The 144,179-nt window shown below is 32.3% G+C and overlaps 1 protein-coding gene across 1 annotated transcript; it reads left to right on the forward strand.

Moving 5' to 3' along the window:
• The first annotated feature begins 26,161 nt into the window (after positions 1-26,161).
• LOC143085077 (metabotropic glutamate receptor 6-like) lies at positions 26,162-91,687 on the forward strand. The gene is made up of 7 exons (XM_076261255.1): positions 26,162-27,061; positions 79,713-79,929; positions 81,058-81,345; positions 82,858-83,160; positions 84,424-84,550; positions 88,442-89,378; positions 90,922-91,687. The coding sequence occupies exons 1-7, from the start codon at positions 26,543-26,545 to the stop codon at positions 91,273-91,275; spliced, it is 2,745 nt and encodes a 914-aa protein (XP_076117370.1). The 5' UTR covers positions 26,162-26,542; the 3' UTR covers positions 91,276-91,687.
• Positions 91,688-144,179: the final 52,492 nt, after the last annotated feature.

Below are 144,179 nucleotides of genomic sequence, written 5' to 3' on the forward strand. Positions count from 1 at the left end.
TCGGGCATGAATAATAACTGTTTGATTGTGAAGACGTGTCTATACTCTAAGATCGATTATGAATAATAAGAATTCATGAACATTAAGAAATCTGACATACCAATATTTGGCATTTCTGACGCGAAATTTTCAATTGCCATTTATCCGTTTCAGATCCGTTCATCATCCGTTTTATCCGTTATACGTCCCGTAGAAGTCCGTTTCTCATCCGTTCAACATCCGTTTTATCCGTTAAACGTCTGGTAGAAGTCCGTTGGTGAATTTATCTTCCAGACCTCCAACGGATATATAACGGACACGTAACGGATACAAAACGGAAACGAAACGGACGAGTACCGTACAAAACGGACACCTAACGGACGTTCAACGGACATTTTATCCGTTGGACGTCCGTTCAAAGTTTTGAACATGCTCAAAATTTTCCACCGGACAGAACGGACGCCGACGGATAAAACGTACGCTTAACGGACATGCAACGGATATGGACGGACGTCTAACGGATAAGAACGAACGTCTAACGGACATGAACGGATTGAAAAAAAGTTATCCGTTAGGCGTCCGTTCGAGCTATCCGGTAAGGTGTGACCGAGGCTTTACAGATGTTCTAATCTCACAAATCAATTTCGAATAAAGATAAAAGAGGTAACAACTAAAAACTGAGGAAATCGGAACCAAAGTAACCGTCTTCTGGTTCTGTAATACACATTAAATATGTTCTTCTGCAACTATTCGTAGTGCTTGATGTTAGTCTGTACTCACTTCTTTTCATCTTCTAGAATTACGCGTACCAAAAATACCTTAATAATCAAAATCATTTTCATTTCTCATGTTAATTACAAGTGTGTCAATCTTTCAGTCATTACTTTATATCTAATCACTTCTTTCTTTTGCTAAAATATTATGAATCGATTCAACTTTCATATAAAGATGTGAATCAATATACTTTTAAAGGTTGCTAGGAGCATTTCTATTTCTAACTTTGATATATGATAACTGACTTTTATGTTTTATTGAAATACTAGTTTCGAAGTGATTAAGATGAAAATTGATTCAAACGATTATTTTTACAATTTCTTCGGTCTCTTTTTGATATGTTAACTCTGGCAAATTCGTATTATACAGATAACTGTCTGAATAACGCGTGAACATCAGACCGACTGACATACCTGTATAACCAAACGGGATCATTTCATAGTTGATCGCTGTGGTATTATTGTACAAATGTATGCTTTGCTGTATGTATTTTATCAGTGTTGAAATGAACCATTGTCTATCCAATATTTATTCGCTCCACCCGTCGCAGAAATCATTCATAGGTTAAGTGTGCTATCGACTGCAATATTTGCGGTTAAATATTTAATGAAAATGAAAGAAAACACTATAATGAGTAAATGATGTGAAGCCGTTTGCGTGCAAGAGTAGACAAATATGTTAGTAAGCTAAATGTTTAAATTTTGTACATTAAAGTAAGCAAGGCCTATAGCTAAATGGTGTATAATAAAGTGCATGCAAAAATCCCACACCTTAATGTATCTTGTCCGAATGTTCATGCTTTGTATATAATAGCTGTAAAATGGTTGTAATGATGTCAAATCATCTACTGTACATTTGTACCATACTTATACAATAAAAATATACTGTAATTAACATTTCCTGTAGAATTTTATACGACTATCTTACAAGTGAGACGTTTAGCAAGCAGGTTCAATCCACAATGTTTTACATAAGAATATGCCTTTACAAAGTCAGGAATATGACAGCTGTTTTCCATTCGTTTGATCGTTTGATATGGTTGAGCTTTTGAATTTGCCATTTGATTAGGGACTAGCCGTATTGAGTTCAATATTTTTGTGATTTTACTCTTTACTCATTTTTTTACTTCTTATTATAAAAAATTAGAATTCATCGTGGAATATTAATATAAGAATATTTGTTATCATTACCAATGAGAAAACTCTTCATCAGAGACTGAAGGAAGTAGAGTTAACGAGTATAGGTCATCGTACAGCCTTCCATAATGAGAAAACCTCATACCTCAAAGAGAGCAATGGTGCCCCAATGATAATTGGAGTGGAGCAGCCTACGAAAAGAACTTAACAACAATGAGCAAAACCCATACCGCAAAGTCAGCAGAAAAGACTCCGAAATGACATATTAAAAATAATTCAAACGAGAAAATTGACATCCCGATGTATATACAAACAAATAAACGAAAAACAAATATGATATGTAGAAAAATACAACAACCACTGAATTAGTCTCCTGACTGTAATACTCAGGCACATTTAGAATGTCACAAGGGTAAACCTGTTTGATAGTGCCAAACCTTCACTATACCGGGAGCACTGGTATAACAGTTTACCACCAGAACAAACTATGGAAATCAGTCGAAAAGGCTTAATTTATCAGCACGAAATATTTAGCAAAAATATAATCCTAATAAAGTAACAAAGAACAGATCGGAGAGTACCTGCAGTTATTGAAAGCTTGTTCAAAACCAATAACAACTTTTAATTAAAAAAATGTATCTAAGACAAAAATATATATTCGCGTGCATTCAACTTCAAATAGATTTAGTAGGAAAACGTCATTATAATTAAGAGAAAAACATGAGCATGTGCAATGCAGAAGTAAATGTATCGACAGATTGTAAGATCGTGGTTGAACATATACGTGTATAAAAATAAGTGTTTTTAAATTAACACAATTTTTAAAAAATATGTAACTTCAGATCCAGCTGTACAAAGTACAAAAAGAGTAAAAATGAACCCTTTCTTTTCCTCTATTTCAATAGTTTTTTTTAGAAGATGTGCATATTTGCTGTAACTTTGTTTCTTCTTTTTATCATTACATCTGTTCATTTGGGCTGATAGAATATATGTGGTTGTTTCTATTGCGTTCATTAACAATGTTTTTGGTTGCCCTCTTTTTGTGATTTGATTCTATGAGTCGGTTGGTTACTTTATAATTGACATATAATCAGCATCTTTATTCTCCCCCAAGGTGAACCATTGACGTGCGTTAATTTATATATATTTACCGTAAGGTATTATGTACATATGTAATAAGTGTAAATATATTTGTTCAAAGTTGTAAACACCAGACTCAATGTACCACTTAATTCCTATGTTTGGCCAGCATGACAAGTTTACTTCCAAGTAGACATAAATATATCGGTAAATTGGTGTACTGTAAATTCGAAAGCTACGAATTGCTCTTAATTTCTGGTGAGAATAGTGTAAGCTTTGGAGTAGGTATTATGTTGCTGTCGTAATGCTTTGTAATCACTCGGTTTCCATCTTGTAGTTTTTATTCAGAAAATCAATCGATAAATGTTTGTATATCTTCTAGCAGAAGATATCCTTAATATATATATACTTTAAATTTTAAAAATGCGCCTTTCAATTTGAAATAAATGATTTATACTTTACGAACACGCACACATTTATATATTTCATAATATAAAGACATAAAAATGATGACAATAGAGTCACCGTTTTTTCAGATGTACCGTCCAAATTTTGATAAACTAGAAAATAACATCCTATAAACTGTATTGTTTACTCCATTACTCCACATGGACTACTTACACCATAAAATGTAATGCAACTGCGGGAAAAAATGCTGTTTTTGAATTCTATGTATTTCATATATTGATTGTACATGTACCCCTGTAAACACCCTTTGTAGAAGGTTGGAGGGTTGGACACACTATTTCATACATGGATTAACGGTCATCTTAGTGGCTATGTGATTCTATATCAGTCCCCATATGAGATCTCAACCAATAATATTTCATGTTTCCTTCCTTCGAGCATTATAACTAATGCTGAAACGGGACTCGTTTTTAGTTTTTCGTGATGTTTATATTCATAGTTCAATCGGAATTTAGAGGTTTATGGAGTATGCAAAGAAACCTGCACATCTAAAAATACATGGAGCCCGAAGGTTAGCTGTTACAGTGTAAAATTGGTGTCAATCTCCAACAATCCCTTTTTTTTTCTAGTGGCGGTCACACTAACCAATCTCCATGCGCTCGGTCGTCTTGTTTAAAACAGTTAAGAAATTGTAAAATAAACGAAAATTATACTAAGCCGGTATCTTTCATGAGAAGAAAATATAAATATTCGCAGCTCAAATAGTCCCCCTTACCTTTATCAAAACTACTGATAAAGCAATTGCAACTATTCAACTTGAATATCGAGACATTCGCACATAGTAACTCAGGGGTCATACCACGATCGTTTTAAATCAACCACAAGAAGACAAGGATATGGTCATGACAATCACCAAAGAAAAAACTATTTCTTTTTTAAAGCTTGCACTACCAATAAGAACAGCACAAAACAACTGCTACATGAAATACTCAAGACACTTTTTGGGGTTTATTTAGTGATACAACTTTAATTATATACATTGGGAATTTTAAAACAAATTGCAGGTACAGATACAGAGAGAATCATTTTTTTCCAGCAATAATCAATATTAGACAGCGTTTATTGCTATTCCTGTAACTGAAAATTGCATGTGGGTCTACACCAATGTACTGAGATGTAATTTACAGTAACATTATTATATAATTGCATTTGAATGTCTCAAACGGTATTTTTTTTTTTTTTTTTTTTCATCGATAACTGCTATGTACGTCGTTGACGAAAGGTATGCGACCGTTTTCAGTAAATTTCATATAAAACAGACACATTCTTCCTACATCTTTGGTTATTTATTGCCAAAATTGGACTTTTAATGGTAATACTTATAGACAGGATACTTTGTTCATGTCAAACACTCCTTGCTGATGGAAAAATCATACATCTCAAACACAGACACCATTACTTCTGTTCAAAGTCATAAGCGAGACCTAGACGACTGCTTTTCATAATAATGGTACATGTATAATGCAACGATTTGCAAATATATTCGATAATAATCCATAAATTGCATATAAACTAGTCACCTCTTACCTACAGCATCTTACTTTGGATAACCTTTAAACATAAAACCACTACAAATAAAAAAAAGTAAATTTATCAGTCATTAAAACCTTTGTTAAGATAACCTGACGACCTAACTCTAAGAGATATATGTACGCTTTTGACTAGTTAGGTGGTTCTCATTTGAATTCAATTGAACTGAAACAGGACTACAATATATTGGGGTTAACATTTTTTAGCCTTCCTTGATATATAATTACTCAGTGCAAATTTTGTGTGTCTGTTATTCTTTAAAATATTTTCCAGTATAAATAAACTGTTATTCTAGAAAAAAATCCTTGGAAATTTTATATTATGAATAAACCTGTTCATGCTACTATGGTTATTAGTTTACAAAAGAGATAAATCGGACAACCCGTTGTTGGGTTGCTGCCCTGGAATTGGTAATTTTAAGGAAATTATACCGTTTTTGGTGCTATTATCTTATTATCTTGAATATTATTATAGATAGAGTTAAACTGTAAACAGCAATAATGTTCAGCAAAGTAAGATTTACAAGATGAAAATGTCAGTTGTCACATTTCAAAAAAAAAAATCTATACAGCTTTTGAATTTCACTATATATATGAGAGATATTCTTTGTCTGAATTATTATTCGATATCTTATTTATATTTGTAGCTCTGTTTATTCTCTTACCAACCTTTTTTGTATTGGTTTGATGTTGATTACATTTTTGTTTTAAAATCCGTAAAACATAAGGCATAGTTTTAAGAAAGGATTAAATAGATAAATCAGCTTCTTCGTACAATAACTAATATTGATATTTTTAAAAATACTAAGAAGGTTGATTTAGTATATATCTTTGAACCACCCAACAAAGTGATAAAGTTTCTGATTTGTAAAGGACAGAAACACACGCGATCCTGATTTAAAAAGTTCAGGATTATATCTGAAAAGGTCTTTGATTATTTATATGAGATGAGATAAGGATTGCGATATTGCTAATTTAAAATGGCAAATGATTGGATGTAACAAATATAACTTAAGCAGAGATTAAAAGAGTTGTTAACACTACAAAAACTTGAAGTTATCATGACTGATTGCAATTATATATTTATCTATTGCAGACTAAACACGCGTCTGACATACAACATTATATAAGCCTGGTTTCTTTAATGATTTTTGTTTTATTGAATCCTACGACAAAATAACCGTATTAACCTTAAACAAAGGATATCAGATTAAAAACAAGATATTGCTCTATTTGAGAGTCTTCTATAGGAACAGACAATGGTGGATGGCTTTATTTTTAAATCTATTAAAAAGGTTTTATTATCATTATTAGTGCTATTTTCCTGTAGGTTTTAAGGTAGAATGTGCATTTGTGAGAAGAATTTTCGTCCCTGAAATTTTTCTTGCGTGGTCCAATGCTTAATCCTTTTAGTTATCTTTTTGAAGGCGTTGCTGTTATTTAAATGGGAAAACAGTAGTACAAAATTAACATTGATCTTTGCTTATCTTACATCATCTTCTATACTTCTTTCAATCTTACATGAGCATCATGTGATGCGATTTTACTTATTGACAAAGGATGCCTTAGAATCATGGAAGTGCGTTACTCATTCGTACTAGGACAAATAAAAAGACGATCTCATTTAAGGCAATATGTGCAATATTATCATATCATGATGTGCGTTATAGTTTTGACAGAGACTTTGATGGCATACATCATATTATTTCTTTCAAGTGTGTTATATAATGAAAATAATACGAATACTAGTTTAAGTTTACCTTCACGAATTGGTTGACCGATACGATATATCTGAGCTCAACCCACCAGCGATATGTTTCCGCAGTCCTTGCTCTTTACATACCAAAATAGTCGCGTTCTGTTAATTTACAGATTATGTACTACTACCGACTATGAAAATTCAACTGAGTGTGGATTGGAATGGCCGGTGATGCATAGCATACAACAAATATACCGAACTCATTGAACAATTAAAAACGAAAAGACAGTAATCAAATGGCAAAATCAAAAGTTCAAACATATTTAACGAACCAAAAGACGTTTACACTGTAAACGCACTCGGTATCGCTCATTCGGCATGCGAATCTCTCAGTTTATATTTTGTTACCTTGATAAAAGATAGAATGTGTATAAACTTCCTATCAGTTCAGTAATTCACCAATTTTTCCATTCGCTTTTTAGCTCACCTGACCTGAAGGGCCAAGTGAGCTTTTCCCATCACTTTGCGTCCGTCGTCCGTCGTCTGTCGTCCGTCGTCGTTAACTTTTACAAAAATCTTCTCCTTTGAAACTACTGGGCCAAATTAAACCAAACTTGGCCACAATCATCATTAGGGTATGTAGTTTAAAAAATGTGTCCGGTGACCCGGTCAACCAACCAAGATGGCCGCCATGGCTAAAAATAGAACATAGGGGTAAAATGCAGATTTTGGCTTACAACTCAAAAACCAAAGCATTTACAGCAAATCTGACATGGGGATAAAATTGTTAATCAGGTCAAGATCTATCTGCCCTGAAATTTTCAGATGAATCGGACAACCCGTTGTTGGGTTCCTGCCCCTGAATTGGTAATTTTAAGGAAATTTTGCTGGTTTTGGTTATTATCTTGAATATTATTATAGATAGAGATTAACTGTAAACAACAATAATGTTCAGCAAAGTAAGATTTACAAATAAGTCAGCGTGACCGAAATGGTCAGTTGATCCCTTTAGGAGTTATTGCCCTTTATAGTCAATTTTTAACCATTTTTCGTAAACCTTTGTTATCTTTTACCAAAATCTTCTTCTCTAAAACTACTGTGCCAAATTAATCCAAACTTGGCCACAATCATCTTTGGGGTATCTAGTTTAAAAAATGTGTCCGGTGACCCGGCCATCATATCAAAATGGCCGCCACAGCTAAAAATAGAACATAAGGGTAAAATGCAGTTTTTGGCTTATAACTCAAAAACCAAAGCATTTAGAGCAAATCTGACAGGGGATAAAATTGTTTATCAGGGCAAGATCTATCTGTCTTGAAATTTTCAGATGAATCAGACAACCCGTTGTTGGGTTGCTGCCCCTGAATTAGTAATTTTAAGGAAATTTTACTGTTTTTGGTTATTATCTTAAATATTATTATAGAGATAAACTGTAAACAGCAATAATGTTCAGCAAAGTTAGATTTACAAATAAGTCAACATGACCGAAATGGTCAATTGAGCCCCTAAGGAGTTATTGTCCTTTATAGTCAATTTTTAACAATTTTCATAAAATTTGTAAATTTTTATTAACATTTTCCTCTGAAACTACTGGGCCAAGTTCATTATAGATAGAGATAATTGTAAGCTGCAAGACTGTTTAGTAAAGTAAGATGTACAAACACATCACCATCACCAATCCACAATTTTGTCATGAATCCATCTGCTTCCTTTGTTTAATATTCACATAGATTAAGGTGAGCGACACAGGCTCTTTAGAGCCTCTAGTTTATACTTAGGATATTCCTCGGGACTTTAAAACATTGTAATCTATAAAATAGAAAGAGTAAAAAGGGTATACATTTATTAGGGAATTTTAATTTAATATTTTAACGCTAACGTTAGTTTTGATAGTTTATATTTAGTAACCATGGTTAATAATCAAATCGTAGCTTACGTTCAAACAGAATAAAATTGTACAGTTGATGAACGTTAGACGAAACGTAACTCCAGAATTTTCTTTTCCAATTGCATTCTAAAATTCGATTCCCAAAAGCATTGTTAGGAACTTGTTATAAGTATAAACATGAACTTCTGCGAACAATTCCATTTATTATTGATTTGTAACGCAAAAGATTTTGAAATTGTTATTTAAGAAAACCCACGGTATCTTAGGCTAAATAAAGGTTTCATTTTCTTGAATCAAGTATTAATATAAAAGATACCGAGCTAAATAATTGACATAACATGCTAAAGCAATTATTTAACAAAATTAAATGTGAATGATGTCATCACGAAATAAAAATAAGTCGTTGAGTACAGTAAATTATAAAAAAAAAAAAAAATTATAGGAGTCAATTTAAGTGCAGATACGGCTGTATAGCAACAACATTAGTATGAAAACATATTCGGGAAAATAGACTTTTGTAAAGATTTATGAATAAACTCATCATAGATACCAGGACTAAATTTAGTATATACGCCAGACGCGGGTTTCGTCTACAAAAGACTCATCAGTGACGCTCGAATCCAAAAAAGTTAAAAAGGCCAAATAAATTACGAAGTTGAAGAGCATTGAGAACTAAAATTCCTAAAAGTTTTGCCAAATACAGCTAAGGTGATCTATGCCTGAGGTAGAAAAGCCTTAGTAATTAAAACAAAATTGTTAACAGTAAATTTATAAATATAACCATATCAATGACACTTCATGTCAGATCATATGATAGAAGTACAGATAAAAGTAGAACACAATACACTTTTAGTATCATTGTTTAATGCCTCTAATCTCAACAGAAACTTTTACATGGGAGTAATAAAGAGGTAGAAGATAGATATAAAAAAGTCTAGATAAAACACAATTGCAAAAAAGGCTATAATTCAGAGCCCGTAATTCAGTGGTTGTCGTTTGTTTATGTGTTACATATTTGGTTTTCGTTCATTTTTTACATAAATAAGGCCGTTAGTTTTCTCGTTTGAATTGTTTTACATTGTCTTATAGGGGCCTTTTATAGCTGACTATGCGGTATGGGCTTTGCTCATTGTTGAAGGCCTTACGGTGACCTATAGTTGTTAATGTCTGTTTCATTTTGGTCTTTTGTGGATAGTTGTCTCATTGGCAATCATACCACATCTTCTTTTTTATATTTACGAATTGGACATAATACAACAAACAATTTTATATTGGGAATAAATATAATGTATGTGCTCTGATACGAAGTTTTGTGAAAATTACATGTTAACATATTCTCAATTGAGAATAGCATTTCTCTTTTTTAACTACTCATTAGTGATTTAACCTATGAGTAAAACATAGATGTAATTGAAAACAGTTTCCTTTATGTTAAGTAAAGGTGTATCAAAAAAGTTAAATGTAGTGTATTACCGTCTCTATTTTCCTGTAGACATAAGATAGAGTACATGCATTAATCAAAACAATTCGTTAACGTCAGATTATTTAAGTTTTCTTGTGGTATGTTCGAGAAAAGGGAGATGTCTATTTATGTCATTGATTGTTTGAAATGTAGCTTATCAAATCTAAACTTCTCTTTAGCTTTGAGTTTAGTAATTTCCGATTTTACCACAGGCTTTTTTTTCAAATTGACATTCCTCAGAGACTCTTGAAACCAGAAGAGAGTAGACCAAATAAATACTGAGCTCCGAGGATAATTCGAAAAGGAAAGTTCATAATCAAATAGCAAATTCAAAAGCTCAAACACATCAAACGAATGGATAACAACTGTCATATACCTTACTGGGTAAAGGCATTTTCCTATGTAGAAAATGATGGATTAAACCTTGTTTTAAAAATTTTAACCTGTGTTTCGAAGGGAATATATGGAAAAATATAAGGGATATTAATATATCGTTTATATAGTATTGTAATGTTATCGTTAGTTTTTTCTAGTTTATTTATAATAACTATGACCAAACCTCATAACGTAGCTAAGGTTCAATCAGATTTAGTTTGTATTTTTGATAAACGTTAAAAGAAATTTAACTCCAAAATGTTCTTATATCATTGCATATTACAATCCGGATCCCGAAAGCATTGCTTAAAACTTGTTATAATTCAAAAACATGACATCCTTGAAGAAATATCACCTTTTATTGATTTGTGACAGAAAAGATTTTGTAATTGTTTGTTTTTTTAAATCCCATGATTTCAAAGTCTTACACAAAGGTTGTTCTATCTTGAAGTGATTATCAATATACACGACATCGAGTTAAGTTAATGACATAACATGCTAATACAATTACTTAACAAACTTTAATGTGAATAATGTCATCACGAAATAAAAGAAACCCAAATGTCGTTCAGTAAAGAAAATAACGAGAAAATGATAGAGGTCATTGTAAGTGCAGATACTCGAGCAAGTTTTTCTTTTCCGTCTCTTTGTACTATTTTTTTCTACTGTCATGTGATTTTTATTGAAAACACGTTTTAGTCTTGCTCTCATCCTCTAATCTGTAAAATCATTTACACTTCTACCCGTGTTAAACTTCATTTATAAGAAATTCCCGTGCTACAGAAAATTGTTTATAACTTTCGGTTTATAGCAGATAAATATTTCAATTGCAAATAGTACCGTTAGCTTGTGCAGTTATATTATCGTTGCTTAAAAAAGGTTAAATTTTGTTGTCACCCAACCCTATCATGTATGAAATTATTTCCTAACCTTTAAGCAACTAGAGAAATTAGAGTTTTGTTCCTATAGATATTGTAGTTTAATGCAGTTTTTGTCGTTATCAAGATATTGGTAGTCGCCAAGCAAACTAGAATGACATAATAAAGGCAACAGCAGTATACCGCTGTTATAAATTCACAAATCGATTGAGAAAAAACAAATCCGGGTTACAAACTAAAACTGAGGGAAAAGCATCAAATATAAGAGAACAACGACATAACAGAAACACTAAAATGCAACACACACAGAAACGAACTGTAAGATAACAACTGCCATTTTCCTGACTTGGTACAGTTCAATACAAGAAAAATGGTAGGGTGAACCTTGTTTTGCGGCTAGCCAAACCTCGCGCGTTAATGACAATGTTAAATATAACACTAAAAATAACAACCTTTCATGACAAGACTACAGTACAAATAAATGCAAGAACATTCAGGACAGAGAAATACACAAATAAACATTACAAAAAGACAATTAGACATGCTTATAGTTATCAAATGTACCAGGCCTAAACATGTTTAGGATAAGGAGATGTCACAGTAAGTATTTGTATACTTTATAGTCACCGGTTTAGGTTTAATTGCTTTTTCCGGACAAATCAATCACATTTCGGGCGGATAATTTCTTATTGAAAATCATAAAAACTTGAAGATGATATCAGATCAATCTTAATATAACTATTGCCTTTCTGTAATAAACTATTATTGTTATATTATCACACCTCCCAAATTATTATGAATTATCAGAATCAAAATTTACGTGGTCATTCGTGTTAACATAAAGGGAAAAGGTCACTCATCATCAATCCAATAAGTGTGCCTATATTATGGAAAGAGGAATAACTCAAATGTTTTGTTTGCATAAGTCATGTTACGTTTCATAAAGTATTCATTCGTTATTCGTATCAACATTATTGAGATTTAATATTAATAGCCGAATTCACGTATAAATTATATGAGGCGAGTGATACTTGTGAAAGAGAAGTAACTTCGTATAAAAATTTGTTAATGGCATAAATGGCGCCTGGTATCAATTTAAAGCAAAAGATGTAAAATTCGACAATTGACCATGTTTACGTCTTTTAAGTGATGCTCAAATATACAATATTTGAGTATCCAAAATCTCATTCAGCTATTGAAGACCAAATCTAGCCAAAAAAGACCAGGAATCAGAGCTCGTTTGTAGCTTCACAACAAAATAAGGCGTTAAACTCTCCCATTATCGTTGAATCAAAAATTAAAGTTAAACAATTTTGAATCTTATATCTTGTTTACATTTTCAATAAATATCATGAATTCTTTTAAATCTCAAAAACATGTTTAACCCCGCTGCAATATTGCGCCTGTCCCAAGTCAGGAGACTCTGGCCTTTGTTAGTCTTGTATGATTCTTAATTTTAGTTTCTTGTGTCTATTTTTTATTTCGGAGTTTAGTATGACGTCTATTATCCCTGAACTCTGAATAAAAATTCTAGTATACTTTTTTGTTTAGGAGCCAGTTGAAGTCCACCTCCGAGTGCGGGAGTTTCTCGTTACTAACAAGTCTTTTGTAGACGAAACTCGCGTCTGGCTTAAATACAAATTTCCAATCCTGGTATCTATGATGAGTTTATTTGGTGTATACGGCTTTTGACTGTATGTGGTCAATAGCTGAATATCACATAGCACCTATTTCAATTCTTAAATAAAACGATTGCAATATAAAAGTGTGTAACTAATTAAGGTTCCTTTCATTTCAAAAGAAGAATTATGGTAAAACGTCTCGATAAAAGATATAACGTCAGTAAATAATGTATGACAATGTTTCCTTTTATTTTTTTGATATGGTAATGATAATTGTGCGTTTTACGCAACTTTCTTTCTGTACAAAATATTATAAAATAACAGTAAGTTTATATGAAATAGGCCATATACTATTAACTACATTTTAAAGTTGTGTGTGAGAAAGTATTTCACTGTACCTTTGCTGGTTAAACTTCATATACCCGATTTTGTCCATTTTGGATTCTTAGCAAAATTTGGCCTCATCATTTTGCTATTAAATTGAATTCAATATAATAGATCTGAATATTGAAAAACACATACGGTATGCTATTCATTCTCTACTCAAATCAAATAAACTAAACTAATGATAAAGGTCATTGATGGGTAACTAACTGCTACTTATTAACAACATATATAAATGATGGTATAAAACAAGCATCAATGAAAACAATACAATGCAAAATTATCTCTTACAAACTGTTATTTTGATACCATTTTATAGTATTCTTTTATTGCGTATTTAATATAAATGAAAAGAGATAATGGTTGATGAGATAGAAAACTAGCAGCGTTAAACAAATCTCCAACACAAATGAGTTCAAGCTAAGGTCAGTAATAGACTAGTTAATGTGCTAAGCTATTACTACCTCGAGCCGGTAGTTAATAATAAAAAAAGACCCTAAATATACATTAGTAAATAATAATGGGATTGTTTTGATTTGTTCTTTTATGTTTGTTTTTTTTTTTTTTAATTATTTACTATTTTTTATTTTAAAAATGAACACAAAGAAATCCCTGTATTTACAGCTTCGCTGGCTGTTTAATAGCACTGTATTTCTAGTTTAATATCCGAAATAGTTAGGCTTCTTCCAATTAGTATCTTTAATATGAAGAATTGGTTATTTATTTTTAATATCTAGTTAACTAGTATCATTTAGTGGAAACCATATTTGGTCTGGAACTTACAAGGTGAAAACATGACTGAAAAATGAGTTATGCACACTGAAATTAGTTTGAAAATGACAGAAATTCAAAGGTACATTGGTTTTTTTCATTGAAAAAAATCAATTTACAACACAGATTTAGGGGGGCAGGGTAAAAAAACGGTGAATTATATAGGAAATCACTGAAGCGTGACGGGGGATTGCCAATATAGTCAACGAAAGTAGAAAAGAATGCGCTAAAAATGTATTTATTATGATTTCTTTAAGCAAAAATGAAAGTTTGACAAACATTCTGTCAGCGATTACAGGAACAAAGGGAACCAACGAGGTTTGTTATATGAGAAAGGAAGAGACAGTGCCGTCACATCTAAACAGACCAAGTGATAAGAAGGAGTGCATAAGGGTCAATTGCTAGACTGCAGTAGTTTATCGATATTCAATTCCGGTTAATCATTTAATAATATAAAAACAAGATATAAATGCAAATAAACACATTATAGATACCAGGATTAAAATTTTATATATTTATATATATTGCCAGACGTCCGTTACGTCTACAAAAGACTCATCAGTGATGCTCAAATCAAGAAAATGTTAAAATGCTAAATAAAGTACGAAGTTGAAATGTATTGAGGACCAAATATTCAATAAAGGTTTTGCCAAATACAGCTAAGGAAATCTATCTCTGAGATAGAACAATGAGTTTATAAATATACCGATATGTCATCATTTGGAGAGAGAATGTTGATGACTGATGGTAAAATCATAGACTACCTTGCAGACCCACCAAACGAATTTTAAAGTATACAACATTATAGTTTTGAGAAATATTTCAGATAGTATCGGTAAAGAGAAAGGCTTGTGCATACGACTTTTTCTTAATATACAAATTATTTAAACAAGTTCTTGATTTTCAAATAAGTTTGCTTCAAGCATCAATGAAGATGCATAAGTTGTCTAGATGTGCCCCTGGTGAGGAATAATTGGTCCGGTAGGTGTACATGTTATTTATTACCAGGGAGATTATTCTATAATTTATTAGAGTTCCCAACTTCTGTACACCTTTGATTAATGTATTTCCGTTTGGTTAGCTTTCGTGTATTTGTATAAAGCGTAAATATTGAAATCGGTACCAATTCATCCCTTTTACCGGTTGTCCAACTCTATCTAAAATGTCAACATTTATAATCGATGACATGTGTGAACCGAGATCAGCATGCATTAACTAGGGACACGAATACTTAGAGCCAGCAGTGTAATGAAGTGGTATCAGATTTTAAGGAGACTGCGGTCCTTGATACCTGATAATTAGAAATGCAAAGAGCATTCCAGATACTCCGCCATCTACACAACCTTGAAGATACGTTATTTTTTTTAAATATATGCATTCTCATGCATGCATGTACATCAGAGTTGAAAGGCCAAATCAAATATGACTTTGTACAGCTTCATTACGAAATGTCCGAAACGTTGTGCAAAATTCGGCTTAGGTCACTTATACGTTGGGGTAATAAAACGATTCATCCATTTTACCGATTAGGAAATTGGGAAAAATAAAAAAAAAAAAAAAAACATTTTAAATAAGTACACGTAACAAAGTGGACAAATCAACCTTTTTATTTTATTATTGATGAAATATAAATTATTGAAATCCTTACCTAAGACATGTTTATAATCACATTTAAAAGGCATTTGAGATCAACGTCTCATCAAATTAATTTACTGCAACGATTAGTTGAAAGATCGTATGCAACAAAGCTAGACCTGTTCAAAATATTTGTATTATCGAATAGCATGACATCATCATACCTCATATCTACCAAACTTAAACAATGTGCGGAGTTTTGGAATACGCAAAATACAGCTGAGGCAATCATTGAATACTTCAAAACAAAACCAATCGAATGTATTTAGATCGATTTAGTGTGTATTGTGGCAAATAATTCAGTGAAATTTGAATTATGATAACTATGAATTAATATGGAAATGAGGAAAATGTCTGGATGCGAGTTCAAATTCGATAGGACAGCAACCTATATGCATTTTGAATAGACGTATATATATAGGTTCAAAAAAGGGTTTGATTTTAAAGCCGTGTTGATGCATACTGTATCTCGTTGATGCAATTATAAATAAATTCAAATGTGACAAAAATATCTGAAATCAAACCAAGAGACAAAAGCATTGAATCACTAACGACCTTCCTAATTTTAGAAATATATATATATATATATATATATATATATATATATATATATATATATATATATATAAGGATTTACATCCGTGACACTTTGGCTTGTGTACCTCGTTCATGAATAGTTTTTTTTTTGGTATTTGTTTCGAACTAGCCATTGATTAATGTCATTTGGTGGTCCACAAATTTGAAAATAATCCAACATATATAATTCATATGTACAAAAACGGATAGTGAAAATAAATCTTAACATGATATATATAACTAAACCAGCAAACTGAACACAAGAAAGATTAGACGATATCAGCAACATATTGGTAAAGGAAAGGTAATTAACAAACAGTTTCAATAAATACGAATCCTAATTTATTTTATGTTATTTCCGGACAGTAATCAACCCAAGTTGGTATTATCCGCCATAATCACGTTATGTTCCCTGTTTTATATCATATTGTATTTTCTACCCTCGAGCGTAAAAAAAAATGTCCAAAAAGAAAATTTTGTAATATCAATACGCTGAATCAGTGTGAAGATAAGTGAAACATTTCTAATAATTTTAATTAACACTGTGTAATTTGAGGAAACCTTAAAATGTACTTTTGATAAGCTGATTTTACAAAGATGATTCAATTAGGAAATGAAAATTGTTCATGATTAATATTTGCTCTGATGAGCACCGTATGATTTGAAATCTTACCAATCAACGAAAGAAATCCGCTATGAAAATTACAGCAGACAGATAAACTTGTATTTTTTTCTGCCATGCATCATGTCTCATAACATATTGCCCGATAGAAACGTTAGTAATCAGCAATTAGAGAAAACAACTATTTGTCAAATTGTATGTTTCATGCAAGGTCTAGTCTTTGAAAGAATTTGGTAATTTAAATTAAAACTGAAAACTTGTTATTTTATTTCATTTAGCAACTGCCTTGTGACAGACTCGAAGTGGCGCATGTTATTAATTAAAAGGTGAAACTATTTTACCGATGTTCAGATCTAGCAAATCGATTATACATTATATGCAATCAAGGTTACAAGTAAAAATTGTTGAAAACTCCAAAGGAAACCACCCTGTGTGATCCTGTATGTCGACAGGGAGGCGTATCGTGCTATGCATGCATCACCCGACATGACAACTTATACTCAACAAATCAGAAATTGGGGATAGGACACAAACGGTGGATTAACAGATTCTAAGATATATTGAAAAGCTATACTGTATTCTGTTAAAGGTAATATGGTTTACGTTTACTTATACAAATATAAATGAGATGAAAAATGAGACAGTCACCCTAAACAAAAAATTCTTTTGAAATGAGTAACTTTTGGTTCTTTCCATTAAATTAGAAGCAAAGTGAATCCATTTTCTTTTTTCTTTTTCTTTTATTTGCTTGTTTGGTTATCAATAACAGAAAAATAGGAGAAAAACACATGTATCAAAAATCCTGTCATTTACAGGTGATCAATGCTTTCACAACTGTGTGGAATCCAGCAGACCGATAGCAGCGATCATCTAGGTAATTACTGGCGACAAAGACAAGAATTGGTGCAGTCACTTACATATGAAACAAGGTTTGTATCATTTTACTTGTTATATATATATGATATAAAACGAAAAACATCAAATAAACACATTTTGCATTTATCAATGTATAACAAGTTTTAATATACTTTATTGTTGAAATGGACAAAATGTTGAATTATAATGTATTACTTTTGCACAGGGTGATTTAATATCAATTATAGTTACAGGATTTATGTCAATGGAACGGAACGACAGAAATAGACAAAACACGTCTCGATGTTACATAGAAAACTATACGTGAATTTGATGTGAACCGTATTAGACGTTAGTTATGATAATTCTATTAAAAAATCTGTATGAAAAAAAAAGAAAACCATGTATCATATTTGTAATGTACATTTATTTACGGTACTGAAATCAAAGCTTATTTGATATTTTAAGTGAATCCTGTAATTGTGAACAAACAGGAATGACATCATGATTTCAAACGCAAATTTCAATGAATAAAGTTGGTTTTATTCATGTATATGTGTACTGATGAATGTAAGTTGGTATAACAGTTTTTAATCGTATGCAAATACTGCTCTATTAAGTTTTCAAGATGTTTCTATTTGCTTGTTGGTGCATATTAATAAACTATGGATGATTGCGTATTATATTAATAAAATTGATTATTGGAATACTTGAATCATAGAAATCCATTTTGCAATTTGAACAAGGAAAATTTGCATATCATTTGATTCTTTATGTCTCTACGAAATCAACTTGTCGTAAATTACAGTTTTGTGTGCCTCCTTGTAAATCAATTCTTTATGTTTTAATCAATGTTTTATATGTTTTTCTGTGGTTTTATTGCAAAACATAAAAGGTTTAAATAAAAATAAATTTAGCTTAACTATTTGATGTTATAGTTTTGTTTGGGTCTGCCATATGGTGTATTCAATGAAATGTAAGTAAGTCGAAACAATGTGTTTTATAAACAGTGTAAAAAAATATATCAAAGATAATAATTAATTTCAGAAGTGGAATACTAATAATTTCGCTTCCCAATATCGTAGATCGTTCACATATTAAAATGAATTATATAACAGGTGGCGTAACTATAACTTAATTGTTCAGTTACTCGATGAAATATAACCGTCAAATATTTCTAATGGGGCAAAATTGATGATCTTTTAAAGATATGGTCGTTAGATATACATGTATATCTTTGCTTTGTCTGTAGATAAAACAACACAAAGAGAAACGTAAATGTCGTCAATATGCAGTAGCAGCAATTGTTGGGAATTACATAAAATATTGTATTTAAAAGAGATTATTAGGATAAGATTTATTGGCTAAATTGAAGTGGGTGAAGGTTAATTTTGATTTCTGCCTTAGCAAGAGACAATTTCCCATTTGAAATTTTGAGTCAAATCAGTGAACATGAATTTGACAGCGAGTGTCCCTTTAATAAGTTGTTCATATCCGAGGATTCGTGTAGATATGTATTCTTGATATATAAATATAATAAACCATCATTATCATCGGCAAAATAGGAAAAGAAAAACACAAATAAATACTCGCACACAATACACTGATATCGTACAACTAAACTACAGAATTCCTGCTAAAAAAACGATGCAATATTTTTTTGTTTGTACGAATTTTCATAGTGTGTTATAAGGATGAAATGTATTGAACAGCCTTCACAGAGGCAACCTTGAATAGCTTTCACAGAGACAACCTTGAGCACCTGTCGGAGATGTAACATTGAGCAGCTTTTGACGATGCTAATATATGCTAGCCAATTGTTATAATTTTTTTTTTTTAAATATCACATTAAAATGTTTACCGTTCAAGGAAATTACCAACTCTCTTAGAAATATTATCTTTACTTTATCAAAAATATTGAATGTAAGATTGTCATCAATTTCTTGCATGTTATATTATTTCCGAAAGATTGAGTTTTATAAAATTGCAGTAATTTTATATAAAATGAATGGGAATTAAAATATTTTCCAAGGACGTTTAATTGATATGAATGAGAAATGCCATGTTCACTTAATCGTGCAGAAGAAACAATGGTTCAATGTTCAGGTAAAATAGGATTGCTCTGAAAATATGAAAATCTTCTATCGGAATAACCCAACAAATAAAAATGCTGAAAAAACAATCCGACATGTTCGAGCAAATTAGTTGCGCTTCATCCAGTTATTTACCAAAGACAATGATGGTGTTGCCTATATGGCATAAAATATTTTGAATTTTAGATGGACTGATGAATTGAATTGATTGATTGATTGATTGATTGCTGGTTGCATATATTCGATGGAAGATTTGTTATCTTCCACCCCATATCGGTCATTGGTTTGATTTACATCAAGTCTAAATACATATTCATATAGCTGACTATAGGTTATAATCGACCTTGAAAGAGCAATAGCAAGTTGCTTTGTAGATAAAACAAAAATTAAAGAACGACGATGAAAATTGGTCGAAAACAGGATCTGACATCAATTTACTGTTCTAACTAGATTGTTTTTGAAAATCAGCCATCGAATGAGGCTTACTTATTTTGCTAACTTACAACATCTCACCTTTGTACTTTAAAGAAAAAAATCACTTAAAAGTATCTACCTAGCCAACTTAAAATCGTTCTACACGTGGGAGGTTAAGCTAGCAATAAACCATGTTAAAGCAAAGATTTTATTCGGAAAATGTTCAGTCCATAGTAGGAGTAAGGAGTATGGCAGTTGTTTTTCATTTGTTCATTTAATTGATAGCGTTTGATTTGTCAGTTGTTATAGAATTCCAATTTATGAGATTTGCTTTGGAGTATTTTTATTTTACCTTTTTGCGGACATTCTCACACATAAGTATCGTGTTATTGAAGCCTACACATCATATCAGTCGACCTTAGATTAAGTCCTTTGAGAAAATTAAAGCCATACTCTTTGACCATATTATCGACAATCCGTGTCAAATTGTTTGACGATTTGTATTTGCTTAACGTCTATCGTGTCAGATAGTGTTTATGTCTCATTGAACTGTATCTTAAACTTTATTTATATTCAATATTTATCATTATTATGTTGTTTTGGTTGATTTAATTGTTTACATTTGTTTGATGTTACGCATTTTTATTTTTGTATATTGTTTGTTAAAAGAGGGACGAAAGATACCAGAGGGACAGCCAAACTCATAAATTGAAAATAAACTGACAACGCCATGGCTAAAAATGAAAAAGACAAACAGACAAACAAAAGTACACATGACACAACATATTAAACTAAAGAATAAGCAACACAAACCCCACCAAAAACTGGGGATGATCTCAGGTACTCCGGAAAAGTAAGCAGATCCTGCTCCACATGTGGCACCCGTCGTGTTGCTTATGTGATAACAAATCCGGTAAATAGTCTAAATCGGTAGGTCACATTTATGAAAGGGAAGGGCATTGTAGTTAAGACGTAAGGCACATCTCCGATATCATTTGTTAAACGGTTATTCCATAACAGTCAACCAACTCGTGATGGCGTCCGTAAAATTTACGATGGGATGATTTCAACTTTACCATTTGAAACTCTTGGTTTAATAGCTTCCTTGTGAGCAGCAACCCTCTATCAAGAAAACTCTATAAATGAAAAATTTGACATTTTGTATACATAACATTTACAGATTGGGTAACTATGAAAAAAAACAGTATACTAAGTCTTCATGATCCTATACCAACTTATAAAAAGTTTGCATACATATTTAACTTCAAAAGAGGAAAATAAAACAAAATAACAAGAAGAACTGTGAGCTATTATAAACGTACTGCCCCTACATGAAGTTGTTAGGAAAGATCAATACATCATACAGAATGCCTAACGAGTCTTACGTGCACTATGTTATAAGGACAATTGTAAAAATTTAAAGTTATAAATTAAGATAGTTTGCTAGTAACAAGAATAAAACGACAGAATCGGTAAACTTGGTGCGACGAAGTCAGTTGTAGTATGTACCGTTACTTCTGTTCGTAATAACACACTAGCATCACACTAAATGATCTTGACAAGATTACTAGAGTTTGTTTTCTTTTTTTTATATTTTGTTGATAATAAAGACTTCATATTATTATGATAACAAACAGGTTTTTTAATAAGTCTATAGGTAATGTATTAATTAACTCAATTATAGCGATTCATTTTGAAAATGGGTTCCAATTACAAGTCATTAGAGTTTGATAAATACAATAATTTTGACACTCAGCTTTTTGTGAAGTTAATTATTGTGCAAATAAGTTCAAATTTCGTTTTTGGCTTCATTAAATAAAGTTCTTAATCCAAAAATGTATAATTGTTCTTGTGAAATCATTATGTCATGGTAAATAATTCTAAATTGGTCGATACATTGGTCCAAAGTAACCCGATTATGTGTCAATTTTCGAGAACTTTGTAAGTCAAACAAGTCTCAAAGTACATTCAATATACAGAAAACCCATTTGCTGTTTATTTTATAGCTCTTTAATTATTAAATACTTGCTTTTTTTTAATAGCGTGCTTCCCATGCGTAAGAATTGTCAGAAAAGCTCAATTCTAGCACCTTTATCTTAGTTACAGAAGGAAGAAATGGTCTAATAGATATAAAAAGATGTGTTATGAGTGTCAATTAGACATCTCTCCATCCAAGTCACAATTTTTAAAAGTAAACAATTATAGATCAAAGTCCAGTCTTCAACCGTTAACACGGAGCCATGGCTTACAGGTTGCACTTTGTAAATACAGCTGTTTCTCAAAACACGCCTCTTTTGGGCAGTAATTGAATATTCATAGAAAATAAATTTTGTTTACATACTGGTTCCCAGTTATGCTCTCTGTGTTCCATATCGCAGAGACAGAACTTGGGAATGTTACCAGTAAATAAACATGTGCATATTGTTTACATTGAAATCTGTGGTAACCTTTCATTCGAGGTAGGGGTAGTTAAGAAAATTAGTGTAAGTTTAAACTCTGAGAAGTTCAGGCCATATAAACGTTGAAAATATGCCACACAGCCCTATATGTGTACCTTCACAGCATAGAAAGACACACTATAAAAAATGAAATGTCTTTAATCTATCAAAAGACTCATTAACACAACAAGTGAACATACATTGAACAAATAAATTTGATCTATGACTTAATGTAAATGCAAAATCAATAAAATAGGGGATGATGTTAAACAATATCAGAAAGACCATCATAACTAAAGATAGATTCATCAGTTTGCTTACAACTTTAATAAAGCTCCACATTTTAAGTATTGTTTCATGTGTTTCATGGCGCAGCTTCGATATAACTCGGGAAGCTGAGAGTCACATAAATAATTCGACACACACCGTACTAGCTATATAGTATCATATCATTTACTTTTTATCAAACACATCTATAAAAACCTTAGAGACCAGACCCTCAGCTCATTAATATATATTATTTTAAGACGATATTTGCATAGGATTTAAATGCGACAATGTGTCTGTTTCGTATTTCGAATTGTATAAATTTGATACATCTTATTTCCTAAAATAACCCTATAATCAAGATCGTCTTAGACTTTCATACAGTCTTCATTTGAGTGTTTGAAAACAGATCATTGTTTGATTTTTTTCCTCAGTAATCTATTCCTGTTCATTGTTTTGTTTGATTTCCTTACGGAATAAAAAGTCGGCGTATAATTACATCAAAATTCTAACCCTGACTTACTGAATTCATTCTTGTAGAAATCATTCCCCAGTGAAAATATTATATGTAATTCAAACTAACGTTCCCTCCTTTACATCCTCTTGTTCGTTTTTAATCTAACAAAATTAAGTTATTTTTGGCGTCGATTGCTGATACAAATGTAATTGTTGCGTCATTTTGTTGAATTTAATTTCCAAAGTCAACACTGTCTTAACGAAAGTCGACTTTCTCTACGATTACTTCAAATTAAATAAGATCAACATGTAAAAACATCACATTGGGAAACGCTTACTACATTATCAAATTTGAAACTTAATTTGATAAAATTCTTGGTAGGAAAGTAAATATATATGATTTCTTCAATTCGAAGTAATTGTGACATCAGAGTTGTAAACACGTGACTGATTTTTGTTTTGTTTTTACTTCCTTGTTTAACAATGAAGAAATATTTATACACTTTCTATTGATAGCTCATTTATAATACCAAATATTTCTCCCTAGCTATTGTATATACCATAGTATGGTGTCTCTTATACTCTACATATCCTTGTGTAGTCTTTCCCAGATGGAAAAGAGCAACAACAACAAAATGTTCACAACATTGTATTTTTCTGTGTATTGTTTAGTTCGCTGTTGCTTTTGGTTTCGCCAGAGACATGACTTTTGTATACTATATAATGTACTGTGTATTTATATGTCTCTGGTTTTGCCTTTAAAAGCTTATTTTAAAGTATGGTAAATTGCTTTATAGTAGTTCATATCCTTATTATTTATGATGTATACATTTAATTGTGTAAATATCATTCAAGCCACTTTCAAAAGTTTATACACAATTGTGTACCACCTGACGTCTTTTCGCAATAATCGCTTATCAACTCATTTTTTAAGAGTATGTATATTTTCTTACATGTACTGTAAATGCTGTCCATGTATGAACTTCATTAATTCGGTTTCAAGCTTAGTACATTCCGTTTTGTATTTACATTTTCCCATCCATTGCCTATCACCTTCATACTTACAAACATTTTACCATTATAATAAACGAAAAAGCACGCGACGTTTAGCGCGGTGAATATACTTTTCAGCTGGTGAATATGCTTTTTATTCAAAATTCAATTCATACCGAAAACCCTTTTTAAAAAGTTCTATCAATATTAGGGAAAATATCTCATGTTTGCTATAATTCTAGGTTCGATTGGTGCCAATGTTGGTTGGTAGACAGATTCAACGGGGACTACCTCGGCCATGATTTCAACAGCCCTGTTAGTTTCAGGGGCGAAGCACTTGCAATAGTTAACGAACGACGACACTTGATGTTGACAATAGCTCAAATAAATCTTTACCAGGTTGTGAGCCAAAAACCTAGATTTAATAAATAAAAAGACACGACAATGATTCGTTACGTTAAATTATTAAAGGATACATGTAAGAGCTAAGTATCAACATTTTCTTCCCCTTGTCTGTAAACAAGTGCGTTGTACTTGTAATCAGTATGTATTTTTTTATTTCTTTCTTTTTAATATGAAGAAAGACATTGTGGGAACAATAGTTTTAAATCCCTTACAAGATGACGTTTTCTTTCCGCTTTCGAGATGTGCTTATAATATGGAAGTAGATTCAAAGTAGTTATTTTTCCGCATGCGCTGTTTCGGTTTCCAATCTGCGCTTTTCGTCCCACGTGTAAATCTTTGTGAGAAACATAGAAATAGCGGGCGTCCGTCCGTGTGCTCGATCTTGTTAGTGCTCTCACGAGTACAAATCTTGTCAGATTTTTATAAAATTTATACTATAGGTTAATATCAGCAATATCTCGGACAAGTTCTATAATGGTGGATGATCGACCTTTTCAACAGAGTTATGCCCTTTTGTTATATAAAATATGTGAGATGCGGGGGACATTGAACCTACTTTTATCATCAATAACTTAAGAAGCGGTTTTTGTTAAAACAATAAAAAAATATATATATTCTTTGAAGACGTAACTCGCATCTGGCGTACACAATTATAAGCCTGGTATCTAAGATGTTGACTTAAAAAGACAAAGTATTTACAAAGATATTGTTATTAAATAATGAATTATTTCTTTTGGAACTTATTTAAAACAGACTTGGGTTCCTAGAACATTGAATTGCCAGATATTTTTGTATGAATATAAGATAATGCAGATAAATGAGTTACAAAAAAAGAATTATTTATGTTGCATAATTCCCAATGAGACCACATTTCAACCGAGTCGTAATGGAGCGGATTTAAGCAATTAATGAGCGCTGTATGGCGTCAAAAATGGGGGAAACCATATACAGTGAAGTCAGTTATAATAGGCCCCGACATGACAAAATATATTTAAAAAAATACAAACAAACAAAAAAAAACAATGTAATAGAGCTGATAAATGTGGCGTCAACTTCCACTTGAAATAAATTCTGTGTCCGTTTCAACTTGATATTCATATATTTAATAACAGTAAAACCTCTAAAAAGTTTACTTCCGTCTATTTTTATGTTTAAACTACATTAGTATTTACTAAGAACAAATGTTTTAAATGTTTACCGAGAACAATATTAATGTTAGTTATATAAAATCAATGTAAGTGATATAGTACATATTCAATCAAATTCTGTGATTGGACAAATCTGTATCAGTATTGTACTCTATTGAGTCATTCGATCTTTTCCTAATTATATACATTTGTATGTAACGAGTCTAATTAAGTTAGAAAGTGTTAATCTTACATGCTAAATATGGACACTTTAACGACATGCTGCCGTAAGAGTTAAGCTGTATCGATGCCTCTCCTCTAGGAACTCGTTATTGAACTTGACAGTACTTTATTATATCGATAGAAATCCCAGGCATATTCTCCCTATTCACAACGAGAAACGGACTGTAATAGGTAACATTATGCCATCAGGTGTATTTTCTGAAGGTAATTCCTTCGTTGGGCTATTAAATCGATTTCTGTGCATAAACGTCTTGAATCTGATCAGAATGATGTAGAATATCTTGATGCATTGCGCATGTGTTATTCTCCTCAGGCAGAGTGTTTGATATAATGTTGATTTTTTGACGTGACAGTGACAATTGTTTACTTTTTGATGATATTATTAGAAGTGAAAATGACAATAATTTATAATACAAATTTCAAACATTGTTTGCTAATTTTAATGTTAACGTTCTCTACAAATATTAATAGTTGTTTTGGAACCGAAAAAGAAAAACTTCTAATTGACGGAAAAATAATTTTTGGCGGTCTTTTTCCAATGCATGAAAAACAACAAGGTGAAGATAGATGTGGTAAAATAAAGAAAGAAAAGGGAATTCAAAGACTAGAAGCAATGTTATTTGCAGTGAAGAGAATAAATGCTGATGATAATATTTTACCTGGCATACCAATAGGTGTACACATTCTGGACACGTGTAGCTCGGATACATATGCCTTAGAACAGTGCATGGATTTTATAAAAGCCCAAATGACGACGATAGATATTACCGATTACAAATGTGATGATGGAGAGACCCCCCTTTATAACCCCATTAAACCTGTGGTAGGGGTTATAGGGGCTGCATCCAGTACAGTGTCTATTATGGTGGCTAATATCCTGAGGCTTTTTAAGGTAAGTCTTCCAAAAATACTTCTAAAAATTAAGGTAAAAAATGGTGTTATGTAATTGTATAAAACGAGAGAGAGAGAGAGAGAGAGAGAGAGAGAGAGAGAGAGAGAGAGAGAGAGAGAGAGAGAGAGAAGCAAAGAGAGAGAGAGAGAGACAGAGAGAGAGGGGAAGAGAGAGAGAGAGTAAATAATGAAACAACAGAAGACACCATGACATCCTGTATATTTCTTTAGTTCTCAGAACATAATTAATGGATATGTTTCAAGCCGTTGGTTGATCGTTAGTTTAAATGACACTGCTTTCATTAAAAAAATGAAGAAAAAAATGAAAAAGAAACATAAACTTCTTTATTTTGCATGTTTTCTTGTAAAATTTATTATGTCTGGATAAGAAGGTAATAAAAAACGTTACTTATACATGTATACAAATTTTAAATCTTTTGATTTATTACTTTTATGTACTTATATAATAGTTCACACTTTTAAAATAAAAGCAGTTAAATTAAACTTTAAATAATTGTATAGCTAAACGAATGGATTGGCTAATCAATAAATTAACGGATTTATATATATTTGGTAATGAAACCATTTATGTATGTATATATTTGATGAGGCGTATGCTGGAACGATTTTTAAGCAATACATGCATGGTTTCACCATAGCGATATCCATTTCCATACAAGCAAAGGACTTTGATTAACAGTTGCAGTCGGGTAGATTTTAAAAGGTCTTACAAAGTATCATGGATAATTAAAAAAATAGTATCTGTAGTGATTTATTCTTCCAATGTAAGGAAAGAGAAAAAAAGAAGAAAATAAGTCAATGTTCTTAAATTGTGTATATTTTATCTATTATTATCTAGGAAAGACATTTTGTATCCAGTATCAGATTATACGGTTTATTTCCTTCGCTTGTCTCAAGGGATATGTCTATCCTATAGTACATTGCGTGTTTATTTTCAATTTGACTAGATTGTTAATTCAATCAATGTAAGTTCTAAAGTTTCTGATACTGATTTTATACAGAACCTTTGCATATAAATGACACGATGAGTTTAAGAAGTCTGATTGAAAAAAAAAAGAATATTTCTCAATATTCAATGAATTGCATTTTAAGAATTTAAGGTTCAACTCTCTTTCTCCGAGGAATCAATCACACATGGTTTATTAGGGAGACATCAAAACATTATTTAAATGCTACAAAGCAGTACTGAATTTATACTTTACATATATAAGTCTACCAATATAATTCCTTTTCTCTGAGAAAGTTGGGTTGATATGTATACTCATAATTCTAAAGGGTTTATATTTTGAGGCTCATGAAGTAGCTAATGTTGATATACCTTTGGGAGGAGATGGGATGTGAAATGTTGAAGGTAAAACAAGGTGGGATCTGGGGGTATGGGCTTTGGGAAGAAATAACAAGGGAGTGGGATCTATGAAATGTTCAATTCCTCTTTGATGCTTTTCCATTTATTGATATATTACTTTTAGTTTTATAATTATATTATGTGTTTTTGAAAGGAAAACAATCCTTCTGAAAAAATTATGATAACAACTATGACTATTCGCGTAGCTCTACAAGTAGTTATAAGTATTTGTATATAAATACATAATGAAACTGATGTTTTGACAAAATTTCCGTTTCATGAAGTTTTTAAAGAAATTTCCATTTTTTAGAAATTGATTTCCTTACCACTTCTTAAGAAAATGGGAATCGTCACGTTCATAATTTTATACACTACTTAAAAATAGATCTGTATTATAATTGTTTATGTCGAGATTTATTCTGAATGTCTTTTTGTCTATTTAACACTAAGCGTGTTGATGAAGATTTATAAGCGTTTACTGTTTCTTGGCACTGATAATTTACGACTGTTTAACCCTGCAAAAGCTAAGTATGCATGCTTGAAGACAAATGCAAACAGCAAATCATTGTTTATATAAATAATATTTCCCTAGCATCTCTCACAGATCAAGATAACCTGCTGAGATGGTGAATCCTTCTTTGAAATTAAGTTTATAAATATAAGTATTTTATTTTATGATTAGTAATTCATGTGTTTATGTTTGTCGGATGGTTGTTCGGTATACAAAAAGTTATGTATTTTTTACCATTTAACAGTTCAAAGGTTTTGCAGCGGGATCTTCTGGAAATTATCTTCGGTCACTGAAAGTTCACAAATTAATCTCTAGCTGTTAAAAAACTATTAGTAATGAAATTATCATATTAATGACAAAAATACGGAAAGTAGAAAAAAAATTCAAATCAGATGTTTCATTATATATAAAGTAACACGTTTCTAACTATTCTTATTGATTAATAGTTATGTGGAGAATGAGATGAGGAATTATATATACTTTGGAGGGGAGATTAGAGAAAATTTGGGTTTTTTTTTACCCATTATATTTATTTGATTGGAAAAAAAACAAATGATACCAAGTATTCATTATATAAAAGTTCGCGTTATAAATAGTCAATGGCATACCACAGAGCCTCAAATGAACTTTTGAACTTTCGCACACGTAAAGATCTGATATTGGAAGAGACAAGTAATATCATTAAATACTATGAAATTTGACAGCTTTGTAGTTGAGAGTGAACTCTGTCCTGAGACTCGGGTAACAGCAAAGACAGAAAACAGAAGGATAGCATCTGTTTAATCAATAAACTATCATCCGGACACTACTATCCTAAAACAATCACATTAATGATAGTTTACAAAGTTACATGATTTACGTATCTGCACACTTCAAAGCAGATGCACAGGCAAACAACCTTGAAAGACGAACCCTGAAAAATATTTAAAAATCAACATTATACCACAAACATGCATATCTGTATCGATAATTTGCATTGAGTATAGCATGGCTAAAAGGGCACTCCACTGAGATTCTTAATAATAACTTTAAAATGCATCTATTGAAGTATAAATTATTTTATGCTTTATAACATGTACAGCCACTGAAACATTTAAAAAATTATCTGAAATAAGTTAATTTGAATAATTTAGTTTCTTCTGTAAGTTTTATTTTACCAATTACATCTTGTTTATACATATTTGAAATTATTTCATATTTGAAGTATCACATACATATACTACATATTGTGTATCATATTTCATGCCGAATTCAAACAATGTTTTGCCAAACAGAATACATTGGTATCCTGTTTATACTATCATGCTCAAAACAAAGTGTACGTCACGGTTGGATGACAATCGTGAATTAGGACATGGAGCATGGGATTTCAAAAATTTCACGAAATTTATTTACTTCGCATTCGCAAAGATATAAATAAATATCAACGGAAACATATTGTTTACGACACTAACATGTCTTTATATGGTCAGTCACCCATATCGCATATGTTTATAAAGTCATTGCAATTATACTCCTTAAATAGCATGACTGTAAAATAACACTGCAAATAAATTACATATGTTGTCCAAAAACGCTCTGCAAAATAATATAAAGTGGTATTGTGAGGAAACAGATAACTATTATTTTTTAGGTAAACATCCCTACATAAAATATTTGATGGGTTTATTTATCTTAAAAGCAATAGTTGTCAAACTTCTAGTTTTAATTCAATTGTTTGGAGTGCTCGTTTCTTCTTTCCTCTTGTCTTAATAGACCGAAAAAATGCCAAGGTAGCTATCAAACTCCACAAGCTGAAAACAGATAATATTATAAAACAAAATAATTTAATTATGGATGTAACGCGTCCCCTGATTGGCTGACGTTATTTTGTTATCAGCCCATAGACATAATTTAGTCATGTGACCGTGACGTCATCAACGTTTTTTTCATGTTTTTCTACGGTTTAAAATGGAATTTAGAATTAAATTATAAGAAATGACTGTAATATTTCTTTTGTCTATTCGGAATAACATAAAAAATGTGGTGCACACTGTTAAATAATCCGCTACGCGCGTTATTCAGTGTGCACCAAATTTGTATGTTATTTCTTCATAGACAGAAAAAATATTACAGTCATCCCTTAAATAAAATAATGAAAAGAAAACTATATGAAGGAAAAATATGTTCCTGCTTCACTAATGACACCTATTGCGCAATTCGCATTTTAAATCTATCAAACTGAATTATTTATGACATGGTTAAAATGAGTAACTTATTTTGATTTCAATCGGCTTTTTCTTCTTATTTCCAATTGTCGTCTCCGTAAAGGTCTATAGCCATGGCGTTGTCAGTTTATTTTCGATTTATGAGTTGACTGTCCCTTTGGTATCTTTCTTCCCTCTTTTATGAATCGGCAGATATACGTTTGTATTTGATATCCTTCGCCAATTATACTAATGAAATTACTTGAATATTAAAGAGATCTTGATAACGTATATGTAATAATAGAGACTAATCCAACCGAAATTGTCAATAATGAAACAAAATGGCCATGCAAACTATGTGAAATGAGATCACCACAAGTTTTTGGTGGGGTTCGTGTTGCTTATTCTTTAGTTTTCTATGTTGTGTCATGTGTATTATTGTTTGTCTGTTTGTCTTTTTCATTTTTAGCCATTGCTTTGTCAGTTTATTTTCGATTTATGAGTTTAACTGTCCCTCTGGTATCTTTCGTCCCTCCTTTTTAATAGATTCGTACGTTTATGTTTTAATTACCAGGCAATTAAAAACAAGTAAAGCCTCTAGTATTTGTTTTTCAATTTTGTTTTGGGGAGGCGCGTTGAAATAGTGTTTGACATCACACAAGTAATTATTTAAAAGTATGGAATTCCAGTTATAGCAGACAGACAAAACAGATATCAAAATACAGTAAATACATATACTAGTATACTAAAACAGATTCTGGCACTTTAATATATATTGTTGGGACATCACTTATCCGTAACAATGGCTTAAAATGAAAAACTTTATCCTAGAACTGAAATGGAATCACTACACATCCAGACTAACACATCAATTTCAAATTCTGTTGAAATGAATATTACAACTTAGAACACAACAGACATGGCCAGTTTATCCTACAAAAAATAAATAAAAAGATAAAGATCCACTATCTTTCACATCTGCACTTTTCAGTATTATTGAATTATTGAAGTCGCACACAGAACGTCCAAGTTATAATGAAAAGTACACGGTGTACAACCAAACTTTTACAAAACTTTTTTGGTACTGTAATTCAGTACATCTATATGTTTAAAATTGCGTAAAATCAAAAGGTATAATGTTTTGCGTCCTGTTTCATTTGTAAAAAGGTTATAAAAAATAAAAATCCCCAAAGAACAAATGTGTTTTGACATCATTGCAGTATTCCATCTATTGCTTGAGATATATGCAGTATGAGGACAGAGATGGTGCAGTAATGCATAAGATACGATTCCGCATCAATATAATAAGAAATTCATTTTTGGCAAATATGGGTTAAAGGTTATGCAATATTGTGTTCTAATTTCATATAACTCAATAATAAGGGGGAAATCATTAATTTCTATTAAGACAGGAGATTACACTATTGATCTTTTGTGATCATTAATGAATAATAACGAGGAGTTTCGGACAGCAAATATGGCAACTATGCAACCATTAGTGCCATAAAGGTTCAATCTGTATGCTAAATCATTCGTTAAAAATAACACTGGCTTATATCCTTTGTAATTTATTGATGTTGGTCAGTTTTGATGGACACTGTAAACAAATTTGCGTATGCATTGGGTTTTGTGTTATTCGTGCTAGTGTGAAAATAGTATTTGTATTTTTGGTTCAACTACTTATTATTAATATCTCTATATTAATAAGTAGAGATTCTGCTTTTGATATATGTACATGTAGGTGTTTGTTAATTGCAAAAAAGTCAATCCATTGTCCTTTAAACTTATTTTAGTTGGTGTTGTCACGGAATAGAAGTTCCTTTATAATATAAGTTCCAAAAGGAAAATATATTCTGGAATATTATTTCCACAGGAATAAATATTACAGTATTTGTTACTAACGAAATAAATGGTATAGAATATTTGTTCCAACTGGAATAGATATTATGACAATGTTGATAACAAAGTTTCCATTGAAACTTCTGTTAGGCAGAACAAATATACGTTGACAGTGTGACGTCAGTTTCATTTCTTATTGGAAATAATTGACTAATTATATTACCAATCTCGCTATTTTGTTAAATAGAGATTTCACTTATACATGTACATGTATATGTACAAAATTCAAAACTACAAATTTGTCCTTTCGTGCTTTTTATCAAATCAAACATAGTACGGGGTTCATACATGACAAGTGAGTAGAAACTGCACGCCGTTTCAGAGCATATGAGTATAACATGAGTATATAAGTAACTAAGGTGGCAGCCATGATGCGTGATCTTTTGTCTTCTGTCTGTGTTTTGTTTATGCCCGCGTCACACTGTCCCGATTTTTACTCCGATGGGAACACGATTATGGAAATTTTCAAAATCGGGACTGATCGTATCCAGATCGGGCAATTCGTAGTGCCATCTTTAACCATCTTTAACCATCGGCCACTTTTTCTAGCCTTCGGGGACAACTTCGGGAAGGGTTCTAAATTTTTTAACATGTTAAAAAATCCCCGAAGGTGCGTCCGATGTTGAGGGTTCGTATTGAGCTCGTATCACCATCCTCACCATCGTAATGTCACCGGGAATGCATCTTTGAACATCGTATTGTATTCGTGTTTCCATCGTTTCCATCGGGCAGCTTTGACATTACGATGTCTACACGAATGAATCACGAAGCTACCCGAAGGTCTTACGATGGCAACACGACTTCGTGAAGACCTCGTAATCCAGTCGTGTTGTCATCGAATAAAAGTACGAAGGCGACAAGATGGAACTACGACGGCAATAAATCCAGCTTAATGTAAGTTAATATTCGCGCTAAAATACATTTAAAGTGGCATGCACGATATGCACTGGTCAGTGTAATACGACAGTTAAGAAAGACGTTCACAAAACATGGAGCTCATTTCATATGATTCTATGAGAACAAGAAAGGCGACAGCGTTGTTTCTATTAATTCAAATGGAACAAGAAGAGCAGCTATTACAGACTCAGGATTTACTTTTACAAGTAAAATATTATTTTGTGTCAATTTTTTATATCAAGTAACATAATGAAAATCATAAACGCGCCTCGTATACCAACACTGCAGGTACACCTATATAGGGAAACCAACTTTTTCTTCATTATTCTGATTTTTTATGTATCGTCTGAGTTGTTGTCACACGAATGTTTACTCCATAACCATTTTCTTTTCTATATTTCATATTTTGCCGCATTTGTTGCTTTCCCCACATCCTTCCTTTTGTCTATATTATTATGATATTCTCCTGAAAAGAGCTCTTTTTGAATAAAAGGGATCAACGAACTCATTACCTTACCTTTAATATAGATCAGTAAACATGGGCATAATTATGGGTGATTATTTAGACTAGTGCACACATTTTACAGTTCAAACAAGGCAATGCCGAGCGTGGCATCCCCTCGTATGTAAGATATTGGAGACAAATATGGACACTATATATTTGTATATGACACATGCAAAAAATGGTAAATTGAATATGCATATTTGATACATAAACTATTTTTTTAGAAATCGACCAAAACATTCAGTAACTTGAAATACCTTTAATATTGTCTTTAGAACCAGCAGGTAAAAAAATGAGCAACCAATTGCTTGTGTATTATGCTATTTGAAGGAGAAAAAACAAGTCCATCTGCATGACCTTGACCTTCGGCCTTCAACGTAAAAAACGTCAGATTATTACAAGGAGGAACAATATACCAAATGTGGTTAAAATCTTTTTAAGCATAGTGGTTTTAGAGTGTCCACAAGGGTGGTACTGCCTTGTATTACAACTGCCACTGTGACCTTGACCTTTGAATTTTAAAGTCAATAGCGCTTAAGATATTCTTAACGAGTAACCCCATACCAAGTTTTGAGCATTTTGGTTCTAGAGTGTCCATAACAATTTCATCTACACGAAACTTACATGTAGTAGGCGAGGGGATGATAAACTAAGTTTTATAAGAATTAGACAAAAAGATCGATTTCCCGCCATGTATGGCAGACTTGTACAGATGGCATTATATGCAGAGACTCAGAGTCAAGTTTTACCCTTCAAGCCAACGGTCTTCCGTCTTATGATTAAACCAGAAATGAAATGTACAATATAATATATATTCAATATTGATCAAACAATTTAAAACGCATGATGCCTTCGGCATATAATTTAAATGCATCGTAAGCTGTACACGACGTCTTTTAGACATCGTATGGCCATCGCGCCATCATCGTAATCCATCGTGTAGCCTTCGTAATTCATCGTGTAGCCTTCGTGGTCCATCGTGTAGGCTTCGGCTGAGATATGAAGCTTAAATACCCGTCTTCGGTTAACCTTCGTATGTCCATCTTTTGCTATCGTATATAATTTCGGCACCATCGTATAGACTTCGTTATTCATCGTACTTGCTTCGGTCACTTTTTGGTATTTTAACGAGATCGGGACCAACTTCGTACGAACATACAATTTTCGCATTCGGGTGTCCATCGTATATAAAAATCGGGACAGTGTGACGCGGGCATTAATCTTCATCTTTCTTTCTTTTTCCCCTTTTGACCGTTCTTTTTCCCCTTTTGAACGTTGCGATGTCTGTATTTCGACGAGCAAAATGTTTTTGATTGCGTGTTTACCTATACTTTGAAATTTCGGATATAACTATCCGTTAACCATACCTTTTGTTGCTGACAAGAGAAAATATAATTCAAAAAGTGTTGTTGAAGAATGTTTGATTTTTGGTCATTTTTGGGAGGATTTTCATTTTTATGGTTTGTGTCTTCAAGAACCCCCGCACATTATGACTTTAATACAATATCTCTCTATCACGAATGCATGTCATAAAAACCACCTTCGTGTAATAATATTGTCGCTTAGCTTTTACTGGCAATGTGTTTTTAAGTAATAAAACATTTTTTTCTTTGAAATATTGTAAATAAAAGTGATGTTTGTTAAATCCCTATGAGACCGTAGCTTACAAAAATATGGTATTATTTTCGTGCACGCAACTCGTGTTTTGGAATTTAAAGTAATTCGTTATTTGGTTTGTATGTTTAAAAAGGTTCAAAATCGGTAAACCATTATAGTCTCTTGTTTAATCGTCGGCTATGACGCATGTAATTTTCATATTCCTTTTTTTAACAGGCGAATATATATATGTTATTCTACATATTTAGATAGTATAATGCTGTTTCAATAGATTATTTTCTTTTTTCTCTTTCGTTTTTGCTATCTGTTTAATATCCGTTTATTTGATATAAAAAAAACATTGGATTATTATTCTATTTGACTATTTGCGTTGCAAATTACTATTTTTCTTCAAGCAGAAACAAATCTATTTAATATGTAAAGTCAGAATAATCTAGTGTTTTGTTTCTCTTCAATGGCACTTATAGTATTTGTTTTACTGATTCTTTGTTTTGATTTACTATACACACAATATTTGCATGCAGGAGAATTGTTATGATAAGCAGCTATTGTGTTTACTCTATTTGTCGTAGGATTTCATGTCAGTGTGCTCGCTTAGAGTGCTGGAGGTCATGGTTAGATCAAACCCGTATTTTCAATATCATAGGTCTATGTTTGATATATACTGCTGCTCCTCTAAGCATGCGACTGCCATTCATGAGTGATTTTAAACAATGATGAACCCTAATTGAAATAAAGTTTCCTTCTAAGAATATTGTGTCTGGGAAAGGTTACATATATACCTATCAACAGTAATCTTGTACTTAACAATGACTTCAGAAGCACTACCTGTGATTTACCTAGATATAAAGAACCTTGTGATTAACAATGACTTCAGAAGTATTACCTGTGATTTACCTAGATATAAAGAACCTTGTGATTAACAATGACTTCAGAATAACTGCAGAAGCACTACCTGTGATTTACCTAGATATAAGGAACCTTGTAATTAACAATGACTTCAGAATGACTTCAGAAACACTACCTGTGATTTACCTTGATATCAGGAACCTTGTGATAAACCTTGACCAAAGAATTATCGATAACTGGTAGAAAAGACTCATTAGATTTTAAATCCAAAGAAAACAAAGTCCTTGTTGTCATGTGGTATATTATGTAAATAAAGTTAAGAGAGGACTGCATGATTAATCTGCGTTTGAATAGATGTTTTCACTTCTTTCTATATATCGGCAATAAAAAAAATATTAAACGAAGTTACCATGCGATCTTCCAGTATAAAAAAAGAAAATGTGGTATGATTGCCGAAAAGACGACTACAAAGACCAATATGACGTTGAATTAAGCAGTTATATGTCACCGTACAGTCTTTGATAATTAGCAAAGCCCACACCTCAGATCAAGATATGTGTAGATATGACAGGACGAGTCCCCTCATTTCCCCGCTAAACTAAATCATCTCGTATGCCATTCATGTTTTGATCTTCGTAACTACCAGACAAACCTTTAATAATCTAATATACGGAATCAAGAAAGTTTGCATAACATTGAAAAATCAATGTAAAAATGTCGGGATAATTTTTACAATGATACCAGTGAAACTGCCAGTAAAATAGGTACTATACAAGGATTTACTGTCCTACATGTATGTTAGGAATGAAAAAACATACAAAATCCTATTTGTTTATTAAAAACGAGATTTCTATATTCATAAAGCGAGGTGAATATCCTTGTAACAGCCATATCTGTATAGCAATAAATGAATTCAAACTTTCAATAATCCCATGTAAAATGTAATATGAAGTCTATTGACTAGCCAATAAGGATTTGTATTCCAAAATTAATGTTATCTTCAACAATTATTGCTCACAGTTGATGCACAAATAGTCCTATCTAGAAAACATATTACAACTTAATTATTAGCTGGCTAATAAAACGATCGCTTCTTTGTATTGATTTGTTTTAATATCGGCTTATTAATTGTTCAATAACGTTTAGTGCACGCTTTGTTCACGAAAAGATACATTCTATAAACGTCAGTTAATAAGTGAATAGAGAGCGACATTACCGTGTGACTTGATTGCTTGTAATTGGCAATTTACAGTGCACGGTATATCTATGTTAAACAATGGAGGCCGTTTCAGTTTTTCATACCATACATTCGTATAGTATAGAGTCATAAATAGACAATAATAGTGCTTTGACTTGACATATCAACGATATAAGGATTAGGCTTAGAAACAGGGAAATGCGAGGCTGTGCCGAGCTTTTTCCCCGTTTCGGGCCGAATTCTTATATCGTTGATATGTCAAGTCAATGCGATATTATTGTCTTTATACTGCAATCTAAAAAAACATTTTCAATTGTTGTTTAATGCGTTAAGGTTATTTATTTGATTTAAATATTGGGGAAAATACCTTTTAAAAAGCCTCACATCATGCTCGCGGAGAAATATACTACACAAGGAAATTTACATTTACCTGTTGAAACCAACACTCGATGGTGAACGAAATCGTTTGAGTATGGACTTAAATATCAACCATAAGCAAAAAAACAATGATTTATAGGTTGCAAACAAAAAATATTAACAAATTAAATATGTTTTTCCAATGATTGCAAAAGAAACCATATTGAGTCGTTCCACGCATCGTTGTATGCATTTGAAACAAGAACAGGTTGAAGAGGTCGTATGAATAATTCAATATTATTTCGGCAATTTCTATTTAAATATTCATGAGGAAAAGTGATATCGGGTCAGTGACTGTACATGACATAGAAATATACAGTCAACGCATTTTGACTGCTCAAATAGAACGAGTGCAGTATAATTGATAATACGAAGATCTTGCAACACTGATATGATTTCAGGGAAAGTATGCTAAGATTAAATGTTCAGATATTTCTGCTAAAATTACATTGATTTTTTGTTAGCTTTTTACGTGGAGTGTTATAAAATCTTTCATCTTGAAAAGAACAAAGCAAAATCTGTTTTTAATCATGTATGCACATGATGATACAAGTTGATTGGAATTCCCTACGTGATACAGGTCAGACCCATCGTTTTTTAACACATGAAAGATCATACTCCTTTCTCTAAACGCCATTTCTATTGTTTCAGTTGTCTTTCAATGGTATCAAACCATGTATATGGACGTTGCTTATATCTTAAATCTTGCCAAGAAAATTAAGCAGACAAAGAAGTACATTATTTACCTATGTCACTTTCCTTGCTTTTTTATACGACCCCCCCAAAAAATTGGGATCGTATAATGATATGATGTCGTCGTTTGCGTCGTCTGCGTCGTCGTCGTCCGAAGACACATTGGTTTCCGAATAATAACTTTAGTTTGAGTAAATAGATCTTTATGATTTTTTTTTTCAGAAGGTTCAATACCACAAAAGGAAGGTTGGGATTGTTTTTGGGGGTGATGGGCCCAAACGTTTAGGAATTTAGGGCTCAAAAGGGGCCCAAAACAAGCATTTTTTTCTAGTTTCAGGATAATAACTTGTGCACAAATATTTCAATTGCTCTGAAATTATACTGCAATGTTTAAAACCACAAGTAGAAGGTTTGGAATCATTTAAGGGGTTATGGGGTCAAAGTTTAGGAAATATGGGCCAAAAAGAGGCCAAAACAAGCATTTTTATACACCCGTCAAAATTTTTATTTTAATTTTGACTGGACGTATTATGGTAAACAAATGTCCTCCGTCCTTCCGTCCGTCCGTCTGTCTGTCCGTTTGTCCGTCCGTCTGTCCGTCTGTTTGTCCGGCGTAAACATGTCGCACCGTAACTTGAGAACAACTTATCCAAATTTCATGAAACTTGTTATAGTTGTTTCTTATGATGGTCAAATAATCTGTATAATTTTTGGTGAAAATAGGATTAAAACTTTTTGAGTTACGGCACTTTGTAACTAAAACAGGGGTGTGTTTTTTTCACATGTCGCACTGTATCTCAAAAAAGATTTTTGATTATTGCTTAAAACTTTACACACTTCTTAGTTATATTAATCTTAAGATCTGTATACTTTTTGGTGATGATTCAAAATTTCATTTTTGAGTTATTGAGTATTATGTAAAAAAGGGGGAGATTTACATGTCGCGCCGTAACTAAAAAACATTTTATGATTATTGCTTAAAATTATACACACTTCTTTGTTACATTAATCTGTAGATCTGTATACTTTTTGGTGATAATTCAAAGTTTTATTTTTGAGTTATTGAGTATTTTGTAAAAAGGGGGGAGTTTTTTTTTTACATGTGTCACACCGTATCTCAAAAACAATTTATGATTATTGCTTAAAACTTTACACACTTCTTTGTTATATTAATCTAAAGATCTGTATATTTTTTGGTTTTGATTAAAAAATCTATTTTAGTGATATTTAGTTTGTAAAAAAAAAAAAGAGTATTGTGCAATAGATTATTTAGATCTTTGACCACATTCATTTTGTGACAAAAACCTATATTATGTCAAAAATTTGATCACAATCCAAATTATTAAACAGTATCAAGATTGAATATTGTGACCAAATTTGCCCCAACAGTTCAGGGTTCAATTACTGGTGTCGTATAAAGCTGCGCCCTGCGGAGCACCTGGTTTGTCACAGAAATAACAAACGATGTATCTATTACATATTGAAAAATCCTGTGTTTTTGGATTTTTTTAATAATGATAGTTATCGCTATTTTGTGCATTTTTCCTGTTATCTTTTTTTGTGATAATTTTTCAAATCAACGATAATCTATAAATATTCAATCACTAGACAGACAATCAATGTTTTTGCTGGTAAGATTTTACTGTATTGACCATTTAATAATGTTCATTTTCAAGCACTTGAAGCATGTTTAGAAGGGATAAAATCAAGTCCGTTAATGTTGATAGAGTTTGTCGAACGAGAGGAAGGGCTGGGCATTTGGGTGGTTACTGGAAAAAGAGGGCATGTTAGATAGGTAAACATTTCTTGCTGAAGATCATTTACTGACTCATTAACAGTTATTGCATGTGTTCTTCGACATATAGAGAGCCTTACATTTGTCAAATTCATGAATCGTCAGATCAAAAGACCTCATTGTGATCGGACATGGTTGTGTATTTAAACATCCTACACAGAGAAGAAGACGTCCATGGCTACATTCAGATGATAGTTCAGATTACTATATATGTCTTTATCTTATTCATTATTTTGGATCATATATTATATTTGAGATGGTTTCCCAATACCTTAACAGATGTAAATTACTGCTCTACGAATTATGATACATTCGGATTTCAAGTACTTGTTTCAGATCACATCTGTTGAGAAATACTTATTCAGAATTCGAATATTATAGTATAACAAATTAATACCCGTATTTAGTATAATATGATACCTTTTATGTTATATCCGATGTAATGTGCCACTGCAGACAAGGTTCAATGTTTTTCTTTTCTTAACGAAATTGCTATACCTTTATCACTCGACTTAGATTTGTGCTACCTCAATTATTTGCCTCTCGAGAATGACGCATCCTAAATTCGTGGGCTTTGATATATGTGTGGTAAAAACAAACTAAGCCAGTGGCGTGTCTACGTAATTCTGCTCTACTTTAATGGAATTATTCCCTCAACAGTAATCAAACAACGATTTGATGTGAGATTGGTATTCTTTAATCAGTCTATATATGGTACTCTAGGTAATATTGAGATCAGATAAAGATAATTTAGGTTCCTAGCTAAACCATATGTAGAACACGGTAAAAACACATTTATTTCTTTGTAACGAGTCTCAAACTTAACCACGGTCAGTTTTCGATATATCGAGACAAATTTTCGGGAAAGAATACATGTTAATAACTTGGTTTGAGTTTCGCAATCGCACTGTGAAAGATCTGGTATCGGATCACCAATGAATTCAAATTGTACCAAGAGCAGCAGTCAATAAAAGTTATTGAATTATAAAAACAATCATATCTGACAAATCGTTCAACATTATGATAAGTATCAACATTTTCAATATATATACTAGTCAACAAAAGAAACGATACAAGACTTTTTTCAAATTACAGATAAAGTTTTCCGTTCATTGGAACAATATTGAAGGAAGTAATACTTAATCATTATGGAAATATAAAACACGTTTAAAAAAAAAATATTTTTTTGCTTTTGTGACGTTTTTTCGCGATTTTTTTTTTTTTTTACAAAATTTACATAAAACGACAATTTTAAAAACAGAAGTTCCAACTAATGATGCCAACCTCTCATTTAAAGGTAAAGACAGTGTTTGCCATCAATTTGTTTTTAAAAATCATACAGTTTCTTCGTTTATTAGTTAAGCAAAGTTCGGCCCCACGAGAAATCGTTAAAATGTATACATTATCAACTGATTTACCATAGACAGTATGTGTAAAGTGATATTCAAAAAGCGGTAACAATCTTAAAACTAATCCGAAAGGTTCCAAATTTACTGTGTGTTGTTTTCATATCTAAAGCATTGATTTGAGACGAAAATACAAAAAATTTTTTTTGCAATTTTTGAGATTTCAAAAAACACTTTTTTTCCCAAAAATTTAAAAAAAACAATATTTCAACCCATTAGTTACAACATGAACATAACTTGATTAGCATATTGAATATTTTTAAACAAATTTGAAATTTTATTTAGTACTTAGAAAATTATGTGTCGATTTTTTATTCAACTTTCCGCAAAACTAAATTACACCCTATGATCGTTTACACGGAATTTAGATACTTTCCGAAAAGTTTTGATTTTCATTATCACATGTGCATACATTGCAAATGAAAGCTTTTTAAAATAGTGTATATCATTTTGTTTTATATGTAACACTTTTTGATAAATTTTATTTCAAAGTCGTGTATCGTTTCTTTTGTTGACTAGTATATTTCACCGTTCTTGAACAAAAAAAAAAAACGTTTAAAAATTTAACAGTAAGCACTATTTTTTTTCAATTTTGCAATCAAATACATTTTGAAAAATAGACAAGCTTCAAGATCATGACCACGGTGTCTACACTGTGTTATAAATCACTACAAATTTTATAGTAATTGTTCCCTAATGTTTCATCTTAGTCTGAAGTTATTTGTGTTTTAAGTTCAACGTGTCGTGTCTATAGTGTTTACTATAAAATTAATTACCTGTGCATTGATTTCAGATAGTATAACTAGATGCGGTAATGACTTTGGAAAGGTCACGTTCTTTATAGACCTCATGAATAACATTGGTTATCAGAGAATTATTACTTTCGATTTTTCTGTGTGTATTTTCTTTTATATTTACCTTGGTTGACGGTGGAAAATAAACAAATAGAAAAAGATGCAATAAAAAAAATGCAGGTTATGTTAATAAAATAAATGTTGTGGTAACTGAATTCTCTGTATAGAACATAATTTATAGGCTTTAAATTATTAATTTTTATTCCATATAAATTCTGTTTTAATGTAATTGCTGAAAGACTTTTGTCACATTCTTAAGTTTCCTTGTATTGTAAATTGATTTTGTTTAAATCATTTGTTTTTTTTTATGAAGTTTTAAAGATTTGCGATGATCTTCATTAGTTTATGTAATCCAAATTTTTGTCTGTGTTAGAAATGCTTATATTTTTACTTTAAACATGATAATTCGTCGTAAATATAATTGAATCATCACATATATGTAAACACGTTGATCATTATTTTGCCATTCAGCAGCAAATGGCATCCATAGGCGGATTTAAGGGGGGGCCCGGGGGCCCGGGCCCCCCCTTTTTGGGAAAAAAATTGGTTGCTTATATAGAGAATCACTGAAGCGTGACTGGAGCGGGCCCCCTCTTAGGTCAGTCAGTGGGCCCCCACTTATGAAAATTTCTGGATCCGCCACTGGCATCAGACGTGAGATTCTAACTACATGTAGTGAGCTCTGGGTCGTAACTAGGGTTCGAATTCAGGGGAGGCAGGGGTTTGGGACCGTGATTGATGCACCTTAGAGATTTTTTTCTCGCAGTAAAATGGCTAAAAATGACCCGTTTTCCTTCGATTTACTAACTTTAAGAAACATCAGTATTGCTTGAACCTGGAAGCAATTTTTATGCAAAAACAAACTGAGATTGCTGTTCGGGGTAAGCCAAGGCTCCGTCTTGAAGGCCGTACTTTGACCTATAATTATTAACATAAAATACATTGTGACCGCGGATTTTGTTCTCAATATGGCTAAAAATCACCCGTTTTCCTTCGATTTCCTTACTTTAAGAAACATCAGTATTGCTGGATCCTTGAAGCAATTTTTTTTACAAACAATTATTATCTGTATTTAAAGATATTTTTGTTAGAAATCAAACTGGTAAGTTAAAAAACAAATAAAGCAAGATCATAGAAAGCAAGATATTTTTTTTTGTCGAGGACCTTGAATTTTAATATTGTTGAAAGCTGAACAGACATGTATATAACTACAACGTTTCATATGTGTTCTCGTTCGAATACTGAATAACAGACGGACGGCCACACGAAAAATAAAATACTAAAACGGTTCACTTTCGGTAAAAAATCTGGAAAATGTCAGATATGTCACGTATCATGATAACACTGTTAAAACTGTAAACTTGTGTTGTTTATAATATAAATTCAAGTTCTTCGTGTACATATTGTCAATATTTCATTTTATTACTTCAAAAAAATAAATAAATTTGGTGTAGAAAATTCAGGGGAGGCCCCTGCCTCATAGGCAATTACGGCCCTGGAGCTTAACAGTTTTTTTCTGCAGGTTTTCTTTTTAGTGACTTTTAAAATCGTACTAGCATCTCGCACATACTATAATAATAGGGATACGTATGATTGCTAATGAGACAACTATCCACCAAAGTGTTAATAAAGTGAATATAAGCAATTATAGGCAACTATATGGCAAAACCCATAATGTATCGGATATAAAAGGCCCCGACAATTCTATTCATAACAAATATGACAGACATGTCCCAACGATAACCACTGAACTACAGCCTCTTGACCTAATTAGGACAGGCACATATAAAGGGGCCTTTTATAGCTGAATATGCGGTATGGGCTTTGCTCATTGTTGAAGGTCGTACGGTGACCTATAGGTTTTAATATCTGTGTCATTTTGGTCTCTTGTGGACAGTTTTTTCATTGGCAATCATACCACATCTTCTTTTTTATACATAAAGAATGTAGAGTGGTTAAACGTGTTTGTAAGCACTTAATCCTCCCCTATCCTAGAACAGTGGTGGGGTAACCGCTTAAAATAAGAAAAAAAGACTATAAAAATTAGTTGAAAAAAGCTTAATTCATCAGATAATACAAAGCTACTGTCTATGAATTTTCTGTTCAAGTTATTGGTCATCATGTTTAAGCTTGTTTCAAAAATTTTTCGTCTTTGTTTTATCACTTTGTTGGAGGAGTTGATGATTGCATGGTAATTTGGTGGATTATTGTTATCCTTTTTATATAAATTACTACACAGAAATGCTTGTATTTTCAAAATAAGTCTACGCAATAAGAACTGACACTAGACATAACAATAAATCGCATTCCTGTTCAAATATATACCTGTTCATATCTATATGGCTTCATTGTTGTGTAGTACAAATGATGATCTCAAATTCGCACAGTAGGTTTTTTTTCAAAAATCATTGCGAGCAACAGAACCATATAAAGGCTAATACTGGAATGCAGTGGAATGCATTCATTTTTAACGACATCAGAATAAAATGAGAAAAAAATCAGTGCGTCCGAATCAATAGGATTTTAAAAATTAGCTTACAAGTTTTGTAAGTACCGAAGCAGAGATTTCTGGCAAGTCAAGAGAATAAAAAATTACACTGATGCCTGTGCGAAAAATAAAAATCTTAGACTCCCAAGGGGAAGATTTTACGTTTCCTGTAAGATTTGTTTAAGTCAGACGAGAGATGAATCTCGCTTGAATGTGGTTAAGAACTACGTCTTGTACTTTTAGTTGTATTAATTTCAAAGTTCATAAAAAGTTTGCGCCAAAATAAAGGCAGGTGTCGCCAAAATAGTAGATTTTTTTTTAAATCTAAAGAAAATATCTGCATGCAATTTGAACACTTCCTTATATCTTTTCCATAGAAAAATATAACTTATTATTATCCATTTATCTCTGTGAAATATTGCATGGTTTATTATGCAAATACCCCCAAGAGGCGATATATTTCATTTTGTTTATGAAATATTACTTTGTATCGTCATAAACTTGTTTTTAAATGAGAATATGCATGATATTTGATAACATGCGAAAATATTTAAGAAACATGAAACCTTTGTTTACAAAACAAATTTCATAGTGAGTAAGTAAGTTAGTAACAACATTCCAAACAAGAACTTAGTATTTTGTTTGATAAACGTACATTCAAAACATAAATGCCGACATACGTTTACCATGGAATAGGTTTACCATGGAATAGCAGATCTTGGATTTGATTTAATGAATTTTCTTTTTTCATATAGTTTGGAGATTCAAACGTTAAAACCGTACTACAGATATAAATCATTATAATTTGAATTTTTGATTTGTTTTTCATTTAAAATCCGGGCGGAAAGTTTTCAGGACAATATTCTGATATATGCGTCATTGTTAGCTCTGTTATGTTTCGAAAATGAAACCTGAAGGTTGTCGTGACGTTTCTGACATGAACACGAGATATTACTTTTGTCATATTTTTATTTCATCTGTTTTATTACTCAACTTAATTTGAATAATGGAATGGCATTTTATTTCCAATACTGTTTCGGTTACATAATTGTCACTTTGACAGAGATTTTACTTTTATTTCGTTTTGTCCAGACATGTTCAGCAACACGAAAACACTCTCCTGATTAATGCGACCAATATTAAAAAATAAAAAACATAACTTCCAAATTGACGTACGAGCGTACCTGTAAAAAGGCAACAAAGAAATCTGTTTCTTGTAGGTATTATGATAGGTAAAACCGACAATAAATGATTTTTATTTTTTTCATTTCTTTTAATAAAAGTTGTCAATGCTCGAACCAAACTCCGGACAGTGATCGTTTCCGTTCCGGAAGTGTTTTCCTTTACTCCATCAATTAGTGTAGAGTAGTATTCGGGCCCGTATGCGGATCGGAACTGGAACTGCCGGGGAGTTTGTGCTCGAACCAAAATCAAGACTGAAACACCAGTTTTGCGACAGAAAAAATGAAAGATGTGATCAGGTGGAATAATTTTATGTTTACAAACGCTCGATTCTCTCCTTACAACCGACAGTAGTGAAGCAGAACAGTAAAAAAAAAAAACCTTTAAAATTCAGTTGGAAACTACCGAACTCATTAGATCGACAAAAACACTACAGACACACGGTATAAAAAGAAAAGATAGTATCTATTGTAAAAATCCAACAGATAATCTGATTCAATTCTTTATTATATATGTGTTTCTCTGTTCTCAAATCTATACATGTATTGAAGACATTTTCTAAATATTAAGATTTTGATCTCTTTTTCAAAAACATAACCTTTTTTTAATTAGTTCATTGAATATTCTCATCTATTTTTGTTTGCACATTCGGTATCATACAATAAATGAATTAGCATGCATTCAAATTGACATATAAATTAGTGTCCGATAAGATCGGCGTTTCAGAATTAGCAGTTATATCTTTGAATTATGCATAAAACAGCATTAACAGATTAAGGCACCAAAAACAACAAAAGTTTTTGAATTATTCACGAAATAGTATTCATATAATCCGATTTAAGTTTTATATAATATATTATTTATATCATTTGTGTACTGACTGTGTAGTATTGTGTTTATTTTTGTTTCGTTGTCAGTATAATATTTTACAAGATTTTCACTTTGACGAGTAAAGACATTACTTTATAATTACATTACATGTATGTTTCATTACATAATACGTTATTTTGATTAACTAACAGCAATTACGTCATTCTGAAATTAACCTTCATTTTAAAATGAAATGTAATAGTCATGACGACACCAGCTTCCACAAAAAAGTGCACCTGTAAATAACTGAAAAACTAAATTGAAACGTGTTTTCATGATCCTAGCGAAAAAGTGTATAATATTATAAGTTTTGACTTTTTCTTTAGGGTTGTTAAAAAGTTGAACGTGGGTACATTTTTGCGCTTCATACAAAAGTTACTTCGGTCAACGCTTTTACATCCCAAGCAATTTCTACGTACACATAATGCAGATTTATCCATTTTAAATACTACTAGCCATAAAATTTCTCATTGGATATTCGGAATTATCATATTAAGCGTCTCCTGTTATGTATGCGTCATCAGCCGTGCAAAGAAACACTTCTTTAAAACACTACCATTGGCCGTCCCCTTGCCATATAATGTGAAATACACAATTAGAATATAACCGGGTTTGTATACTTACATGAGCAATACGACGGCTGTCACGTGTGGAGTATTATCTGCACACTGTTCCAGAGCACAATAAATCACTCAAGCTTTTGGTGGATTCGTGTTGCTAAGTCGTTAGTTTTCTATGTTGTTTTTTGTGTACTGTTGTTTGAATTTTGGTCTTTTTTTATTAAGACATGGCGTTATCAGTTTATTTTTTATCAATGAGTTTGAATGTTCCTATGGGATCACGCCTCACTTTAAGGATTAAGACACAATTAACAGATAGACGACTTTTCTGTCATTAAAATATCTCCGTTCGTTAATATTTTTTCTCGTCTTTTACTGGATTTTATATATCTTTCCAGCATAGTGTATTGCAAACATCTTTGCTTCTTCATTTCATTTTTGGGTCTTACACGATATTTTTTTTTTTTGTTCTCATCTGTATTTTTCTAGTCTCCTTGATCCTTGTTCAATGTACCGATACCTTTGTGTAAACATCATTTGTATCCATGCCTTTCTATGTAGAGAGTATAAATGTCACTATCGTGGTTTTAAAACATTGATTTTTCATCTCAAAGGTAGCATAAAAACTACCGACATATGATACAGATTTGATACTAATTTCCGTTCGCTCGATTCGTTTTTCTGTTCGAAATACAAATCATATGAACTGATTTTCTGTTCTAGTCATTACATGTATCATCAAATCGAATTATGAAAAATAAAACAACAAAAATACTGAGTTCCGGGGAAAATACAAAACGGAAAGTCCGTAATCAGATGGCAAAACCAAAAGCTCAAAACATCAAACACATCAAACGAATGGATAACAACTGCCATATTCCTAACTAGGTGCAGGCATGTTTTGTCTTAAGAAATTTCAGACTTCAATATTTTGAAGCTATGCATTATTACGTCAAAACCAGAAGATCTCGAAATGTTATTAAAAAGCCGTTGTCCATGGAAGCGAAATGTGGACACTCAGTCTGTATCTATATTTTATTCAGATTGAAAAAAAGCAACGTTAAATGTTCAATATTTAAAAGAAATAAGTAAAAAATATTTTTTGATGAAAACTTAAATGTATATTTCTTATCCTCTTGCAATTCCATTTTTGCTTAACCCATATTAAAATTGTGAAACACCATTGCTGAAGTAATATCATTGAGCACAAAAAACCGCACATTTCATATCTTTCTGTTACAAACGACAAAACAACTTATTCTTATCATGAGCAAAATAAACAAATTCCATTCTATAGGGAAATTTCGTGCTGCAATTTAAATATTTTAGGCAGCTAGAGTGTAATTAATTTTGTCATTTACTAACTCCGTTTGAAAACTCACTGCATGTAATTTAATTTGTTATATAGAAAATGCTGATGGGGATATATTTGAAAATAAATTGTTGGACGATTACTCTACAGACTTTATATAACTTGATAAAATAAATGTTCTATGCGATATGTCATTCTAAAGTCTTTATTAAAAAACCCTGTAATTAAAATGTACATTTATCAGTAGGTATTGGATATTGTAATTGTAAAAACAAAGCAACATCGGTGATACCAAGGTCATCTCTAGGCTAATTTCTAGCTTGATTTTGGCTGGATAATTGCAGAAAACAGAATTTAGTGTTTTTGATATAAAATGAGAAGACGTGGTATGATTGCCAATGAGACAACTATCCACCAGGGACCATACGACAAGAATGTCAACAATTATTACAGATCACCATACGATCATCAACATTGAGCAAATTAACACTGTAGAACGTATACAATGTTGAGTTCTAAAAGGTTCAAACTTGACAAAATTTGAAATAGTGCAAAATAAAATACATTCGACGTGATTTATGCTATATAAATCACCCCAAAAAAAAAATACCCAAATATAACAAACAGCAGCCAACTTCTACCACTTATAGCATTTTTTTTTTAGCTTAACTTGAAAATGAAATTTTAAGAAGATATTCGTTGGATTTGTCTTTTTGAAATCTTTTGAAACTAAGAAACACAATATTGAGGATGTTACTGTTTGCCCAAGTTACTAAAATCAAAGTGATTCCAGTATGTTAGAGATAATTTGATGGACAATGTGAGATGTGAAGCACACAAATGGCTTGTGTAAAAGTATATCAAAAATAAACTTGAAATTCCATATTTATACAATTGATATGCGTTCCATATTATTCACTTCAAATATATTTTTTTTCGAATATACGTATAAATTTTGGTTTGTGAAAGACCAGGATATTGCCCTTTCAGATCTTTATTGTGCAGCTTTGTTTAAAAATTAAAACAGACATGCTGTTTTTTAAGCACTTCGTACGCAAGAATTAAAATACTGAACATTTAGTTTGTCTAATATATTGCCTCATTTATTAAATCTCGACGAAGGAAATGTTATTCTTTTTATGTGCTGTGATTGTTTTCTCGTGTTTTGAAACTTAAATTTGATAAAATTGTATTCGATAAAGAACATGTAATTCACTTCTGAATGTTATGAAATTTTGAAAGTAATTTTGCTTCTAGTAGTAACATAATGGTTCTATAAAAATAAATTGGAAAATTTTAAAATGCCAAAGGTTCCATAAATTCTCGACATCTAATGGGTAATACTACTTCTGTCTTAAGTAATGTTACCATTTAAGGTCAAAGTATAGTGTTTCATTTGAAATAAATCAAGATACATTGTATTTTTTTAAACCTAAAGTAGAGTCTTCTTGATGCATCGACCTGCTCCATGAAACATTTATTTCAGAGTACAACTTTGTCATTGATAGAACGATATAAAATCCCAATTAAGTCGAAATATCGCATTACAGTTTAAAGACGGGTTTGCCTGGAAATTAAGGGATTTATTGCATATTTCTGCAATGAAGATTCATGGCACTGTACTAAGACATGAACAACCTTTAGTTTAAAGGCATACAATGTTCTGAAGCATAACTAGAAATGGTATTACTGTCGAGTTTGTTCGGTAAATTTTCTGCTAAATTGAACATAAGTGTATGGCAGAGATGTTAATTTTGAAGTTTGCGTTTCAGTGCTTGCTGGACTGACAAATGTCCTACGTATCCTAAGCTATATAATTGATTTTACGAGTACTTTAAATAGTTGATTTTCAATTAGATATGCACACCACTTTTTTTAAACATGTGAACTAGTTTTTATAAACGCCTGTGAAAAATATGCTTGTTTCTTATTGCAGAAAAAAATTAGACGCTTCAGTCCACAAGATTATTTTATTTCAATTGAAAATACCTTTAAAGAAAACTGCAAATATTTGAAAAGTAAATAACAATAGATCAAAAGTTTGCCCTGGGAGATACATATCCGCTTGTAACTAGTCACCATTGTCATCGTTAAGATTCGTCATTGTATAGGATATATTATGTATTATATCAGTTACGTTTATATACTACAAATTTATAAGTCTTTGAAAAGGCTTGTTATAATATAACAAAGTTACGAACATATATATACTTGTTGTCTCATTTGATATAGCAACGTCTCATAAACTGTGGCATGATGCATACATAATTGGTTGACCTTCCTACTGTTCTACCATTTTTCTATGTTATTGATGTTTATAAATTTGTTTAACATCGCCTTAAACCATTTGTCGTGTCGTGCGCCAATTCATTTTTTGTGGATTCTTTATCAAGAATCAACGCTTCCTGAATCTGTCGCAGAAATAAGCTCACCTCCGGGCTCATGGTTTCTTTTTCAAGAATCAACGCTTATCCATTGTATCTATAGTACACATCCTTTTAAAATATGCAAACACCAAGCAATAAGTTGGATGTACAGTCGTTGTCCTCATGTTATATTCGTGTTTTTTCTACTTTCATGATGCATTTGGTTGCCTCTTGACTTGCATTTTTCAACTTCTATTTAATCGTAATGCTTACCTAACAGCATTACTTTTTGTCCAAATGTTGAGGCATAACACCTACATTTTAAAAGTAAAAACTCGTACTCTTAGTTTTGTTCTTGTGTGAATAGTTTTTGGTGTCTCATCGGCAGTTATACCATGTTTCCTTATTATCAATATGTGTTCATAAAAACCAATGAAGGTTAAAATATTTTCCCGTTTTATTGATATTTTAATAGACAATTCAAACATAAGATTACTACAATAATCACTTTCAGTCAATTTTGCGCCATAACAGACATTGAATATGCGAACTTACAATTTTAACCAGACAACAAACAAATGTCAAGTCTAGTCTACGAAACTGTCTACAAATTTTCCTGGTATGAAACTCAATATCACCTTCCTGGAAAATAACAATTTCCATAGGAAATTAGAGGAATAGTATCATAGCTACCTTATTTTATGTAGTCCTTCTAGGAACACTTAAAATCCAGGAAAACTTCGCTCTACACTGTTCGAAATGTAAATGCGGTTACTTCTTCTCTGAAAAACAAAATATCAATAATACCGAGTTTAATTCGAAACCGTGCTTATTAACTCATATTATTTTCAGTTGTAAAAACTAAACGTTGACAAATAAGGTGTTTTGGGATCATTAGTTTAAAGAAAATTATGATCAGTTCAAATATTTTTTTAATTGTGTTAATCGACAATTATGTGAATTGTTAAGGTGGATTTTTCAGCAAGTTAACAATTTACCGTGGAACTTTCTGTGAAATATATCATTATCTTAAAGGTCAAAACGAGTCCTTAGCAATAAAGATGGATGTATGTAACGAGCCTAAACGGTAATAAATGCTATCGACTTGTCTCTCAGACAAAGTAGAAGAATCAAGATTTCTTACTTTTCTTAATAAACTTCAATTATCTGCTTGGCTTCAGGCCTGTAGACAATATAGAGATATAATGACGGTGGAAATATAAAACGATAGAGATCTAAATTAAAGCACCTCGTTATTGTTAAATTGGAATAGAGGTAGGGCCTATTTCCTCTGTATTTGTTTCACTAACGGTAATAGGGTCATAATGGAAAGTTTATTCAGTCCTTCCTTTTTTTTAGAGTTTTAATCTTAAAATTTAAAATATATTTTGAAAACTTTTATTATTTAATAAATTCAAAATGCTACTCAGTTCTTCATTTCGTTGTTGATGGCTTTTTAATTCAAAATTGCAAATGTTACAAATTATTTTAAAGACATTGCAAGAATCGGGCATACGCCACATATAAATATTGACCGATATGATTTGATAGACTTGATATGAACATTGTTAAATAGAAAATGTGTTCCCATTGATAAACATTTAATTGAAAGTTGGTTACAGAAAAGAGCTACACTATTCTAGATATTGATAGTAGTCCGTTGAGACCTATTTCTCAATATGATATTTAAGTCTGTTTTATTGAAGACAATAACCAATGAGACACGATGTTAGATTTTGTAAAACATTTTGCTTTCTTGGGACACGTAATGTGTATGTACAATATATCTCAAGACAAGGACCTAAGCTTAACTGCTTTATAATGCTGACTTAAGGAGCATTAAAGAACGACTATTAATTGAACACAAATGTGACCATTTAAAAACATCAAATTACTTTAAATACAAGGGAGGAGATACGAGAAACATAAGGTGATATTAAAGGACTTTTTAATTATACGATTCTTAAGATGCAAGTTAAATCACAACAATCATACTGAAGCTTAAAAAAGAAAAGAAAATAATTCAATCTGATTCTTTAAAAACAAGATGGCAACAAATCAATAGTGTTTATTGCATTTTTTAAGAATTACAAATTACTCGATCTTTGTCACCCAAATTAAAGACATGATTTCAAGAAGAAATGTATGTAAAAAAACATAAAATTGTACGCGTTCAAAACTTGATGAATTAAAGAGTCGATGATTTTATGTCTTTCGATTTATCCTCAAGCTTTAACCATGCATTCTTCTGTTTTATTGCAAAAACACAAATTCTTATCTTTGTGGTTAAATAAGAGGGCTTTCTTGTTTTAAGTCATAAGATGTTTATTTAAGGCTTAAGAAAGTTAATTGATTTTTTTAATACACATTTTATCCGACATCCTTATTCATGCTAAAACACGTGCATGTGGAATCAATATAAAGACTGAATCGGAGATATATATTGATATTTTGAAACTTTCATACAGATAGTATATCTTCAGACGTATTTAAGTATGCATACTGAGAAAGGTTAACTCATTCCAATGAATTACTTTGACACTTAATTAGTATCAAAACCCCTAGTCAACTAACATGCTCCTATTTTGTGTCACTCCACGATAATTTGGTGCTCAAATCTAACATATTTTGTTATAAAAACAGTGTTATTATCATATGCTTCCAGGAAAGTGTTGTGCTTGTAAAGAATGTTTTTTTTTATGTATGTATGAAGTCACGGTGGCCTATAGTTGTTAATGTCTGTGTCATTGGTCTCTTGTAGGGAGCTGTCACATTGGCAATCATACCACATATTCTTATTTTTATATATTATACATTAATAATTTAATTTTGGATGTAACGCGTCTTCTGATTGGCTGACGTTATTTTGTTATGAGCTCATAGACATAATTTAGTCATGTGACCGTGACGTCATCAACGTTTTTTCATGGTTTCCTACGGTTTAAAATGGAATTTAGAATTAAATTATAAGAAATGACTGTAATATTTTTTCTGTCTATTCGAAATAACATAAAAAATGTGGTGCACACTGTTAAATAACCCGCTACGCGCATTATTCAGTGTGCACCAATTTGTTTATGTTATTTATTCAGAGACAGAAAAAATATTACAGTCATTCCTTAAATGTTTGCAGTATTTTACAATATGCCTTGGTTAGTAATTGAAAAATGTAAAAACAAGTTTTGGTATGATTTGCAATGGACCAACTCTTAACCAAAGACATATAAGTCGCGATACGGCCTCCCTTTAACAGTGAGCAAACCCATAATGCACAGTAAGAAATGGTAAAGTTTTGATGATTTTAAAGTATTAAAAGCAAACAAGCTAAGTTACAAAGCTAAAACGTGGATCTTCATTAAAATTTTGCTATTAGTATTCTGAAGGACCTATCATTTAACTCTCTAAGTCAGATGGTTTTTGGTCCCTGAATAACGTTAACATTTTTCACGAAAGAACAACTCCTTACGTCATTTAAAAAGCAAATATTCAGTAAAAATTTAATTTCGGAGAAAATTGCTGTTAGCGTTTTCGTTTTGTTGTATCAATCATCATGTAATTGTCTTAGTTTGTTTGCATAGACACTTAATAATTCAATTCAAAATCGAAAATTCATTCATAGTTTATTGCTTTTATTTTAGACAACAACTCTATGAAAAATGTTCACGTAATTCTAAAGAGATTGAAAGTGGAAAACTAAAGGTTCGATACTACTAAAAAAGATGGGCCTTATGACTTCTGACTAAAAATAAAGAATGAAAAGATGTCGATGTATCTTTCCATATTTGTGATCACGTAATCCAATCATGCTTGCATTCTAAGAAACTAAGTTATGTTTGTCAAGTTTCAGGCAGCTGACTAATCTCAAACTTGGAGGGGAGTGGTCAAAATTGGAAGGCCTTATTTTAACTGTTAAAATTGTTTTGCACATGATTAAGTTTAAAATGCATGCAATCCACAAAATTGGCGACGAGGTAAATTCGATGGCATAACTGATTGCACATGAACAGAAACTTTCCCTTGCAGAACAAAATGTTTTTGTTGGTGTATTTTTTTTTACAAAAATATGAACCTTCAAATTTTTACCCATCAATCTCAGGGGAAGTCTTGCAACACTTTCTATTAATACTAAATTTTTAAACTAGGCTTGTACCATGAGGGGATCTAGGGCACACGAGGACTATCAATTTTGCTTCTATCCGTGTTAATCCTGTAAGTGTTAGGGATGACATCAAAAGTTCAATGTAGGATAATAAAAAAAAATGATTCATATGTTTTTTTTTTCACTGACCCCCTTCCCCCTCTTAACTTAATTTGGTGAAAATTGATTGACCTATAAGAATATACAAAAAATCGATATCAATTAAACAAAACTTGTAGCAATTTTTGGACCCCACTTCATTGATTCTTGTACACTGTTGTTTTTGTTATTCACCATTTTTTCTTTATTAGGCGTTGGAGTTGACGTATTTGTTTCTTGTGCCTCCTTGGTTTAGCCTACGTTTTCATGAAATAAATTGCTCTTTTTTATTTAGGTTTATTAATTACTTGATGTATTATCTGAATTATCAAGCGTATGAATGAGTAACTGCTCTTTATTTTAAATACGGTTTTTTTTTTTTTTTTTTTGTTATTTCGTGTGATCTGAAATAATTCTTTTATTGGGATCTGGGTTCATAAAAAGAAAAATAACGTCATGAAAAAAAGTCATTGGATTAAGGTTTGAGGTAAGAATACAACTTTAGCTAAATACATTCCCCTAGCGAAGATGTTTTTTTTTTATTTATGGTTAAAACTAAGCCAAACAATTATATATATATTTTTTTATCTTTGCATAAATAACATTCATTCTGATTTTAAATGTTAATAGCAAATAGTCGTCATCAAGAATACCCCAAACGACCGAATATTTAAAAGTCAAAGATGTATATAATCCGAAACAGTTGAAGACCTATACGCGCAAAAAATACCGAAATAACAAAATCAATTCAAAGGTCAACTTTGACTGAGGGAGTTGATACCTTTGTTTCTCTTTAATTTCGAAAATTATTAACTGAATTTTTAAAATGTGTTAACGTAAGAATTTTATATAGACTTATTGTTTCATTTAAGCAACGTTTATTATTTGTATTTTACAAGCAACTTTGTTATACAATTGGAAGAAGTACATGTGATGCATTAGTCAAATACCGCCGTAATTCTTTATACAACTGCATGATAAATCAATAGGCTGAGCTCCTTCAATGATAGATGGGTCGCTTCTAGTTTTTAATTACAAGGTTTGCAATAAAGGCTTAAATGATTTGTTACCCTTCCATCTATATTACATTCAACATTGTTTGATTAATGCGATGTTTTAATCAAGAACTATTACATTGACGATAGTATAGATACAAAAATCTTTACCAGACAAAACAAGAAAGCGACAAGAGTCCCATGTAGTTCAGATAATTTCTGTCCTCACTTTTATAATAAACTACAATGTTTATAGTTATTCTTAAATTTATTGACTGTCGACTTTTCAACAAAAGGTTTTCTTCTTTCAACGATTTTTGTCCAAGGAAAGCAAACAATGACACAGTCTGAAGGGTCTTTACAAGATTTATTATGCCTACGCAAAATCATTTCTTAAGTACATTTGATTGTTAGTACCACGAATATATTGAATGTGATAAGGGTGCAACTTCGAGACATGATTCTAAAAAGCATCCTAAAAAATATATGAACACAAGTAAAGTACAATTCCATATCAGGCAGAGCCGAAAATATATCGTGCATGCTTTGAATCTGATATATTCAACAGCCTTATTATTGTTTTGAATTGAATATTTGATGTTTATAGCGGCAATTCCAGAGAACTGCATCTAACAGTGTATATTTGATCAAAAGAAAGGGATCTAATAATGATTATGTGACCCTATTATTTTGTGGTGTCGTTCACATTATTTAGATGTTCAAAATGTACAATGGGTATATGGATTAACGACAGACTTCTGTATCTTGCATAATAGTTTTGTTGTCCAAAAATTGTCAACTGTCGTTTTCGATGCTGATTTTCTCCAAGGATTCTCAGCCTATTGTCTCATAACTGTAATATCAACATTAGACAGCAACGTATCTATTTAGCAAGTTTAGTTTGGTCAGAAGACTTTCGATTATTAATTACATTTGGTCAATAGACAGTTTATTTATTTTATGTCTCTAACAATGGTTATGGGTCACTAGACAGTCTCGTGCGATAGCAATCGTTCAAAAACAGCCCCCTCCCTTTTTACAGTGTCTCGGACAATGATTATTGTTCCAAAGACAACATACTAGTGACTGTTATTTTGGCCAAACTACAGCCTTCGTTGTCTCTTATGGGTGACCCATTTTGGAAAAAAAGTCAACTAATTGACAGTTGACGACATTTATCAAAATGCAACTCATAAGTAAACTATATATATATAAGGATATGTCAATCAAAAATGGCATCTAAGAAAACGAATAAAATAACAATTTATTTCTGCAGTGCTGACAATTGTATCAATTAGTACCAAATATACTTCAGGATTTGTTTTCTGTCGGCTGCATATTTCCTGCAGACATTTTTATCTTTTAATTACATAAAACACATCAACTAGTGCAGGAATGTCAACCTGTTTGCCTACATTGCCATCAATTTCTCCGAAATAAAAGACATGAAATATTTAAAGAATTGAACTTTAAGCATGTTAACGCAAAGATATTGAAATTACGTTTGAAATCTGGTATTCTGACGTAAATGAACAACTCTTTTATTGATTTGAGTATGGTAAACTCGTCACTCATTTGAATTTTTCAATAAGAGTAATCCATATTATTTTAATTTCAAAATCCAAATCAACATATTATATACTAGGTCAACTAATTACGTCTAGATATTATTATATGACCTACTTTAGAAAACTGATATTATTAATCGTATATATTATAAGGATAATTCTGACATGACGTCCTTTTAAAACGCTTTGAGTACACACCCGTGGTAAAATATGAATATATTGTTTGGGCTGTTCCGATCGTACTCCCACGTCAAATGCTTTTTTATGAATGAGCTACCCGAAGTTAAAGAAAGTTGACGTCAGAAAATAAGCATTTTACGGGAAAATACACGCTTGTGAAACCGAAAATCGTCAGCGTGTAATGTTTTCATTTTCTAAAATGAGACAGCACACAACAAAACACATGACAGTGTCACTATCAGGCTAAATCTAAATATATAGTTAGAATGAAAAAAAAAAAAACATTTCAGAGAACAAAGTTATAATATAAAATGCAATATTTTTATGACATCAATTTGTTCAGGAATAGATTTTCCCTTTTTAATCAGTCTCTCAATAGAAAATGAAATAAAGCCCCGATTTTGTTTTTATATTTATTATTTTTTCTCAATTTTTATTACTTTGTTATATTGCTACAAACACATAGAAATTACTTTTTTTGGTATAGCCTTCTTATAGAGTACGAGTACTTTGATTAATTCAATTTTTAATCAAAATTGTCAAGGTTATGATATCCTATGCCAGTGACTAGAAGTAGAAATAATGCCTTCACCTAGAGCGCTTCGATCCAAAAAAAAAAAAAATGACGTATTTGTCCTATTAGAATCGAAATAATTCATGGGGGCTTGTATATATAGTGATTTTACCACGGGTTGTCGCTTTATGCCGATATTTTACCCCTCGATAACCGTATATTATAAGGCTAAGGAATATGACAATAAGGGAGTCTAATGATGCCAAATTAAATGCTTGTTTCGAAGAAGAAAAAAAAATAGGTTTCATTATTTTTGTTTTTTTCATAATATATAACAATTAAAATTAGTAAAGCTTATGATGGTTAAACGTAAAAGCATGTACTACTGTTAACTTGTAGAATCACATAATGTCTATGTACCTCATGTTAAATGCTTAATTTAAGTCTTGGTATGTTTTTCTTCTGTAAACTGAATTCAACAGCCAATCAAAATGCGAGTTTTTTTTTTCTTCAGAAAAGCTTGACCGAACCTCACTTTCTTTCCTAATGTACGTATATTGCATAAAGTTATCTCAGCTTCGAGTGTATTTCCCTACCAGGCACACATCAAAGAAGATATTAAAAATTCTAGTCTCGACATTGTTTTCTGCACGAATTGTTTCTCGTGATTTCCATTTGTAAGAAAATGAGTAAACTTGCGGCTGTCAAAATTACATTTTCCCCTGATTACCACAGCTCGAACAACTAATCCACAGAGACAATTGTGTTACATGTTCAACTCACGCGGAAACTTCTATATACTATTATCTCATTTATAAAGACAAAACACAAATTAGATTATTTAAACCACGTGTCTGTAACAAATAACACCGATGCCATTATTATTTATTAGATCAACCCTTTTCTTGTCATTCACAATAGTGCAACGAAAACCATTAGCTTCCATTGATTTTTATTTTTTCTTTGTATCTTTTTACAATCTAGAACAAGAAATGTCAAATTACAAGACACTGAGGTACCGGAATAGCTTATATTCCGATTACTATTAGCTGCCAATCATAAAATCTTAAGAATATTTTTCATCTACGGCTACCCGAAAGGATAATGTTGTGTTTTACCAGACTGTTTCATTGATACATGTACTTGAATCAATGTTTTGTAAAAGTTTCAAAACATATATCATGGACAAGGAACTAGTATGCAATTGTGGTTTAAATAGTCTTTTTATTGATCTTTCATACAGAACTGAGCGTTAGAATAAAACATTCGACTAAAATAAATTCCCTTGAAATAAGTTTCTGTTATTAGTCGATGATTTTTGGCAATGCATAAGGTTATGTATGATATTAAATCTTACTCCCAAGATTTTGTGTTTCATATTTTTTTCTTGTGATCTAGTTACTGCTATCATATTCCCTACTTTTTAAAAAACGTAAGAATTGTAGAACACATTATAAGTACAGTACTTATTTCCCGTTAACCTATTAATTTCACGATGTACATAGATATTTTGTAAGCAAGATTTAAAGTTTCATTGTCAAGAATGACAAGTCGTTATTCCGGTCACACGACATTTGTTGAAGTCATTTGTTGTACTTACAGGAAAAATAACAAGCTAGGAAAACCAAACCATTACTATATGTCGACATATATCGGACAGCCTTGCCAATTATAGTCAAATGAGTACTCATTAATTGTCATCTGTGGCAGCCATTATGTGTCACGTGCAATGGTCATTTAACGTCTGCTCGTAAATTGAAGTTATTGTCGTCCGGAAATCATTCTGTCTTGAAGTACCAAAATGGCGATTGCTTGTTCGTTAATTCCATTTGCTTCCAAAGATATGAATAGAACACTCTCAACAACAAAAATAAATTGCATCATCTTAAATATTATCAGAAATGGGGAAAAAACGAAGTAATTAATTGAAAAATATAAGAAAGTAATTTTCCATAATCAATCAAGGAGTAATAAGTACAAATTTGATAATATTCTTACAAAGTTGAATAAATTGAAGCTGATTATTTGAGATATGTATATAAGAGCTTAAGAAGATCTTAACCCATTATGCTTCTGAATAATACAAACCTTAAGAAAATTCTTTCAACTACTTCTTCGTCCGACTCTAAACATTAGTACAGCTTTTTAAATCGTGTTATCAAATTGCTTTACACGTCAATCATACATTGTATGTTTTCTGTTTTAGTAAAGAGCATATTTAATACATCAAAATAACAGAATGAAATCAGCAATCTGAATGATTATTGACATTTTAATGTAACATGTAAAATTAACAGAAAATCTCTTCATATACGATTCAATCATTGCTAGGCAGAATGTTTGATCATTCTGATATAACCAGAATGCTTTAAACAGACATCGGTTATGGTTTTCTATCATCGGATTTGACAACGTAAGCCTTAAACATTTTTCATCACAAAGCATCCTTGTCAATTTTGAATACTTTTTATAAAGTTCGTCTAAAATGCACTATTAGAAGGTTTTATATTTTAGGAAATTAACATTTTTGCCCATAAAGCAATCAGTGTAATAAGATACTACTATTAAGGAACAGTGTTTTATTTGAATTCGATTTTGCATTTATGTATTAAAATTTCCATTAAAAAATCACATCATTTTGAAGCAAATAGAATGAAATTCAAAACAGTGTAGCTGTGGCCATTGATTGACACATTAAATTCATCCATTGACTGGGACAATTTACGTGAACGTTTGTCTGAAACGACCACTGTTCACGACGTACCTACGATAGATATTTAAACTGTGGGGTCACCAAAGGTTTCTTAACGCCTTTAATTATAAAATAATTCGAAAAATTAATCAGGAATAACCTTTATGTTTTGATTTATATAATTGATATAAATTAAAACATCGTGTTATTTCTGATTAGTTTTTCGAATTACTTTATTTATGTGTTGAGAACCTTTGGTGACCCCAGAGTTTAAGTTTCTTTAAAAAGTACATAGTGAGCAGTGGTCGTTACATACAAACGTTCACCTAAATTTTCCCAGTCAATGAATGAATTTAATGTGCCAATCAATGGCCACAGCTACACTGTTTTGAATTTCATTCTATAAACAAAATGTAAGAAGTAGATAGCTATATATAAGAACATACAACAGGGTAATGATGTTGTAAAATGATAGAGCGCAGAAGGTACCTCAAGACTAGTATTTAAATTACAAGTCAACAAAAAAAAAAACACAATACAAGAAAAATACACGCAACAACTATTTACAGATTGAGCAACACGTGTACGCGATAAAAAAACAACGAGTGAACTCAAAGTTTTAAAATCAGTCAAATTTAATTTTGATATGAAGAGTAAGCAGTTCTTTCTCAATTATAAAAAAGAAGATGTGGTATGACTACCAATGAGACAACTATCCACAAAAGACCAAAATGACACAGACATTAACAACTATAGGTCACCGTACGGCCTTCAACAATGAGAAAGCCTATACCGCATAGTCAGCTATAACAGGCCCGATAAGACAATGTAAAACAATTCAAACGAGAAAACTAGCGGCCTTATTTATGTAAAAAACAAAAAAACAAATGAACGAAAAACAAATATGTAACACATAAACAAACGACAACCACTGAATTACAGGCTCCTGACTTGGGACAGGCACATACATAAATAATGTGGCGGGGTTAAACATGTTAGCGGGATCCCAACCCTCCCCCTATTAGAACTCCCGTCGTAATGCTCATTACAAGTATTGGTATCACATTGCTAAAATCTGAGTGCTCAATAGCATAATTGTGAAACATTCGCTCACATTATATAAATCTGAGTAAAGTACATTTTAGCAACGAAATACTACATATTACATTTGGATTAAACAATGAAACCTTATATAGAAAACAAGGAAAACACAATACGAAGCGTTCGACTAAAGTACAAACTGCAATAATGTTTGTTAAGAGCCTTCAAGAGAATGCAGAGATGTGTTATTAGAATCTTCATACCAAAATTAAATTTGAATGATTGTCTTTTTTTCAATCGAGTTAGAAACAATATTTGATGACATTTGCAAACTGTGTTTAGAAAGGAAATATGTTTCTTTTATTAAGCTTTGAAGAGCCTTCAAGGCCCGTAGTTTTCCGGCACATTTCAATATCCGTTCCTGGAGTTTACTGGTATTTTTGTAATTTAAGTCGGCCTTTGGCGATATCAATATACAAGAAGGTGGATGTGAGCAATTTAGTTTCAGTGAGTTTAAGATGTTAATAAAAAAAAGTTTTGGATTTTCCCTTCAAAGGTAGAGTTGGTGAAGACATGACTTAATTTATTCTTCGGTCAAGCCTTACCCGATAGCACGAACAGATGACTAACGGATGAAAAAACGTTGACAAAATTGTTATCCGTTGGGAGTCCGTTGATGTACAGTTACTGACCAAATAAAACGGACGAATAACGCATGCATAACGGACATATACCGGATAAGCAACGTACGAGAAACGGAAACGTAACGGACAGAACGGATGTCGAACGTACATCCAACGGACGGGTACCGCATGAAACGGAGTCCTAACGGAAGCGTACCGGATCAAACGGATCAACAAGATATACGGAAAAATTAAAGGCGAAAATAACAATACATGTAAATCGCATGAATATTCAAAATGTTTCTGTGTAACTGGTTTTGGTTTGTTCTTCAAAATGCCACCAAAGGACAGTATCTGGCCTGAATAAGAGCTGCTTGATTGTGAAGACGTGCCCTTACTCTAAGATCGATTTTGAATAATAAGAATTCATGAACCTTAATTAATCTATTTGGCATTTCTGACGCGAAATATTTTATTGGCATTTATCCGTTTCAGAACCGTTCATCATCCGTTTTATCCATTATACGTCCGGTAGAAGTTCGTTTCACATTCGTTCAATATCCGTTTTATCCGTTAGACGTCCGTTAGAAGTCCGTTGGTGAATTTATCTGCTAGACCTCCAACGGATGTATAACGGACACGTAACGGATACAAAATGGAAACAAAACGGACGAGTACCGTACAAAACGGACGCCTTCTGAACGTTCAACGAACATTTCACCGTTGGGCGTCCGTTCAAAGTTTTGAACAAGCTCAAAATTTTCCACCGGACAAAACGGACGTCAACGGATAAAACGTACGTTAAACGGACATGCAACGGATATGGACGGACGTCTAACGGAAATGAACGGATTAAAAAAAGTAAAAAAAGTTATCCTTTAAGCCTCGGTCATACCTTAATGGATAGCTCGAACGGATGCCTAACGGATAACTTTTTTTAAATCCGTTCATGTCCGTTAGACGAAAGTGGCGTTAAACGCTATCAATCAATCAATCAATCAATCAATCAAAAGGATGAACGAAAGGTTAAACAACTTCAGGCAAAGCGGTCAGTGATATATACTAGGAGTTATGCTAGATAGCCTATCTCAAAACTATAGTAACTGTTGTTAATTTCTGTGTCACATTGTTGTCTCTTGTGGAGAGTTGTCTCATTGACAATCATACTACATCTTCTTTTTTTGTGTATAGTTTCTTTTTTGCGATATAAATCTTCATGCACTCGTGCATCTTCGGCTTTATCTGCTATTTACTCTTGCGGTGTCTCGTAAGAGTATTCAGGAAATGCACATCAAATCGTTTAAATTTAATGTGCAGGCTATTTTTCGTTTATATCTTTATGTCGCTCCGTTAGATACATGTAAGTACTAACTTTGCAGACTCTTTTGCATTTATGATTATAAAAATATGTCTATCTTCTATAAATCAAAGAAACGCAATACAAAACTTGACACTAATATCTTCAACCATGAAATACCTAACGGTTAACCAATTTAGTTTTTTTTGTTGTTATAGTTTATTTTATGCTTTTTAATGGCTACGTTTTTTAATCTGATTATATAACTATCATTAGTGATGCGCAATAGTGTCACGGAATCGCGTGTGATCATGCTATACGAATGCACTTTATTGTAATTGAGATCAACAAAGCATATTATCTAAATCGTACGATATCAAGGGGGAATATATTGTCTTACACATGAAGAACAATACCTCTGGTCTTATAACCATGACATGGTCATGTCATTTAATAATTTAATTAGACTAAATAAAAATGAAAGAAAATTGAATGAATTATTACCCTAGGAAACTGTTGATATATGATCAAATGGTATAGTTATTCCCTTTTTATTTTGTATAAATGGGTCTGTCGAATTGACATATTCCCCACATTCCTTTTTTATTGATGTTTGATACGAATATAAATATGCCCTTTTTATAAAGGAGTTTTAAAAAATTGACATTACTGCTAGCCTAAAAAAAAACAAACTGAAAACAACACTTTATAAGTTTTATGCGTCCAAAACGCTTTTTGGAAAGCTAAAAGCCGAATATCTGAAAACCAATGATGTATAAGAAATAAAAATGGGCGATGAGCTATATGATCAAAGTAAACCAAAAAGTAGTAACCAAATCATCTTTGGGCATAACTATAATTTCACCACATATGATTCATCTACAAAGGACTAAGCACGACGTTTGAATCAAAATGTTAAAAGGCAAGATAAAGTTCGAAGTTGAAGTGCATGTTAATTAAAAATGCCCAGAAAAACAATTCATAAACAAATGTTATGGCAGAAGAAACATAACTGGTCGAGGCTTCAAACTAGCCTTCGAAATTATTAAGCAACCACACTTGTATAAGTAGAGTATTTCCTTTATATTTAAATTCGGACGGGAAATGATGCTCTGAAAAAGTGCTAGTACGGTTTTGAAATCGCAAATTTTATGGGATTTTTTTTTGTAAAAATAGGAAACGTTTTCTTAAATTTGTAACATTAAATTCGGGCAATTTTGAATGAATTCAGAAAGCTTAGGTTTGACACAAACATTTAACTTACAATGTATTAAGTTGGGTTTCGCTTTTATAAAGTTTTACATTTGGTGTCTTCATTTGAATACAAATTGTATGAGCAATATATAGATTAAAATGGCAGATGAACTTTGGAGCAAAACCTGTTACAAGCACGCAATTCCTTGTTCCGATTGTCTTTGTTATTTATTCATCAATTTCGTCTTTGAGTTTAAGAAACCAATGCAGTCTGTCTGATCTGAAGTATTGCCTTGTCAAACCAAGTTACGGTAATCAAAGGATTAAGAATCTGCTTTCTATTTACTCGACCATTGACTCGCTTAATGAATATGTTGACTTTAGTAGTTTACGATGCGTAAAGAAATAAATAGATAGAGATCTACCAAACACCATTTCAACTATTAATCCCAGAAACTTAAGACGCATGTTATTCATTACAAATCAATGTTTTTATTTGTATTGAGAGTGCCTAGTTTTATTAGTACAAGATTCAGATGTCAACTATTTCAATTAGTTTGGCTTAATTCAGCAGCATAATAAGTGTATGCAGTATTGAAAAATATAATTGTTTCCTTCGTCTTATGGAGTTCTATTTATATACTATACTTAACATGCTACTTGTAGAATATATTTCAATCGCTGAACATGATAGGAAAAAATAATCATATTGTTGCAAAAAACAACTTTTTTAATTACAGTTTTATGTAAAGTTTCAATTTGTTAATTAGAAATTCTGATAACAAAATAACAAGACTATCTGTATTGTCATTAGTTTAAACATACTTTTTATATATCCCCCCCCCCCATTTTTTTCTTTGCCTTACATCATATAAGATTAAGATATTGAAATAGCTCTGTGATTTTTTTTAAAATTGTGTTCATTTTCTACGTTTAGACTCTGCACGATGAAGAGCGTGACATTTGGTATGATCTCTAATAATTAAAGACCTCTACATGTATTTTTTTGTGTTGATTGGTAGCTGTCTCATTAAAGTGCACTACAGCTCCCTCAAAACATTTTAATATTTTACGATAAATAAATGAGTATATATAAATATATATATATATATGTGTGTGTGTCTGTATCAATAATAGAAGTATTGGGGTATACGGCAATGAGACGGCAACAATCGATATATTTTCGTCCCTATTCAATTAAAAATTATATTTAAACATATTTAGTAGAACTGATTTTATGGTAGTATTTAAATTGGAGGGTCTATGCGGAACAATAAGATTTGAAGATACAAAGATATGCAGAAGAGTAACGGCAAAAAATAAACAAGACAATTGTTGAGATTAAGCGGGAAAAACTGTGTAAACAATCGTGATAGACGTACAACAAAACTGACTGAAAAATGCAAACAAAAGATAATTATTTGAGAGAAAAAATGTTTTCATGTCCAATTTTTCACGGAGGGAAGTGAAAGATTGTCTGTTTTGATGAACAGATTTGATCGCTGTTCTTCAGAACATTCTTTTTGATGGACGTTTATGATCTCTAAACATTCTAGGTATATTTAAATAACTCTTGCGAAAAAAATCTTTCTGTTGTAAAATATCAACATTAACGTCATTCCGTACGAAATTCATGAAAATATCTGTCCACTTATTTACGTACATAATTCGATTTGCGAAATATTTATATCTTACAGCATTCGCACTACATCTGTGTGATGAAGCCAGTGGGCTTTTCTCTGGGATAAATCTTCATTTGGTATGAAAGCATGTCTTGAAGTAAATTTGCATGAAATGCAATGAAGTACCAAAACCAATCAATAAGGGTATAGAAATAACAGCCAAAAATGTATTAAATTAAATCTGCAACCTTCGTATTGGTATAATAACATATACTACTAGATTTGCTATTACAAGCAATAGCGGAGGATGGCACCCCGTACTGGACATTGTCACAGTAGCATCAACAATTATGAGTGTACAAAAGTCAAATGGCATATCTATTATACATGTCGGAATCAGCATTTCTTAACCCACCCCCTTTTTTTTCTCTTCCGTAGAATACGTTTCAGTTCTATACATAGTATGGGAATCCTTTTAAATCTAAAATTAGACACGCGCGCGAGGAAGAAGGTGGTGTCACGTGATACTCAAGTATATTATCGTGGACTTAATGCATTAATATTCTGTTTAGAGGGCACAGTGCTTAAACGGCTGTGGGTAACTTAAGTTACCCACATCCCAAGATGGCGGACTCTAAACTCGTTGATATTTAATTCACACAAAATGTACCTTTTGCGACGTTTTTCATGCAGAATGTAAATATTTATAGGATTATTGAGTAAAGAAATGACTAACAATTACCATAAATTTGTTAATATAGAGTTCACTAAAGCGCAAGGTCAACTTTAAAAAATGCATAAGATGTCCGTAACTTTTTGATCGAAACTAAGCAGACTGTCCGTAACTTTATTTTTAGATGTGGGTAACTTTTGATTTAAAATTTTAAGAATTATAATTTCAACAATTGGAAGACAATTAACATCATATTTGTAACCTTCGCGGCCGTTTATACTACTCATTCACCACCAAATGTGATTTTATTAACGCATCATACTTACACCACAGAAGTTTTATGTGGGGTTTGTGGTACTCCATCCTGGTTATGGTTTGAACTTTTATTTACTGATGTGCGTCTTATCGACGTTTTTCGCTTGTCAGACCAAGGCTTTTCCGGCATAATGTATTGTATGGAGTGGAGTGTTGGAGTGGAGTATTGGAGTGGAGTGTTGGAGTGAACTTTTGGAGTGAGATTTTGGAGTGAAATTTTTGGAGTGAGATTTTGGAGTGAAATTTGATGAAAAATTTTGTAGTGAATAATTTAAAAACAAACTATACTGAAATAGAAATAAAAAAATGCATGCAGTGAAGTATTCGAATAATAATGTTTCGAATAATAATGTGAACGACCTCATATCAACAGTCCTTTATAAACAATTTCAAATTCTCCTGATCTACTGATGCATAACTAAGAGTTATATAATTATTTAGCATTGTGATTTCCCAATCTCTTAAGAATCTGGCAGCATTCTCATTAGGAGAATTTTACATGCTCGTGTATTAGGTTTAGTCCCCATTTCCATTCTTTATTATATTATATTATTTTGTAAAATGAACAAAAAATCTTCACATTATCATGTTTAAAAGTATGATATTTATTGTTTTTGCACTGTTGTTTTTAGTTTTTTAAATGATTTACAAATTACTTGACTTGAGCTTCTGTTTAAATAAAAAAGAATGTTTAAATGTTTTCAACAATGATGAAAGTATTTTCATTTTCTGAATTTAATTTAGATGAAATTTGGATTTATGAAAAAATAAGTTATTAATTGGTATTACCTAGCTATCATTTCGGTATCAATAGAACACAATAATAAAAGATGAACTGCAATTACAGTGTTATTTCCTGGATTTACATTGAGAAAATATTGTTACACCTGGGGTGTGTGGTTAAACCTTCGTAGCAGGCTGAGCTATAAATATAAATATAAAACATAGGTAATATGGTAATTTTTAATTCAGGCACTGGTATAGATACATCAATAGTAATATCATATCATATATATATATATATGATAAATCTCCAATATGTGGATACATATTAACAAGAGAGATTGGTCAAATTTCAATATTTACAAAACTATTAAGTTGTAGTTATAGGCATATAATAATTATGGTCTCAATAAAATATATAAGTCTTGAGATTCATTACGTATGTTGGTTGAAGGAACCGCATTTAATAAAAGTTGAAAATAAATGAACCTTGTTGTCAAATCTATAAAAGATATTGTTGAAAATCTATATAGGAAAAAAGAAATAGATTCACAAACTATTAATTTCTTGAGGAATAATAATGAATCAAAACACGGACACATGTACCTTCTTCCAAAAGTTCATAAAATTAATCTAGAAATAATTAATGAGGCATTCCGAACTGGTCAAATAGTTGGAAACATAAACATTCCAAACCGACCAATCATCAATAAGTGTAACTCTCCCACGAGACGCATTGAAAGATTACTGGGTCGAATCTTAAAACCATTATTGAAGAGGCATAACTTTTACATTCAAGATACAAAAGACTTCATTGATAAAATAGAGTCACACGAGGTCACAAAAGAATGCATCCTTATTGCCTATGATGTAACGTCGATGTACACAACTATGAACATTGATAACTTAGAAGAAACAGTTATCAATTCATTAGAATCAATTGACACACAAGAATATAGTTTCAGCAGATTGGTATTGCATCATATATTTGATGATTAATTGTGACCTTGGTGAACTTTGAAATTGTCCCAATTCTTTTTCTATAATGTTGTCCTTTAACTGTAGATCATTTACCATTTAACAGATTTGAGATATCTATTGTCGTTTTAGAGATAACGCAGTTTGAAATTTTGCGAGCGGCGGCATGTATTTCTGAATCAACAACAGCTAACCACTTAAAATGTTTAAGAAATTGAAGAGATTAACTTAGTTATATGTTTAACCAAATACCAAAAACATTCCATTAAAAAAAACACCAAAAAATCATTTTGAAATTTTCATGTTTTGCATTGACTTTGTAAGTTTCATAACTTCTATTTATACCATTGATATTGCATCATTTTTGGCACTTTGTCAAATGGGGTCATCTGATATATCAAATTGAAGGTCTCAATAAACTCTACTTAAAAATGAAAATTTTAAACCTCTTTTTCATCCCAGGTGGAAGGGTGGGGTCATTTAGTGCAAAAATTCAAATTTCTCAGATGGTAAGGTTGTCGCCTATCAAATGAAAGAACATAAAGCGTACATTTCAAATTTTAAATTGACGTTCCCCAAAAATTGGTTGGATGGGGTCATTGAGTGCAAAAATAAATTTTCTTTTACGATAGGGTTGTTGTATATCAAATGAAAGGTCATGATGTGTACATTTGAAATATCAAATTCCCAACCTCCAAAAATTGGTTGGATGGGGTTATTAAGTGCAAAAATCAAACTTTTTAGAACATGGCGTTGTCGCATATCAAATGAAAGCTCATCTACCCTGTTTTCCGATCTCAAAAATGTAGGCGGATGAGGTCATTAAGTGTAAAAAGCGAAAAGTTTCAGAAGGTATGCTTGTCGTATATCAAACGAAAGGTCGTACAAAGAACATTACGAAAACATCACTTTTACAGGAAAGACCTTTCAATTGTTTTACAAACAATTGAGATACTAGTTATTACGAATTTTATTCTTTGCACAAAGATATGAGCATTATTATGATATTCTGGTTCAATGAGTTTTCCCAGGTTTTTTAGGTCTTCGAAATTCTGTGCAATTCAATGTGCACTTTGTCACCACAAGTCAAATGACACTCCCACAAGGTGAGTTAATGAGAGGAGCATATTTCATATTTTTAAATGAACATGACCAAATAATTATTCATGATTATCTGTGATCAAAATTTTAATCAATATTTAGCACTGTAATTTTTCTTTATTTATTTTTAATGAATACTTGTTCAAAATTAAACAAAACATTTAACCCCCTGACATTCTACTAATAATATACTATATACTCTAAAATTTCACCAAAAAAAAAAATTTACTCCAAAATCTCACTCCAAAAATTTCACTCCAAAATCTCACTCCAAAATCTCACGCCAACACTCCACTCCAATACTCCACTCCAACACTCCACTCCATAAAATACATTATGCCGGCTTTTCCATACTCTTTAATGTTTTGAGTTTAATTATATGTTTGCGGTTTACCTTCACCTCTGTTTCTTTCTATGTGTATTTTGATGAATACTCTTTGACGCGGCTCGGTATTTATACATCCCACCAGCTAGTTATAGTGTTATGATTTTTTGAATATGTTTCCTAGTATGTATTTTTTCTCTCTTTGTATGTTATCAGGGGTTGTTAGACTATTAAATTACCCTGTTGTCGTACGTAGTTATTTATATTTTTATATACTATGTCGAATTGTTACACTATGTTGACTACTCTTTTCCTTTTATTGTCACCGACTTTTACCTATTGTGTCTTTTAGTTTTATTCAGTTTAATGAGATTTAATGCAACTTGCATTCAAATGAAATATGCAGCTGCTGTAAAACTAGGTTTATTCATTTATACAAAATGTCCTTTTTTTAAGTTTTCCCATTTACTGTAAATCTTGGTTTTTGTGGGGATGAGAGAAAAGTGTTTTTGGCTTTTTCAAAAAGACGGAAAAAGTTTGTGCACTTAAGTCTCGTATAGTCTATCCACTGCATGCCTGGGCAATTTGGGTTCCCCTCCAAAATCCAAAATCCCGGATTAACGCTACCCTTGTCGTTGCTGGCAGAAAATCAGTAAGTGTATACATGCTACATGTATGTGTAAAAAATACTTGTGTAGTCTACTTGTTCAAAAATAAAAACGAACAATGATATGTTTCAACAGTTTATCATACTGCTATGATCGGAAACAACCCTCCGAACTTGGCGATTCGGATACCCCGACGTTATACAAAATGAGACCCGAGTTTTGCGGATTTATCGTGATTTTTTTTCATATTTTTCCCAATTTTGTCTTCCATCGATACAATGAATTATATCATACTAGACATCTACTTCGTTTTGTGAATATGTATTCGATGCAATCTCTATCATCAGTTTAAACATTACATCCGCGTATGTCGATTCTTTGAAAGTTACGGACATCTCTATTGGTATGATGAAAAAAGTTACGGACAAGTTGTTTTGAAGTTACGGACAGCCTAAGTGTTTTTTAAAATCGTGCTGTGATCGTTTATTTTGTAGAATTTAATCACCTTTCCAGTTTAGGGGTTTCCCTAAACGATTAATACAACTTTTAACTTCAGTTGTTTAATTGATGCATTCGTGGTATTGTTATTCTATAGAAGAAAAGTATCTAACCGACGCAAGGCGGCTCCATCTTGGGCTGTGGGTAACTTAAGTTACCCACAGCCGTTTAAGCACAGTGGAGGGGACATTGATGATGCCATACCCCACTGCACAATTTCATGCAGTGGTCTACATTATGGTATAGTTCCATCAATAGTGTTCAAGCCAATTATGAGAAATAGTATGGACAAAAAAGTGTGGAAGAAAAAAAGAAACGCACAATAACAATATGTCACCCCAACTCCGTTGAGGGTGCCATAATTAGATATGGGAAGGTGTGGTATGAGTGCCAATAAGACAACTCTCCATCCAATTAGATTACATGTACAACAAATCCGTATCATTAAACGCATGTCAGTAACAGCTAATGAACCAATGATCCTCTTGGGGACTTTTACTCCTCAATAAGTCGAATTGACAGAGTGGTGTTAAATGAACACGTATATCATACTTTCTATTAGTATGTTTAACAATCCATATATTCGGCAGAAATCCTAGTATGTTTGATTAATATTAACTTGTAAAACTCCAAAACATCCTTACAAATAAAATCTAGACACTCTCAATGTAAAAGTTAAAACATTTCAAACAGTATTTGCATTTTTTTTTCAATCCGAATTAGGTTAACAGTTGTATTGATTGGGGGGAGGGGAGGGGCATTGATACTTATTTGTATAAGGTCGTTTTTTATCCGATGTATCTCATATAATGCTTTACAATGAACTATGTTTTTTTAAAATGAGTTAAGAAGAAATTCTACATTTGATGTTTTTTTTTTAATTAAAAAAATAAAGAAGGTTTTTCAAATAGATGTGAATATTTTATAGCAATTTTATGCATAACGATCCGACGCCATTGTGAAAATAACTAACATTTTTTTATTGTTAAATAAGACTATTTTCATAAACTTATTTGGAGTAAACCGAGTAAACATAAGTAAATGGTTGATAACACATGTTGTTCGACAATGAAATATGTTCAATTTGTTTAAAAGACTTTCTAAAATTTATGACATTTTTGCATAGTTGAATAAAATAGACTTGATTAAGCTGTTTCAACGGTTTGTTCAGTTAGCAATGAAAGTAAAATCCGCTAGCAAGACCCTTGTCTGCGAACAAATATTCAACACCACAATACACAATGGACAGCATTGAAAGAATACCATTCATGGTTGTGTTTCATTAAAATCATCACAATAAACTTCATATTTAGATCATACAGTTATATAACCATTGTGTGTTTTGTGTACTGTTGGTTTTCGTCGTTTTTGTTTGTTTTCTGCATTGGTATTGTCAGTTTGGTTCGATTTATGAGTTTGAATATCCCTTTTGTATCTTTGGCCTCCCCTCTCAAAAATACCTTTTATTTAACTTCTGTAAGATCGAAAACAGATAACGGAAGCTGAACCATTCTTAAAAACAAGATTCTTAAAATTGTTTCCATTTCAATTGCAACTTGACAGTTAAATACACAGGTCTAGTTTAATAGCTAATTATTTTTATAGTCTTTAGTTTCCTGGAAGATGCAAGTGCGTGTTTGTTACTGCCCTGTCTCTATCTGATCTTCTTTCGTTATCGTTTTTATATACTTAATTATAACTTCTATCTTCAACAGTAAAAATTATTTCAATCACTTTAATTAGAGCTTCTACATGTGAATAATTCATTAGACTCATTTGATGGTTTGCAATCAATAACAATCATGGGTTTCTTCGCACATATATAGTTCTAATTTACTTCTCTCGTACTCAGAATAAGATTACTTGGGAACGCTATATGTGTAAATTGCAATAGTTGAAATAATTCAATATGTCACTTGATACATGTAGGACTTTTCACCATCTCGGTTGATAATTTGTAAAATAAAAGTTGAAATTTCTCAGTTTAAGAATTGAAACATCATGATAAACAGTATTTTAATTTGAACATATCAAAATAAGGAGATGTGGTATAAAATTGAGAATGGAAATTGGGAATAATTATGTCAAAGAAACAATAACCCGACAAAAGAGCAGCCAACACCGGTAGGCCATTAATGGGTCTTCAACACAGCGAGAAAGAACTGAAATTAAAAAAAAACACCTTATGTTTGCCAATGGGACAACTATCATCGAGGACTAAAGAACGATGTTAACAACTGCATGTCACCTTACGTGCTTCAAATTACTTCATGGTCTTTGATATGTTTGAAAAAATGTGACAAAGTATCTGAAGGGTTAATTAGCTCTATCAAAATACAACGACTCGTTTTAATGCTCTTTAACTTTGTATTTGTTTGGCTTTTTAACTGTTTTGATCTGAGCGTTACTGATGAGTCTTATGAAGACGGAACGCGCGTCTGGCGTATTAAATTATAATCCTGGTACCTTTGATAACTATTTATACTTCGGTTGACTTGAGAGAGAACATGCAAGGGAAATAATTACATCAAAGTATATGTGTGTGTGTCTGTGTGTGTGGTCATTTCTTTTTAAATATAAGTCCTGTAATATCTTGTATCTAAAAAAGTTCGTTTTTGTTTTTTTTTTAAAGTTATCCACATTCTGCGGTATACATTGCAAAGGAAACGAAAAAGCAAGCGTAATGTTAATTAAATGAAGGGCTATGTTTCCAAAACTATGCTTTCTGATGTGATGTGAATGCTTTATTCACCAGTAAAGTTCTTTTTCATTTAGCTTAAGTAATTCACTAAAGCACTATGTATCTACTGGCGAAACTATGTAATATTTGGTTTTTCATTTGGATGCAATATCTGAGTGTCAAAATATATAATGGTAGCATCAGCATATTTTAATATTGCACAAAATTGTCTCTCTCGCAGTGAAAGTATAATCAGTTCAATAGTTAGTATTCACTGGTATCTGATCGTATTGATATTGGACTAATAAACTGCAAACATTGCAGTTAATCTTAATTAAGTAATACTTATGAATTATAAGTATTCCTTTTTTAAATAAAAAATAATAGATCTAAGTACGTGTATAATGTAACAATCAAAATGTAGTAATAGATACATGGAAGAATAGTTTTTGTGATACTAAGTATGTTAAACCAAAAGCATAGTAGTATTAGCTTGAATTCAAACCAGGTTATTTTTGATGAATTTTTAGATAATGTAATGAACAGAATGCTTTTAGAAAAGACCGTAGCACTATTGACCATTTGTATACATTAACAACTATCATTGAAAGCAGAAAATTAAAAAAGCTTTCAACTTTTTGTGCATTCAGTATAGACTTTAATAGAGGCTTATTGTTCACCAAACTTGAGTCATTGGGTATAAGTTCGAAAATGTTAACAGCATTACATGCTATTTATAATAATGTACAGTCATGTGTTAAAATAAATGGCCATATGACAGAATGGTTCAATGTAAAGTTAGGATTAAAGCAAGGGTGCATTTTATCACCTCTTTTGTTCATTATTTTTATTAACGATCTTATTGATTAGGTCAAGAGGTTAAATGTTGGCATAAAACTTGATGATGATATTGGTTCTGTACTTGTATATGCAGATGACATTGTATTTATGTGTGATAATGAAAAAGATTTACAAAAAATATTAGACATTTTAAGTCAATGGTGTAACACTAATGATCTTCTTGTAAATTTAAGCAAGTAAAAAATTGTTCATTTTAGACCCCAGTCAGTACAAAGAACAAAGTTTCAATTTATGTTTAATGATAATAGCATAGATATTGTAGAAAAATATACATATCTGGGACTAGTGTTAAATGAATATTTGAATTATATAGATATGGCAAAAGCTGTTGCTAAGTCTGCCAGTAGGGCATTAGGTTTGTTAATTGCCAAAAGTAAAGCTAATGGTGGTTTTGAGTTTTCAATTTTTACAAAACTTTTTGATACACTGGTTATGTCAGTTATTGAATATGGTGCCTCAATATGGGGAGCTAGGGAAATTACATGTATTAATGCAATTAAAAATAGAGCCATGAGATTTTTTTATGGGTGTTGGAAAATATACCCCAAATTTATCTTTATATGGAGATACGGGCTAGATGCCATGTATAATTAAACAATGGTCACGTATTTTTAGAAATTGGTCAAGATTTTTGAAAATGAATGATACCAGACTTTATAAAAAAGTGTTTTATGGGCAAATAGAATATGTAACAGTAAAATTAAAAACTGGAATTTTAGAGTTCATAGTAAATTTAGAGAACTTAATATTGAAAATTTTTGTAATATAAACTGTACTTTTAGTAAAAATGATATTAAGAATATTGAAAGTAATGTTTTTGATATGTGCAAGAGAAAATGGTGTAATGATTTAAACACAAATGATCGCAGTAAACTGCGTACCTATAGATTATTTAAACAAGAATATTATAAAGAACATTATTTAAGTGGTCATATGCCAGGAAAATATAAAAGCGCCTTTGCTAAATTTCGATGTGGTGTGGCGCCGATTAGAATTGAAACAGGCAGATATGAAGGGGTTTTAAGTGAAAATAGATTTTGTTTTAATGATTCATGTATGCAACAGAAATCATTGAAGATGAGAAACATGTTTTACTCAAATGCCCTTTATATTCACATGCAAGACAAGAGGTTTTTACTAGAGCAGTTTCTTTTAATATTGGTTTTTTAGACTTAAATGATGATGAAAAATTTATATTTTTATTTACAAATGAAAATTTGTGCTTTTATTCTGCCTAAATCTGCCATGATATTTTAATTCAAAGGAAGAATGTTTTATATCGATAAAAATGTTTTGTATTTTTATCGAGCTGTCCTTTTTTGATGTAAAAGTCTCTCATAACTCTTTTGAGAGTGGCTCTCGAATGTTTTTAAGATTGTTTTGTATTTTAATTAAAACATATTGCATATGTTCCGGACCATATGAGTATTTGGACCATACGCGTATGGTCATGACCATATGCGTATACTCATATGGTCCGACCATACGCGTATGGTCCGACCGTACGCGTATGGTCGGACCATATGAGTATATACTCGTTTGGTTATAAACGGGCCGGACCATATGAGTATTTGGACCATACAGGTATATTTTTAATAATATGTATGAGAAAACTTTATAGAATAACAATGATTGTTACATGCAATTGTATTATTTACAATTCAAATAACATTAAATATTGATGCCAAAGTTAGTTTTCATCGCTAATTGTATTCTTGCATGGATGCGTAGGGTGACATTTACGTCCACACGGTATCATAGCTTTTATAGGGTCCTGGGTTATTCCGATGTGTTAACGGTGAAAAAGCTCTAGATCTCCAATATCGTAACATGACTGAAGTACATCATATCACCAGACAACTTTAACAAATAAACTAGTGTCCTTGCCGGTGACGTCGTTCATTTTTTTTTTTTTTTTTTTTTATTAAAACAAAACACATATAAGTATAAAAAATGATGAATATTGCACTGCTAATGCTAATTATATTTTAAATTAAGTTTCAAAAGTAAGCAATTTATTAGACTCTTTATCCTGTCGACTTTTACGTCAGGTTATAGTAAAACAGTTGACTTCTTGTGTAACAGTTCATTAAGATATTTTTGGAAGTTATCTTCCCAGGTCGACATTTTGCCATTCACTCGTAATAACATATCGGTAATGAAAAAAAAATGTGTTTACTATAGTTTTGACTAGTGATGAAATTTTCTGTGTGAAACTGCTTATTTTATTTTGTTAATCTTAAAATTACTAATTTTTAATGAATAAATGACCTTTGGTAGTGTCTTTTTAATGACGTGACAACTAGATGTGTTATATAAAGAGGTAAGTATAAATGCACCTGTTAACTACCCGGACCATACGCGTATGGTCGGACCATATGAGTATATACCCATATGGTCATGACCATACGCGTATGGTCCAAATACTCATATGGTCCGGAACATATATATTGTATTCATGTTTGTATTGTACATGTAGAGAGGGGAGACTATAATAAAATATTTGATTTGATTTGATTTGATTTATAAAAATGTGATCATTGAAATATGATAATGGCATCACCAATACGGTATATCATACTAATACAATTACACAAAAACAAGACAAGATTGCATCAATTACTTGGTTTTAATGACAGCCTCAGTGATTCCAACAGTTTTATATTTTATAAAAAGATTTTTACTTGATTATATCCATATAACTTATATTTTTGCGGTGTCAAAATCGGCCTGATTCCCATTAACCGGATAAATCATAAATCAATTCTGAAATTTAATCTAAATTTAATCAATTAATCACCAGAGTAAAACACCCGATCAAAGATGATATGTCAAACTGAGCGATATCAGACTCCATGGACTGTATCTATTTATTGTTTTTCATCAAAAGAAAATATCTTTAATACATTTTTTGACGTATCAACATCCACAAATTACTATGTTCTTTTTTTTCCAGATACCGCAGATAAGTTATGCTTCTACTAGCATTGATCTCAGTGATAAAAGCAGATATGAGTACTTTTCTAGAGTTGTTCCCCCTGACTCGTATCAAGCACAAGCTATGGTTGATATTGCTGAATATTTTAGTTGGAACTATGTTATAACTATTCAAGATGAAGGCAACTATGGAGACAAAGGAATTGGTGCTTTTAAGGAAAGGGCCACATTATCAGGTACTTTCAATAATAGATTTAGGAAAGTGCAACTGTCTGGTATTTTTCATAAATAAGTCCTTTGAAGACAAAATTAACGTAAAACAATATTTTTGTCAGTTAAATGGTTGGATAGAACCAAAAGATTCCACATAAAATGAAAAAAATTATTTGATCACCCCCAATGGTGATTTGGAAATAGAAAACTCTTTGTCCTTTTTCGTCTGCCAGTTATTTTTAAAATCCTTTCAAAAGTAGAACTTTAATTTGGCTGTGCGGTATTTACATGTACAAGTACGCAACCGCGTCCGGTCAAAATGGGACATCAAACCCGAAGCCTCGTGTAAAGAGTTTGACCAAGGTCATTGCACAACTTTTTGAGTGGTCCGTAGCTTACATGTTTCAAGTCAGCGTTTCTGTTCATATCCATAACAACCTTATTTTCCAGTGGCAGTCCCAAGTTTTCCCGACCTTCATCCCGAACTGCCTCTATTATAGGACCTACGAATTGAATGTATCGTTAATTTGTTCTCGTTTTAAACATGATTGGAAAATTTGACACTGAACGTTAGGCAACCAGCAATCAATCAATATGATCATTTGTAATATATTAACCTTTACAAATTTACATTGTATAATTGAAAGGTTAATAATAGGTACAAACATACAAATATCGATGTCAGTAACTAAGACTGTAAGATTTGCATTCATGTTCGACATTAACCAAAAACGAAATTTGATTAATCCGATGAAAGAGCCCATCTGAATTTGTACTGAGCTGTAAGCTTTTGATCCGCGATAAAATACTCATTACGCTACGATATGAAGTTAACCAATAAAATTATTGTGTCTTCGCATAACCAAAAAATAAATCAATCCAAAAACTGTAAGGTGTCCTTTAATATCTATAATTCGGAAATGTTTTATGCATTTCCGAATTGTAGATGCCGAACTAATTAACACTTTCATTATTTTACCCCATACCAATGAAATTATACAATATATGTCATACTACTATAGCATTAACTACTAAAGGCCCAGTCAGAGCTCTGATCTTTGAATCTCACAAAACTGATACAGTTTTGACACGTTTTAATTTCACTTATTTGAAAGAAATGAAGTAATGTTTTTTTTTACTTTATTTTTCAGGAATATGCATCGCCAAATCTTTTGTGATATCACGTGACCCGACGAAAGATTTATTTAAAGAAACAGTTGATGACCTATTCAAAATTAAAAAAGCTAAAGTGATAGTAATGTTTGTGAACGAAGATAATGCAAAACATCTTCTGGAGGCAGTTATGCATGCAAACAAAACATCTGAACTTTGGTTCCTTGCTAGTGATAGCTGGGGAGCTAAGGTGCATCCAGTTGTGGGCCAGGAACAAGCGGCAGAGGGAGCAATTACTTTACTTCCGAAAAGATCCGATATTAGAGGTAATTCCGAAGTTTTTGTTTATCTTGTTTATGAAGAAAGTGTATTTGTGAAAGGTAAGATGTCAACGATGTCTTACAATTAGCAAGAACTGAATAACTAAAATGAATTAAGTGTATCGATGACTTGATATTGAAATCTAGCCAACAATTGCCCTATCAACCTTGCTCCAAAAATACTCAGAAACATTGCATGTACCAGCAAACTATCAGTTATGGCTAACACTTTATTAATCAAGTAAAGACGTCTTATACGTTTCAGAAATTTATGTGCAATTAACCCGCTTATTCTACATGATCTCCTTAACTTCTCACTTTAAAACTCCAATTAATATTCAGATAGCTATTATGCATGTACTATTTATGCCGTGTATTTTGTTAACTAATGGCGTCTTCATGAAAATCAAATCAGGAAATCGAGCGTTAATAAAACAGACAAAACAATAAATTTAGTTTTTTTTTAATATAGTCTTAAGCAATAGATGAAAGGCTATAACATTGCAAGGCGCAATAATCAAACTACTAGGTCATACGTAATATAGTAATCTGAACATAGACTGACAATGAATTGTTAGATTAAGGAAGAAAGAATAAATAGAAGAAAATTAAACGAAATAAAAATAATGGGATCTATGCCATATATGTTCACTTGACCTCTGCGTCAAATAAGATTGACAAACATTGTAAAACAGACTTTCTTTTAATTTACAAGTGTAAGTTGCCAATAGCAGGAATTGATAGGGTCGAACGCCCAGAAAATGATGATCCTTTGTCACAACTCATTGCTTACCTTCCAGAGGCAAATATTTCATATAAAAAAGAAGATGTGGTATGATTGCCAATAAAACAACTGTCGACAAGAGACCAAATGACACAGACATTAACAAATATAGGTCACCGTACGGCCTTTAACAATGAGCAAAGCCCATACCGCATAGTCAGCTATAAAAGGCCCCAATATGACAATGTAAAACAATTCAAACGAGAAAACTAACGGCCTGATTTATATCAAAAATGAACATGCACATTAAGGACGATGCTGTTATTGATGATTATACAATATTGAGAAGTTGAGGTTTTGGTTGTACGATCATGAGAAAACACCAATACACTAAAAGAGGGGCGAAAAATACCAGAGGGACAGTCAAACTCATAGATAGAAAATAAATTGACAACGCTATTGCTAAAACAGAAAAAGACAAACAGACAAATAATAGTATACAAGACACAACATAGAAAACTGAAGACTAAGTAACACGAACCCCACCAAAAACTTGGACTTAACTCATGTTCTCCGGAAGGTCAAGCAGATTATATTCCACATGTGGCATCCGTCGTGTTGCTCATGTTATTACAAACCCGGTAAATAGTCTAATTCAGTAGGTCACATTTGTGAAAAGGGGACGAAAAAAACAAAACATTTTTTTACTTGTTCATAAAAAATTATATTTACTTTTATAAAAGAAAGTTTTTTTTTTGCAAAAACTTTGACGTTGCTTTTGTTTCTCTTTTCAGAATTCGATGATTATTTCTCAAATCTGACATTAAAAAATAATAAACAGAATGTATGGTTCGAAGAATACTGGGGAGAAGTGTATAACTGTTCTAAAAGGGATATAAAGCGACACAATTGTACAAAACATAGATATGAGCAAGAAGGACTGGTACAATTTGTCATTGATTCGGTATATGCATTAGCTCATGCACTCCATAATTATTTTCAAAGTAAATGTACAACAGTTATGGAGCACTGTCCTTTACTGAACTCACCAAATAGACAAGAATTGTTGGAGTTTATCCGTAATGTATCTTTTACAGGTAGGTACACAATCAGTTTGTTTTCAAAAGGTTAAAGTTTGAAAAAAGTGTTTACCGCACGAGACTTGAACCAATTTAAGGCAATGTTTTACATTTCAGCACTTATGTTAAGTCATAGAACTACAAAATGTATGTACCGAAAAGAAAATATCTGTAAGTTAGGGTGTGCTTAACAAAACTTGATTACCCATAGCCTTACATATAGAAACTCAAACTCATATATTGAAATAAACTGACAACGCCATGGCTAAAAAAGAAAAAGACCAACAGAAAAACAATAGTACACAAGACACAACATAGAAAACTAAAGACCGAACAACACGAGTCCCATCAAAAACTTGAGACAATCTCCGATGCTCCGGAAGGGTAAGCAGATCCTGCTCCACATGTGCATCTATCGAGTATACAAGTAAATTGAGATGCAAGTAAACTCTCCTAAGAAGTAGCCTGTGCAATTTGATTTCGACCTAGATTAAACCGACGTTTTCAGATGCACTAATTATTCATTCTGAACAGCAAGCATATTCAAAATATAGTTCACTTACACACAATGTGTATTTGTTCAAAGCAAAGAGTCAAACAGTGGTTGTCGTTGTCCTTCTATTATTGTTTTTCTCGTATTGTTGTAGAATAAATTACGTGGATTTAAACAACTATATGGCTAACAAAATGAAAAACAAAACTGAAGCAAAACGAATATTAACCTTTCGTGAGGATGAAACCAACAGGTCACAATAAAACAGCCAAAAACCACTCAGGGTCATTCACATAATTTGCTTGATCCTTGTTATATTTTGAATAGCAAAATTCATCAAATCTTAATTCCTTGTTTTCAAATATTTGGTGAAAATTTAAAAATATAGGCGAATGGAATTTTAAACACCCATATATAGGGAAAAACTGAATTAGGATTGATAATAAACTCTATATTCTCATTTGATAAAAGTGCAACGCCAATCATTACATACCTATAAACCATTACCAAGGCCGAACATTGATATATTGAACGAATCAGATTAAGCCTGGAGATAAATGAGAAGGGTATGCAAATGAAATTACAATATGGATATAGATATGGGGAATACGTCTATGAGAAGGCAAAACAGTCTATTTTTATATAAAACCTGTTCAGAGTTGTTTTTTTGTTTTTTTTTTTTTATCATATTAACAAAAATATCAAATTGAATCAAGAAGATTAGTGGTAATAGAAAACAGAATAACTTTTCAAATTGCTAATATAAAGAAATCTCATTATATATTCAGGAATTGCTGGTGATATAGTGGAGTTTAATAGTCAAGGTGATGGAATTGGTCGTTATGACGTCTATCAATATCAGAAATTATCAACGGACGGGTATGGCTATGTCAAGATAGGGGAATGGATTGACAGGTTTGTTAACTAACATTTGAACTTGTGCAACATGGAATAATCATTTGATACTTGTAGCATTGATGTAATGACGTAATAAGGAAAATAAAATGTCCACGAAATGATATTAAATCCAAAAGAAAGGGTTAGGCAAATGATGATACCACAAGAGACATTAAAACATCAAAAACAAAGTGACACCGATATGGTAAAAAAAAAAACGAAAAAGACAAAAATACAGTATTATATACAAAACACAACATGGAAAACTAACGATCGAGCAATACGAATCCCTTCAATAACTAGGGGAACCCCGGAAGGATAAGCAGATTATGCTTCACATGCGACATTCGTCGTGTCACTCCAATCAAATACGTTGATAAGGTATACTCGGTATCAATGTATTAGGCAAATAGAAAAATATATATTAAGTTATATACAATTCTGAAAACAACCACTGTATTTGACGAGCTTTCCTTTAACGTGTATAATGATCTTTTTGTTATTATCATTGTATAACACAGATATGCCTTTTATATAATTTGTTTTCCAGTTATTGTGGTCAATACTTGAAACTGAAGCAATGTTATAGTGTATGTAAAGAGTAGGTTAAAAATGTTTGAAGATTTGTCAGCACGGACTTTTTTAAAAAAATAATAGAAACAAAGAGAATTATGATTTACAACATCAACATTATAGTCATAATTGACAAAAAAAATTGAGAATGGAAATTGGGAAGATGCAGCAACCCGACCAATGAGCGGAAAACAGCCGAAGGCAACAAATGGGTCTTCAATGCAGCGAGAAAATCCCGCACCCGGAGTGGGCCTCAGCTGTTGCCCCTTAATTAAAATGTGTACTAGTTCAGTGAAAATGGACGTAATACTAAACTCCAACACATAAATGAACTAAAATTAAAAAAAAAACAAAACACAAGACTAAAAAAGGCCAGAGGCTCCTGACTTGGGATAGGCGCAAAAATGCGTCGGAGTTAAACATGTAAAGTAAACTCTTTATTTTAAATTCACATACATATACCCAAATATTGAAAAACTAAACAAGAGGCTCTCAAGAGCCTGAATCGCTCACCTTAAATTTTTTGCTTAAATCTTCCATCAATGATTATTTTTGGTTTTCAATTTATATAAATGGTTCTTCGATTCTGTCATATCTTCTTCAAAAGCAAAAACAAGAGTGGACACACTGAAATGTCTCGTTTGTCTCGTGTTCATAATATAATTTATGATGAAAGTATAAAACTAGAGGCTCTAAAGCGCCTGTGTCGCTCACCTTGGTCTATGTGAATATTAAAGGAAGCAGATGGAAGCAGATGGATTCATGACAAAATTGTGTTTTGGTGATGGTGATGTGTTTGTACATCTTACTTTACTGAACATTCTATCTCTATCTATAATGAACTTGGCCCATTAGTTTCAGTGGAAAATGTTAGTAAAAATTTACAAATTTTATGAAAATTGTTAAAAATTGACTATAAAGAACAATAACTCCTAAGGGGGTCAATTGACCATTTCGGTCATGTTGACTTATTTGTAAATCTTACTTTGCTGAACATTATTGTTGTTTACAGTTTATCTCTATCAATAATAATATTCAAGATAATGACCAAAAACAGCAAAATTTCCTTAAAACTAACAATTCAGGGTCAGCAACCCAACAACGGGTTGTCCGATTCATCTAAAAATTTCAGAGCAGATAAATGTTGACCTGATAAACAATTTTACCCCATGTCAGATTTGCTCTAAATGCTTTGGGTTTTGAGTTATAAGCCAAAAACTGCATTTTACCCCACGTTCTATTTTTAGCCATGGCGGCCATCTTGGTTGGATGGCCGGGTCACCGGACACATTTTTCAAACTACTAACCCAAAAGATGATTGTGGCCAAGTTTGGATTAATTTGGCCAAGTATTTTCAGAGGAGAAGATTTTTGTAAAAGATTACTAAGATTTACGAAAAATGGTTAAAAATTGACTATAAAGGGCAATAACTCCTAAAGGGGTCAACTGACCATTTCAGTCATGTTGACTTATTTGTAAATCTTACTTTGCTGAACATTATTGCTGTTTATAGTTTATCTCTATCTATAATAATATTCAAGATTATAACCAAAAAGAGCAAAATTTCCTTAAAATTACTAATTCAGGGCCAGCAACCCAACAACAGGTTGTCCGATTCATCTGAAAATTTCAGGGAAGATAGATCTTGAACTGATAAACAATTTTACCCAATGTCAGATTTGCTCTAAATGCTTTGGGTTTTGAGTTATAAGCCAAAAACTGCATTTTACCCCATGATCTATTTTTAGCCATGGCGGCCATCTTGGTTTGATGGCCGGGTCACCGGACACATTTTTCAAACTACTAACCCAAAAAATGATTGTGGCCAAGTTTGGATTAATTTGGCCCAGTAGTTTCAGAGGAGAAGATTTTTGTAAAATATTACTAAGATTTACGAAAAATGGTTAAAAATTGACTATAAAGGGCAATAACTCCTAAAGGGGTCAACTGACCATTTCAGTCATGTTGAATTATTTGTAAATCTTACTTTGCTGAACATTATTGCTGTTTACTGTTTATCTCTATCTATAATAATATTCAAAATAATAACCAAAAACAGCAAAATTTCCTTAAAATTACTAATTCAGGGGCAGTAACCCAACAACGGGTTATCCGATTCATCTGAAAATTTCAGGGCAGATAGATCTTCACCTGTTTAACAATTCTACCCCTGTCAGATTTGCTCTAAATGCTTTGGTTTTTGAGTTATAAGCCAAAAACTGCATTTTACCCCTATGTTCTATTTTTAGCCATGGCGGCCATCTTGGATGGTTGGCCGGGTCACCGGACACATTTTTTAAACTAGATACCCCAATGATGATTGTGGCCAAGTTTGGTTTAATTTGGACCAGTAGTTTCAGAGGAGAAGATTTTTGTAAAAGTTAACGACGACGACGGACGCCGGGTGATGAGAAAAGCTCACTTGGCCTTTTAGGCCAGGTGAGCTAAAAATCATATCAAATCTGGAGGAATATACGAAAGATGTTAACATGAGATTAAACATGATATGTATATTATATACTCCATCGAAACAACAAGCCGATGACGAAAATAACAAAGACATGTAACATGCTATCATTTGTAGTACAACACTTATTCAAAGACTTTCTTTATCAAATGCAAAGCGACGCGGACGGAGCCGAATCCTAACATGTCTTCGTTGTGGACGGAGAAATTTAAGAGAAGACAGAAACATTCATTTGAAATGTTGGAAGTGTTAAAGTCGTTTTTATTTTCTTTGTTATGAACCTGTTTAAATCGCCATTTATACTAAAACATTTCTCGACTGCAGTGTGTACAAGATGTACAGTCAAGAAACGTAGAAAGAATGCATATATGAATATTTAATATATATCAGAAATTGATATGTGTAAAATGAATTATAATAATCCACAATTCATATGTGTGTTAAAATAGCGTTATCCAAAATTCATTTATAACATAATTAAACTATATATACTTTTGACATTCATACATCAATTTATTAGATGAATTGTCATATTTTTGGAATCATTATATAATTCTTTTGTTCTTATCAACTGGAATAAATTCAGTATTGCAACAGCCTGTCCTTGTGTACAACCCAAACCATGTCGACCCTTTTTACATGACTTGTGGGTTTTGTCGTCATGAATCATAACTTTTAGGTGTATATTATATAACATATACTCAAAATGCAGCATATTTTAACTTTAAGTGTACACTTTATAAATAGATACTAGTATTCACCATATGCATATTTTAACTTTAAGTGTACAGTTTATAAAAAGAGACTTAAGATGTTCATTTTGTAGCATATTCTGAAATGATGAAATTCTAAGATTTGTATACTTTTAGATTGAAGCTCAACAGTAGCTTTCTGAACTGGAAAGAGGCTGACCCTAATGAAGTCCCAAATTCTGTGTGTAGTGAGCCGTGTACATTTGGACATAAAAAAGAAAAGGTAGAAAGGGAACACGCAGCTTGCTGTTGGATTTGTATACCATGTGGACCAAACCAATATTTAGTCGATGAAAAGACATGCAAAGACTGCGAAGATGGCTTTCAACCAAGCGACAACGTAACATCTTGTAAACCATTACCTTTATTGGAATTGGAATGGAACAGTTTGTGGGTAATACTACCTATCGCATTCTCTAGTTTTGGAATCGTCAGCACCATACTGACCATAGCTGTTTTTATAAAGTTCAACAATACGCCTATTATCATGGCATCTGGGAGGGAGTTGTGTTATGTTTTACTGGTTGGTATTTTAATGGCATATGGTACTTCTTTAATTATGCTAGCAACACCAACTATAATATTGTGTACGATCATTCGACTCGGTCTAGGAGTTTCCTTATGTTTAATATATGCTGCAATGTTGACAAAGACTAACAGAATTTATCGAATTTTCAACAATGGGATAAAAGCAATGGTTAAGCGACCGAGTTATACTAGTCCAAAGTCACAAATCATCATCTGCATGGCTCTTGTATCCGTTCAGATTGTTGGAGGATTAACGTGGCTTGGGTTTGAAAAACCGGATACTATTTATACAAGACAACATACCGAATTTCAAGTTTTGAAATGTAAAGCAAGTCAGATTGCAATTATTGCATCGTTGACATACAATATTGTTTTAATCATACTTTGTACCATATATGGTATTAAAACGAGGAAAATTCCTCAAAACTTCAATGAAGCCAAATGTATAGCATTTACAATGTACAGCACTTGCATAGTTTGGCTTGCGTTTGGTGCAATCTACTTTGGTGCTAGCAGTGATTTTAAGGTAAGTGTGTACATGTAGTTTAATACATTAGGTAACATTTACAGAACTTAAGCAATGTATTTCAATGTTTTTGCCTTTTTCAAAAAATGTTTTATGCTTGAATTATTACAGCAATCTTGGATTTAATCTCTGCCAAGAGCTACAAATGTAGTGTCGCTGTCTGGGATATTAATATCACTAAAGTGAAAATAATAAGTAACCCATAATTCATCTACATTCACCTTCGTGGCATGGCTATAATGTGAAAGAAATGAAGGAACATCAATAACACGACACGGAGATATATGTACATTTTTCATTTGTTCAGGTGTGTGTTTTTGGGGTTGAAAATAAAGAATTTCCCAGTGCTTATGGTTAATGAGTATAATATAGCCACTTCGCACTTAGTTAGACTGGTAGACAATTAAGCGTTTAAATTCGTATTAACTCTGCCACACCGAGAAACGCCATACAATACTAAATAAACTTAAGTAATTATGATACTTCATTGTTATGTTTGAACAGTCATTTTAATTAAGACCACAACTCGGTTTAATCCTTAAAAAAAAGAACATTCATTAGTGTGGTATTAGGTGAAAAGAACTGTGAGCTTGCTTTCATTAACCTCGATAATTCATTGGCACTGATGTTGCGTTTGTATCTGTCCCTTTTTTTTTTTTTTTTAACTTTTATACCACAATTATGGAGTTATTGCATTTCTGAAATCATACATGATGATGGAAGTTTTTAACGAACTTAACTGGTTATACAGCCCTCGCACGGTCGGAAAATTATCTATCTTAAAGTAATATAAATTATACATTTTTACAGCCGATTTCATTGAGTGTGTAGGGAAAGTTATAATTCTTGGTAAACTGAACCGTGTGAAGTCATTATTATGCTAGGTAAACTACCCTCCTTTTGAGAGTAGACTAGTCCGACGGGTAATCAATCTATGTCTGTAAGACTAGACTACTTCGAAAGAAGGGTAGTATACCTCACCTAATAATGACTCTACTGCTCAGCTGCTAAGCAAGCTAACCAAAAATTCTACCTTTAACTACACACTCAATGGAATCGGCTGTAATGTTGCTTATTTTTATACTTTGTGTTGTTCCACAGATTGGAATTAACAGGGAAAGGGTTTACATCTTGAGAGAAAAAAAACACCACAGCAAGTACATGTCACTGACTTTTAAAACACGCAGTACATCTATATTATATGTTAACTATCTAATACAATACTTTGTATTTAGGGAATTCCGAAGTTGATGGAATACTTTGAAAGTTTCTTTTAAAATGTTCATAACCTTTCTTTACTTAAAAGGTTTTTGACTGACGTCTTATTCACCCGAGTATTTAAAGAATCTTAACTTAAACTTATCGTTGTAACAGTATGCCAAAATATATCGCTAAATTGTTGTATATCAATTTTTAAAATGTCTGTTATCATATTTCTAATCTATAAATTTGAATTGGAACTATCTAATTTTAAGAATTGTTTATATCTGCTTGATTATCAAAACCATTATAATTATGAAATTTTTATTTTTGTTTCTTTCAGATTGAGGTTACATCTTTGTGCATGTGCGTTAGTATCAGTGCTACAGTTGCCCTTGTTTGTGTTTTTGTTCCGAAGTTATATATTGTTTTGCTACAGCCTCATAAAAATGTCAGACAAGGCGCCTCAATGTACAACAATTCTTACAAGTCCGGACGCCAAAACTCATTCGGAAGTTTTCCTCTTCCGTGCCCTAATGGAAACCTATTTAATAATCTTAATGCAAACACTCAGATAACGCAGACTACTTATAATGACGTCTTTTCAGACGACATGGATGATTTGTCATGTGACGAGGATGCTAATGTAAATAATAACAGTACTCAAACAGGAAATCCAGAGAATCATTCCGAATGAATAGAATGTTTTATTATCGGTCAGAACAGAAACTTTTATACTTGCATCAAGCGTCTGGATACAGGCGATAGTAAAAGATATGTTCGTCGTTTTATTGAACAGAATTTATGGTAATTTCGAAAATGCATTTCCACCATATTCAATTAGTATTCACATAAGCGTTTTTGATTTGCTCTGACGTTATAATCAATTTATGTTTAATCCACAAACTTCATAACCCTTATAAATGTAAATGGAATTTTCTAAGAAAGTCTCAAGAGGGCTTGTTGTAATATGACATATGTCAATCTAGGAAGAAATTAATAACCGGTACTGACATATACATATCATTTATTTCAAGAATCATAAATGGATAAGGTTGTCCTCATTTGTACAATAATAAAATACTACGAAATACAATCAAAATATTGGATTATGTCTTTGATTAGAAGTCCTTTTGTAATAAGAAGAGTTGGACGTGTGGGCGGTGGCATAGTACAGATCTGTCATATTTGAGCTATCTTCCGACTTTCATCACAGATACTTCTACTTTGACATGCAAAAGGGTGAACAGATTTCGTTGAATAATTTCTTCGAAACATCTTTTGTTGATTTCCATAATCTATCATTATAAAAGTCCTCGAACTTTCTAATGAATCGCATCTTCTTGAAACAAATTATGACATTGTTAAACTCTGCAATTATACAATTAAAAAACGTCATTGCTGTGTTCAAAGATACGTAAACTTACAGCCACCAAAGGTAGTGTCGCTATGGTGACATTATGTTTAAGATACATTTTGATACATAGTTCCGTTTTTGCTTTGCACCAAAGAGGAAGATACTATGGGACATTCAAAACTAATAAGTCATAGACGTAGATGTATTTCCTTCACTCTCTCGAGCATAGTTGGTCTATCTGTTTAATGCTTTTTTAGACGTTTACTTGATGGTTTATTCCTAATATATGCGTGTTGTGCTCTGAAATTGATATTATTTCATATCATTACCTCCGGTTTAGTGAATTGGTGGTCCGACACCTTACGCGCAGTCGCTACAGCCAATACGATTTACTAAGGAACGAATTTGTCCATGATTGTCTCATCATATTTCTCCCTGAATTGATTCGTAGTTTTCTGAAATAATAGACAAATATGTCTAAAGAGAAGAGACAAAGTGAGTTCTTATATTAGGTCTTTCATATTATGCAAATGGTTCATTAGAAATTAGCTGTTAATTAAGAAATGTTTACCTAGAAACTTCAACTGTACACTGTCAATAGTAACAGTTTTACTTGTTTATACACAGCATGCTCACCTTCTGTTTGAAGCAAGTGGACTAAGTTTAGATTTATAATCGAGCGTTATTGATGAGTCCTAAGTAGACGAAACGCGGGTCTAGCATACAAAATATCAGCCTCGTATCCTTGATTTCTTGTTGAGGCAGCATTATTTTTGCCGTAATTCATATAAACCTGATTTTAAGTTTTACAAAAATTAGCGAAAACTGAATAATTGATTTTGGAGAAATATCTGTCCCATGTAAGTTAAATGTAAATTAACAAAAATACATAACTCGTAGGAAAATTCAAAAGTATGTAATCAAAAGTTAAAAAGCATCAAACAAATGGATAATAACTGTCTTATTCCTGGCTTGGAACAGATATTTTCTTATGTAGAAATGGTGGATTAAAACTGGTTTTAAAGATAGACAAACCTCTCGCTTGTATGCTAGTCGCATAAATTTATATTATACTGCCTACGATGTGTGAACAAAACATAAATAATAGGTAAAGATGTAAAAAAAAAATAGAGGTACAGCAGTTCACATTCTGTTATAATCTTAATAACTACAAAAACAAACACAAAAAGACACATGTACAGAGAACAATTTATCAAATATGTAAGAGAAGAATACTAAAAATTAACATATCAAAATAACAGGATGTAGTAGAAGTACAGAGCCACGACATATGGATATCATCAAACAAAGACTTAAACAGTTAAAGTAATTTTCATGAGGACAAACAAAAAAGAATGCTATAACACGTTGTTAAGATGATAATTTACCCTAGTACAATAACAGGATGTGTAAGTACACAGCCACGTCAAATACAAGTTTAGAATTAAGGTAGTGTGTGCCCACACCAGTGTTTAACTAAGTACACAATTTTACTATGAAGAGAAACTTCTTTAATTATATGCCAAATTATGGTTTTTACCAAGATTCCGCGTTTCACTGGACACGGATATACACACATGTAGAATTGCGACCTAAGCATGGTGTAAAATGGACAACACATACTTTTGTTTGTTTTTTCGAGGGTTCGTATATTGTATATGTCTGTTCTTTGTTATGCATAAGTTTAAGTGATCTAAGATTAAACCAGTGGTATCACAATGGTAGCCACATGTGCAGCAGTAACTGCTTACCCATTTATAGTTCCTGATCATGATTGCACACCTGGTTTCCGAATCGCCCGAATTTCATTCGTTCGGCGCAGCTGAATATATTAATACAGAATAACATCATTGTCTGGTCGGCCATGAAGTACTTAAAAAGTAAAATCACAAAAATACTGAACTTCGAGGAAAATTCAAAACGGAAAGCCCCCAATCAAATGATCAAACGAATAGACAACAACTGTCATATTCCTGACTTGGTACAGGCATTTTCAAGTGTAGAAAGTGGTAGATGGAACCTGGTAATCCTCTAACTTGTACGACAGTCGCATCACATTCTATAATATTTAAAACGATGCGTGAACAAAACAGACATTATAGGTAAAATAGTCAAATTAGTGGCACAGCAGTCATCACTGACACAATCTTAAAACAAACTTATATTTAACAAAAAAGCACAAAAAGCATCTCTCAAACTTAAAAATCACATGCATTGCTTCGCGTGTTTGACGTCATACAATTAAAACGTCACATAGGAAGAAATATAAAATAATTTTTCCGTTCAATGTTATTTCACATGAGGAATGGTGGTATACAGGGTTAAAAAATCTAAAGTTTGTTAGAACTAATTGCAGATAAAGATCGAGATTTTAAATTATTCAGAAGTTCTTTAGAATTTTTAAGAAACCACATAGAGTGGGGGGCCCATTTTCGCCGCAAAAAACGGCCATTTTTACCCATAGACAACGAATTCTATAACGCCAGTATCTTTGTATGTTACTTGCGTGTAGTTAACTATTCGATATACAGAACTGATGCATTAAAATCACTCGTTCATTATTTTTTTCTGTCTGCAGAAGAGCCCAAAGTCGGTCGAAATCAAGTATTTCACACATCACAGGGGACACATTTTCGCCGTTGTCTTTGATTACTAACAAATTGTCAACCAAATACAGAAAACGGAACAAAAAGTTGTTCCATTCATTTTCTTTTTAGATAAAATCAATGTAACGAATTATTTTTAAAAAATCGAAAAAAAAAATTTTGCGCATGCGTGATTTTCAAGCAAAAAATAAATATTTTATAAGATGATGTGTGGATGAAAAAATGAAGAGATCAGAAGCACTAAAGATATTCCCACAAATATAAGCTACCAAAAAATTTACACTCTTCATGTATACAGTATATGCAACACTGTCTGAATATGCATCATCTTATCGTCTCCGTATGAGCCTCCTAAAAATAGGACTACCACTAAAGGAGGACATTTGGAGCCTATATCGGTACAGATTAATGTGAACATTTGCCTTGCCACTTGTATCATTAATTGAATGGCTGCAATCCATTACTGATTGGCATTTATTTTGGATAACATCTAACCTTAAGTCCATTAATGAAACATAAATTATATTTTACCCTATGATTGATTGTCCTTGTAATTATTTCGAGGTCTCCATATTCATTGAATTTTGCATGAATAACGAGCTCAAATAAATATCACCAGTGACCGTTTTTTTTTTATACTAATTCTACATACTATACCCTGAATGACCTGTAATAGGCGCCTGTAATCCATATGACAACATACCTTGAACTGCAGCGTGTGCCTTGTGGTAGTCCATGTTTCTCACTTTTAGTTTTCAGTGTTTATTGTTGTTGATTGTACATGAATTTGTGGGTCTAGTTTATCCACGGAAAGGGGGGGGGGGGTAACTTTGATTTTTTTTGTTGGTAGGGGTGTGTCATTTTAATATAACATTCACTGAAATTCAGTACCTATAGTTATATAAATATTTAAGAAAGAATGACCTATACTTATATACAAATTTTAAATTATGACCCATGCTTATATAAGCACTAACTCATCATCACTCATAATTCATAAATATACCAGCTACCCTTAAGTTTTTTATATATGAATTGACATCGTTTGGTACACATATATTTTATTGTTATATATACGCATGGATTGTTGGATTAACTGCATAAGTGGGTGTGGGTGTATTTAGCGCATTAGCCATCCTACTATGTAGGAGTACGTAGAAATAGAACGATGTTACTGATTTATAGTGCCGTCGGCACTTGCTTCATGATGTGGGTTTCCACTGTGTTAAAACCTTGAGGTGACACCTGGACACTCACCTGGATAACAGTGATAAAGGTGAACTTTCAAATGAATTGATTTAATTTAATATAATTACATTAGATGTATGTTTCATTATAATACGTTATTCTGATTGGCCAACTGTACATCTCGTGCTATTCCTGAAACAATTGTATTAGACAATAACATTTATCATTCATGATGACACGAGGTCCCACAATAAAGTGCACAGGTAAATTAAATGAAAACTTGATAAAAATCGTGTTTTCATGATTCTAGCTAAAAAAATGTAATTGTAAGTATTGAATGCTTCTTTTTGTAACTTTATAGGGTTGTAAAAGCGTTGACCGTGCGCACATTTTTAGTATGAAGCGCTTCCGCGCTTCATACAAAATGTACTTCGGTCAACGCTTTTACACCCCAATAAATTTACAAAAAGCAGCATTCAATTCTTAAATAATAATTGACCATTAATAATGTAAGATTCTCAATAGCATATTTATTTATATGTACTAGAATACACCCGTGATATCGCGGGTCCGTGACTGAATTAAAGTATATAACTATGCGCAAGCCTCATTTTAGTATTATTTTTTATCTGATAAAGTCATGCCGATAATAAGATACACAGTTTTCTCTGCTTTCAAATCTTTCTGTTTGAACCCGTCGAACTGGAACTTATCAATTATTGGTAATATTAATTATTTGGATAACAAAAGGTCCTGGAATGGAGTAATTTTTAATCAACAGCATTGTCCTATGTTAGTTATAAATAAAGTTGAATTATTTGATTCACTGTTTTATGTCATGCCCGCTCAAATTGAAAACGGTTCCTAAATCTATAATACTAAAATTACGAGGTCCAATTTGTCAGCCGTCATCACGTAAAAACGACGAATCAAAAAATTCAACTTTATATATAACTAATATAGTACAAAGGTGTAGATTAAAAATTACATCACGCCAGGCCCTTTTGTTTTCCACGTAATTAATATTGCCAATAATTAAGAAGTTCCGGGTCGAGTCCGATACCGATACCAATAGTATATTCACCTGTTACCGATTACCTTATCTGTACGTTCCGCATCTGACAGGCGCACCAACAAACGGTATATTCAGGATTAATATGCTATATAGTATTACACGGGTCATTATCACAGGGTTGACACTACTTAATTGTCAAATTGTTACCTATTGTAGTATTCTAATCAGTTAGACTTTCTAAGATAACAATACGAATACTAAAAATCTGGACTAAAATAAGGCGTATAGGTACAGTTTTCAATTTGTTAGCGGGCATGACGTAAAACAGCGAATCAAAGAATTCAATATTTATAACTAATATAGGACAATGCTGATGATTAAAAAATACTCCATTCCAGGACCTTTTGTTTTCCAAATAATTAATATTATCAATAATTGATAAGTTCCAGTTCGACGGGTTCAAACAGAAAGATTTGAAAGCAGAGAAAACTGTGTATCTTATAATCAGCATGACTTTATCAGATGACAATACTAATACTAAAATAAGGCTTGCACATAGTTATATACTTTAATTCAGTCACGGACCCGCGATATACGGGTGTGTTCTAGTACACCTTATTTTTAGACCAGATTTTTAGTATTCGTATTGTTATCTTAGAAAGTCTTACAGATTAAAATACTACAATAGGTAACAATTTGACAATGATTGAATTTAGTAGTGTCAACCCTGTGATTATGAACCGTGTATATAGCATAATCCTAAATACGCCGTTTGGTGGTGCACCTGTTAGATGCGGAAGGTACAGATAAGGTAATAGGTAACAGATGAATATACTATAGGTATCGGTATCGGACCCGACCCGACCCGGAACTTCTTAATTATTGGCAATATTATTTCGTGGAAAACAAAAGGGCCTGGAGTGGTGTAATTTTTTATCTACACCTTTGTACTATATTAATTATATATAGCGCTGAATTCTTTGATTCGTCGTTTTTACGTGATGACGGCTGACAAATTGGACCTCGTAATTTTAGTATTATAGATATATTATACCCCAAATCAATATACAGTTGTCAAACGTAAATGCATTTTAATAGAGGATGTCATTAAAGTCATAAGAAACCTCAAATCAAAAAAAATTAATGCATATGATTTTTATAACTCAATGGATAGTTTTCATTATAAAACTTATGTACATATACTTTTTTCTGAAGAAAATTCTTTAATTTATTCATATTTAGAAGAAGTTTACTTTATTTGAATAGCTTCCTTCCAGCAAGCTATTCCCCCGACATATTTTCCGTATGCAAGGTGACCTCAGTGTGACCCATCTCGTAAAAATCCGGTGACCACAATACGCATGGATGTCCTTAAAATAAACTATTATCTGAATTTACATGTTAAACACGTGCTCAATTTCCATGCTTTTTTTGTTTATTTTTCGTCAATTGTTGACCAACAGGTGACAATCGTTAAACTTCGGCTTCAAAACACGAACTTTAATTACCTGCCATATTTTCACAACAACACTGACCGATTGAGAAAAAAAATTGACAATTATACGAAATTTACACGAAAAAAATGATAAATTCGAACACAGAAGACGAAGTTTAGGATGTTTGTATGCATTAGTTCAAGAATTGGAAGAACATTATTTTTCACCGGTCACTCGTTTCTTATGACTTTAAAAAGGAGGGTCATTTTTATATAAAATCTCAATTTGTCCGTCCGTTCGTCTGTCTGTTTTTTTGTTGTTTTTTGTTGTTTTGTATTTTGTTGTTTTTGTTTTTGGGGGGGGGGGGAGGGGTCGTGTTTCACGTTTGTGTTGGATGTTGTTTGTTTATCGATTTTAGGGTTTGCATTGATTCCCCTTCGTTTCCAACGCTTATTCGATTATCAGCTCTAACTTTCTTGTCATTATTTTTTTTTAACAATGCAGCTACATATCTACAGTCATAAAAATTAAAACTAATAAAATATTTTGCCCATATATTTTTCATTGTAACCACTGTGTTACAGTTGTCTATGCATGTTAGAGATAATTATAGAAAGTTTGAACTTTGGTTTTGGAATACAGATAATGAAATAAATTGTCATGTATTGTCCAAATACAACGTTCTTTTACTAGAAATGGGGGTATAATCACATGTTCACTCTTCAAAATGATTGGTGTCAACACAAACAGGGCACATCCATTGTTCTCCAGGAAATAGCAAACTTAAATCCACGGTAATCTGATCATGTCGTTGTAGACAGTTATAATGGTACTATATTAATGGACAGGTGTCTCTGTCACACCCTACCCAGAACATTCCATTTTTTTCATCACTTTTTTTCCCTCTAGTGGCTCATACTCCACATGTAAATACATCATCGTCATCATCCTCTTCAGGAAACTGAAAAGGCAATAGAAATAAAATAGAAATAAGAACATGAGATCATTCTGGAAATAAATATAATAAATGCATGTGTCTACTTTGCTGAATTTCATTTTGTGAAGAAGAAAAAAAAATGGATTGGATTGAATTGAATTGAATTAAATTAAATTGAATTGAATTGAATTGTGAAGTGAATTGTGAATTGAAGTCAATTCAAGAATTCGTACTGCCATAATAGTTGTTGTGTTAGGATTAACAGTTTCTGTGACATCTATTACTTTACTTTGATTCGATTCGATTAAGACAGCTTTTTCCTCCTATTGGCGGATTTCAATCGTTTCGTCTTGTCATTTTCTACCTTCTTGAGTCGTTTTTCTTCCCTTTCCTCATTTCTGCGCTTGATGCCATCGTCCTTTTCTATTTGTTCCTCTGCTTTTCTTTTAAGTTTATTCCTCATCTCTTCCCCTGTGTATATTCGGGCACCAGTTAATCTTTTATTCTTTGGTTTATCTATTTTTGTAATGTCTGTTGGGACCAATATATCCTGCAGATTTTTATCCACCAGTCCAGCCTTAACCAAAGGATTTGTTACCAAACGTCCGCATTCTTTACATACATCGTCTGCAGGGTTCGTCAAAGAAGTGTCTTCCTCGTCATTATCATTAGTGTTATTATGATTAGGTCTGATAAAGGACTTGTCTATCACTTTGCGGTTGATAGGGTGCCATCCAGTTTTTCTAAAACATTTTAACTAGATGCGGTGACCACGCTTTAATCTGTGCCTGCTCCAACACTATTGCAAACTTCTTTTTTTTAATAACCATGTCTGCCTTAACCAAACCAATGTTCAGGGCAAGATCACTGTAGGTACTTCTGAGGGGGTGAAATATTTGATCTAAAGGTTGTAAAAAGTGTGATGTGTGAGGCGGAATACCTAATATCTCTATGTCATTCTCAATGTCCATGTCTATAACTTTCAATGATAAATGAGAACTATGATTATCTAGAACAAATAGGTTTGGGCGTCTCATACCAATGTTAGGTACATATATTCTGGAAAACCAATCTTCAAACAAACTTCTTCTAATGTAACCATATTCCGATGAAGAGAAGATCCAATTCGAAGGCATTTCAGAGGCGTATCTTCCGGAAGGTAGGGATTTTGTATAGATCAGCATGTTTGGCATAAAAGTACCAGCCACTGAAGCACATGCTAAAACTGTAATGTGGTCGTAATCCGTATTTTGTTGTCGGTATGGATTTTTTGTTCCTGTTGTAGCTATAATCTTTTGTTTTATTTGCTCAGTTTCCTTCCCAAAGCCGACTTCGTCTGCATTCCAGATTTGGGCAGGTTTGTCTGTAAGGCCAAGTTTATCAATAGTTGTGTTGAGTAATGTAAAGTAGTCGTCAATTACTTTTTGTGAGGAAACCGCTACTCTTGATCTTGCGAGAGATGTTGCGGTTCTGAAAGAAAGATTATGTCTTTTCAAAAACGTACCTTTGGCACCATTTTCTTGACGGGGCAGATTTCGTGGAAGAGCTTGTTTTTTTTACTATTGAAAACGCGAAAATTTGTAGAACTTTTCTCGTATGTCGGAATCCTCTTTCACACATGTACCTGACGTAATTTGCAAGGGACGAATCCTGTGATGGTGTAAGGTAGGGTTTTTGCCCACTCTTTTTGCCTAATGTGCTTTTCCCCTTTAGGTAGTCGCCTAATGTTTTCTTGGGATTACGAATCGTTTTGACGCTTGGGTGTTTGTTAGGATGCCCCTTTTTATTAGGTCCACTGCTTCGCTGAACTTTTCATGTGTATATTTCTTGTATTTTTGTGTAGCCATGGATCTAAAATGACAAAGATAGGACGTACAATATATATGATGGTATGGAAGGTGGTTTCTTAACTTCTGTAATATTTTTTTCGTCCATTATTTGTATACCACCGATCACGTATGTGAAAGGGGCATATAATTTTACCTTAATCCGTCCGTATGTCTGGCAGATATTGACGAAACAGTGCAAGCAATATGAGCTTATCATACAGATCATTTCAGCAGTTTACGTTGAGTACCTTGTATTTCCTATTGTTATCAAGATATCAATAGCCAGATAAACCACAAAAAGTACAAAAATGGACTTTCCACCATCGGTCATACCTCTCAGGCATGTAAAACTGGTCAGTTTGGTCATATGTAGGTACGTTTTTTTTCCACATCTATAATTGTTTCAGAGCTAATTGGACAAAATACAAATTATTGATATATGGACAAAACCGACAAAATTTTAAAATAGATACCCTTATAATGGTTGTGGTCAAATTTGAGCCCAACCCTTATAATGGTTGTGGTCAAATTTGAGCCCAATCAATTCTGTAGTTCCAGAGAAGATTTTTTTTAAAAGTTAGACGACGACGACGGACGCCAAGTGATACATATGAAGCTGGTCAAAAGCAACCTTGAGTAACCACCCGACATACAGAAAGGGGTGACGGACAAGAAGATATATCGTAATTACAAAAGGACGACGAAAATAAAGTTTAATTTCAATTATTCTGTGATTTCTTTATTTCTCTCTATCCTCAAATCATTACTTATATATATATATATACTTTTACCAAATTGGTATGTTTGAAGTAGTTCTTCGAAATTGGGCAAATTGTTCAGCGGAGTGAGCCAGAATTTTTTTTGAGCAAAGTATGCAAGTAAGAAGGGATAAAGTTACGATACTGTTGTCAGATCATTAAAGATTGCATATTTGGCGTTAATATTGATTCACTTATAGGGTCTTTGCATCGGAACTAAACACAATTATTATTAATAAACCAGTTGTTGGCATGACACGGGTTATGTTCTTCTCATATATGTTATGATGGTATGATACTAAACCCCTCGCGGGGAGGATTGTGCTTGATATTCATATGATGAAGATATAATTTTTCAATCAGTTTAATTGAAGTCTGGAGCTGGCATGTCAGTTAACTGCTAGTAGTCTAATGTTATTTATGTATTATTGTCATTTTGTTTATTTTCTTTGGTTACATGTTCTGACATCAGACTCGGACTTTTCTTGAACTGAATTTTAATGTTCGTATTGTCATGCGTTTACTTTTCTGCATTGGCTAGAGGTATAGGGGGTGGGTTGAGATCTCACAAACATGTTTAACCGCCGCATTGTTGCGCCTGTCCCAAGTCAGGGGCCTCTGGCCTTTCTTAGTCTTGTATTATTTCAATTTTTAGTTTCTTGTGTACATCTTGGAGTTTAGTATGGCGTTCATTATCACTGAACTAGTATATATTTGTTAAGGGACCAGCTGAAGGACGCCTCGGGTGCGGGAATTTCTCGTTGCATTGAAGACCTGTTGGTGACCTTCTGCTGTTGTCTGCTCTATGGTTGGGTTGTTGTCTCTTTGGCACATCCATTCTCAATTTTAAGATATTTATTAACAGATATTTCTCCGATCGTAGCGGGGCTGATTTTTTTGTAATAAAATTAACAAAAAATCTGCATTTCAAGCTAAAACAATTTTCTTTTTTTCAATTTCTGTCCCAGGCGCTTGGGTCATTTTTTTGTCGCCGGTAATTTTTTTTTATGTTATATATGTAGGAAATGAAGATAAATAACAATGGAAATATCAGAAAAATACCATGACAACATTCGTTTATATATATATATATAGTATATATACTTTTTTGTATACAAGTTTTGAATGGTATGACTTCGCAGTGCTACGAGTTTATGTGTTGACTTTTGGTGGTACAAGTTGACGTGGTACGATTCAGGGTTAAAAATTCATAATATCTGATATACCTAATTTCAGAAAAAGACCAGAGATTTCAAATTATCTAGAGGTTCTTTAGAATTTTTAAGAATTCAAATATGGTTACTACCACAACGCAAGTAAACAGTTTCACAGTATTTCTCAAGACCCTCTTTCACTGCAGACAGAATTTTTGTCAATTTAATGGACAATTCTTTTGTGTAACATGCAGTTAAGCGGCAATGTACGGTTGTTTGTACGGAATTTTGTGTAGCTTAGGTATCAAAACAAACAAGGTAAGTCCTCCGACTGTTTGTTCAGTGTAATTTTCACTGAATCTATGAAGGCCTTATGATTTGACAAAATTTATCCTTGTCAAATGATGTCTTTGTAGGTGAGATTACCTGAGTGCTCATTTATTCTTAATTCTTTCACAAGACATTCGTAGTAATACGAATTACATACAAAGACAATATTATTTGAAGTTTTGTCCGCAGAAACAACCTCATACTGATCATAAAGAGATGATAGACATTTCAATGACTCTTTGTCCGTGAAAACAGACTTTGGTCAATCCTTCACACAGTTCTTTAACTTATGAATGCGACGTTTTTATCAGAGACCTGACAGTTTAGACCCATTCTGACAAAGTGTCCAGTTCAACCTCTCGTCGTTTAGCCCATGCTCTCTGGCGTAGTCCTCAATGGAATCCATAGTAATTTTGAAGTTATGGTTCCAATTGATGTGTTGGAGTTATAACCTTTCGGAGATTTTCATGTTGAACTATGTTTAGATCCTCAGTAATAACATAGCCAGAAGGGCTGTAATTGATTGTTAATACAAGTGTCGTAACGCTTGGTACAAACAAAAGATGGCATGTACCAAGTCAACTATTAATTGCTATTTAAAAAGAACTCTCCTTAAAAAGTTAGCTAGAATATAATGACTTCGATCTTACAGTATTCCTAGCACTTGAGAACTGTTCATTTTACGTTGGCTGATTGCGTTTTGATTGGTCGTAATCGATTACAGCCATTTTGAATTGACCTTAAAGAGTGGCATTTATGTTGATTTTTTTTAAAATAGTTTTACCTTAAGGACATACGATACAGTTATAGGGGGGGGGGGTAATGACGTTGCTAACGTAAAATTTATTTTCGCGACGTCAAACTTCGACATACAGGGAAGAGATGCATTTTCGGCTGATTTTTTTCTATTAAGACTGATTTAACTTAAAAACGAGTTCATGAACCCCTCTTTTTTTTTTAAATATTAGTTTAGATTACGTATGAAGATTATTTGTATTAATTTTTTATAAAAAAAAGTCAACAATGGAATTTTTTAAGATTAGATAAATAAACAGCAAAAAAATGCCGTATTTTCCGCAACTTCGATAAAAATTAATCATTTGCAAACTATTGTTATCCAAAATTGAAAGACGATTATTCAGATGTTTTTACAAAAGTCCCCGTCTGTTTATCTTTTGAAACAAAAAAAGTAAGGTTTGTCTATCAAAGAAATGTTAAAAAACACGTAATTTTTGGTAAATGTCTAAAAATTTCGACCCAATTTATTTCTTATAAGTAGCACAGAGAGGTACATTTGTATATAAAGGCAACCAACAGTAGTATACCGCTGTTCGAAACTAATAAATCGATTAGAAAAAAAAAACAAATCCTGTTACAAACTAAAACTCAGGGAAACGCATAAAACATAAAAGGAGAACAACGACACAACAGAAACACAACATTAAAATGTAACACACACAGAAACGAACTTTAATATAACAATGGACATATTCATGACTTGGTAAGGATATTTTAAGAAAAAAATTGCGGGTTGACCCTGGTTTTGTAGCATGCCAAACCTCCGGCTTTTATGGCAATGTTAAATATAACATTAAAATGACATTATATGACAGAACTGCAATAAAAATAAATGGGAGAACATATAGGACAGAGAAACACGAATAATAGCTAACAAAAGGTAACAGGTTAAAAATTTCATACGCTAGACGTGCGTTTCGTCCACACAAGACTAACCAGTAACGCTAAGATGGAAAAAGTTTGAAAGCCAAAACAAGTACAAAGTTTTAGAGCACTAAAGACCAAAAGTTCCAAAAAGTTATATTTGAATTGACTAGGTGGAACATAGCTTGTATGCAAATTTTCGTAAAAATTCATCATGGGATCAAAACTGTACCGTATGACCTAAAGCCTTCAACCTCTGTTTTTTTTTCAAAGAAAAAAATCATCCTATACACTGTTTGTGCTTGTTCCATCTAATTTTTAAATATTAAGTAAAATAACAAAAATACCGAAATCAAAAAATCAAAACGTAAAGTACCTTATCAAATAGCAGCCTGACTCTTTTTTTAAGATGTCAGGTCACGTTTTAAACTAACGAATATTTAGAGTAAAAGATAAGGCGTCACTCAAGAGTTAAAACTGACATTCAAGAAGTGTTCCAAACTAACTGCATCGATAGTTATAAACAATGCCATCTTTTATAAAGATGGACTTTTCCAAGATAGTGCTTTGTTTTGGATTAGTATCTTTTATTCATATTGTGAATATACAAAAATAAGTCAATGTCAGAAAAATATAAACATGTTTGTATGAGGCTGAAAAACTAGGGAAGGGCGAGGTTGTACCGTGCCCTTCCCCAGTTTTATGCTGAAAATAAAAAAAAAATGTATTTTTCTAACATTGATTTACTTTTGTTTTTATACTGCGACATAAATTAATTCATTGACAGCTATCTTATGTAAATTTAATTTCGAACTCATCATTATCTTAAAGAACCTCTGATTGTAGAAAAAGTAAAAAGTGGTCCATGAAGAAATTAACATTGCACAAGTAACAGCTGTGTTACTATATTTAGGAAATATACACAACTAGTTGCAGTATAAAACGTTAAATTTAAAACATAAAAATAAGTGTAATAAAATTCAGACAGTTCTGCAAAGCTGGTCTGAAACCAGCCACTAAAACCTGGAAAGCTTTTACCTGTAAAAGTTGTTATATGATAGTTATCCAAAATGCTATTCTCGTCAATTTACCGATCTAGGTGCGATAATCAACTATACAAGTGAGGAACAAGTTGCAGTGCATATCAATTTCATCCCATTCAATACTAGCCACAAGCGTTTTATAGATGACAATAAAAAATACTAAAAGTTAGTACTAATTGTACCCCTACTACCCGATTTCGTTTCAAACTCGATTCAAACAAAATTCATTCAAACTTTAAAAATCATCTTGCGAATTATTTTATGTTTACTTTCAAATATATTGATAATGTCCTTGGTATTTTTACATCTAACATCCATGTATTTAGTTGTGGTGTTTTACTTGTAATTCTGAGTCGATTCTGATTGTTTTATGTCTGATCGTTGATGGTTTTAGTTCTATTTTTATTTTCTATAGGAATAATAAATCACCTATTTCAAGTATTTATTTTCTGGTTTGAAGTAACTATATGCAAATTATCTATTTGTTTTTGCGCGGTTTGATTAGGAAGAGGAACCGACATGGTTCGAAAATATATTTAATTATGCCGTCACCTACACAATTCTAGTCTCTATGATGATAATGAAATTGAGAATGGAAATGGGGAATGTGCCAAAGAGACAACAACCCGACCATAGAAAAAAACAACAGCAGAAGGTCACCAACAAACAGGTCTTCAATGTAGCGAGAAATTCCCGCACCCGGAGGCGTCCTTCAGCTGGCCCCTAAACAAAGATGTTTATTTTCTATATTAATATTCTTGTTAAAAATTCACCAAAATACTGAACTACGAGGAAAATTCAAAACCCATTTTCTTATGTGAATGATTGATAAAACCAGTTTTTAAAGCTAGCTAAACCTCTCACGTGTATGGCAGTCTCATCAAATTCCATTATATTGACTACGATGTGTGAACAAAACAAACCGACAAAGGTTAAAATGTAAAAAATAGAGGTACAGCAGTCAACATTGTGTTATAATTTTAACCTCTTAAAAAACAAACAAATGTGTAACAAAGATGCACAAAAAGGCATATAGACAAAGCATATTAACAAAAGTGAAAGACCAGAATACAATAATATGCATATAACAATAACACAATGACGGGATGTATATGTAATATCATAAGGACAACTAAATGAATACTATTATACAATTATAGCCTTTATATGAGGTCGATTATATAGTATAAATGAATGGATGTTTTTTATAATGGCCCTGTTATATGTCCAAGGTCTGTAATAATGATCGAGAAAGTCTGTAATGGCCCAAGGCAACGCCGAGGGCCATTACAGACATCCGAGGCCATTATTACTGACCGAGGTGCCTCATAAATAGGAAATAGTTGTTTTATTTTTAATTTCGAACTCTATTTGTATCTTAACCGTAATTTAATTTTGTTGAAATTTTATAGATATCATATTGTCTCCTAGACAATAACCTACTATTAGTTGTTATTTCATTAACTGTCTGATCATAGAAAAAGGACGAGATGTTCTTTAACTCATCAACTTACTGCTCATGCTCTGGTGACGGTTTACAAGGCTAAGAAGGAGCTGCAAGCTCTTGAATACCGAATAATTTTGAAAATGTATATCCATTTCGCAGGTGAAGTAATTATTACATAACACCATTATGAACATGTTCCCAATTTTATATTCATTTTATCTGTATCTGTGTGCTGTCTTAAAATAATTTAAGGTGTTCGTTGTTATCCTGCTGGTAAACTCAAAAAATCATTTCGAGCACCTTGTGTTCTGATTGGAGCTATGTACAAGCATCGAAACAAATGTATGTTGAGAAATTATTCTAACTTATATACAATTTTATGGTCTAACAATCTTTATTTTTTGGTGAACCACATTTTACACGTTTTAGTTGTAATTGAGATTTAGGTAATGATGAGCAATTTACCTTTGAAGACATATGTGAGTTTGATATAACAGGAGAAAGCTGTAAACTTGAATTTGTAATGTCACAATATACATATAATGTTAAAATTTCTTGTTGAAAGTGATTCGTGGAGATGGGAATAAAGATTGTTGAAATGAGGACATTGTAATCGATCATTGCTGTTTGCAGTTGATTAATAGAAGAACGTATTAATGTGCATTCATCAGGTAATTCCGACATCGCAGTTTTTAGTAAATGGCGTATTATTTGTATTGCACTTTATTCCTTTCTAGCTTTTTGTTATAATGAATGTTATAATTAAATGATGAGCAAATGGTGCATAATACAGATAAATCGTCGTGTTATTGTTATAGTTTCAGCCAGGTCCAGATTCGGGAAAGACTTTTTAAGAGGGTGTCCATTGAAAAACCAGGCAGTGGATGGCACATGACATATTTTGTTTTCAAAATTTTTTCATCTATTTCATATCACAAATTCATTCTTTCTCAAAGTGCATTTGAAACAGCGGCTTCCAGTGGTATTATAAATGGACTCTTTTGTCCAAATTTAAAGAAAAGCTTTAGGTTGAGGCAACAGACGAACACAAAATCTGAAGAACCATTGTAAGAAAACTTAACCTTAGTGCTTTGATATTTTAGAGGTGTAAACCTTTACATCCAGAATGCCTATTATGTACAACAGGTGTATATTTTCCATTTCGATACAAGAGAGTACCAGGAACCTGATAAATTTATACATTCAGATCAGTTCGTGATCTTTATTTATGCTAAGAAGGTTTTTAAAAGGTTGTGGTTCAGTATTTATATTCGATGCTGACCAAAAATCGACAAGGAATAATGTTCTTCAAAAATTGGTACTAAAGTTGTTGTTCTTCGAAAATTGGTACTAAAGTTATGCAAGAAGAAGATTCCGATTTTAAATTGGAAGGCAACAGACGAACACAAAATTTGAAGAACCATTGTAAGAAAACTTAACCTTAGTGCTTTGATATATTAGAGCATCAAATGACTCAGAGACAAGTAATGAACCAAACAGAGATGGAACGGAATTTTATAAAAAAAAAAACACACATTTCACCAAGTCGGGGGACATGCACTTAATTTGAAAATTAAGTTCTAGACTTGCAAGCTCAAGCGGTCTTTCATCAGATTTCTCCAAATCTCGGAAGTAGCATAAAAAAAGATGGTGCAATAATTACATTGTTTAAACTCTAATTAAAGAGAGAGAGTATTTTAATATTGGAATTACGTCTCCTTTGAAAGCTTTTTATAGGGACCAAAAATTTGGGAAGTTCACCAAATAGGAATATGCACAAAATAATGTTTATATTTATTGTTATTGTAATAATGTGATATTGATTTCATTTGAATAATTTATTTTACTGCTAATATTTATTGCCCGACTGTATCTTTTAAAGTTATCTATTTGAAAATCCGTTGTCTTTTATCCTTAACTCACATTTTAAATTGTGTCGAGAACAAGGTTCGTTATAATATATACAGTGATATGTCGTCTCATAAATAAACTCATCATAGATACCAGGACTAAATTTTGTATATACGCCAGACGCGCGTTTCGTCTACAAAAGACTCATCAGTGACGCTAAAATCAAAAAGTTAAAAAGGCCAAATAAACTACGAAATTGAAGAGCATTGAGGACCAAAATACCACTGCCTGGTTTTCAATGGACACCCTCTTAAAAAGTCTTTCCCGAATCTGGACCTGGCTGAAACTATAACAATAACACGACGATTTATCTGTATTATGCACCATTTGCTCATCATTTAATTATAACATTCATTATAACAAAAAGCTAGAAAGGAATAAAGTGCAATACAAATAATACGCCATTTACTAAAAACTGCGATGTCGGAATTACCTGATGAATGCACATTAATACGTTCTTCTATTAATCAACTGCAAACAGCAATGATCGATTGCAATGTCCTCATTTCAACAATCTTTATTCCCATCTCCACGAATCACTTTCAACAAGAAATTTTAACATTATATGTATATTGTGACATTACAAATTCAAGTTTACAGCTTTCTCCTGTTATATCAAACTCACATATGTCTTCAAAGGTAAATTGCTCATCATTACCTAAATCTCAATTACAACTAAAACGTGTAAAATGTGGTTCACCAAAAAATAAAGATTGTTAGACCATAAAATTGTATATAAGTTAGAATAATTTCTCAACATACATTTGTTTCGATGCTTGTACATAGCTCCAATCAGAACACAAGGTGCTCGAAATGATTTTTTGAGTTTACCAGCAGGATAACAACGAACACCTTTACATCCAGAATGCCTATTATGTACAACAGGTGTATATTTTCCATTTCGATACAAGAGAGTACCAGGAACCTGATAAATTTATACATTCAGATCAGTTCGTGATCTTTATTTATGCTAAGAAGGTTTTTAAAAGGTTGTGGTTCAGTATTTATATTCGATGCTGACCAAAAATCGACAAGGAATAATGTTCTTCAAAAATTGGTACTAAAGTTATTGTTCTTCGAAAATTGGTACTAAAGTTATGCAAGAAGAAGATTCCGATTTTAAATTGGAAGGCAACAGACGAACACAAAATTTGAAGAACCATTGTAAGAAAACTTAACCTTAGTGCTTTGATATATTAGAGCATCAAATGACTCAGAGACAAGTAATGAACCAAACAGAGATGGAACGGAACTTTATAAAAAAAAAACACACATTTCACCAAGTCGGGGGACATGCACTTAATTTGAAAATTAAGTTCTAGACTTGCAATTAACTCTAATTAAAGAGAGAGTATTTTAATATTGGAATTACGTCTCCTTTGAAAGCTTTTTATAGGGACCAAAAATTTGGGAAGTTCACCAAATAGCAATATGCACAAAATAATGTTTATATTTATTGTTATTGTAATAATGTGATATTGATTTCATTTGAATAATTTATTTTACTGCTAATATTTATTGCCCGACTGTATCTTTTAAAGTTATCTATTTGAAAATCCGTTGTCTTTTATCCTTAACTCACATTTTAAATTGTGTCGAGAACAAGGTTCGTTATAATATATACAGTGATATGTCGTCTCATAAATAAACTCATCATAGATACCAGGACTAAATTTTGTATATACGCCAGACGCGCGTTTCGTCTACAAAAGAATCATCAGTGACGCTAAAATCAAAAAGTTAAAAAGGCCAAATAAACTACGAAATTGAAGAGCATTGAGGACCAAAATACCTAAAAGTTTTGCCAAATACAGCTAAGGCAAGCTATGCCTGAGGTAGAAAAGCCTTAGTATTAAACGTTCATTGCACTAAAGAAAGATACACACTGTGATGGCGACGCAACATATTTGTACAAGCTGGTAGAGATGTATTAGATATTGACGACACCAGGTTCGTAACCGGCAAAGCAACACTTAAGATGGAACCAAGTTCTCTGCTCTCTAGAGGGCTCCGATATGATGCCCTTCAGAAAGGACCATCCAGCATGGAAGTCCAATGTACTCACTGGACAGGGACCCAGCACATTTCCGTCCTATATTAAATTATCTGATATTGGGAAACAATAGTGGCCACAGTCTTTGCCCCGCGTGGTCTGATACTTATATGCCCTGCAGACAGAGAATGGCCATTTCCAGATGCAGCGACTGCATGACTACATCAACCGTAGAATAACAACCTTAATAGAATCAGAAAACGGTGTAAACTTTTACATCCAGAATGCCTATAATGTACAACATGAGTATATTTTCCATTTCGATACAAGAGAGTACCAGGAACCTGATAAATTTATACATTCAGATCAGTTTGTGATCTTTATTTATGCTAAGAAGATTTTTAAAAGGTTGTGGTTTAGTATTTATAATTGATGCTGACCAAAAATTGACAAGGAAAAATGTTCTTCGAAAATTGGTACTAAAGTTATTGTTCTTCGAACATTGGTTTTAAAGTTATTGTTCTTCGAACATTGGCACTAAAGTTATGCAAGAAGAAGATTCCTATTTAAATTGGAAGTAACAACAGGATATACCCACAGAAATAAAATAAGAACAACACTTTTTTAATTTGGTATTTTAAATTTAACCACCTACATAATATACAAATTAATTGCCTTCCTCGGTGGAAAAGCCCTTTCGTTGTTTTCATAATGTTTATATTTACTTATATATTATTTTATTATATATGGTTATATGCTGACAATTCACCTTAGTAAACTTAGTAAATAGTGCATTTTTTTATTTGAGTAAAAGAGGGGCGAAAGATACCAGATGGGCAGTCAAACTCATAAATTGAATATAATCTGACAACGCCATGACTTGAAAATAAAAGAGACAAACTGACAAATAATAGTACACAAGACACAATATAGAAAATTAAAGACTAAGCAACATGAACCCCACCAAAAAACTGGGGTAACAATTTTTGGAAGTAATAAATTTCTATAATAGTTTTAGGATTTTAGAAATACGGTCGATTTGAGCTTAAAATGGCTTATACAAAGGTAAACCCTTGATCATCATTTGATGTACAAACTTTTCCTGTAACAGAATGAAAATGTAAATATATTTCCAAGTGGTATAATTGTCTGCACATACTGGCCTTGGTTGGCAGCTAGAATGATGATGGGAACCTAACCTTAAAAAAGAATCACAGTTACTATCATCAAGTTATAATGCAACTCGCTGTTACAGGACTTGAGTGGTGCCATTTTTATGTTTGGAGGGCTGATGAACAGTATCGGAAGACAATTGATTTTGATGATGAAGTGTGGGGAAGGATGAAAACAAAACTTGACTATTTTATTTTAATTCTTTCCTTTCAGAATTTTATGAATTATAAATATTGCTTAAACTTCTTTTGAAGTCATTGTGGTCAGTAGATGAGGGAAAAACCCAAGTTAGGTACAATTATATTGTACCTCCCGTCGAGACACTACCTGTTGTCCCGAGCCCGGTCGCTCTTTTTGGGGTGTATATAAACAGCTGCGCGTGGTCCTGGGGAGCACTGATTAAAACGTCATTACTGACGGCTGCTTAAAAACTTGGAACGAACTACAATCTTTGGTAAGAACGTCGACCACACAAATAACTTTATAATTGTATGTTCAATATAAATGTAAACAACCTTTTAAATAAACCATCCAAGCTTTTAAAGCATTAGTTATACGATATATATATATCTTGAACCAGGGAAAAAAGAAATAGAATTCGACGGGAAACGCTTAAGACTGAATACGATCTACACATCTAAACTTCACTCCCGTTACAAAGGCATACCTTCAATGAACAGTATCATAGAAATATATTTTAACTACAGAAAGAGATAAAAGTGTTTTAAGATAAATATATATTTTTTTATTATTGGTTGGACGGTTTCTAATGCCCAAACACAACTCCTGAAAAGTGATGGAGGAAAATCGTCCTAAATAGATCTCTAATGTAACGCCAGTCAGATATTTTGACGTCACTGACGCCAAGCTGTCGTCTTTACATACATTGCCTGAATAATAGACCACCATCGCCAAGCCATTTTTATTCGTAAACTCAACAAAAAAATGCAATAAAATGGTGTCATTAAACGAAGTCAATGATAAAAAGTCAGCATTATGTCAAAGAGGTAAATAATTTGCCATGACAATGTCATAGATGTTGAAACGGACAATAATAGACCTTAAGCTGGTAGTGAATCAGCTGCCCAGTCTTTCACACCATTGGTTGAACTGAATACTACAAAAAAGATTGAGTCGCAGTGCTGCAAACACTATCAGAGACCATTTCTTTCAACAACTGGCTAATTGCGTTCGATTTTAAAGTGCAGTAAGGAACGGAACGCATTGTAGTACCTCTATGTAGTACCACTGGCGGAGGAGAGATAGTCTCGTTCCGGATCTGTCTTTCGAAAAACCTAGAAAACAGAAAACACGGTCGTCTTCCGGAGGCATTTGACAGCCAAATGCACCTGGATAGATCCCTAATCAAGATGGGAATGCCTCCTCGGACATCGTTGAGGGATATATGTTTGAGTGGTAGGCATACAAATTTTAGAAAATAAAATCAAGTGATCATCGCACAATTGGTTATGTACAATACAAATTTCTCGTCTTCTGAATACCAATAAAAGGTAAACTATGGAGCAGAAATTGTTCGGCACTTTGTCACTATACAGTACATTCGGCTTATATTGGCACAGGAAGATCTGCTCTATTGCTTGCAAAGCAAACGGGACTCCTCGGTACAAAAAAAAATCGTTTCATCAACTAAGAAAATTCCTTCGCTCACCTTTGGCAAATGAAATTTAGATTTAATAAAATAGAATGTACAAAATTTCCTTCTTACAACATTTTTATTTCTATACAATGCATTTCCTATACCGTTCATGACCAATGAATTCACCATTATTTATCTTTACTAATATTTCGTAAATCAATTACACTTTAGAAGAGGGACGAAAGGTACAAGAGGGACAGTTAAACTGTAAGACACGTATGACAAATGTTCAAATTTAAAACATAACTTTGTATGACGAATATGGAATAGATGGAAAACATGAAAAATTTGACATAAATCATGAATAACTTTCATATACAAGTCCATATATGACACTGATTTCACTTAGCTCGGGGTTTTTTTCTTTATCTTTTTTCATCCGTTCACGAACAGTTAACTTACATGAATATCTTTCTGGCATACTGAGTTATAGAAGCTATAGTAAGTACAATATTTCATTCTGAAAAAAAATATGGTAATATTTATATCGTTAAAAATTTAAATATATAGTGCATACTTTTTTTGTCTTTATAAAGTATTGAATTGAATTGATTGTTCATTGCGTTAAAAGGGTAATTTGTTCCCCTTCACACATGACGCCGACAGTATACATGTTATAAATAAAGTCGAGCAACTACGAACCTAAAAAGTCATTTGATAACGAAAATAATTGCTTGGTAGACAATTGCAGGACATCTACAGGATTTCATGTCACATGCAATGTCCAACTAGATTAGCCAAAATGTTTGCCCTGAGATTGAGGTGCAAATTAACTTATTTCCTATTACCATCCGAAACTTCAAGCAACTTGAGTCGCGGTAAAGAAAGAATCTTCCTTTTTTTTTTTAATTAATAACAAAATCTTATATATAAAAAAAAGCCTAAAAGAATGTATGAGTAACATTAAATAAGCTCTGGTGTCATTTTAAGTAGATTCTGCGTACTGATGTTGTTTGTTATCTTGACAACGTCTTTTATAGTTCTTTCATTTGACTTTGTTCTATTATTAATATTACTTTTACTGTTGAATGGTTTTATGTGATATCCTTTTGACGTGGCTCGGTACTTATACATCTCGTCAATGTGTTTGTATTGTCTTTCATTTTTTTGGTGGTGTGTTTTACTACATGGGACTTGAATGTCAAATCCTCAGTGAGTACCGGTACAAAAACAGAAAAGGTGTGCCAAAAAATAAAACAGATCGCAAACCCAGGAAAACAACAGAAAAGGTGTGCCAAAAAAATAAAACAGATCGCAAACACAGGAAAGACAAAACCTGCAGTGGAAGATCGCAGTCGTCTGACAGCAGATGAAGAAACAATTGACGAAACAGCTCCTAGCACTGATTCACTTATATATGTTGGTGATGCGATAGGGAGTTCGAATAATGCACAAAAAAGTCAAAAACGGCTGATAAACTTTCATTGAATATGGTGCAGTTTGTGCTATCTCCTGGGGAATTGCAGACCTGCACTGAATATGACAACAATCAACACAATAAGGTAGCAATTCCTGAGGCAAAGCGAATAGCTATGAGGTCCCAAATCTTTAGTTGCTTCCATTGAAATCCAACAACAGAGCAGAAACAAAAGGGATGGGAGAAGATAGCGATAGCAATCAATGACAAAATGAGGACTAAGGAGAGGGAAATATAAAATTAGTATTGTGTAGAATGTATAAAGTATATGTAAAAAAAACGATCATACCCTACCTAAGATAGTAAAGGGCATTTTCTTGTGTTGGTCTATGAATCTGTCATATTTCTTGAAGAGAAGGCTCTTTGGGGCCGCTGCGTTGACTACCATTCGATCAATACGAAGAATCTTCTCCTTCTGACAATAATGAAATAGGCTCCAGAGAAGAAGCAGAAAGAGAGAGACGAACACTCAAAGCAGCTTATTGGGTTCTAGCGGTTGACGTATACATACAACGGAAGCAAGAACTGCAGGAAAGCGAGGGATTATTTAAAATTGAACACACCAGTGATTTCGACTGATGATTAAGTTGTACTAGTACAAGTAGTTCCGATATCGAACTATCGTCAATGATCAAATCGGACAATTTGAAAGATAAAAGAAACCAATTAGGTACTAGAATGGGTGATAAGGAATGCAATGGAGAAAAGTCAAAATGGAAAGATGCCATTGATAATGCTATACAGCTGGAAGAGGTTATAAAAATATTGAGATTTTTCTTTTGAAATGTCATTGCATATATGTTTATATCTATTAAATTTCTTGAGAACTCAGAAAAAAATACCATACAGTGGGAAGAAAAAGTAAATCACAATAGAGGAAAATCAATTCGGAAAGTCCATAATCACATGGCAAAATCAAATAACAAAACGCATCAAAAACGAATGGACAAGAACTGTCATATTCCTGACTTGATACAGGCTTTTTTCTAATGTAGAAAACGGTGGATTAAATAAACCTGGTTTTAAAGCGCTAACCCTCTCACTTTGATGACAGTCTCATCAAATTCCGTTATATAGTTACATCGATGCGTTTACTAAAACAGACACAAGAAATAAAATATTCAGAATATGGGTACATCAGTCATCATCGTATAACAATTTTAAAAGGAACAATTTAACAGACTCTACAAACACATTCATTGATTTGTGTTTCTGACGTCAGAAAATTTTATACGTCACATATATTTTCGTTCAATGTGCATACAAACAATTTTAAAATTTACCTAGGCAATGTTAGCAGAGCATATAGGGTTAAATCTATGTCGTTCAATGTGCATACAAGCAATTTTAAAATTTACCTAGACAATGTTAGCATACAGGGTTAAAAAATCAAAAGTATGTAAGAATAAATTTCAGAAATAGACCGAGATTTAAACTAGTCCATAAGTTATATATAGAAATTATAAGAATCCACAAATATTTAATTCCACTACGCGATTGAATGATTTTGACGTTTGTGGTTCAACGTATATTGTAATTCATAATAGAAATATATCATAATGACATAAAATAGAACAATATCATACTGACGGGATCTTTTAAGTACAGAGTCACGTTATAGGAACCAAAGAAATACAAAAAGTCGCATATACGTAAAGTAAAATAACAAAAATACTGAACTCACAGGAAAATTAAAACGGAAAGTCCCTAATCAAATGGCAAACCCAAATGATATAAGGCAGCAACCATTTGATTTTCTGGGGGGATGGGGCTTTGTGTTTTTTTGGGAAATAAGTTTTCAAAAATAATTTGTTTTTGATCCTGAAAAAAAATATGTTTTGTTTCACCCTGAGCTGCCACTATATGTAATGCTAAAATTGAAAGAAAAAAATTGTGTTCGATATGTCGCGAAAAAAAGCTTGTCCGAATTTAACCTAATTTTACAGCGCTAAACCTCTCACTTGTAATTTGTATGACAGTCGCACCAAATTCCATTATATTAATAATGATAGATGAACAAAACATAATTGTAGGTAAAATTGTCAAAATAGGGAAACAGCCATCAATACCGAATCACAATCTCAATCGGAACAAAACAAAACAAAAAAGAAAATATAAAATTAAACAACCACATGCATTACTACTTAAAGCACACCAGCAAAAATGACAAATATTAAAAGCAACACATTGATATTACTAATTTGTAGTTCAACGTCTTTTCAAAGTCATAATAGAACATTATGATAAAAGCCTATAAATAATAGAACAAAAACTTGATAACGGGATGTTTAAAAGTACAGAGGCACGTAAAATGTACCAAAGAAACGCGAATATTCACACCAGCAAATAAAGAAAGATAATACAAACACATTGACAGGATGTTTAAGTACCGAGCCACGTCAAAAGGGTATTACTGAAAACAGACCAAAAAGTAATATTAATAATAGAACAAAGACAAATTAAAGAACAATATAACACGTTATTAAGATGATCTATACACCTAGACAATCATGTATTATATATGAAGATTGCCTTTCTTCGATCTTTTCTTCACTACTGTGATTCTTTTTTCTCTTCTTGGTGAGGGGAATAACCGCAGCACTGTCATTTGAATCACTGTCTGTGTCAGATAGAGAGCAAAAAGATTGCCGTTTCTTACCTTTTTCCTTCTTTTTTCTCTCTTTTGTGGTGGAAATAGCCATATCTCTGTCATTTGAATCACTTTCCTCAATCTTTTCTTCTTTAGTTTTATTCTTAGAGCTAATGGGGCTAGGACCGATCATGTTTTTGTTTAACTATGCCATTCCCCTGCAAAACGTGATTAGGGTTAACCATGGATAAAGCATGGCCAATGCATGGTTGACAATGGTTATCTATGCTTTTGACCATGGTTCAACTATGGTCATTATACTGACCATGATTTCCAAACATCAACCATGGTCAAAAGCATGGTTATCTATAATTTTGACCATCGTCTGTATTTAGTTTTTTATGATGACCATGGTTTGACAAACAAAACATCATATTTGAAACAGACCCTGGGTGAATCAAGACCATGGCTAATTCTATTTGAATGATTATAAATAAGTACTATAATAATAGGGGGACAAAGAAGGGGGGGGGTAATTTTATGAACCTTTTTATTTATATCCCGATTTGATTTTTTTTGTTTTGTTTACCAACAAAGTATGGTTTTGTTAAGCTATTTGATTGCAGAAAAAAAATTTAAGTTCTAAAAATGTGCCATGAATTGTTATAATGAGCACGATTATCTCACCAAATTGGAAATCATTTGAAAACAGAATGTCTATCCATATATTTGTTTGATAGTCTAGATCTGCACACATATGATAGTACGGGTCATTTGGATTTTAATACTTGTATTATCGTGCAAACCGTCAAGTATAATTTGTTTCTTCAATAGACGTAATTACTGACTCTCTCCAAGTTCCTAATTCTGCCTTTCTTTATAATTTTACAGCATAATTTAAGAACTTAAAAACAATTCAGATTAATAATGTTGATCATGTGTTGTTTTTGTTTTCAGAACACATGCATGCGATGTCAATTATTATCACCAACCGTAAACTATGAATCACTCAGAGTGAAACATTTAAATGACTTGGAATAAACGTCACGTGACGTGACCAAATGTTATTTCGCGCTTAAAGTTCAACTGAAGAGATTGATCTCCAGAGTTGTCACGTAAAGTAGATTTTTATCATCAGAATGTAAACATCAGTATGTTGATGGTTTTCTGCAAATGAAGAAGAAAGTGATGGTAGAAAGTTGTCTGTCAGTGTCAGTGATCCATGTCAACGTAAACATTATATTTATGATAAATTAATTGTTTTGAATTCCAGGTATAACTGATAAAATTGTACAAGATGAAAAGTTTGTCAATTTATAATTCCAAAAATCATGGAACGGTTTGGACCATGTTTTGTGGCAGTGGTTATGAACATAACCATTAGTGACTGCAACTATGGTGTCTCATTTAACAAACCATGGTTAACCATGGTCAACCATAAGTCAAATAACCATGGTTGACATGGTCAACCATGATATGAAATCATAACTTTCAAATTTTCTTATAGATATTCATGTTTAATACTTTATAACCACTGAAAGACAGAGATGTCATGCCATTGAAATAGAATTTAAAAGTTTAGAAATAAAATGAATATATGCGCTAATCTTGTAAAATTCAAGACATATAAATCTATAAAATGAGATGAACCATACATATGTAAAGAGTTAAACCAACATTTATAAAAAAAATAGACTCCGGTTTCTGTTTCAGCTCTTAAAGAAGGGAAAATTCCGTTTCTTTTTTCATCGCCAGAACTTTTGACGTCTGGATATTATAAACAGCTTTTACAAGAACTTCCAATTACAATTATGTTGTGTGATCAGGCTCATTGTATTTCTGAATGTTTTGTACAAAATATGAATAGTCCATGTAGGTTCCCTCAGAAAAAGCACTATGTCAGAGTGACCTCCCCTAAAAATGCCTTTTTATAACATCATTATAGAATGAGCAAATTTAATCTGAACTTGCAGAAATATTATTACTTATAAGTTATAATTTGATACATTTATTCTATTAAATGAAAATTCACATTTCTGCATCAAATTGTGCTAAATTAATTTAAAATCTGAACCTTAGCTCTGTCGTTTTACAATACTAGATGGCGAAGGCATCCATATTTATAATTTACCAACAGTGCAAAGGCTGTATAGCCATTCAAGGTCGTTAGAACATCAATTTATTGTCGTGTATACGTTAGTGCTTATATAAAGCAGAATACAACCACCGAAATGAACATCGTAAACGTCATTACTTGTTCTTTATTTTAAAACTATGTTCTATGCTTCAATTTCTCAATCTGTCAATATCGTGTTTAGTTAACATATTCATTCTAGGGGTGAGGACTTCACACCGGATTTCAGATGTTTGGACAGCATTCGAAGTTTTCTCACAGATATCCCAGTTCTGGCGCTTACTGCAACAGAAGGAATCATTTCCGATATACTTAAATATCTATTGTTACCTGCGGACACTAGGATAATTACTATTGTCCCAGACAGGTTTATATAATATATTAAAATATGTAAGCCGAAATGTTAGTAAGTGCTAGTTGTCCTTTCTTAGTTTATCGAACCAAACGTATAACTAAACAAAAAAAATATTTAGATTTTTACATGACTTTGTCCGACTTGGTTTAGAGGTGCATATAAGTGTACATTGTTTTATTTGTCGACGTACAACGTTGGATATTATGAATATACCTAGTATCCTTGTAATTTTGTTCATAGTTGTAAATAGTACCGAATCTCCCTGTTTTAATAAACAAATTTAAACTATAGATTATATATACAGTCGTTCATATTAAATCTGTTGCTATATTAGCAACAATGCTGGCACATATATAGCTATTCTAGACAAGGTACTTTTTGGAACACGTAAAAGTTGTAAAAAAAGATAGAAAGTTTTTTTCTGATACTATGACAATTTGGTAATGGTAATAATTTCAAAATTATGGCTTGTGTACTTCCGCTCATTACACATATGCAAAAGCTATCAAATCAATGCTAAGTATATGATAAATTCTAATACACCACTATGGAAAATGAATAACTTGTAACAAAAAGGATAATAAAACGAAATAAACCGAATTATTGCCTATGTGGTATTCTCAAAATCAATAATCACTTACAGGGAGAACATTTTTGTGGACATCAGGAAGTCAAAGCAAGATATTTCAGAATTAGAATGGTTGGTTAAACATGTAAAAGAAAAAAGGAAGAACTGCAAAAAAACAATAATTTATTGCAGGTAATAGACAGTCAGTTTCATTCCGAAATAACTTTAAAAAGAATAGATGAGATGGATAAAATTGAGAATTTAAATGGGGAATGTGTCAAAGAGACAACCCGATCATGCATATAACAGACAACAGCAGAAGGTCACCAACAGGATTTCAATGCAGCGAGAAATTCCCGCACCCGGAGGCGTCCTAAATAAATATATACACTAGGTCAGTGATAATGAACGCTATACTAAACTCCAATTATACACAAGAATCTAAAGTTAAAAATAATACAAGACTGGCAAAGGCCAAAGTCTCCTGACGTGGGACCATAAATCAATTCAGGAAACTAACTGTGTATGAAATACAGTGAATATAAGTATTTAATCTACATTTTAATCTAATGAGTAATCAGTATGTCTAATGATGTGAATAAACATGACTATATTTAAGAAAATGAGAAGTTATTGTATGATTGAAAATAATACACAGTACTGTCAAATGTCAGCATACTTCCTTCCGAAATTAGTTTTTGGTTGCCTTTTTGTTTCTTTGAAACTTCTTCGTAGCACCTATATTGGAAATTCTTGGTGTTATGTTTACGTAATCTTTTATGTAAAAAGCTTTATGGGTCTTTTATTCCTGATTATGCTGTATGGTCTTTGCACATTGTTAAAAGCCGAATGGTGACCTATACTTGTTATTTTTTTATGCCATTTGGTCTCGTGAACAGCTGTCGCATTGGGAATCATACCACATCTTCAATTTTTGCATTTATAGCAAGTTTAAGGAGTTAAACACTCAAGAGTATGGTGGATGTCTTATAAAAGAAATTAGTGATACAGTTTTTGGAATTATTTATTTAATGATAGATCCTAATGTATTTCAATATCTTCTTTGAGTTTGTGTTGTTTTTCCTTGTAGGACATGTAACACAGTAGCATTTACTGTATTTTCTTATGTTATGGAAGAGGTTGGTATGGACGCATAAGATGGCGATGTAAATGTTCACAACAGAATATTTGAACTGTATACCTCTTCCACTGACGATGAAACACAAAATAGATAAATTTTTTTTGTCTTTTTATGTATTATAGCTGAAATTGGAAAATTTGAATAAATGAATTATTTACAATTGTAGACCAATTTAAAAAGAGTGATGGAAATTTACGTGTTTTGGTAGCCTCTGTAGCGTTTGGTATGGGCATCCAAATTATCAATATTTCTATCATAATCAACTGGGGATCGCCTAAAACATTAATGAGTTATTAGCAGAAAATAGGCAGGTGTGGTAGAGACAACAGAAGGGGACTTGCAGTGATGTACCCATATCCAAGAAGTCTAACTGGTTCCGACAAAAGTGTTGTTACATTTGTCAAAAACATTGGGTGTTATCGCTAAGACGTATTCAATTTGTTTAAGCCGTCTTGTATGGATACAGAATCATTAACTGCCATTGAACATAAAACTGAATGTGAGGGACATTGTACAATTGTTTGTAGTTGTAGTTTCTGTTCAAGTTGTTCGTTTTGTATGTTAAAATGCTTGTGTCCATTACAATCGGATGAGTCACTGGATATGTTTCTCTCACAATAAAGTTCTGGTTGACTTTGTGCATTACTTTCTTTTCTAAAATCAAATCTTTAACCACGAATGAATGCCGTAGCAGGATCACATAAATTTTAAGCGAGGATTTCATGGCATGACTGCCTCAGTTTGCAATGAATGCAAGAATGTGTTCATAGTACACGGAGCCTCCGTGTACTATCAGTTTCTGTTCAGTGGACCATGGAATTTTAGTCAAAATTAAAATTTTACATTCATTAAATCATACCGCGAGGAACACGTGTATTAAATTTCAAAAGCATAGGACTTCAATCAACTTTTAAAAACTACCTTGACCAAAAACTTTAGCCTGAACCGGGACAGACGGACGGACTGACGCACAGACCAGCCCACATAATGCCCATAGATGGTCCCTGAAATTTATCTTTTTACGGTCCTTTTTTTTTTTTAATTATCCCTGTAATTAGTGCTTGATATCATATAAATATGATTTGGTTTTAATTATCAAGATGCTAGACTTAAATATCGTGCAGCGTGCTGCTGTTTTATTACTATTTATTTGCATGCATGCCTTTGTTATACTTGTAATTGCAAAATTTTTTATATTGAGTGAAAATCTCATTATAGCTTATTATCTGGGAACATAATAAAAATTAAAATGTAATATTTTTAATGACTTTAACCCTCTTGCTGCCGGAGGGACACATATGTCCATGGATAAATTTATGCAAGCTTCTTATCAATGCTGTATCTCTTTCAATTAAAATACGGAAGAATAAACAGGGTTATGTTTTTCTCCAATTGGTCCCAAATGTAGTGGTCATTTTGTCGTGACGTCATATATCGAATGACGTTGTTGTTTGGCATGTTACGTCACAGACGTTGAGCTGTCGTATTTTCCGGCATATGAAATGCAACCTTGAAAAACGGTCGGCAGCAAGAGGGTTAAGAGACACATGTTTTACTTGCTAGGCTGTTGCATGCCGATATTGAATATCGGCCATGATGCGAGATGTCAATATGAGCGTCTGCACTCCTGGCAAAATTGTTTGCATTTAAGTCTTTCTAAAGAATATAAACCTGGAATATACATGCAAAAGTGAAGGTAAGTGTTTATTTCATACATTTATTATAAGAAGAAATACAAGTATGCAAGGATATATGAGTTATTTCCTGAAATTGTTGAGAGCAAATTCGGAGGGGGGGGATCAGACGAAAAAATGGCTTTCGCGTTATGACGTCGTAGGAAGGCGCAACAGCATAATCAAATAGCCTTTCTAGACGGCATAATTATTTGGACTAATAATACATATAACATCCACTGGAACAAACGTGTTACAGAAGCGACATCGTAGAAGGTGAGACACGCTAATATTGACGTGACGTAACGTTAAGAGTGCCTCCTGACTTGGTACAGGACATTTTTAAAGAAAAAATGGTGAGTTGAACCTGGTTTTGGGGCAAATTTAGTTGTAATGCAGGTGATTCTATGTCATTGAGGTCTAAATGTCCCCTATCTACTAAATGTAACACAAAAGAGTAATTAAGAACTGGAAACGTATACTTCTTCTCAAACGAACAGGAATTCCTTACTTACAGCTCTGTATGTCAAATAAAACAGTTAAACTCAAAAGGTTAAGACTTCACCTGAAAGCACAGCATAATTTCCCAAAATTTTATTCAAAACGCTTCTTCTATCGTTGGTATTCCTCTTGAAGTCTTCCAAAACATATAAAATTTAAATGCTTCGCCAATGACCCAAAACAAATACTCCTGACTAACCGCCTTCTTTTATCAGTTTTGATTTTGTTCAACGTAATCTGTACGATTTTTATGTTTGAAGTTAGATTGAAAACAAACCGGACATATATAATATAGTTAATTGCTATTGATTAGTGTTGCAATGTGCATTGTGTTTAAATGTTATATCAGTATTTAGTTCTATTATATTAAATCTTAGTTCAATCCTGTTTCTATCTTACTTTTTAGAAATAATTTTTCAAATATGACGTCATATTTGTGCTGTTTCAGAATTCAAATGTCTGCATGACGTAATATTGTACCTTTTCAACACTTCGTATGTGACGTCATGGTTATGACTTATTGCGTTCAGGCCTGGTTTGTCACCGAGTCAGGTGTGTCTATTTTCTGTGTTGGTCTTCAATGCATTATGTATTATGGTTTTGTTTTCTGTAATTAGTTAACGTCAGTTTGATCATGTAAATCTTTTATATTCATTTGATAAAATTTACTGTTTGCAATAGCATGAATTGTTCTAAACAATAAGGATGTTCTTATCACAAGCAAAAAACCCTAGAAGTATTTGGCACAACCTTTTTCAACTTTCAATCCTCAGAGCTGTACAACTTTGTCCCCCTTTTTTTGACTTTCGAACTTTTATATCTGGGCGTCACTGGTAAGTCTTGTTTGAACGAGGCGCGTTTTTGACGTAATGAATTTTAAACCTGATGCCTTTTGTTATTTATTATTCATGTGTTTCTTTGCCTAATACGTTCTCCTATTTATTTGTATTGTAGTCCTGTATTATTATGTTGTCATTTTAATGTTATATTTAACGGTGCCATCAAAGTGCGAGGTTTGGCATGCCACAAAACCAGGGTTAATCCAAAATGTTCTTCTTTAAAAATGTCCTGTACCAAGTCAGGAAAATGACCATTGTTATATCATAGTTCGTTTCTGTGTGTGTAACATTTTTACGTTGTGTTTCCGTTGTGTCGTTTGTTTTCTCCTATTTTTGAGTGTGAATTCACATTACTATAAGACGTGTCACGGTACTTTTCTATCCCAAATTCATGTATTTGGTTTTGATGTTATATTGGTTATTTTCATCGGATGTTGTCTAATGTTTAGTCTGTTGCTGTGTGTGTTACATTTTAATGTTGTGTCGTTGTTCTCCTCTAATATTTAATGCGATTCCCTCAGTTTCAGTTTGTTACCCCGATTTTGTTTTTTGTCCATAGATTTATGAGTTTTGAACAGCGGTATACTACTGTTGCCTTTATTTAGGCAGGCGCATATAAATTTGACCGAGATCGAGGAGGATGTTAAAATGAGATTTGTAGGATCAGAATCAAGCTTATCATGTATCAGTCAAAGGACAAAATCTTAAATTGAGAAATGTTCAGAGGAAATCAACTATATTTTTAAGGATTTTAATATATGCTTATTTAGCTGCTTGTTTTGCTTTTATAATCCATCATTTTGTAATAAGATACACGTACATCATTCATAGAATTCGTCTTATTAAGTTTACTTTTTGTGATTTTACTTTTTGTTATGAACACATTTTGTGTTGTGTTCATAATAAAAGTAAACTTGAAAGACATATGAAGCTATGTTGTCTTTAAAATATCCAAATAGATCATGATAAAATGCCAGTAAGTTTATGTGTATATGAGAATAATATATTTTAACCGAAATAATTGCGGAACAAAAGTGATGTGTGCATTGTTTTTATCATATATATGAAAATGTAACATTAACTTTGAAAGGTACCACTGTTATATTGATTTAATATGTTGAAATAAAAAGTACCTTCAATGCGATAAATGGTTTATACGTTTTCTTCAATTAAATATCATCCTAAGGGAGCTACCATTTGATTTTTATGCGGGGGCTAGGATGAAATTTGAAAAAAATAGGCAGGACAGGAGTTTTGAGTAAAAAAAAAGGCAGGATGAGACACTTGCAAAAAAAAAAAGTCAGGACGACAATTTAGGCAAAAAAAGTCAGGATAAACTAAAAAAAAAAAAGGCAGGACCGAACAGAGTGAAAAATAAATAGGCAGGACAGAGATTATAGCTATAAAAAAAAACAGGACAGCTCCTTCCACAACCACCCCTCTTGACACAACCTTTCTACAACCCTGCACCTTCGCCTTCTTAATCGTCAAGTCAACAAAAAAATGGTGGCATTAAACATTGTTAAACAAACAAAATCCATGATAGAAAATCAGTAAAATTTATGTTAAAGAAGCAAACAATTTGTTAGACACTTCATATTATAATAGAATAACTGGTCGTGAGTGTTATTATCCTGGTACCTTTGATAACTATTAGGATCTCCAATGTAAGGGACGATATCAAAAGTTCAATGAAGGATAAAAAAAAACTTAACTCTTATAGTTTTTTCACTGACCCCCTCTCAACTTAATTTGGGGAAAACTGATTGACCAATAAGGATATATATAGAATTGATGTAAATTAAACTAAACTTGCAGCAATTTTGACCCCTCCCCCAAACAAAAAAAATATTAAAATTCTCCTTCATTGATTTTTTGATGTCTCATCGCTAACGTCAGTCATATATTGAGTTTGATAGTGTGACGTCACTGACGCTAATTTGTCGTTTTTACATGCAAAAAGAAAGTAAAAATAATGAACGACGAGGAAAATTCAACATGTGTCTCTTATCAAATGTCAAACTCAAAAGCTCAACACATCTAACGATTGAACAACTGTCATATTCTTGACTTTTTATAGGAATTTTCGTATATGTAGAAAATTGTGATTAAACCTGGTTTTATAGTTGACGAAATTTTCACTTGTCTGACAATCGTATACAATGTTCATTATGATGACAACGATGTGTGAACATACAGACATAATATGTATAAATGTCAGAAATAGAGGTAAATCTACAGCAGTCAACGTTATGTTATTATCTTAATAACTATAAAAACATTGATAACTATATTCAGTATGTGCGTACCTAAAAGTGTCAGAAAGTAAACAGATTATTTTATAAAATTTACTGTTTGCAAAAGTATAAATTATTCTAAATAACAGGGATATTCTGGTCCCATACAGAAAACCCTGGCCATTTTTGGCACAACTTTTTCTAACTTTTTGTCCTTGATGCTGTTCAACTTTGTACTTGTTTTGGCTTTCAAACTTTTGTATCTTGGCGTCACTAGTAAGTCTTGAGTGAACAAAACGCACTTCTGGCGTATTTAATTTTAAACCTGGTACCTTTTGTTAGCTATTATTCGTGTTTCTTTGTCAAATATGTTCTATTTATTTGTATTGTAGTCCTGTAATCTTGTGTTGTCATTTTTATGTTATATTTAACATGGAAATTAAAGAGAGATGTTTGGCATGCCACGAAACAAGGTTCAACCCACCATTTTTTCTTTAAAAAATCTCCTGTACCAAGTAAGGAATATGGTCATTGTTATATAATAGTTCGTTTCAGTGTGTGTTACATTTTAACGTTGTTTCTTTTGTGTCGTCTGTTTCCTCTTATTTTTGAGTGTGAATTCACATGATTATAAGACGCGTCTCTGTAATTTTCTATCCCAAATTCATGTATTTAGTTTTGTTGTTATGTTTGTTATTCTCTTCGGATTTTGTCTAATGCTTAGTTTGTTTCCGTGCGTGTTACATTTTAATGTTGTGTCGTCATTCTCCTCTTATTTATAATGCGTTTCCCTCAGTTTTGGTTTGTGACACGGATTTTTTTCTATCGATTTATGAGTTGAACCTCGGTATACTACGGTTGCCTTTACATCTAAACAAACATTTACCTATATCTATGATGAGTTTATTTACCCTGACACAATGACGGGATGTATGTAAGTAGTGTCACGTCAAATGCAAGAAAGAAACACCAAAAGACACAAAGACAAAGCATATTAGCTAATTAAGAAAACGAAAATACCATCGAGCATTTAATTTAACACAATGAGGGGATGTATAAGTACAGAGCCACGTCAAATTCTTTGCTCTTAAAGATCAGACGACAGTAAGTTATATTCTTAAATGACCTAAAAGGAACCTTTAACACGTTATACACCTGTCTACATATGGTTTAGAACTGAATTTTCCAAGTGAAATTAGCAACACTCGTTTTATATATGTATGCAATGCCATCTTGTGTAGACGGCTCTATATATAGATGCTTTTATATTTAATTATATTTAACATGTTTAACGTTATCATCAAAAGGCAATTAACAAAATGATAACTACCACTCAAACAACATCTGTATCTTCTAATAAAATTGAGAATGGAAATGGGGAATGTGTCAAAGAGACAACAACCCGCCCAAATAAAAAACAACAGCAGAGGGTCACCAACAGGTCTTCAATGTAGCGAGAAATTCCTGCCACCGGAGGCGTCCTTCAGCTGGCCCCTAAACAAATATATACTAGTCCAGTGATAATGAACGCCATACTAATTTCCAAATTGTACACAAGAAACTAAAATTAAAATAATATTCTGTATTTTTTAATGATTATTAAATAAAGATGATGTTCATTGAAAAAGTTTAACAAATCAAGGCTTACAAATCCTGATAAAATTTATACAACTACCAATTGACAAAAGAGACATTTCAACAAACGTGGCTGTGTAGTTATAAATCCATAACTATAAAAGTAAATAAGATGAAACGTCAACAATATCATATAATGTCGTTGCAATGGTATTGAATACGCAGACACCTGCATCGATCACACTATTGTCATTAAAAGCGCCCTAAGCAATTTAGTGTGTTAGTGAGAGCACTGTTTTTAAGTAATCTTCATTATATACATGCATGAAATAAGTGCGTATGTTGACGTTGTACATTCCCTCTGAATGAATGGTGTCCAATTTGAGTAAATGAGTTCAACCTCAAATGATTATCCAGCATCGTTATATATTGAGGACTAAAAAAAAATAAGAAATAAAACAGTTAAATATGTGTTGGGTCCGAGGAAATTTTCTAGGTTGACCTCCAGCAAAAACAATCTGTATATAGGCTTCACGATCCAAAGTACTTATTTGGCGAATATTTTTGGGGGTATATTTAGATCTGACCTCGATTTTTGGGTGTATTTTCATTAATTGTATCTAAATAGTTTTAATACTGAATTTTCCAAATGGAAGCATCAACACGTGCAATGGTTTTAGTGTAAATACGATACAATAGGAACAGTCTGATTTTGAAAATTGAATTGGAATTTTAGATGTATTTCCTTGTGATGTAGAACGTGGCTGATATTGATTGGATCAATTCCTTTATTGGTAAACTTAACATGAAGATATTTCCTATTTTCCTCCTGTAAAGGTTCCGATTTTGGGTCTCTATTTACATCTATTAAGCTGATATTTAGTATTTTCTGTTCTACATCGATGTAGACAGTTGGGTATTTTTTTTTTCGATTGCTATATTACATTCTGTACTAGAATGTGCTTTGATATCTGATAAGAAATAAACTCGATCACAGATACCAGGATTAAAATTTAATATATACGCCAAGATTCTTCTAAATGTTTAAATCGTAATAATCATTTAAACATTACCCATTTCAGCTATAGCTCAGATTCTTCTAATTTCAGTCCCGATCATACTGGTTACCTTTCCTGAAAAGTATAAATTAAATAAGGCGTTCTGTTGTGAACTTACTTATTTAAAGAACAAACGGGTCCGAGCGGGTAAAATCATACAAATTCAAATATATTTCATTGCTAATCAAAGCGCCCACAAGGAGCAGAACAATCAACATTAATTACATACAAATGATTACAAGTGATTCAATATGATTAACACACAATGTTATAAAAAAAAAAAACCATTATTAAGACAAGTACAAGAATACAACAAGCACAGTGTTTAATAACATAAGGGGGTGACTGTGCATTTTTATATCTATATATCATTTAAGGAAACTTTCCTATAGGAGGATAAATTTTCCAATAATTCTCCGAGTTTCTGGAGTATGAAAGTATCTTCAGAGGACATTAGCCAAATAAATTGTGATTTAATATCTAAACCACTTAAATTTTTAAACCGTTGTTTTATTTCATTTAAAAAGTTGAAACGAATATTTGAAAGTTTGTGGCACTGAAGAAGAAAATGAATTTCATCCTCAACCTCAGTACCGCACAATTTACAGATACGTTCTGACACTGTCAGATTTTTGTACCTTCCCCTCTCAATCTCTAAATAGTGAGCACTGAGCATACATGGGCTTCACAACAAGTATTTGTCTCGTTTAACAATTACCACAACTTGATCTTCCTCTAGGTTCAGTATTTTTGTGATTTTACTTTTTATACGACAGTTACGTTTTTATGCAAACAACATGTAAAAGTACAATACTTTATTATAAATACACAATAAATATACAACACAGTTTATTCAAACAGGAATACGCGAATAAATAATGATAAATGAACAACCAACGTTAATTTGTTTGAATTGCCGATCGCGCTATATTTACAGGAGAAACTACGATCTATAAATAGGGCAAAGTATATATTTAGAACCTCTGCGGAGATCAGTAAAATACTGTAGTGTGTAAAATGTATGCGGTTTACCTTTTATAAAATATGTAACAAGTTAAATACCAATCTTCTTATTCTTCAACGTGTACATCAGCTTCACTCTTCAAAACCATATAAACAATTGCTGGACGGAAGTTGACGTCAACAATCATGACAATGGGGAAGTGAAAGTACGGGAGTAAATATAACGTTACGTCGTGTAAATTGTACTTTCACAACACGTTCTTAACATTTAACTTGTTTTAGCGTGATGTCTGCTAGTTTAATAAGTTGTCTTTCAGGTGAAACAATGGCTGGAAGGCGTCTTGATATTTTTATTTCCCAATTTGCCATTAGTTATGTGTACGAAAAATTCACTTCTCCGTTAAAATACCAGTATCTTTAAGGACTTAGGTCTTTTATTATTACGGATGACGGTCTATGTTTCCACTGAGAATTGTCTTTTAATGCAACCGTCATGTGATGTTCAAGCCTTGTTGTTTTTTCCTCAACCCTAAAGCAGTAAAATTTCGTTAATTTAGCTCCCATAATTTTAAACTGCCGACTTGTGGAGCAGGATCTGCTTACTCTTCCGGAGCAGTCCTGAGATCACCCCTAGTTTTTGATGGGGTTCGTGTTGTGTCATGTGTATTATTGTTCGTCTTTTTCATTTTTAGTCATAGTCCTTCAGCAGAGGTAACTGATGAAAGTTCATCATCAGATTGTGGGCTCTCGTACTCGAACTGGTTTATTGTTTCATCAGTTAGTCGAGAAAACATCGATGTAACTGATGCATCACAAATCTCATGATTCGCAGTTTATTTTCGATTTGAGTTTGACTGTCCCTCTGGTATCTTTCGTCCCTCTTTCGCAATGATGTGCAAATCAAATGTTGGACGTCTCCAAAAAAGTTAGTTTATCGTTGAAGAATGAACATCGCCCGCCTACAATTCTTTGACATGTTTACTAAGAATTTGATGCTTCTGCTTTTCCTTTTTTAAAAACAATTTTTATTAGGTTTGCATATAACAATAAAGTTAACTGTACCGATTTTCTTGCATCAAATGCGCATTTCGACAATACATGTCTTTTCAGTGATGCTCATTGCCAAAATATTTGAAATCCAAAGCTGATTATAAAAGATGAAGAGCTCCAACAGGTCAAAAAAGTATAGCCGTGAAAGGAATCAGAGCGTAGCATGAGGGAGATACATTCCTTAATTTATAATAATTTCTATAATTTTGTAACAGCTAGTTTAAATAACACAAAAAATCCGTATGTTAATACTGAAGTACTGGCTACTGGGCTGGTGATACCCTCGGGGACTAATAGTAACAAGGAATCAGACACAAGTTAACACAACTTAGATAGTCCTCTTCTCAATGCAATAAGTTATCATCTATAACGTCTTTCAATCCGTTCCATTTACGTATAAGCAAGCTTCAACGGGGACATTTGTGTCCTGCGCCCAATTCCTATTTTATTTGAACATACCTAAGATAATTGCAATTCAGTTATAATAAAAAAAAAATAGTTATTCCTGATATCATAGTGATAGTTATTAACTTGATTCAGTTTTCTTTATTCTCAAGATCTTTCTTTTCTACTACGGATTTTACTTTTGGTTAGCGTTGTTGTAGTTTAGGTCTGTTTAAATATGGCTTCCTTCGTATTTGTTTGAAAGGGCGGTTAGACTGGTTAGACAACCTGTCTTGTATGTTCTGGTGGCGACCCTGCACCCTCTCGAATTGTCTAAACTGCCCACGCAGGTAAGCAATGTCGGTGGAGAGGGTTTGAATTGCCTTTGTGTTGTGGGTAATTTCTTTCAGTAACAATTCCTGGATGGTGGTAAAAGTATTATGTGTTGGAGGTTGGGCCAAAGAAGGTGGAGGAGTCTGCACTGGTTGAGGTTTTTGAGTAGAGGTTAGAGGTACCTCAGACCCAAAAATCTGGTAGGATGTATTCAGCATCCTCATCATGTATCAAATCGGATCAAAGATGTACTGGACGGTAGGTGATATTCCCAGAGAGTAAAGGATCTTGATCCGGACTTGACGTACATGCAGTGGACATAGGTGTTTCTGGTCTCATGGAAGATTCTCGATAGGTCCTGGGTGCCGTTGTAGGTACAGTGGACATGGTGGAGTATACATGTGGGTTGGCAGAAGTTATAGGTGGTACAGATTATGATGTAGGTGTCTCTAACGGCAAGTAGTGAGAAATAGCTGATGGGATGGTATTAGAATGGTGCTGGACTCCAATGGCATGGCCTGATTAGCTGCCAGTCCCACTGTCGCGGCAGGGACGTCAACAAAGGAAGATGGTACTGCAAGGCTGACAGGTGTGGCAAGGCGGCGTAGGGAGGCTGAACCCACATAAACCGGGGGTCCCAACCTAGACTGCTGTGATGGTAGCTGTTGCCAGTAGGGTAAGGGTGAGTAGCTGGTAAACCTGACACCGAGGATGCCAGAATCTGTAGCGAGCCAGGGGTGACTAACCCAACAGAAAACAAAATTTAATCTCTAAATTCCAACTACTTGGAAAAGTATAAACTCGAGACTATATGACTATTTCTGACAGACTGAATATTCTATGACTAAAGTATAGGTTCTCCTGTTTTGATAAAAATCCGGACAATCAGATTATGATATCCTGGTGAAAAGAACACCAAACAAGTTTTGAAGTTTCCATATCTTTATATACTATAGGTCATGAACTCCTCATCAAATATGTATTTCACAAATTACATAACAATAAAATTTCTAGCACCTATCTAAACATCCTTTCTAACTGTTATCGAATTTAAATACGGTTTCCAAACCTTATGGAAACCATAATCCCTAATTCCAAAGATTGCCTATGTATTCCTATTTAAAGTATTGTTTTAAAATTTACAAACATCAAATAACTATAATAACTAAAGCATTGCCTGCAAAATCCGCAAAATTAACTAAAAGGTTTGAAAGTATTTGCTACAGTTTCTTAAATTTAACTTAACATTGCTGATGAGAACGAAAGATTAAAATCTTAGGAGCCCGGTTCCTAAAAGTCCGGTAAAACGAGGTTTAACTTTACTAAAACTAAAAATACATTGTTTTTACCTTTCTATATTAAATAACTATAAATTTAGTTAAAGTCAATTTGGAAGTTTTGTCTAAAATTAACTTGAATCAAAAATCTGCCTAAACAAGCCAAAGTTTTAAGCAAAACTAACGTTTTAGCGTTTTTTTTACGTCACCGTTGGATTTGTGGGAAGTTGGATGTTGGAACGTAGGAAATTCCCGCGGAAGTTAGATTTAAAGAAAATATTTATTTATAAAATAAAATATATTTCTCATCTTATTTTTATATAAGAGCTTCTACTATGTTATTTAATTCAATTCTCCTTGGCAACAATAAAGTCATCGAAAGTAGCGGCTTGTCTGTGAGAACAAAACATCTGTGTGTTAACGGCTGACAAAATTACAGAATTCGCCGATAAAACAACTTGACAGCTTATAAAAACTATGTGAATACTTTATTTACAACTCATGGATATACGAAATGTCGGTGAGTACAACTGTGAAAGCGTAAAATTAAAAATCGAACAAATAGTAATAGTTATTACAATGATTGAAAAGGAAATACAAATGTAATGTCAGCCATGTAGTTGAGAGGGAAAATAAAGAACTGAGAAAGGCCAATGGCCGAAACGTCTTGAAAAATTAGTTTATATATACAATTATAATAAGTATGTACCCTATTGGATTTTTGAAAACATGGAAAAAAATAGTGATAACCTCTTACAATGTAGTTTGTATCGCTTAATACAAATTACAATTCAAGCACGGTTATTAAAAATGTTAAAATGTTCTGATTGTTTACCTTTACTCCTATGTTTAAGTATCAAACTTCAAAATAGGATTGGTATCTAATCGGGAGATATTGTTCCATTTTGACCAAGTGGGAACATTAAGCTGAATTAAAGGTGGGCATGTCGATTGTTAGGAGATAATTATATCAATACTACTATTTTACCAAAGGATGCATATCATTTCAATGGTTACAAAATATCCTTAGCAATAGTATGAAACATAGTTTTGTATATTGCCAATATATATGGCCAAATAAAAAGTGATACTTAATATATACCTACTCTTTCTAAATATTAAATAGCAAATAATAAATTTAATGTATGGATTAAAATCTTTGCCTTGTCTATTATTATATGTCAACATATTTAATAAACTTCGCATTCGAATTGTCTACTGTCAAAATATTTGACAAACATTTCCTTTCACCTGGTCTATTGTCTAAAACTCTAAACGGGGAGTCCCTAATAAAATGATAAAAAAAAAAAGCCCCGAACACATCAAACAACTTTAAATTATTGACTTGTTGCAGTAATTTTCTAACATAGGAAATGGTGGATTTAACTTAGTTGTATAGATAGCTGAAACTCATTTGTATGGCAATCGCAAACAATTCCATTATATTGACAACGATGTATGATCAGAGCAAACAGACCAAATAGATACCAAAGCCAACATTGTTATAATCTTAATCAATATAAAAACAAATAAATATGTCAACTAAAAAGCATATTTATTGGGTAAAAATGAAAGACAAAAAACACAAATATTTAATTTAGCACAGTAATGGGATGTAAAAGTACCGAGCCACGTCAAATGGATATTATAAAAAAAATAGCCAATAGTAACAGTTATAATCTTAAGGCGAATCTAGAATACTATATCACGTTCTGTTATAAAAAATGAAAAGTAACGACAGTACAATTAGTATAATCTGTACTAAGACCATCGTGTATTATTAGTGAAGTAAATTCAAATTATTTGTCAACATTAATTTCGGATATGAGATCATGGTAGGATGTATCAACCGTGATGAGTGCACCAAATCAGAATTATAATACTTGTTTACTTCGCGTAACATGTTTGGGATATTGATGTTGCCAGAGAGTTCGGTAATTTTGTTATTTGATGTATTACCACCTTCCATTTTCTTTGAATCGTTATAAAAAGTTATCAAAGGTACCAGGATTATAATTTAGTACGCCAGACGCGCGTTTCGTCTACATAAGACTCATCAGTGACGCTCATATCAAAATATTTATAAAGCCAAACAAGTACAAAGTTGAAGAGCATTGAGGATCCAAAATTCCAAAAAGTTGTGCCAAATACGGCTAAGGTAATCTATGCCTGGGATAAGAAAATCCTTAATTTTTCAAAAAATTCAAAGTTTTGTAAACAGGAAATTTTTAAAAAATGACCACATTATTGATATTCATGTCAACACCGAAGTATAAAATAAGGATAGGTTTTCAAAGTTCTTTTCTGCTGTTAACTAGAAAATCAAACTTATGTACCGTATCTATTGCACACTCATTCAAGCATATAAAGTAACGAAAGTTTTGTGGCCTGTGTTTTTAAATGTCCTGTCAGATCCAAGAAGTGACAAAATTTAAGGTGACCGCCATATTTTGATGTCAGCTAGTTATTATATATTTTGATGTCAGCTAGTTATTATATATTTTGATGTCGTCAGCTAGTTATTATTTTTTCAGTTCAAGTGTGTTTTCACTACGCGGATATCCATAAATAGTTGTTTCATGTACGTGCAATCTGCCGCGGGAAAAAGGAGTTATTCTCTTGAAAGATAAGAAAAATACATTATTTTTTTATGCCCCACCTACGATAGTAGAGGGGCATTATGTTTTCTTGTCTGTGCGTCCGTTCGTTCGTCCGTCTGTCCCGCTTCAGGTTAAAGTTTTTGGTCGAGGTAGTTTTTGATGAAGTTGAAGTCCAATCGACTTCAAACTTGGTACACATGTTCCCTATGATATGATCTTTCTAATTTTAAATTTCAAATTAGAGATTTTACCCCAATTTCACGGTCCACTGAACATAGAAAATGATAGTGCGAGTGGGGCATTCGTGTACTGAGGACACATTCTTGTTTTATTTTTTATTTTAAGTGGTCACTTCAGTTAAGTTTAATAATAGATGTTGAGAACGTGTTCAAAAAATATAATATTGTAGCATATTCCACCATCCCCCATAAAAATCACTGTTACAGTTCTTAATAATTAAGAATTGAATGCTTTTTTTTTGTAACTTTATTGGGGTGTAAAAGCGTTGACCAAAGTACATTTTGTATGAAGCGCGAAAGCGCTTCATTCTAAAAATGTGCGCACGGTCAACGCTTTTACAACCCTATAAAGTTACAAAAAGAAGCATTCAATACTTATACTTACATTTTTTAGCTATGATCATGAAGACACGAATTTTATATATTTTTTTATTTAATTCAAGCTATGATCATGAAGACACGAATTTTATATATATTTTTATTTAATTCACCTGTGCACTTTATTGTTGGACCACGTGTTATCATGAATGAAAAGTTGTATTGAGCAATGCAACTGCTTACAGAATAACACGTGATGTGCAGTTAGCCAATCAGAATAAAGTATTATAATGAAACATACATCTAATGTAATTATTTGAAAAATAAAAAAATTTTGACTGAACTATTATACTCGAAGGTGTTAATGCGAGAATTTAGGTGTTGTTATATGCATATTGTTGATGAATTTATAGTTAAGTAATAGGCTTTTTCCATAGGTTTTAACATTACTGTTACATGCGAGACATTCAAATGTTTTCATTCACCTCTTTTACATACCGGTCGTTGTTGTTTTACCGGTGGTTATCGTTTTGACGCTGGTCACTTCGATAAACTAACGGAGGCGGAAGAGTAAAACAAGTGGACGGTACCCAAGTTAACGGCAGAATTGTTTGTAAGTGGAGCTGTGACGACATGCCGAACAGCAGACCTGGTTGATGGGTACTTTTCCAAGGTAAAATAAGATCTTCAGTATTAACCAACCGTAAATAAAATGGTTTTGATCATGCAAACTGAGAGGCTGTCACTTGCAATTTTTTTTCTAAAAAATATTCATATGACATAACAATGTTTTAAAAAGATATTGTGGTATCATCACTGAACAGATTTTAATTAATTTGGTACCATTAAATTCAGACTTTCTGCATTTTTGTTTGTCTCTTGGTTAAAGTATTTGTTTTAAAGCATAAACTTTTTCTGATGATTTAAAAACAACTTTTTTGCTTCCCATTTTATATAATAGTTGTCAGTGTTTTAATGTTTTCAGAACATGAAAAGTTTTATTTTAAAAACAACTGAAGACAAAACCATAACATAAAAAAAATTGAGACAAACAAACATGCATTTTTCAACACATGGTTTGTGTCTGCTAGATATCTTTATACTTTATACTAATAATCCGACGTGAATTTAAAAAAAAAGTTGCAAAGACATTTTGGAATAAATGAGGGTATACTAACCAAATAACCGAGTTTTTGTAATCGGAGATAGTGAAATGGTTATGACACACATTATCATGTTCTCCCGGTCTTCAAAAGTCTCTCATCTCGTTTGTTCTCCTTTTTACCACTCACAACTTTAAATTTAGTTCCTGATCACTGAGGAATTTAATACCTCCACTTTCCTTGCAACCGGGCACTCAATGAAACAACGGTATATGAAGTTTTCACGATTAAATCACCTTGCAAAGGACATTTTAAGAAAAAAAAATGGTGGGTTTAACCTGGTTTTGTGGCATGCCAAAATCAGTGAGCTGACTCTCACCCTTCAGAAGTTCTCACGTGGTTTCACTCTGATTGCAAATAACCTACGTGTGTCAGCTGATTTTCTCTTCCCAAATATGTATGCACTAAGTGTTTAACCAAACCTAAATACATAAAATGTAGTATACCAGTTGGAGTGTCTTTTCAAAACAATAGTCAATCCAAAATTATTAATACTCGAACCATAAACTGTATCTTTCAACATATTTAATTTGTGATATACAGGAAGACCAAGACACAGATTCTTATAAAGCATTAAGGTCTATAACAGGAATTTTCATTGTTTTTCCTTTTATATACATAGTAATGACGTTTAACAATTGAAAATATATATATATAAAAAAAACAGTCCTATGCTCTTCACTAATTTCAGCTATATTTCTTGGTATTTATATGCATTCGATAGTTCTGGATGTTTTTTAATGTTTGCCTTTCATATCTTAATGGATCAGAATTATCTATATGAAAAAATACATTAAAAAAAAACAATATAAAAAAGTTATATTTCTTTCTTTATTAAAGCAGATCAGTCAGTATTTATACAACATTAATGCACCTCCAACACCTTTCTGTGAAAAGCAGCAGATTCAACAACCTTATATTGGGCGAGTCTTCACTATCTACACTACGGTACAATCAGCTGTCATATTTCTGACTTGGTACAGGCATGTTTATATGGAGAAAAGGGTGGATTAAACCTAGTTTTATAGCTAGCTAAACCTCTCACTTGTATGACAGTATCAAGTTCCATTATATTGACAACGATATGTGCCCAAAACAAACGCTCGTAATAGGTGAAAATGTCTAAAATAGGGTAACAGTAGTTTTACTGAATTAAATTGTGAGTTTTGAGAAGTATGTTATTATTTTCAGTTTATATTTTTATATAGGAAGAAAACAATTTTACATTATAAGAACTAATATATCTTATAGAACTTGCTTTTTTTAATTACTATTCAGCCTTGCAGTATCAGTACTTTAATGTATAGTTATGAAAAATACACTCTTCAATGCAGCTGCACGTTGTAGTACTTAAATACTGTACCGATATTTGCACATTTCATTATTAAATTCTACTTTCTTTACAACTACCAGATGAGGTGGATTAGGTATTTATTGCTGTCTTTTTTTTTTAATTGTAAATATAACGTTATACGAATGAAATTTCTGAAGCAATGAATGGAAAATTACCGATCTGAATTTTCCTTGGAGGTTATTTTACTTTATTTAGTTCTAAATACACCTTATCGCTATGTGTCTGTCATTACTGGACATCATCAAGGTTCCCGTTATATTTTGACAACACAAAAGATGCATCTGATTGTAGCCTTGGAAAAAACTAACGTTAGTATTTAGTCCTTAAAAAGTAATAAGTGTTTACAATAAACAAATACATTTTCCCAATAACTCGTTTAGTTTCTTTTTAGGTTAACTTAGGGGGAAAACTCTTAAAATTACAAGAATTGTTGACAAGTGGAAAGGCTGGTGACGTTTTATTAGTAAGTTTCGACTCCAGTAACTTATTTTCAGCGAATAGGATACAACGTCTTACTAGAGTCTTGTTTCGTGGTGTTAAGCGTTCTACACGAACCTTTACGTTGAAACGGACAATCTTACTTGTGTATATAGTGTAGAGTTTTTATTAATACAGAAAATCCAATTTTCAGAGGAATCTAACAAGGGTTTGGTATGTTCAAGTTAAAATTCTTCATTGTAATCTGTCGGACTCATATTGACACTTCGACAGACATTTATTAACTATCCTGTTTTCTGGTACTACGTTCCAGGTATTAAACTTTTTTAACCTTAAAAACTGCAAAAAAATGATTGAAAACACAAAAATAAGAAAGAATAGTTAACAAACCAATTCATCAAAAAAATGGAGATAAAAATTAACACGACTGGGTTTCCTATTTGTTATGCTGATGTTATTTTTTTCTGTGCTGATATATTTGCAGTAGCAGTTAGAGCTAGGATGTTTGTGTCTTTTTTCTAGTAAAGTCTTAATCAGACCTATTTTCATATATGCAGGTCTAAATTCCTGCTTTCCCCGTGCCAATACTAACTTAACCTCATCAATTACAACATGAGTAATCTGTAAATGTTTGAACTACTGGTAAGTGAAAATCTGAATTAAACAAAGACATTAACTCTCAAAAAGACAAGCGTCTGCATCGTTATTAATTATCCAAATAAATCAATTGCAAGTTAAGAATTTTTTTAAACATGTAGTTAGATGTTTAAAAAGAATTTGCTGCAAATTTTGACACTTTAGTAAAAAAAAAAAACAATAACCAGACTATGAATTAATTATTTATCAGATTTCAAAAAAAGGAACATACATGATTACACCACTCTTCTGTCATCAACAGTTGCTTTACTTTTGGCTGTAAATTGTGTTCAGGATGGAACGGAATGAATCTTATCCTAAGATTAGAATTTTTTCAACCTTTAAAAAGTATCCTGAAATTATAAGAAGAAAATGACGTATATTTAAATTGTTTACTGATTTTATTTGTTATGGCTGCCCTGATACTTGAGCTTTGTGTATATTACATTTCCCCTGGTATCTACCCGCTAGAGGGAACATTGAAGAAAACCCACTTTTTACGGAAAATACATAAAATTAACATTTTTTTTATAAATCTAAAGTTTTACTTAAATTGATATATCAACTTATACTACATGCAGATATAACAATAAAATACCACCGTTGCAACCAGTGTAAAGATTGTTGTCCATCTTTGTTATAATGTCTGTAGTTTATAGATATTCAATAGTTTAAATACCTTTGCCAGGTTTTCTAAATAAAATAACAACTAAACTACTATTTCAAGAATTAGAAATTATTATTAAAACTATAAATCAATATAAAGTATGAAAGTACAATATGTTTAACGTTTTTTGTGTGACTTTCGTGCGTGCAGTATTTACCTATAATATTCTGTAGAGATGAATTCATATTCGTTTTGCTATTGGGAATATTCTGTTTTTATACTTCTTAGCATGCTTTATCCTTGCGTGTAAGAAGGTAGTTCGCTATCGGTCAAGGTTAAATGTGTTTATTAAAGTTATCGAGTATGTTAACTGTAGCGAGCCAGGGGTGACTAACCCAACAGAAAACAAAATTTAATATCTAAATTCCAACCACTTGGAAAAGTATAAACTCAAGACTGAATATTCTATGACTAAATTATAGGTTGTTCTCCTGATTTGATAAAAATCCGGACAGACAGATTATGCTATCCTGGTGAAAAGAACACCAAACAAGTTTTGAAGTTTCCATTTTTATTAAGTGTTATGTCACTGTTTGTGTTATAAAATGAACAAAAAGATTAAAAATACTTTAAGCTGCTTGTCTAAACAAAACATTTCATATATGGTGAAAATTCAAATAAATAACATCATAAATCTACTCACAATTCAATATACACAATTCAAACACTGTATGTACTTGTCATATAATACACACAATAAAATCAACAACAAAATTCTTATATAAGAATGAGTAGGGGCTGGTGCCTTACATTTTACCACCCACCCCTCTTCCCCCAATAAAACATTTAGCGTCCTCGCAAATGTACATCTGTTAAATTAATTTTTCAATATTTCAGTTTGAAAGTCACAGATCAACAGTTTAACTGCAGTCCATTATAAAACAAAAAATATTTTGAACAGCATATATTAATACTACACTTGTAAATTTTACAACAATGCCTCGTGATCGACTTGAAAATTACTCATGGAAACCAGGAATGAGTACATTTACTATGGACTTAACATCTAGATTACTTCAGAATACTAAACAACAAATATATAATTATCCTAAGAATGATGGAAATGTGACATACTCGAGGATGCTTAAAATTACTACATATTATTCTACAAAAAAATTAAGAAAGTTTATCCAGGTATGACGGAATCTGAAGAATCCTGAGGCTGTAAAACACAGATGGTAAAGTCATGAGTTGCCCTTATAAGGAGAATTGATCGTTACTATTAAATGTCTTTCTAAAATATATCTAAATGGCAGACTAAAACTTTGAATATTTCAAAGATGACACCACAATCTAACTGACCACTTAAAAGAATATAATTTTATATGGATAAATTCACTTAACAATTTTTTCCTTTCAATACCAAATTCAAATGTCACATAATTATACTTTAACACAATAATTTTCATGAGCTTTTGATACTAAACAAGTTAGTTAAATTTTTATAAATTGACAATTACTGAAGGTAGGCCAAAATTAAAAAGTTTTATATAGAATCAGCAAATACAATACAGACTAAATAGTGATAGTTATTAACTTAATTCAGTTTTCTTTATTCTCAGGATCTTTCTTTTCTACTACGGATTTTACTCTCGGTTGGCGTTGTTGTAGTTTAGGTCTGTTTAAATATGGTTTCCTTCGTACTTGTTTGAAAGGGCGGTTGGACAGGTTAGACAACCTGTCTTGGATGGTCTTGTGGCGACCCTGCACCCTCTCGAATTGTTTAAACAGCCCACGCAGGTAAGCAATGTCGGTGGAGAGGGTTTGAATTGCCTTTGTGTTGTGTGTAATTTCTTTCAGTAACAATTCCTGGGTGGTGGTAAAAGTAGATAGGGCGGTCAAGATCTGCTGGTTCAAATTATGTGTTGGAGGTTTGGCCAAAGAAGGTGCAGGAGTCTGCACTGGTTGCGGTTTTGTAGTAGAGGTTTGAGGTACTTCAGACCCCAAAATCTGTGGTAAGATGTATTCAGCATCTTCATCCTGTATTAAATCCTGATCAAAGATGTACTGGACGGTAGGTGACATTTCCGGAGAGTAGGGATCTTGATCAGGACTTGACGTACATGTAGTCGACAAAGGTGTTTCTGGTCTCACTGAAGATTCTTGATAGCTACTGGCAGTGGCGGTAGATACAGTGGACATGGTGGAGTATACATATGGGTTGGCAGAAGTTATAGGTGGTACAGATGATGATGACGTGGGTGTCTCTAACGGCAAGTAGTGAGAAATGGCTGACGAGATGGTATTAGAATGGTCTGCAACGGAGGTCATCGTCACATCTGGCATGAAAAAGTCATATAGGTCATCCATTGGAGTTATTGGATTATCCTTGCGTGTAAGAAGGTAGTTAGTTCGCTACCGGTCAAAGTTAAATGTGTTTATTAAAGTTATCGAGTATGTTAACATTGGATTATATTGAATGAATGGATTATCCTTGCGTGTAAGAAGGTAGTTAGTTCGCTACCGGTCAAAGTTAAATGTGTTTATTAAAGTTATCGAGTATGTTAACATTGGATTATATTGAATGAATGGAAAATTTCATCCGACTTGACACCGATTTTGGAATATAATGCAGGTAGAATGCAGTTACTATTG

Source organism: Mytilus galloprovincialis, chromosome 1 (genome assembly GCF_965363235.1).
Source record: "Mytilus galloprovincialis chromosome 1, xbMytGall1.hap1.1, whole genome shotgun sequence".
NCBI lineage: Eukaryota > Metazoa > Mollusca > Bivalvia > Mytilida > Mytilidae > Mytilus > Mytilus galloprovincialis.

Coding starts and splice junctions, on each gene's coding strand:
- LOC143085077 (XM_076261255.1), top strand. CDS start 26,543: ATGATATTATTAGAAGTGAAAATGACAATAATTTATAATACAAATTTC. Junction 81,346..82,857: donor GAAAAGATCCGATATTAGAG/GTAATTCCGAAG, acceptor TTCTCTTTTCAG/AATTCGATGATTATTTCTCA. Junction 83,161..84,423: donor CCGTAATGTATCTTTTACAG/GTAGGTACACAA, acceptor TTATATATTCAG/GAATTGCTGGTGATATAGTG.